Source organism: Saccopteryx bilineata, chromosome 3, assembly GCF_036850765.1.
Source record: "Saccopteryx bilineata isolate mSacBil1 chromosome 3, mSacBil1_pri_phased_curated, whole genome shotgun sequence".
Lineage (NCBI taxonomy): Eukaryota > Metazoa > Chordata > Mammalia > Chiroptera > Emballonuridae > Saccopteryx > Saccopteryx bilineata.
In genome coordinates this window covers 139,682,830-139,827,008 of record NC_089492.1, presented here as the reverse complement: position 1 = coordinate 139,827,008, position 144,179 = coordinate 139,682,830, and the positions used below count along the sequence as shown (strand labels likewise).

At 38.6% G+C, this 144,179-nt stretch overlaps 1 pseudogene; it reads left to right on the top strand.

The window, feature by feature from the left end:
- The first annotated feature begins 30,233 nt into the window (after positions 1 to 30,233).
- On the top strand, positions 30,234 to 105,276 carry LOC136329896 (prothymosin alpha-like; annotated as a pseudogene).
- The last annotated feature ends 38,903 nt before the right edge of the window (positions 105,277 to 144,179 follow it).

The window sequence follows — 144,179 nt, the reverse complement described above, 5'->3', positions numbered from 1 at the left end:
TCTCCTAAAAATTGATATTTGCAATATGTTTTACTTAGGTATGTTGGACATAATATGAATGGGTTTATATAAAAAATATCTCTTGTTATGCTACTGAATGTGTGTTGTTGTTATGTATATAATAAAATATGAATTGTTACTTGTTATTATATGCAATGGATGAAAAATTAGATGTGATTTTTGAGAATATTGTGTAAGGTTAAGTTTATTGCAGTTAGTACATTAGGAAATTTAAAAGTAGTCACAATAGCAGTAGCAGTAACAGCATTGTTATTATTGTTGGTATACACCCTAATATTACATCGACAACCAGGATGAACCACCTCATGATCATATTGGATGATTTCATTCTGGTTTGGCCAGTTTCTGGGTTGACTCCTATGCACTCTATATAGGTGTTCTATTATTTCACTTTCCTCTGGCTCTGAAGTGGATTCCTTTGTATTATATGGAGCAATGCTTTCCCTAGGCTGTTGTTTGTAATCGTGATGATCTTCAGAATTTAAAAATGCTAGGGTATCTGGATGAATTCCCTGGGGTGGATTTTCTAAATCTCTGTAAACTGGCTGTTCTATGCGGGTTATAAATAGCTGTTTTAGCCAAATCCAGGTAGTACTGTATATATAACAATCCTTGTTCTAGTGGTCCTCCACTTGGTAGGTGTTCTACCATTGATTAGATGCCGTCAAGGGTACAATGTATTTGTTCCCTGCAGACCCCAGTCAGAATTTGTGGCCAAGCCTTTTCTACATTCAAATTTTGATTATTTTCATGCAGAAGGTACAAGGGGGTATGGATTGGTTCAGGATAATACATATAGGTCCTCCACCAATGTGGAGCAATCAAAGCTGGACTTACTTGTTTTTCCTTATATTGTGCCCCTATGGGCATTTTTGGTGGTGAGGGTAAATCCTCTAGATCTGAATCTTCACTTTTTGGAGTTTCCTCCATTACTGATGACAAGTCTGATTCAAAATGTAAATTGGTATTAAATGTTTCCCTAGATTATGGCCACCCTTTTTTTCATTAATTTAAATTCATATTTTTCAAATGTTGTTGGTGACAATGGCTCATCAGTCCCAGTATTCCACAAAGTCCAATTTAAAATCTGGGGATTTGGGTTCTCTATTCAAAAAAAAAATTAATCTTGTCTTTGTTTTGGTTGTTCTGGGTTCATTCGTATATGAATATCTTCCCAGTGGCAATTCAAGTCTCCCATTAGATAAGAGTCCTATAAATATTTCCTAATTTTGTCCTTTAGTTCTGGTGGTCCTGTTGCCAAGATATCTACTGTTTGTTCTCCTACTGTTTTCTCCAGAAAGTTCCATGTTCTAAAATGCAAAGAGTATTATTATTAATTTGAGGGCAGTGGTATCTCTGTGTTCTGTTGCTCAGGCAATTTCTGTTGGCACAACAGGTTATATTTAGAATTATAATCATATAAGGTTCAATCATAAGGAGTACTAGGATCCAGACTAACAGTTTTACTAAATTACACATCCTCAGTCATTTGGTGTAAGCTTATCTACTTTGATCTGTTATATTTGTCCCTGTTTATTTACTGTCCATACGGTGTTGTATCCTGCATTGCAGATTATTTCCTGTTGGGAGAGAGATGCATCCTTAGGGGATTATACTAATATTTTATAGGGTGAATTTTTCTTAATTTTAGATACACTTCCCATTTTAATTTCTTCTTGTTCTGAATGGGGTTTAATTAGTTCTTCCAGGGAAGAACTTCTGTTTACTCTTGTTCTACCATTTAGGGCAAAGCATGCTTCATTAACAAGTGCTTGTAAATTGTTAAATTTTCTATTAATAATGTAAGACATTTGGCTTTTAATAGTCCATTATGTCTCTCTATTATTCCTGATGCTATTGGGTTATATGGCATATGAAAATTCCAATCTATATTATTTATAGCAGCGAAAGATTGTTGCATATAAAATGGGTTCCTTGATCTGAATCTATGATTTTAGGAGTTCCAAAGAATATCTTTCACATATTTAATGTCTTAATTGTAGTGGCTGCTGATGGGTATTTTGCTGCCAAGGTGAACATTATTCCTGTATGTATGTCAACCATCATACATGCATACTTTTGTTGGAAAGGCCATGACAAGGGTCCAATAAAATCAATTTGGGCTTGGAAATTTGATATTTGGGGTCTATCTAACCCTAGTGGCTGTGTTGTCTGGAATGTATATACATTTTTTACAGGCTATACATCTATTAATGCCTCTCTTTATGTCCTCTGTTTTTGCCTTTAAATTTCTGATTCTAAACCATTCTATCATTGCTTTTTGTCCTGGATGTCCTAATTGAATATGAATTTCCTTTATAAACTCTGGCGAGAAATCTAAGTATTCCTCTTGTATTTTATATTTATCCCCATCCCTTTTTAACTTGATTGTAGGTATTGGGGGTATTTTATATTCTCCTGTGTCTTCATCTTTCTCTAACCTTAACTTTACCCCATATGTTTCTGTTGTATCCCTAATATTAATTCCTTTACCTACCTTAATTCTTCTTGCTAGCTTATCTGCTATTTGATTCCCTAGTGTAGATGTACAATTATCTATGGCATGAGCTGATATATGGGTTACACAGAGCTATATGTGTGATGTTAATTCATCTAGTTTTTCCCAGTGTTCTCTAGACCAGAGGCCCCTTCCATTAATTTGCCAATTATAAATATTTTGTTTCCATTTTCCTGACCATTCTGTTATTCCTTTATATACTGCCATTGAATTAGTAAAAACATATACTTTGGGTAGCCCCCTCTCCCTAGCATATTCCACTGCCAGAAGGACTCCTATTAGCTCTGCACATTGAGCCGAGTCAGTCTTACCTTCCCTCGGGAGCACTGTATTTGTCGCTGGATTGAAAGCTGCTGCTCTCCATTTGATTGAGTCACGGGCTATGGAGGCTGATCCATCTGTAAACCAGGCATTTTTCAGTGAGGGTCTATAATTAGGCTCTACCGCCCCTAGATTCTTGGACACCCTTCGGTTCTCAACAGTCTGTCTTGGGGGATCTATCTCCAGTTTAGAGACCTCCTCTGTGAGAAGGGCTGGTTCGCCAGTGCTTGTTATTTCTCTAGTTTATGTACCATTTCCATGCCAGTACTTTCTCCTCAATTTGAGTACCTGCCAATTCCTCAGCCGACATTTTAAGCCATGCTTTGAGGGGGAGTAGGGATCTGACTATTATTGGTTTTTGTCCTGTTAGTGGCTGTGTATGGAGAAGCACTGCATATAGTACCCATATATGTTTTCCATAGGGTGAACATTTATTGTGGCAGTATGGGAATTTTGGGGACCAGAAACCTACTGGTGTTCTTTGTTTATCACTTGGTCCTTTTTTATATAGGCCCTAACATCTGTGAGTTTTAGTGAATATTATATCTAGTGTGATTGTGTCTCCTGGTTTTGGTGCCACTAATTTTTGTTGGGGCTCTAAATATTCTTTTAATTATTCTAAGGCTTCTTGTTGCTCTTTTCCCCATGTAAAATCTATTGCCTTCCTAGTTACTTTATATATTGGTTCTTCTAATACTGATAAGTATGGGATGTGATTTCTCCAGTATGCAAATAATTCCATTAACTGTTGGGCTTCCTTTTTATTGATGGGGGCCTTGATGCTACGTATTTTGTTTACTACCTTTTCCATTATTTTCCTACCATCTGAGCTCCATTGAATTCCTAAATTTTTTTTCCTCTGTCCCTGGGGGTTGTATTTTTTCTGGATTTATTGTTCATCTTACTCCTTTCAATTGTTCTACCAGTTAATTTAAATTTTTCTGGAGGTTTTCTTTGTTTTCATTATATATTATTATATCATCAATATATGTAATAATTTTGGATTGATAATCCTTTGGATTTATGCTAGATGCTAATAAATTATGTGGCAATTGCTGGTGAATTTTTGTATCCTGTGGAAGCCTTATAAATTGATACTGCTTTCCTTGCCACAGGAGAGCTGCAATGGGTCTTGTAAGGTATTTTTCCCCACCGAGAAGGAAGGAAGGGGCCCAGAGCCGTAAAGTGTGGAATAACAAAAGGCTTTATTGAGTACAAAGCGTGCATCTTGCCCGGTGAGGTTCCCTGGCCCCGAGGAAAGATGGAGGCCAGGGAAGTTGCAAGGAGTGAACCGTGTGGGAGATATTTAAAGGGTCCCTCTAGGGAAGTCAAGCTAATATGACGTGGTGAAATCTCACTGGCTGGCAGATGGTCGCTTTTTTCCAAAGGGTTCCTGGGAAGCTTCTTTGGCGTGCTTGGTTGTGGGCAGTCCTAGCCAAAGTTCGGGGGTCTGAGTTCCTCACATGACCATCCCCCATTATTCACTGACCTTTCAGGTCTGGAATCCTCATGAATGGGTATGGCAAAAAACATGTCCGAGAGATCAATTTCTGCCATAAATTTTGGATTGTCTTTTTGTAAAATGTTAATTACTTCATGTGCATCAGGTAAGGTTCCATCTATACTAGGAGAATTTTTGTTGATTTTTCTATAGTCTATGGTAATTCTATAGGTTCCATTTGGCTTTTTGACTGGCCACACTGGACTATTATATATATGTGATCTTCCCACCTCAATTATGTCTTCATCTATTAATTTATTTATGGCCTCTGTCACCTCTTGATGTCCACCTTTTAATGGGTATTGTGGGATAAAAAGGGCTTTTAAAGATTCTGGTAAAAATATGGGTTTTATTTGCAACTGTGTGAAATTTTTTTAAATTTATGTAATCTTGGTGTATATATTTTTAATTCTAATAAATATGGTAATATATCCATTCCTGTAATATTTTGAAAATTTGGGTTTACATAAAAGGTTACTTCCTTTGTTAATCCTCTAAAATATATAATTCCATTTTTGCTGCTGCTATTAATGAATCTCCTGTTATTCTTTCAACTCCAATTAATCTTTTTGAATTATATATTCCCCTTAATAATGAGACTTGAGAACCTGTATCTATGAGGACTTGTGTTTGAAATATTTTACCAGTATCTGGAAATTTTACTTCAAGGGTAACATAAGGTCTGTTATTTCCTGCTATTTGTATAATTGTACTGCTCAATGTTTTTGCCATTGCTTGTGTTTGCCCCCTTGTTGTTCCTCGGGGGGCCATTCCAGTTTTTTTTACTGTTTTTGCTGGAATGGGTTATTTATATTTTCATTTTGATCAGAGAAAGGATTATTCTTATTGTTTTTCCAATTTTGGTTTTGATTCCCCTGTTGTTCCCTAAATTTGAAAGAGTTATTTTGATTTTGTTGATTAAGCAATTCTTTCTTTTTCAATAAAGGCCTTGGTTTTTTAAATAGTTGTGGTTTCTCTGTTTAATAGGACCCCTGTATGATGATTTAAGTTATTAGTTTTATTATTTATTCTCTTATATTGGAACCTATTTGTGGTTCTTCTCCCTAGGTTTGGCACGGTTGTATAATATGTAAATTGATATTTCACATTTAAGTTCTCATGTAATTGTATCCTTTCTCTAATGCCCTCTGCTGTGGATGCCCCTCGTGACAAGTTTTGTAAAGGTATTTTATAATTCTCAGGGCTCCATGTATGAGTGCTCTGATAATCCCTGGTGTATTTTTATTTTCCCATGGGTTTTCTAAATCATCCTAATATATACTTAGTAAATGTATTAGCTTTCTTAACTGTATCTTTAAATCTCTTATTTCTGTTCTTCTAGTTGTTATTGTTCCTGATGTTAGGTCTATTGTAGGGTATGATGTTTTCCATGCTTCCCTAATCCAGTTCCATAACGATGCTATTCTGTCCTTATTTTTGTCTATTAGCAATCCAAGTTGGTGGTCAATTTTGGGGTTTTCAATTGCATCTATAACTGCTTTTAATTCATCTGTAGGTAGGAGGGTTGTATGTCTTCCCTGTTCATAAATTTTTATTAGCCAGTCTACATCTGTATTATTTCCTTGATTTAATGTCTTTCTTAAATCTGCTAGCTCTGTTTGGGTGTATGGATTAAATTCAATAGTTTCCTCATTATTAGCACCTTCTTGTTTAATAGTTTTCTTTCTTATTACTGCTGGGTCTGCTTTGACTCTTGCTAATACTTTCCCTGCTAATTCCTTGCCTTTGTGTTTATCTGTATCTATTTGTTCAATGGTTTGGAAGAGAATTCCTGTAATTTCCTTTCCTTCTGCCCTTTCTATAAGAGGGTTTAAGTTTTTTTGGTTTTTCAGGTCGCATGAGATATCTTCTGAGACTGGAACCTTAAACCTTTTCCTTAGGGAGTCCTCCATCATCCTCCAAGGACTTTCTGAAGTGCTGTTATAGAGGTTCTTTTCTTTATTAAAGATTTTTCTAAAGAAAGTTATAATCTTTTTCATTTCCCTTTTTAATGCTAATTCCTACTCCATATCTTCCAAATGGGTAAAACCTTTTTGGATTAGTATGTGGATATCTGAAACTAGTTTTTACTCTATACTTCCTCCAGCACTTTCTAGGCCTTTAGTTAGTTTTAGCTGTAAGCAATATAATATTTTCATGAATTTGCTCCAGAGCTTATTTTGTAGATCCTTTTTTTAAATTTTTTTTTTTTATAATTTGTGGGCTTTAGAATGGTTTTCTCAGAGTTTTCTATCAAGAGTGACAACCATCTGCTGAGTCCACCTTGGGATATTTACTCTCCTTAGTATAGGTTGGTCGGTATACACCCCCCGACTAGGTCAGATGTGGAAATGGAAGAGGTTTCCCTCAGCTTCCAGCAGACGGCCTTAAAACTATATGAGGTCAAAAGATTTATTCAGCTTTCGGCAAACGGCCACTAAACCATATGGAATTTATGAATTTCCCTTCCCTTCACTTCTGCCCTCTGGTTTTAAGTCAGAAATTTCCAATTGATACTGCCTTTTTAGGGCTGAGTGCTGACTACGCCAGTTGTCCCAGTAGAGCCCAAGCTCTATGTGGAACAGGCATCCCTGATTTGACTTCCCCATGCAGTGGGACACTCCTGTTTATCAGCAGGGCTGGCAGCCTCTTTGAGACTACTCTTGAGGCAGCTATGAAGATGGTACTGATCAGTGCTGACACTAACTGCCACCGGAGGAAAAACACGACCTACACACAAGTTAGTTGCAAGAATCACACGACCATTTATTACTCACAAATCCTTTTGGCGTGCCTGGATACAGCTTAAGGGGGCCTCCTCAGTGTGCTCCTCTTGGCTGTCTTTGGTCAGAGCTGTGTGGAGACAGTCCACGTTCACATTGGAGTCTGGGCAACTACTGCAGCCTGGGCCCCTCAGCTTTAGTACCTTTTCTGGCCAACACCTTCTAACAGGTGTCAATCTACAGAATTATCACCTCAAACCACCTTTTTGGGAGTTCTTTGCAGGGAACCCCTTTTATATTAATCTACTGAAATGTGACATCAAACCACTTTTTAAGATGTTCTTATTTACGTTAACTTACAAAGTTATAACATAAAGCCATTTCTTATTTATGTATAACTTCACACACACACTAACTGAACCCTGCTTGGAAGTCAGAGCCTGTTTATTACATCTGCACCCACTATATTAATTCCTATCCAAACAGCATAACTTTAATTTAATTTTAATATTATATCTTAATTACTTTTATATATCTTCTGTATTTTTATTTTTTTATATTTAATTACTATAACATTATATTACTACAACAATGTCCATTGATAGGTGAATGAATTAACAAACTTTTATACATATATATACACTCACAAACATACACACAGTAGAATATTATTACACAGCAATAAGAAAGGATAAAATCTTGCTATTTGAAACTACATCTATGGATCTAGAGGGTATTAGGCTAAGTGAAATAAGTCAGGCCGAGAAAGACAAATGCCATGTGGTTTCACTTACCTGTGCAATCTAAAAACAAAACAAACAAACAAGTCAAAGATAGACTCATAGAAACAGAGACCAAAGGATGGTTACCAGAGGGGAGGGGGTTGTGGAAAGGGGAAGGGAATATAATTGATAACATTGTAATAAATTTACATGGTGACAGATAGTTACCAGAATTAGTGGGATAATCACATTGTAAGGTATGAAAAGGTCAAATCATTATACTGAACCTATATAACTAATATAACCATCATAAGATTGTATACTAACTATAAATCAATAAAATAAACTTTAGGGTTTATAAATAAGATGAGGGCAGGAATATAAAAAGCCTTACTCCAATTTTCCACTAACAGAGCACAATGGTGGTGGGGAAGAGGGGGGAGGGGGGCAGACACAGCAGTGAAATGGAAAAGGAAAACAATGCAATCCATATAACAAAGACTCTAGGGTGGTGAAGAAATATTCTTTAAAAGTATGGACTTTGCTGCTTGGCACTCCCAGACCCAAGTCTTCTTTTCTGTTGTTAAATCTAAATGACATAAAGCAACTTCTTCTAGAAGATGTACTTGTAATAGAAACAGTACATGCAAAAACATGAAAAGGAAAAACCAAAGACTAGTTTGCCATCCTACATCTTGAGAAAAGTAGCAACTTTAGGAAATAAATGGGTGATACTTACTGAATGCTTACTCTGTACGAAGGGCTAACAGTCATTGTTTTCTTTAATGCTCACAACTCTGAGAAGTTTTGTGAGCCTTTTAAACACCAGGAGCATGAAGGGTAGAGAGATGAGATAACTCAACCAAGGTCACAGTATCCCATACATGGCAAAGTGGATTTGGATGCAGATCTTCCCTATTTGAAACCAGAAGCCCCTAGCTACTACTTAACTTTCCTTCTTTGAGAAAATCATGAGAGACTTTGACAGAAAGACATGGCAGTATGATAGTGAGGAGACAAAGCATCCTGACTATGAGAGGGAGCCCTCCTGGGGCCTCCATTTTACTGGGAGAATGAGAAGCACTTAAAAGCAGTGGAACGCCTAGACTTACCTGACAACTGTACTAGGCAGAGAGCCAGCTGGAGGGTATGATCTTGTCACTGGAATAGCATGAAGAAGGAGCTTGGGCAAAGTATCTGTGGCAGTGACAGAGATGTGCTGGTCAGCTCTCCTGTGTGTAAGCATAATTGCCAGCTGCCTTCCTGAATTACACCTTGCATACACAACCATGAGCTGTTCTCAGCCAACGATTGAATGCTAAAGGGATAACACAGGTCCATTGTGTGAGATAGGGAGGCCTCTGCTGGCAGACAGCTTTACTAATTGGCCTGGCAAAACTTACTAAGAACTATGCTTCAGTTGGGGAATCTCCCTCACCAAGCCTCCTTCCACCAGTATCTCTTCCAATGGGGTCAGACCGGCACTGAGATTGTGGTTTAAAAGTTTCTTCCAGCCTGACCAGGTGGTGGTGCAGTGGATAGAGCATCGGACTAGGATGCCAAAGACCCAGGTTCGAGACCCCGAGGTCGCCAGATTGAGCATGGTCTCATCTGGTTTGAGCAAAAGTTCACTAGCTTGAGCCCAAGGTTGCTGGCTCAAGCAAGGGGTTACTCAGTCTGCTGAAGGTCCACGGTCAAGGCACATATGAGAAAGCAATCAATGGACAACTCAGGTGTTGCAACGCGCAATGAAAAACTAATGATTGATGCTTCTCATCTCTTCGTTCCTGTCTGTCTGTCCCTGTCTATCCCTCTCTCTGACTCTCTCTCTCTATCTCTGTAAAAAAATAAAAATAAATTAAAAGTTTCTTCCAACCTCTCCATCATAATTCCATTTCTCCTTTGCAGACAATTCCCCTATTACATGTGTTACATCTCTAATTCCATCCTGGGGTTTATATCCCAGAGGACACAAAGTAGCAATCACAAATTACACTGGGGAACAATGTTTTTCATTTTCTGTTGTATGAGGTTTTATAACTGTTTCTATATATTTCTGCATCACTGATTCCAAATCTGAAATCTATTTTTTGGTGCATGCTCTAGTTCTTATGCAATTTTAATTTCCTTTTTTTTAAAGTTAATGGCATGCATTGGTTTTTAAATTGGCATTAAAGGGCAATGACTCTTGGATTGAACATAACCACAAGGCAATTAATGTTTCACAAAAATCACTTTTACATAATTGTAGTTGTTTATAAATGTAAAAAATTATTATCTGATAAAAAACACCTTCTTATCTTGTTTTAAGATTGAATCATGGCTTCTTCGGAGTAGGTGTAAATGTAAAAATAGTCCTGACACCTTCTGTTATATATGTGGTTGTTACACACTTCAACATCAAGGCACAATATTTCATCATCTGCGAAACGTGCATATATTGCCTATTTTCAAGGTTTTTTTTGGCAATCAAGACAAGAATTGGGCTCCTCATATTGTGTGTCATAACTGTAAGGAAATGCTTCGTGACTGGACAAAAGGAAAATGCAAAGGAATGCCTTTTGGTATTCCCATGGTTTGGCGTGAACATAAGGACCACAGCAGTGACTGTTATTTCTGTCTGATCCATACAAAGGGCATTGGCAAGAAAAAATGGCATATGATCGCATATCCTAATATTTCTTCAGCAATATGACCTATTACATAATCTGAGACACTCCCGGTTCTAGTTTTCAATGGTTTTATTTCTTGTAAGGACGAAGAAAGTGAGCATGGTGATCAAGTGTATTTTGATAAGCTGCATGAGGAAACGGTTGTAAAATCTGAAGGGTCTTCTTCTGATGCCAAGCAGTCATTAACCCCTCAGTAGTTTAGCCAACCCAAATTGAATGACTTAGTAAGAATAACATAAAAATTTTCCTCTACATTCTGAAGTATGAGGAGCATAACTGGATCATTTGTGTGGATCTTAAAATGGTAAATTTCCTGCAAGAACAATAGAGAGGTTTCACCAAGTATCCTTGCTTTCTGTGTTTGTGGGACAGCTGAGCTTGGAAGAAACACTGGACACAGAAGGAGTGGCAAAACATGAAGCTCTAGAAGTAGGGATGCAAAATATTGTGAATGAACCTGTAGTTAATCGAGACAGAATCATTTTCCCCCATTTCACATCAAACTTGGCTTAATAAAGCAGTTTGTTCAGGCTTTGAATAGAGATAGTGAGTGCTTTCAACATATTATTTCTGCTTTTTCTGCCTTGTCTTTTTAGAAGATAAAAGCAGGTTTATTCGATGCACCTCAAATTCGAAGCCTCATATGTGACAAAGAATTTGCCAGGAAGATGAAGAAGGAGGAGAAAGCAGCATAGCCGTCTTTTGTGGCAGTTACTAAGAACTTCCTTGGCAACAAAAAAGCAGAAAACTATGAACTTCTGGTTCAAAGGATGCTGTTGGCTTTCCGCAACATTGGACGTAACATGAGCATTAAAATTCACTTCCTGAACAGTTGCCTTGATAAGTTTCCTGAAAATCTTGGAGCTGTTAGTGATGAGCAGACTACTGCTGGAGCATCAAATGAGATTGTCGTCAACAAGTACACAAATGCAAGAGCTACAAACGCAAAGTTTTGCTTGAATAAAATTTAAATAAGTTTTGCGCAAATTTTATGATTAAATTAAGTGTTTTGATATGTTCTATTTTAAAATTGTAGACAAATTCTGATGCAATCATATCTTTTAGTGTATTAGTATATTTACTGTATTATACAAATTATTATATTTTCACAATGATGTCCAAGAAGACATTCTATTTCATTATGTTAAACTAAATGTTGAAAATTTTACAATATGATGAAAACCTAAAATCTTGAATTGCAAAATCAGTGTAGCTTACAGGTAAAAACTAATGTCAGATTTGAGATCAGCACACTTGAATCAGGTAAGAACAAGTGTTTTTGTGCATGCAACAAAATTTTTTTTCCCCAGTGTTATCCATAAACTCTTGTTAGAAGTCTTTTCCAAAGTGATGTCAGAGAAATGGCACCATGAGGAGTACTTCTGATACCTCTCCCTGAAACTTCAACAAATTCAACAACTAGAGACAGAAAATCAATCTCAGGAGCATCTGAAATACACATACATCAAACAAAGGTACAATTGGGCAAAAGGTGGCTGAATATATAATCCACTCTGAAGGAAATAAGAGGGAGAACGGAGTATTCTTCTTTCCACACTGACCTGAGCAAGGGCTGCTTTCACTTGGAACTGAGAAAAAATGAGGGCTGGGGCTCAGAAAAAGCTGGGCTAGGGCAGAGACCAAGCTGAGGAGAGACTGTGCCTGTGGCTTAGCCCACGTGGAGCTAACGCCAGTGGCAGACCTCAGCAGAGGTGGGTGAGCAGTTGCCTTGTTTACTCCCAGTATCCCAGTTGGCAAGCACGGGCAGTGTTTGAGTAGATCCACCTGGTGCTTTGGGCATGGGTGCCTGCATTCCTGGATGGAGGATCTGGGTCAGAGACTGTCAGTAGTGGCCCTCTGCATGGGCTGTGACCAGAGTTTCTGAATAATCCCAGCTTCCCAAACAACAGTGTGTGGCAAGTACATGAAAGCCAGCATCCCTACACCCGGAGGCTCATAGAAAGACACTTGAAAGGCAACCAACTCCCAGCCCTGCCTGATTATGCTGGTGGCTCTGGCTGGCAAAGCCTTACCCAGAACCCTGCATTGAGTGGGATAGAGGGGGGATTTGGCAGTTCTTAGTGCCTCTTGTTCTCCAGGCAGTGGCTGGGGCAACTTAAAAGCTGGGTCCCAGGCTGCTGGGTCAGGAAGGAGAGTTTGGGGAGAGGCTCTGGGAAAATGAACTCTCCCATTGTCAGAGCCGGCAAACACTAACAAGCCCTGCTTACCAACGAGACTGAAGCCTAGTTTATGTCATCACCATAGTGACACAACAGCAAATCTATGCCTAAGAGTGCCACAGTGGTAGAACCTGCGGCCCAGCACCACTGGCCAAAAGAGAGAGAAGAAAAGAAAGGAAGAAGATAACTTCTCAAAATCAGGAAAAATCCACAGTCTTTCTAACTTTTTCAATTTTTTTTCTTGTATGTTTTACCCTTCTTTTTTTATTCCTTCCACTTTGGACATTTTATCCTCTTTCTGTTTTATTCTTTTCTTTTCACTTTGAACGTTATTAACCATAAGTGTTACATTTTCCTTTTTTTTTTTTTTTTTTTGTTCTATGAGTGTTACACTCCAAAAAACTTAACTCAATTTTTTTTCACTCCTCTTTTTGTTTCTTCTTTTATTTCACTTTTTCTCTCTTTCAAATTTCACCCAAAAACAAATTATTATATTCTGGATTCAAATTTTTTCTTTGTGGCATTTGTGTGCTTTCTACTTTGCTCTTTATCTCTTTAGCATTTCCCCCACCCTAGCTCTCCAATTTATAGTGTTTGTGCCATGTAATACAATAGAATTTTCATTTTTCACTGTATTTTCTCTTTTCTCTCTTTTTTTCTTTTCTCAGTGGCCAAGACATGGAAACAACCAAAAGCTCCTGAATAGAAGACTGGATAAAGAAGATGTGGCACATATACACTATGGAATACTACTCAGCCGTAAGAAATGATGACATTGGATCATTTACAACAACATGGATGGAACTTGATAACATTATACGGAGTGAAATAAGTAAATCAGAAAAAACTAAGAACAATATGATTCCATATATAGGTGGGACATAAAAATGAGACTCAGGGACATGGACAAGAATTTGGTGGTTATGGGGGGTAGAGAGGGGAAGGGAGGGGGTGGGGGGGAAGAGGAGGGGCACACAGAAAACCAGATAGAAGGTGACGGAAGACTATGTGACTTTGGGTGATGGGTATGCAACATAATCAAATGTCAAAATAACCTGGAGATGTTTTCTCTGAACCTATGTACCTTGATTGATTAATGTCACCTCATTAATTTTTTTTTTAAGTCTTTTTCAATCTCTAAGCAGAAACAGTAAAGACATGACTTTCTTTACTTGGATTATGAATGGCTTTGCCTTCCTCAAAACTCACTTTTCTTGGGCATCTGGAATGCTAATATAATAAGACAACTATGAAAATTAGTAAAATAGAGATCAATAAGATAAGGATTATAGGTAAGTCAAAAGACAACCAAAGAATTAAAATGAATGTTTTGATCAGTGAAGGGTATAATGAATGTCAGGAAAGAGGTTTTATAATATGCAGGAGCTATTGAAGAGTTTTCCCCAAAGAACAGAGATGAAAACCATGAAAGAGAAAATCAAAATCATAAGAAGATAAATCAAAGAGCCAACATATTAAGTGACATGTGATCCTGAAGAAAAGACCAGAACTAATAAATAAAAAGACAAAATACAACAAAAATTCCTGAGCTGAGGAAATAACTAGTTGTAAAGATGAAAGGGCTTCCCAAGCTTCAAATTAAATTTATACAAAGAGCACCTCAACTGTTCTAAGCTTTTAGTCTAGTCATTATTTTTCAAGTAACAGACTCTCTACACATTTCTGGAGGCCTCTCTTTGTTCAATAACCCTTATATTTTTAGAGTGGGGGTTCAGACAGGTTTTGTCCACATTATGTGAGTTATAGGTAAAGCAGCCTCATGACTCTGTATGTTCATTTTTTGTCCTTGTCAGGAGAGGCAAACTGATGTTAACTATCGAACAGTCTCTCCTTCCCATCAATATCCCGAATACCCTTTTCAATCAGCTAATATAGTGTATTTAAGCAAGAAGACCAATTGGCAATGGAAGGTAAATGTGATAGCCAGAATCAATATATAGGCACTAGTTTTTACTAAAGTTCTTCACGGGATTTCTATATGCTTGCTCCGACTCAAGTCCTGAACTCTTCTCATAGTTAGGACTGAAATATTCCTAAACTAAACTATAATAAAATCCTCCGTAGAGTTGCTCACTACTAAATTGTAGTCTTGCATGGGTATTATCTGATTGACAAAACCAGGGGCTAGCTCTCAAGTTTGTCTCTAAGAGAGTCAATTCCAAGAGCCAAAATGATTAGGTTTTCTGAATTTTATTGTAAGGATGTGAACACAAAAGATTATACATTTCCTAAATATAGCAAGCATGCTCAAAATATATAGTAGCCAGAAAGTATGATTTTAAAAAAATCCATTAAGATTTATATCTTGGATGCCCAAGAACAACATACACCTTTTATCCATGCTTTAAAAAATTAGTAATAGCCTGACCTGTGCAGCGCAGTGGATAAAGCGTCGACCTGGAAATGCTGAGGTCGCCGGTTCGAAACCCTGGGCTTGCCTGGTCAAGGCACATATGGGAGTTGATGCTTCCAGCTCCTCCCCCCCTTCTCTCTCTCTGTCTCTCTCTCCTCTCTCTCTCCTCTCTAAAAAATGAATAAATAAAATAAAAATTAAAAGCATTTATAAAAAATTAGTAATAGCAAGTAGTACAAAACACAAATTAATCATTTTAGTATAATTCAGCTATACCATAAATAATGGAAAGGATATAATTTACTTTGTGAATGAAGAAGGTGTTTCAATCTCATCAGTTATTGTATGCAAATCTAAGTCTATATCTCTGGATGAGAACTATTTCTCCATCTGCTACCTCCTCTCATATTAACTTTCTGTCCTATTTGCAAACTTTAAAGTTAATGGCAAGAATACATGCTATATGAAAGAATTGGGGAAATGACAGAAAATCAGGATTATTAACTAAAACGTATAACTATGTATATAATACACAAAGGAAAAAAATATGGATATTCTTTTCTGTATTACTAATCTCTTCTACTACTTTTTCACATTATTTCTGCCCTAAGCTTATCAGGGTTCTTTGCCTAAAGAGTTGTATCAGTAATGGTAAGGTTATACTTATATAACAAAAAGATCCAACAATAAGTCATGGGCTCAAAGACATTAAAACTCTTTTTTCTGAACAATACAGAGAGCTCATTAGGTGCACATCTGGCAACATGTGATTTCCAAGAAGCTCCAGCAACTTCCATTTTTGGCTGACAGGGAAGAAAGGCTGGGGAGTTCAGGGTAAAGGATTTTTCTTAAGTAATATAGAAATGAATATATCACTTTACTCATGATTATTTTTATTTGTGACAGAGACAGAGAGATAGAAAGAGAGACAGATAGAAAGGAGAGAGATGAGAAGCATCAGTTTTTTGTTGTGGCAACTTAGTTGTTCATTGATTGCTTTTTCATATGTGCCTTGACTGGGGGCTACAGCAGAGCAAGTGACCCTTTCGCTCAAGCCAGCAACCTTGGGCTCAAGCCAGCAACATTGGGCTTCAAGTCAGTGACATTTGGGGCAAGCCAGCAACCATGGGGCCATGTCTATGATCCCATACTCAAACCAGCGACCTCACTCTCAAGCTGATGAGCCCACACTGAAGCTGGATGAGTCAGCACTCAAGCCAGTGACCTCAGGGTTTTGAACCTGGGTCCTCTGCAACTCAGTCTGACACTCTATCCACTGTGCCACCACTTGGTCTAGCTACTCATATTTATTGATATGAACTAAGCTGGGAAATAATGACTCTAGCTGCACAATCATTCATCCAGGACAAAAGAGAAAATGGCTTTAGGAAGATAACTTACTGCTTCTACCACATAAAATGACTCAAATCTTTATCCCTAAGAGGTCTACGCCCTTTGTGATTAGCAGCAAATTTCTATTCCCATTGATCACTGGACAAAACTGAACTCGAGAGTTTCCCTGGGACAGCTCCCTGGCTCACAGTATACTATTTGCTGACTTTACTCAATGATATCATTGCTTTTGCCCATTGATAATTAGGCTCATTCAAATATGCCATTTATCATTCTCAACTCCTTTCCACTTGTTCATCAGATAGAATGTGAAACTTTCAGAATGCAGGAGGCAAGCTTCCACTGTTGAATTAAATTGAATCATTGCTGTGTCCCATAACAAAATTTTTCCTCTCTTAGGTACCCAAGCAACTAAACCAAGAGAACCCAAAGAAGCAAGAATTAGAAATAAGAATTTTGTGCGTTTGCGCTTAATATAATAATAAAAGGAAAACTCTACTCTCACGTTATGTTATAATTGACTGCCTCTTCCATACTCTTGATTTATACAGGAAACGATATGTGTGTGTGTGTGTGTGTGTGTGTGTGTGTGTGTGTGTGTGTGTATTTAATATCAAATAATGCCTGGCTTCACCAATAAATTCTTTCACAAAGTGTAGTGAAGGGATTTGTGATCCAATCTTTTTCTCCTACTTCTCCCTGAGCTTGAGAGGCAGCAACTCTGGTAGTTAATTTTCTACCAAGATTCAAGCTTTCCTCTAAGAGGCTGTTCTACAGGCTGTTCTACTTCCTGGACCAGTCAATGTACAGGCAGTTAAGATACCTATGTGTTTAACCACACTCTATCTACTATAATGATGATAATTGCTGCTTCATCTGCAAATAGCATCTCAATTCTTTTACTTATTCAGTGGGCTCTACTTTAGAATACACTAATCTGGTTGAAGCCACCATCTCATCTTGTCTAGATTATCAGAACACGTCTTGCCACCCTCTTCATTCACTACTTGCTCCCTTGAATCCATTGTCACACATAACCAGAGGGATCCTTTTAGTTAGATAGTGCATTGCTGTATTCAAATTATCTAGTGGCTATTACCCCTGCTTTCTGAAGTCTTTCCTTGAGTATGACCTAATAGAGAGTCTTACCCTGACCAAATGGTATAAACTAATACCTTCCTTCCCATCTCATTTTTTTAACATTGAAATATATTTTGAAAAAGTTGCCATTTTGAAATTGAAATTATATAAGTTTCCCAAAAAAAGGTCAAGCAGAAAACAAGGAAGATAATTTTCATATAGTTATTTTGTAAAGATTTGTTTTCCTCTATTTGATTTAAAAAAAAAGTTTGGCTACTATAAAAATAAAGATATTAGGTATATACATACACACACACACAGCATGAATTCTTCAGACTCATCTTATTTCAGTAGCTACTTTCAAATAAATAGGGTTTATGTTTGTGTTCGTATCTCAGTATGCAAATACTTCCTCCTAGGAGGACAATTTTAATTTTATAAAGAATGTATCTTAGCAGAGGGTTAGATGATACCTCCTTGCCAAAGTTAGTGGTATAATTAAAAAGTGTGTGAGGCAGATAGATGGCAATTGACTCCCTGTGGTTCCCTCTAACACAGATTCTTTAAATCACAGGCCTTGGTTATTACTACAGCAGTCTGTTGCCTTCTCCCTAACTACCTTCTTCACAATTACATGCACCATGCAGGGGATGGATTTCCTCTTATTAGCTGCAGGAAAGCAAGATGCAGTATAAGACCTGACTGCCATTTTGTACATTTTCTATAATTTGAGAATATATTTATATAATAAGATGAAAATTTCAAAGTCAGGGAAGAGGACAGTTGTTCTCCATTTCCTATGAGATAAGCTTTAGATAAAATGACAGAGTCTTTCAAACAAACTAAAGGTACTCATTTAGCAAGGCAAATTGTTTTGGATATCACAGTTTAATGAAATGTTGCCCCAACAGAGATGAGTCAGTGAGAGCTGTCAATTCTTAGCAGAAGAAGACAGAATTGACTGCAGGTATTGAACATGAGAGCTATAAAGCCCAAATGATGAAAGCAGAACACCAAAGCTTAAGTCTTAGCGAGGAGAAAACCTTGGGGAAGTGACTAACAAAAAAGTGTGTCAGTATTCATGACAGTTATACAAACCTTTGACACAAGACTGAGAACATCCACTCTCAAACATATATAAACGATAGCAGCAACATTACTCCAAAATATTGAAAACAACTTAAATATACATCTACAGACAAGAGAAAAATAAGGGTGCATTCATGCAATTAGATTATATATAACGGCCTGACCAGGCAGTGGCACAGTGGATAGAGCATCGGACTGAAATGCGGAGGACGCAAGTTTGAGACCCTGAGGTCGCCAGCTTGAGCGTAGGCTCATCTGGTTTGAGCAAAGCTCACCAGCTTGGACCTACGGTCGCTGGCTTGAGCGAGGGGTTACTTGGCCTGCTGAAGGCCCACAGTCAAGGCACATATGAGAAAGCAATCAATGAACAACGAAAAACTGATGATTGATGCTTCTCATCTCTCTCCATTCCTCTCTGTCTGTCCTTATCTATCCCTCTCTCTGACGCTCTCTCTCTGTCTCTGTAAAAAAAAAAAGAAAGATTATATATAACAATGAAAAGTCATGAATTAGAGCTACATACAATAATATGAATGAATCTTCCAAAGAATGGTAAGAAAAATAAATCAGAAACAAAAGATTCCTACTGTATGTTTCCATTTGCAAAAAGTTGCAAAACAGGCAAACCTGTAGAATTGGAAGGTTAGACAGCAGCTGTCTTTATAGTGGATGTGGTATGGGTTGCTGCTAATGTTTATTTCTTGAATTGAATGACATTTACATGGGTGTTCAGTATAATTCAAAAAATTACTCTTTTTGGTTTTCCATTCTTTATGTGTGTTAAAATTTAACAATAAAAAGCGTTATAAATAAAATGCATAAATCTCTTTGAAAGGGCATGTTAGTAAAGTTCCAGCTAACAGAAATTTTCTGGTAGCCCGTTTTAACCTCAATTGTTGCTAAACACAAGCTACAGAAAAAATTAAAATTAATATTAAAAATAGTATTCCCTTAAAGCTGCATTAATATAAAATCACAGAGGGGAGAATTAGTCTGTGACTAGATTTAGTTTTGCTACTAGGAGAATGAAAATTCCTCTGTAGGAAAGGTATCTCACTTCAGTTGAGAAAAGATTGGCAGTATGAATGCAGAAAGAAAGTGTGAGCTGAAGTGCTCTGCCTAGAGAAATATCAGAAATAGACGGGGAGAGTTTAAAAGCCGACAGATGGGAGAAGGAGGTAAGGTGAGAGATGCACTCAGGGTCCGTCTTTTCAGTGAAGTTTTATGCACACAACTTGGGCTGTGTTTCCATCTAGTTTTATATGGATTAAAGAAAAGGAAACAGCAACAAAAGGCAAGGGATGGTCAATATGAAAACAATAAAAAAGCCTATGGGGATAGGGTAGAGTGTCAAAAGTAACTTTATTTTACACATAAGAATATTGAGACTCGAGCCAGCTAAAAAGTTTGCCCTTGCACATGCTGCTACTATGTGAAAGAACCAGATATCACAATAACTCTATATTCTTCTCACTGCCTTTCTCACCTCACGAAGATCAATAGTTTCCTAAAACTAATTTCATGTGATCTAAATTTACTTCTTTTGACTCTATGAATACTTTATCTTAGTCTTTAATTGGATCTAGGTGTGGTACAAATTCTGTTTCATTCTAGCTTTTTTGATATGTTAAGTTTTATGTACGGAAAACCCAGGAAATAATTCCAAAAAGAAAAATTTATTAATTAATTGTATCATTCAGAGACATTTTATAAAGATATGAAGATCTAGGTCTCATCTTCCATGGTATTATTGTTCAAGGGAACAAAAAGGAAACCCTAGTCTTTCACTGGGAACTATTGCTAATATCATGTTAGTGAGAATATTAATCCTTTAAATGTCAAATTTTGTAAACATTCAGACCCCCTTGGAAGTGGTAACAGATTCACCAAGCAGGCACTTTAGTAATGAAGGATTCAAGCATTCATTAGGAATATAGAGCAAAGTCCAGACTTTGAATCAAAACAGACTCGGGTTAAAAGCTGGTTAGAAAGCCAACTCTGCCACTTACTATGTAACTTTCAGCAAGTTAATATTTTAAAGGTTCAGTTCTTTAATTATAAAAAGAGGATAATAATACCTACTTAAAGAGATGTCACCAAGATTCAAGATAATAATCCATCAAAGTCCCCTAACATAATACTTGGTATGTGAGAAGTGCTCCATAAACATTACCTATAATAAAATCATGATGGCGCTATGCATCTCTATGAGGGTAAACTACAGCTTGCAGAAGAAATCTGGCTCACCTGCTTTCATAAGAACACAACCCATTCTATAATTTGGGTATTGTCTACAGCTACTTTCACACTATAACAGCAGAGTTGAGTGGTTGTTACAGAGACTATGTGGTCCACAAAGTTGAAAATATCATACGTACTATCTGGCCTCTTACCAAAAAAAAGGTTTATAAGGAATGAGGAAAGAACCTTGGCATTAGGGTCCTGAAAGTCTTACCTTTTGATGTTAGAATTTTGCTTAGAAAAGAAACATTACCATATAAAGAGTAAATTTATACTTCCCTATTTTGAAAAAGTTATTCAAGTTAGAAATGATAATAATTACTCTATCTGGTCAGAGTTCTTGTGAATTTTTGGCATTAGCATAATAACATCCAGCCATTAGTTTGAATAATCAAGCAAAGTCATTGTTATTACTGAAAAATCCCAAAGGTACTGAACATAAAAAAATATAATAATAGGGCTTTCCTTCTATAAAAATAATGAGCTTTGTGATTAGAGAATGCGATCATTATTAGCAAAAGAATGAAAATAAAGATTATCTACCATCTTTTGTTTTCTTAAAACATTAAAAATGTTATAAAATTTGCTAGCTAAATTGTATTTTATTGTTTAATAGCAACAATAATATTAACAATAAAATTCATTAAGTGCCAGGCTCAGAGTTATCTAGTACAGTAAGTCTTCACTTAACATTAAGGCTGAGCAGAGTTCACACCACAAAATATGACCTTTTGGGGATGGTGACATTTTAAGCTGATTATTTTTAAGAAACAAAGGCCTCAGGAACAACCTTTGAGGCTTCCTCTAATTGCTTTAAAAATGTATATAGAAGATCTGCTCCAGCAAGGGAAATATTATCAGTAACTATAATTTAATGTGAACTAGGTGTGATAGGGAGGAGCTTAGCAAGGAACCTTTGAACAGTCTTCCCTGTGTCCCATTGGGGAAGATGGTCCAGAGAACTTTTGTTTACCAAACATGCTTTTTCATCTCCATGTGAATTACCTTCCTCCACCTTGAAGTCCAAACCACAACCCCCTGTATCCTTAGCTCAGGAGAGCATACAGGGGGTTCTCGGGTTACAATACAGTTTCTTTCCTCTGATGGTGAGGTAACCCAAATTTTTTTGTATTTTTCTGAAGCTGGAAACGGGGAGAGACAGTCAGATAGACTCCCGCATGCGCCCCACCGGGATCCACCCGGCACGCCCACCAGGGGTGATGCTCTACCCACCAGGGGGCGATGCTCTGCCCCTCTGGGGCGTCGCTGGGTCGCGACCAGAGCCACTCTAGCGCCTGGGGCAGAGGCCAAGGAGCCATCCCCAGCGCCCAGGCCATCTTTGCTCCAATGGAGCCTTGGCTGTGGGAGGGGAAGAGAGAGACAGAGAGGAAGGAGGGGGGGTGGAGAAGCAAATGAGCGCTGGCGGGGAATCGAACCCGGGTCCCCCGCATGCCAGGCCGACGCTCCACCGCTGAGCCAACCGGCCAGGGCACCCAAATTTTTGTGTAAGTTGAAACACACCCTAGCCTAAGTCACTTATCCATCCTAACACAGTTGTAAAATAATAATCTAGAACATAAAAACACAACTAATCCAAAAATGGCCTAGGTAATCGTACTGGGGGATGCCAACTCCCTCACTAACATGCCACATTACTGCGTATTTTTCCACTATGCACAATCAAACTAGTTCACCCACATAGTATGTAAATCCGATACTAACAATGTAAGCTGAAACACTCAAGTTTCAATTTTACTTATAAGTTTTTATGAGAATGAACATCATAAACTCAGAGCATCATATATTGAGACTATCGTAACCCAAAGACCCCCTGTATATTAAGCCTTATCTCCCAGGTTTGTTATCAGCTCTCATATACTAATGGAACCTCACTATGTAAACATATAAATAAATTTGGCTATTTTTTTCTGTTAATCAGTTTTATGTCAATTTATACTTTGGCCAGCCAGAACTAAAAGAAAAAAGAAGGAATAATTCCTCTTCTCTACAGCCTCATCAATAGGTTCTGTGACATTAAGTAAAACGTTGGCTATGAAAACCAGAATTACCATAGGCTAATTGATATAAACAAGGCTTCAGTTATGACAAAAATATCAACATTATAGCAAAATAACATTGAACAAATGAAATTATATGAGGACCTTCTGTGATCTCTAATTCAATAGATTATTATTCTATCTGATAGATGGAATGCTATCTGATATTTATTTTATGTATTTTTATACTTCATGAAGATTTTACAGTAGTCTACTGTGTTTTATAATTAGAAGTAAAGCAAAAACACTTTTTACAAGTGAAAAGGAATATAAATCTGAATCCCTAAAATCATATATCTCTGTGGCCTTCAAGCTTCTTACACGTGGAGGCAAGTGAAAATAGAAGAACTACTTCAGGGACTGCTAAAGCAGAAATCACCCTGAGCATAAGCAAATTTGACTAATATCATCGGGTCTATAATCTTTACACATCATTGGGTCTATAATCTTCACGCAACATCAGGGTGGTAACTCTTCCATAGAACAGCATAAAATTTCTGGCAGACCAGTCCAGGGACCAGTGGTTGAAAAACACTAATTTATCTTATACCCTCAACCACCCTGGCCATTGAGATATTTGCGGGAGAAATGCTAAAGACAATCAGAGACAAAAGTAAAGGAGAAAGGCTTCCAACAATGGAGTTACCAGTGATAAAAGAGTAAGAGATAGGAATAAAAATAAACAGCCTAAGGAAGCAGAAAATAAGTTAAACAGTAATAGTAATGTTGCTGGTGGAAATGGTGTTCTCTTACAGAGTTGCAGAGAAGGCTTTCTATAGGACTCTCAAAAGGAGGGGATGAAGCTTTTGTTGTAAGACTTTTTGGGGTTTGAAATGGAAAGCTGCCCACAGGTTCCTAGTGTCTTACCTCCGGCTGTCCTGCCATGAAAAGGTCCAATCTTGTCTTTATTAAGTTCAAGAAAGCCTGACCAGGTGGTGGTGCAATGGATAGAGCATCGGACTGAAATGCGGAGGACCCAGGTTTGAGACCCCGAGGTCGCCAGCTTGAGCATGGGCTCATCTGGTTTGAGCAAAGCTCACCAATTTGGACCCAAGGTCCCTGGCTCGAGCAAGGGGTTACTCGGTCTGCTGAAGGCCCACAGTCAAGGCACATATGAGAAAGCAATCAATGAAGGTGTCACAATGAAAAACTAATGATTGATGCTTCTCATCTCTCTCCATTCCTGTCTGTCTGTCCCTATCTATCCCTCTCTCTGAGTCTCTCTCTGTCTCTGAAAAAAAAAAAATTCAATTCAAAAGAAAAACCTGTGTCCAGAAATCCTGTGCCATGATTAAATCTACATTAAAGATAAGTTCAGTTCAGGTGCTTCCTTGCTGTACCTGGGTCACATTCAGAACTTGGACTTGGGAGACTGTGTAGTGCTGGCCTGCAGTTGGTTGCCAACCCATGCAGCATGGCTGCTTTGAGAACCTATAAAGAAACAAAGTGTGCAAGCATTTTCAATTGAGAGAAGAGAAGAAAGAAAGGCTTCTTTGTTAGCTTGGATTATAGTCTCTACAATACCCAATTAACTTCTTAATCTTTCACAGGTTTCTCATGGTTTCTCCCACTAACCAAACTGATCCTTCTACTAGGATCCTTCTACTAGGCTAGATGGACAGGCCTCTCTAGCTATCATTTTGGCTTCTACTGTATCTGAGTCAAAGTGAAAGCACAGAAGCACCTCTCCGCATAGTCTGGGGATAGACGGGTTGTACCTTGGGAGACTGTTAATCTCTATAGTGGTGCAAGGCTGTGATCCCTGGGTGTGCAGAACTCTAAATGCTATAACATCCTAGTAAATGGAATGTTGTAACTTCCTACTGAAGCAAGCTTCCCAGTTTTATTAATCTTAATATTAAATTCCCTCTTCTCTCCTTTATTATAGTCAATGTCTGATTCCCTCTACTTCCTTTTCTTATAATATTTAGCTACCTACACTAACTAATAATAATAATAATAATAAAATTAAGCCTGACCAGGCGGTTTCTCAGTGGACAGAGCCCTGACCTGGGAAGCTAAGGACCCAGGAGAAAACCCAAGGTCACTAGCTTGAGTGTGGGGTTGCTGGCTTGAGCCTAAAGGTTACTGGTTTGAATCCCTAGGTCACTGGCTTGAGCCCAAGGTCTCTGGCATGAGTAAGGAGTCACTGGATTGGCTGGAGCCCCCCAGTCAATACACATATGAGAAGCAATCAATGAACAACTGTAGAGCTGCAACAGCAAATTGATGATTCTCATCTTTCTCCCTTCCTGTCTGTCTGTCTGTCTGTCTGGGTCTCTCTATCTCTAAAAAAATAATAATAAAAGTAAAAAGACTCCATGTGAGAAAAAGAAAGAATTGAGAATAACCAAGTAGAATAGGGAAGTAAATGAAAACAGAATTTATACAAATCACAGAAAGTCTAGAAAGAGAGCTATGAAATAGGTACAGCAAGAAAGCTAAATGAAGGTAGAAGAAAAGATTTTCTAAAACCATTTTAGCAAGAACATGATTAATATAACCAATTTGAACTCGGAAGGGAAATATATTATTTTCCAGGTTTGTATCCCAAAGAGAACTGTTATATGGCTGGAAGATGGAATACAAGATGTATAAAATATAATTGAAAATAACTCTTATATTCTACACATGTGAGAGAGGAATCAAAAGAAGATGGACAAGTTTCACACAGCATCATCAAATGCTTTTCTATTCTAAATAAAATGTCAAGTGGTTCTTAGATGTTGACAAAGAGGAGAAACAGGTGTTTTATAAGCCAATAGCTAAAAAAAATAATAATTATCAAATTTATATTGATGAACCAAAGAAACAGAAGTAAAAACTAATGTGGGGGAATGGCATAGCTTCAGCACTGAGAACCCCTGAAAACCCTTATTCTTGGGTAAATCTTCAGTAGTCTAGCCCTACTAGAAAACTGAGAAAGGACAGTAACTACTAATATCCATTCTGAGTCTCTTAGCAAAGCAATCCACTCAGCAAACCATCTTTTCCTTAACAAAGAGCACTGAAACCCACAGAGCCCCTGACCTAATGTCCAAACATGCAGATCAAAAACCCTTTCTACTGCACAAAGGTAAGGGAGCTAAAGGTTGCATGAGCATCTCTTTCCCACAGTAATCTGAATGAGAAAGATAAAGCAAATGACCGGAAAAATTAGTGATGAAACTGGAAAAGATGTTCAGCAAAGGCTTTCTAGGCACCATTGAAAACATCTTTGCTTCTTCCTTTTAGGCATGGAGAGGAACCCCACACATAATTTTTTGGGGGGTATTTTTTCCGAAGTGAGAAGTGGGGAGAGGCATGCCCACCTGGGGGCAATGCTTGGCCCCTCTGGGGTGTTGCTCTGCTGCAAAAATAGCGGCTGGGCCAGAGGCCATGGAGCTATTCTCAGCGCCGGGGCCAACTTTGCTCCAGTAGATCCTTGGCTGCAGGAGGGAAAGAAAGAGATAGAGAGAAAGGAGAGGGGGAAGGGTGGAGAGCAGATAGGCGCTTCTCCTGTGTGCTTTGACCGGGAATTGAACCCAGGACTTCCACAAGTTGGGCAAAGCTCTACTGCTGAGCCAACCGGCCAGGGCCCACACATACTTTTTTTAAAACTGAAGACAAATAGTAAAATGACTGGCCCAGGATCCACACACACACTCAAAGAAGTTAAATGCTTTTACCAGAGACATTTCCCAATAAGCTCAAATATTTTTAGAATATTTAGCATAAGGTACATTCTGTGGCTTCCCTTCACTTCACTTTTTAGCTTTTGTAAAATCATAACATGAACTTGTATCATATTTTCATCTTTCTTTACTTAGAAAGTAAAGTTCTGAACTCAATGCATTCCTACCTGTGATCAGGCAGAACCAGTGATAATGATCAGGGCAGTACCGTTGGTATTACTGTTCCAATTTCATTCAAACACACACTTTAACACATGTATATATAATATATGCATATATATTTAATATATTTATATTGGTAACAATTATTACATTTATTTGCACTTGACAGAGAGAGACTGAGACAGAGAGATTTGCTCTCTTTCACAGCTAATACAATCAGAATCAGAATATGAGTCAGGTCTTCCTGGCTCCAGAAGTACGTGTCCTTAATCACTCTGCTGTACTATCAAAATAAACAACAACAAAAAGATAATTTTGCTTTGGAAATAGAGTGTTTTGGACATTAGACTGAGTTTTAAGAGAAAAATGAGGAAATAATTTGTCTCTGAGGAGCCTTAGGCTTCTTTATAAAGTATTAGTATTAATGGTACTTAGTAATGTATTTTTTAAGGATAAAATGAGAAACTTTTAATGCTTTTATTTTGTGAGAGGTAGAACTCATTACTTGTCAGAGAAGGTGAAAGTCATATTGTTTTAAAAAAAATGGAGGCATTCAGGAAAGTAATGAGTTCTAATTTAATAGGATATGTCAGGCATACATATATTAATAGAGTTCATTCTATTTCTTCCATTCCAGAATGATTGACTATCTGACCAATGTTCTATAAAGATCTGTTAATGTTTATAATAAAGCATTTTTAACCAACAATCTTCAGTTCTATATTTACCACAGTAGGCAAATGAACACATGACATTTGCTTTTTCCTGAAAAAAATCTCCAAACCTAGTCAGAAATAAAACATTCTTGAGGAAAATTTGAAGAGCAATTTTAAATCAGCCACATATACAAAATAAGAACCAGAACAAATAATATAGTCAGCATACTATTTGGGGAAAAAAATCCCTTTAAAAATAATCATATCATAGCTACCAATATAATGTGAAATACTGCACCTGTGATATTTTAGTGGTCACCCTATCAATGATCTGCCACAGAATGAATGGAGAAGAAAAGTGACTAATTTATGTTTTGTTTCAAGCATAACAAATCCTAGAACTCAACACATAAAGTGTGAAAAATTAGTGATGTATCTCCTAAGGAAGAAATCAGCTTTATTTTGTCATGGTTTCGTGTGTGTGTGTGTGTGTGTGTGTGCATGTGTGTGTGTGTGTATGTGTGTGTATGACAGGAACAGAGAGAGACAGAGAGAGGGACAGCCAGATAGGAAGGGAGAGAGATGAGAAACATCAATTCTTCGTTGCAGCACCTTAGTTGTTCATTGATTGCTTTCTCATATGGGCCTTGACCCATGGGGGGAGAGGGGCTACAGCAGATTGAGTGACCCTTTGTTCAAGCCAGTGACCTTGGCCTCAAGCTGGTGAGCCTTGCTCAAACCAGATAAACCCCACTCAAGCCGGCAACCTCGGGGTTTTGAAACCTGGGTCCTTTGCATCCCTGTCCGACGCTCTATCTACTGCACCACTGCCTGGTCAGGTGACTTTATTTTGTCATTATAAAGCTTAATTGCTTACTTCACCATGTCCCTATAAAGCCCTCATTTTCTCTAACCTGCAACTCTTTTCATAATTACACTGTATTTGTGTATGATTCTCTTTAGTGTGTTTCTATAACTGGTTAAATTATTTCCCCGACAATGCTCGACTCCCTGAAGCTTATTAAAAGCTCAAGCTAACTTTTTCATTACTAGAACTTTGAGAGGTGTAATGAGGACTCTGAGTAAAATCAATTGTGTGCTGGATGTGCAATTATTGGGATCTTTAGCATATATGCAATAAGTAAATAAGCACTGAAGAGTGTTGCTGGAAAGGGATTAGAAATAAAATAAATGAGAGAATTACAATTGAGGAAGCAGATTAATCTCACCAGGTGTTGTGGAAATATGGAAGCACAGTGTAGTTTTTTTTTTCTTTTTTACTGCTTATTCTCTGAAACAATTTGAAAATGCCCCAGGAATGACATTAAGACAAATAATTTATACCGCACAAATCATTAAACTATAAGCAACTTCATTAAATAGCTTCCCATTGGTAGCCTGAACTAAAACAGCTGGCCTGACGGTTGGATATTGAAAAAAACAACAAAAAACTCCTTTTGCAATCAAAACCCCCTCCCTCCAATTTATAATGAGTTCCTTTATTTAAAGTGACCCGAGGAAAACAAAACAGCCTAATTACAGCTGACAACTGGAGTCTGAGAAAATTTCAATCAGAGATTTGCTTTAAAGAGGTCCTAGATGTTTTATGGTGATAATAATTATTAGTATAGCTAGTATTTACTGAGTACTTACTAAATGCTAAACATTATTTTCAATGTTTTATTTCTACTAACTCATTTAATCATCACAAATATTTATAAATATTATCAGGGCTGCCTATGTGACTTGAGGGGCTCAGTGCAAGATAGAAATGCAGAGTCCTTTGTTTAAGAAACATGCAAATCACATGAGTTTTTTTTCTTTCATCAGTCTCTCTCTTGACCTGTCATGAGTTTCTTATTTGCTATTTAATGTTGCGCTCCCTCACACATGGGGAGCCAACCCTGAATAGTATCCTCCATTTTTTTTTCTCTTAAAGAGAGAGAGAGAGAGAGAAAGAGACAGAGAGAGACAAACAGGAAGGGAGAGAGATGAGAAGCATCAACTCGTACTCTTGGCACGTTAGTTGTTTATTAATTCCTTCTCATATGTGCCTTGAGGTGGAGAGGTGGGCTCCAGATGAACCAGTGACCCCTTGTTCAAGCCAGTGAGCATGGGGTCATGTCAATGATCCCATGCTCAAGCTGAAGACCCCACATTCAAGCCGGTGAGCCCACGCTTAAGCCGGTGATCTCAAGGTTTCAAACCTGGGTCCTCAGCATCACAGGTCAATGCTGTATCCACTGTCTCACCACCTGATCTTGCAGTATCCTCCTATTAAAAACAAGGTAACTGAGTATAAGGAATACAAAACATTCATAGGGACATGATAGCTGGTTCAGAGAGAGCCACATGACACAAGCAGAGCCATGAATCGTTATGAGACTGTTGGAAATCGGGAAAGAAGACTCATTCTCACTGAACTTGAACATGGGGGGATGCGAGGCTGAGAGTTGCTGTGCTACCCCCCCTCTTCCATGTGAGGCTGGGTCTAGAAGCAGTTAAGTGGGAAACAAAACCAAAAGAAGGTGGCAGAAACTGGATCTGTGAGATATTTTAAATTCCTGCTCAGGATATACCTTTCTTTGTATTTCTCAAGTCACATTAGCCCATAAATCCCATCTGTGGTTCATTCATTCTAGCTTCAGCTAAAACTAAGGTTTGTTGTAGGCAGGAAAAAAGCTCTCCTTCCTACTAAAAAATGTTTAGGTCCTACACCCCAGAACATGTGGATATGTTCTTTTACAGGTCAAAAGATACTTTGCAGATGAGATTAAAATAAGTATCTCAAAATCAGAAAATTACCCTGAATTATCTGGTGGGCCCAAAATAATCATGAGGGTCCCTAGATAGGGAGGCAGGTGTGTCAGACTTAGAGTTGGAGACGTGATGAGTAAAACAGAGGTTGGAGTGTGTGGAGCTGTGAGCCAAAGAACTCCAGCAGCAGAAGCTGGAACAGGTAAGGCTATCAGTTTCACCTGTAGCTTCCAAAAGGAGCCCTGCTTATTTCAGACTTCTGACGTCCAAAGCTCTAAAATACAAAGTTTTCGTTGGTTTAAGCCACTTAGTTTGTAGTAATGCACTACAGCAACAATGGGGAATGAATACAGCATCCCTTGCAGAAAGAGTCCTCACACATATTTATACCAAGATCCAGGATAGGAGACTATGATTTATGTAAATACAGAACTTTTAAAATGGAGAAATTTCTATCAACAACATAATATGTGTGTTTTTTTACTTTTTTTAATATTCTCTATCAAAATAAACTTTCATGAAGGTAGTTATCCTTTATTGTCATTTCACTATTAGTATTTGATTATAATTTAGCTCAATACTCAAGCTTTTTTTCTATTCTGAAGAAATTATTTCCTGTACTCTCAGAACAAGTGGTGAAATCACTCAGAGAGACTGTCAAGTTTTAGGAGCTGACTCATTATACCAGGTATTCTCAACCTTTCCTCTGCTCCCTATGCCCCTGAGACACACTGCACACACCAGAAACAGTCAAGTTGATGGACATCAGCCTGCTTCCTTCCTGCCCTATTGTGAATCTCATCATTAGCAATAACTGTTTACTAGGGTCTTCTCATGAACAGAGCAGAGAGTTGTAAAGCCCTGTCTGTTAAATTGGCTACAGAAGAAAAATTCAGGATATGTACAAACTTGGGCTCTTATGTTGAGTGTTTACCAAATCCATGCTGGTAATATATGTAGAAAGGATTGTTGCTGGAACTTCTGCTGAAATATATTTACATGAAGATGCAGAAGACTCCCAATGAAAAATGTCATCCTCGAGGAAGAGCTCCCTGTGAGCTGCTCAAGGAGAGGGGCAGGCAGTTCTGATGATAGCACGGAATGTATCATGCAGATTTGAGCTCAAGTCCAGCCCCACGGGCTAGGATCCGGTTCTGTAGAAGCTACAACTCTAGAACAGAGTGAAATGATGGGGACCGTCTTCAGCAAAAATAGTCATGAAGAAGTATGAATACAAACTGGATCGTTGGCACTTGCACTAAAGATTCAGTCTACAGCAGAAAGCCCTGTAGACCTCAGCTCTGACACGCTGATGGCTGAGGGGCTCCAGCTCCAGCCAGATGGAACCCAGCTTCTGGGAGGAGAAGGGGGTCCAGTGCACAAAGATTCAACAGCAGGAGAAAAGACAGTGTTGGGCAGATAAAATGTATTATGCTCACTTTGTTAAAGATGACACTGCCCACAAGGAGGCCATCGCCCAGGTGATATTAATGTGTGTTGCGGGTGGGCTAAAGGCAGGCAGAATCCTTGTAGCCTGGGGCTTGGTTTTGGGATTAAGCCTTTCCTACCCTTTTTGATTTGGGGTGGTACAATCCAATCATGCCTCAGAGAAGTGACTTTGTATTAGAGACTTCCCTATTTTGTATATTGGATTAGAGGTTGTGAAGCTACAATATAAAGTGGGGGCAGAATGAGAGCTTGCACTCTTGGTTCCTGGGATGATTAGCATGAGAGAGCAGAGGGAGCAGAGAGCAGCGGAAAGAGGCCATGTGGCCAGGAGAAGCAGCCAAGATGGCGGAGTAATGAGTGAGATGCCAGTTTGTGCAGAGTTTGTATCTGGGATAAGGAAGGAGATGAGGAACTGAGGAGAATGAGGCTGGTGAGCTAGAAACCTTTGATTCTAGGAAACTCGGATAAGTCAGTAGCTTTGTGAGCACTGAATGTGAGTGGGTTTTGGAGCCCAATGTGTGCTTTTTACTTGCCTGCTGGGTGCAAGCTAGAATTAAAGAAAATGGCCTATCAGTTTTTGGCTCCATTGTTTCTTTACCGACTGTCCATATCCAATGCGAACCTGCATGGGCCGGTCTGCTGTAGTGGCGGCCCTGGCCATGGCTTCTGGCTTTACAGACAGTAAAAGTAAAAAAGCTAAGTTATCTTTAAAGAAGACTGGGTGGGGAGGAGACCAAAGGTTTCAGCAGTATGTGATGGGAAAAAAGAGCAAAAAAGGACATCAAAATAATGGCGCGGTAGGAAGCAATACCGAAAAATCTCCCCCAAAACTCAACAAGATCTTCAACCAGAAACAGAAAAACCTAACCTTGGAGCCTCCAGATGTTTCGCAATACACCCGAAGGTATATTCGAGTGAAAAATTGGCTAAATATATAATCAAACCCCAAAGGAAATAGGGAGTAAGAAATGCTCCGCCTTCCTCACTAACCTAAATAAGGCTGATTTCAATGGGAACTGAGAATATAGAAACTAAGGCGGACAAAGTGGGTGAATAGATCCAGGCCGCGGCACAAACGGCTGAACCAGGCTGTGGCACGGAGATCCAAGCCAAGGAAAAACTGTGCTGTGGCAACCCAGTCAATACAAGCTAACACTCGCACCAAACCCAGACAAGAAAGACAACTGGGGCAGCCATTTTCCTGGATATCCTGGTTGGCACACGCAGATAGTGGGCGAGAGATTCCTTTGAAAGCCCCGGGAGTGGGTGCCCATGTTATCCCACAGAGAGGCAGAGTCAGAGGCCTTTGTGTGGGCCAAAAGCAGAATCTTCAGGTTGCCCCAGCGCCCTTGAAAAGCCGCGCACGGGGAGGGAGCGAGAGCCAATTCCAATGCTGGAACTTTTCCGTGCGGACGGGGGTTTCACTCAGAGTATGAGACTGTCGGCCTGATATCCTGGTCTGTGCACAGATAGTGAGTGAGAGTTTCCTCCAAGCGCCGCGGGAGTGGGCGCCCGCCCATGTTACAGGACAGCATGGCAGAGCCAGAGGTCTTTGAGTGGGCAGAAGCCCCACCTGATTATGCTAGCAGCTCTGACTGACTGAGCCTTACCCAGAGCCCTGTGCTGAGTGGGAATAGAGTGAGGAGTTGCCAGCTCTTTGAGCCTCTTACTATCCAGGCAGAGGCAGCAGCAACCCCATAGCTGGGTTATCAGGCTACTAATTGAGGAAGGAAAGACTTGGAGAGCGGCTCCAGAACACGGACTCTCTCACTGTCGGAGCCTATCAATGCTAATGAGCCTTGACTGCCAACGAGACTGAAGCACAATACATGACATGGCCATAGAGACTTATCAACTGGAAACCTCTACCTGAGCGTGCCAAAGGGGCAGAACCCGGGGTACAGAGTCACCGACCAGGAAGAGGGAGAGAAAAGAAAAAGCAAGAAGGTAGACTCTCAAAATCAAGAATAATCTGCAGACTTTATAACCTATCCCATTTTATTATATTTGTTCGTTTGTTTCTCTTATCTTCATCCTTGATTTTTTTTTCCCTCCTCCAATTTGGTCATTTAACTCTCTGCCAGTCTTACTCTCTCCTCTCCTTGAACTACACTACCCATAAGTGTTACATCTCCCATAATCTTTTCTTTCCTCTTCCTTTCTCTCTATGAGGGTTGCACTCCAAAACCCTTAACTCTCTCTCTCTCTCTCTCCTCTTTTTTTATTTTCTTCTTTTAGTGGTTCCCTCTTTTTTTTCTCTCTTTTCTTTTCTCCCTCTATATTAGTTTCTTCCTTTCTCCTTTACGTCTCCTCTCATTCAAACCTCAATAACAAACAAATTATCTTATCTGGGACTCAAACTTATGTTTGTGGCATTTTGGGGGGTTTATACTTCACCTTTTTAACTCACCAGCAGGGCTCCCATCCCTGGCTCTCCATTTTATCTAGTTCTTGTTCCACTAAATACAATAGTAATTTTTTAATTTGTCCCCCCATTTTCCTGTTTTCCTCTTATTCCTCTCATCATAACTCTTAGTCAACGAACATATAAAAGCAAATCATTTTATTTTTGACCCAAATTTTTTCCTAATTTGCTTTTAGTGGGTCCATACCCCCTTTGTTTCCCCCTTTATTACTTCTCCCCAATTCAGGCCCTCCATTACAGGCATTGTTTGTTCTATTTAGTACAATATACTTCACAGTTCACCAAAAGATTTTCTCAAGAAAGAGGGAAGAGGAAAAAAGAGGGGGGGATAATTTCCTTTTTTTAATTTTTATTTTATTTTATTTTTCTTTATTTAATTATTAATTTTTTAAAAAAACAACTCTTGATTTTTTATTTTTTTAATGTTTTTAATTCTTTATTAAATCTCATTAATACTATCAACAAAACCACCCTCAGATGCCATTAAGGAAGAGAAAATCAAATATCATGGATACAAAAGAAAGAGAGGTAACACAGATAGATGAGGAAAAATCTATGGAGAAAAAAAATTTAATATATTGGAAACCTTGGAGTTAAACGACAGAGAATTTAAAATAGAAATCCTAAAAATACTCAGAGATATACAAGAAAACACAGAAAGGCAATTAAGAGAGCTCAGAAAACAACTCAATGAACAAACAATATATTTCCAAGGAAATTGAAACTATACAAACAAATCAAACAGCCCTGGCCGGTTGGCTCAGTGGTAGAGCGTTGGCCTGGCATGCAGAAGTCCCGGGTTCGATTCCCAACCAGGGCATGCAGGAGAAGCACCCATTTGCTTCTCCACCCCTCCCCCTCTCCTTCCTCTCTGTCTCTCTCTTCCCCTCCTGCAGCGAGGCTCCATTGGAGCAAAGATGGCCCGGGCGCTGGGGATGGCTCCTTGGCCTCTGCCCCAGGTGCTAGAGTGGCTCTGGTCGCAGCAGAGCGAAGCCCCAGAGGGGCAGAACATCGCCCCCTGGTGGGCAGAGTGTCGCCCCCTGGTGGGTGTGCCAGGTGGATCCCAGTCAGGCGCATGCGAGAGTCTGTCTGACTGTCTCTCCTCGTTTCCAGCTGCAGAAAAATACAAAAACAAATCAAACGGAGATGAAAAACTCAATTCACAAACTGAAAAATGAGGTCACAAGCTTAGCTAATAGAACAGGCCAGATAGAAGGTAGGATTAATGAAATAGAAGACAAGCAACTTGAGGCACAACAAAGAGAAGAAGAGAGAGACTCAAAAATTTAAAAAAATGAGATAGCCCTACAGGAATTATCTGACTCCATCAAAAAGAATAACATAAGAATAATAGGTATATCAGAGGGAGAAGAGAGAGAAAATGAAATGGAGAACATACTCAAACAAATAATAGATGAGAACTTCCCAAGCCTGTGGAAAGAACTAAAGCCTCAAATTCAAGAAGCAAACAGAACTTCGACTTTTCTTAACCCCAACAAACCTACTACAAGGAACATCATAATGAAATTGGCACAAACCAACAGCAAAAAAAAAAATTCTCAAGGCAGCCAGGGAAAAGAAGAATACAACATATAAAGGAAGGCCCATTAGATTATGATCCTATTTCTCAACAGAAACTCTACAAGCTAGAAGAGAGTGGACCCCAATATTTAAAGTTCCTGAAAGAGAGGAACTTTCAGCCACGAATACTATACCCATCAAAGCTATCCTTCAAATATGAAGGAGAAATAAAAACATTCACAGATACAGAAAAGATGAGGGAATTTATCATCAGAAAACCCCCACTCCAGGAATTGCTAAAAGGGGTTCTCCAATCAGATACAAAGAACAAAAAAAAACAGAGCCACAAGTAAAAGCTCCAAGAAGAACACAATAAAACCAAATTTAAACTGTGACAACAACAAAAAGAAGGGGGGGGAAGGATGGAGGTTAACAGTAGCAAAGGACGATGGAGTGCAAAAGTACTCACAAAATAGTGCACTACAACGAACAGGGTAGGAACCCTTTTCATTACTTAAAGGTAACCACCATTGAAAAAACCACCACAGAAGCACATGATTTAAAAAAGATATTAACAGAGGAAAGATGTTTGGAATATAACCAAATAAAATCAAAAGATAGAAAAATGAAAGAGAAGGATCAAACAAGACACAAAACTAACAGAAAGCAATCTATAAAATGGCAATAAGGAACTCACAAGTGTCAATAATTATACTAAATGTAAATGAATTAAACTCACCACTAAAAAGGCACAGAGTAGCAGAATGGATTAAAAAAGAAAATCCAACTGTATGCTGCCTACAAGAAACTCATCTAAGTAACAAGGAAAAAAAACAAATTCAAAGTGAAAGGCTGGAAAACAATACTCCAAGAAAATAACATCCAAAAAAAAGCAGGCAGCCCTGGCCGGTTGGCTCAGCGGTAGAGCATCGGCCTAGCGTGCGGAGGACCCGGGTTCGATTCCCGGCCAGGGCACACAGGAGAAGCGCCCATTTGCTTCTCCACCCCTCCGCCGCGCTTTCCTCTCTGTCTCTCTCGTCCCCTCCCGCAGCCAAGGCTCCATTGGAGCAAAGATGGCCCAGGCGCTGGGGATGGCTCTGTGGCCTCTGCCCCAGGCGCTAGAGTGGCTCTGGTCGCAACATGGCGACGCCCAGGATGGGCAGAGCATCGCCCCCTGGTGGGCAGAGCTTCGCCCCTGGTGGGCGTGCCGGGTGGATCCCGGTCGGGCGCATGCGGGAGTCTGTCTGACTGTCTCTCCCTGTTTCCAGCTTCAGAAAAATGAAAAAAAAAAAAAAAAAAAGCAGGCATAGCAATACTCATATCTGATAATGCTGAATAGAAGACAGCAAAAGTACTCAGAGACAAAAATGGCCATTTCATAATGGCTAAGGGGACACTGAATCAAGAAGACATAACAATTCTTAATATATATGCACCAAACCAAGGAGCACCAAAATATATAAGACAGCTACTTATTGACCTTAAAACAAAAACTGACAAAAATACAATCATACTTGGAGACCTCAATACACCGCTGACGGCTCTAGATCGGTCATCCAAACAGAGAATCAACAAAGATATAGTGGCCTTAAACAAAACACTAGAGCACCTGGATATGATAGACATCTACAGGACATTTCATCCCAAAGTGACAGAGTATACATTTTTCTCCAGTGTAAATGGGTCATTCTCAAGAATTGACCATATGTTGGGCCACAAAAACAACATCAGCAAATTCAGAAAAATCAAAGTTGTACCAAGCATATTTTCTGATCATAAAGCCTTGAAACTAGAATTCAACTGCAAAAAAGAGGAAAAAAGTCCCACAAAAATGTGGAAACTAAACAACATATTTTTAAAAAATGAATGGGTCAAAAAAGAAATAAGTGCAGAGATCAAAAGATATATACAGAAAAATGAAAATGAAAATACGACATATCAGAATCTATGGGATGCAGCAAAAGCAGTGATAAGAGGGAAGTTCATATCACTTCACGCATATATGAACAGACAAGAGAGAGCCCAAGTGAACCACTTAACTTCACACCTTAAGGAACTAGAAAAAGAAGAAAAAAGACAACCCAAAACCAGCCGAAGAAAGGAAATAATAAAAATCAGAGCAGAAATAAATGAAATCGAGAACAGAATAACTATAGAAAAAATTAATAGAACAAGGAGCTGGTTCTTTGAAAAGATCAACAAAATTGACAAACCCTTGGCAAGACTTACCAAGGAAAAAAGAGAAAGAACTCATATAAACAAAATCCAAAATGAAAGAGGAGAAATCACCACGGACATTGTAGATATACAAAGAATTATTGTAGAATACTATGAAAAACTTTATGCCACTAAATTCAACAACCTAGAAGTATGGATCAATTCCTAGAACAATACAACCTTCCTAGACTGAGTCAAGAAGAAGCAGAAAGCCTAAACAGACCTATTAGTAGAGAAGAAATAGGAAAAACCATTAAAAACCTCCCCAAAAATAAAAGTCCAGGCCCAGATGGCTATACCAGCGAATTTTTTTTTTTTGTATTGTTCTGAAGCTGGAAACGGGGAGAGACAGTCAGACAGACTCCTGCATGCGCCCAACCGGGATCCACCCAGCACGCCCACCAGGGTCGACGCTCTGCCCACCAGGGGGCGATGCTCTGCCCCTCCGGGGTGTCACTCTATTGTGACCAAAGCCACTCCAGCGCCTGGGGCAGAGGCCAAGTAGCCATCCCCAGCGCCTGGGCCATCTTTGCTCCAATGGAGTCTCGCTGCGGAAGAGGAAGAGAGAGACAGAGAAGAAGGAGAGGGGGGAGGGGTGGAGAAGTAGATGGGCGCTTCTCCTGTGTGCCCTGGCCAGGAATCAAACCCGGGACTTCTGCATGCCGGACCGATGCTCTACCACTGAGCCAACTGGCCAGGGCTATACCAGCGAATTTTATCAAACATTCAAAGAAGACTTGGTTCCTATTCTACTGAAAGTCTTCCACAAAATTGAAGAAGCAATATTTCCAAACACATTTTATGAGGCCAACATAACCCTCATTCCAAAACCAGGCAAGGATGGCACAAAAAAAGAAAACTACAGACCAATATCTCTAATGAATATAGATGCTAAAATACTAAACAGAATACTAGCAAATCGAATACAACAACATATTAAAAAATAATACATCATGATCAAGTGGGATTCATCCCAGAATCTCAAGGATGGTTCAACATACGTAAAACGGTTAACGTAATACACCATACCAACAAAACAAAGAACAAAAACCATATGATCTTATCAATAGATGCAGAAAAGGCTTTCGATAAAATACAACACAATTTTATGTTTAAGACTCTCAACAAAATGGTTATAGAAGGAAGATATCTCAACATGATTAAGGTCATATATGATAAACCATCAGCTAACATCATATTAAATGGCACTAAACTGAAGGCTTTCCCCTTAAATCGGGAACAAGACAGGGTTCTCCACTCTCTCCACTCTTATTTAATGTGGTACTAGAGGTTCTAGCCAGAGCAATCAGATGAGACAAAGAAATAAAAGGTATCCATATCGGAAAAGAAGAAGTAAAGGTATCACTTTTTGCAGATGATATGATCCTATACATCGAAAACCCCAAAGAATCCACAAAAAGACTACTAGAAACAATAAGCCAATACAGTAAGGTCACAGGATACAAAATTAACATACAGAAGTCAATAGCCTTTCTATATGCCAACAATGAAACATTTGAGAATGAACTCAAAAGAATAATCCCTTCACAATTGCAACAACAACAACAAAAAATACCTAGGAATAAACATAACAAAGAATGTAAAGGACTTATATAATGAAAAGTATAAACCATTGTTAAGGGAAATAGAAAAAGATATAATGAGATGGAAGAATATACCTTGTTCTTGGTTAGGAAGAATAAATATAATCAAGATGGCCATATTACCCAAAGCAATATACAAATTTAATGCAATTCCCATCAAAATTCCAATGACATTTTTTAAAGAAATGGAGCAAAAAAATCATCAGATTTATATGGAACTATAAAAAACCCTGAATAGCCAAAGCAATCCTAAAGAAAAAGAATGAAGCTGGGGGCATTACAATACCTGACTTCAAACTATATTTTAGGGCCACGACATCAAAACAGCATGGTATTTGCAGAAAAATAGACACTCAGACCAAATAGAAAACCCCGAAATAAAACCACATATATATAGTCAAATAATTTTTGATAAAGGGGCCAACAACACACAATGGAGAAAAGAAAGCCTCTTCAATAAATGGTGCTGGGAAAACTGGAAAGCCACATGCAAAAGAATGGAACTGGACTACAGTTTGTCCCCCTGTACTAAAATTAACTCAAAATGGATAAAAGATCTAAGCATAAGACCTGAAACAATTAAGTACATAGAAGAAGACATAGGTACTAAACTCATAGACCTGGGTTTTAAAGAGCATTTTATAAATTTGACTCCAAAGGCAAGAGAAGTGAAGGCAAAAATTAATGAATGGGACTACATCAGACTAAGAAGTTTTTGCTCAACAAGAGAAACTGATAACAAAATAAATAGACAGCTAACTAAATGGGAAATGATATTTTCAAACAACAGCTCAGATGAGGGCCTAATATCCAAAATATATTGATACAAAGAACTGATAAAACTCAACAACAAACAAACAAACAATCCAATAAAATAAATGGGAAGAGGACATGAACAGACACTTCTCCCAGGAAGAAATACAAATGGCCAACAGATATATGAAAAGATGCTCATCTTCTTTAGCTATTAGAGAAATGCAAATCAAAACTGCGATGAGATACCACCTCACACCTGTTAGATTAGCTATTATTAACAAGACAGGTAATAGCAAATGTTGGAGAGGCTGTGGAGAAAAAGGAACCCTCATTCACTGTTGGTGGGACTGTAAAGTAGTACAACCATTATGGAGGAAAGTATGGTGGTTCCTCAAAAAACTGAAAATAGAACTACCTTATGACCCAGCAATCCCTCTACTGGGTATATACCCCAAAACCTCAGAAACATTGATACGTAAAGACACATGCAGTGCAGCCCCATATTTATTGCAGCATTGTTCACAGTGGCCAGGACATGGAAACCACCAAAAAGCCTGTCAATAGATGACTGGATAAAGAAGATGTGGCACATATACACTATGGAATACTACTCAGCCATAAGAAATGATGACATCGGATCATTTACAGCAAAATGGTGGGATCTTGATAACATTATACGGAGTGAAATAAGTAAATCAGAAAAAAAACAGGAACTGCATTAATCCATATGTAGGTGGGACACAAAAGTGAGACTAAGAGACAGTGATAAGAGTGTGGTGGTTACGGGGGGAGAGGGGAGAGGGAGAGGGAAAGGGGGAGGAGGAGGGGCACAAAGAAAACTAGATAGAAGGTGACAGAGGACAATCTGACTTTGGGTGATGGCTTTGCAACATAATTGAACGACAAGATAACCCGGACATGTTATCTTTGAATATATGTATCCTGATTTATTGATGTTGCCCCATTAAAAAAAATAAAATTATACAAAAAAATAATAATAAAAGGAGCAAAAAATAAAATTAGCTTAAATGAGAACTGTGTACAAATAGCAGCGGCATAAAAGTGAATTGTGATTACCAAGGAAGAGAACTGCTCTGTCTACTCCAAGGGTGAGAATGGATAAAGACTATTGATACTGAGGCAAAAGAATTTGTCCAGACTCAGAGACAGAAGGAGAAAGTGGCAATGAATAGGTGTGTATTGCTAAAAGCTGGTTAGTGGTCATGAAAATAAAAAGGGCGGGGAAAATATTAGTTAAGACTTTTCTTAACTAATGTGTAGAACAAATTTATTATTTTTAGTAATAGTGAGTTAATACCCTTGCTCAGTCACAGATTCATAGAAGCACAACTTGGGGCCGCTAAGGTCATGTCTACTACAGAAGCAAAGTGGTATCTCACCAGGCAGTTAAGAAAAACAGAAATTCAAAAAGCAATGCTATCTGAGGACCCAACATGGTGTTTGTTGCTCTCTGGTTTGTTAGCAAAAATTTTTCTTTCAGCTTTGCAGGTCCTTAAAGGTAGTTTTGCAATTAAAAAGAGAAAGGAAGGAAGAAAAGGACAGGAAGGAAAGAAGGAAGGAAGGAAGGAAGGAAGGAAGGAAGGAAGGAAGGAAGGAAGGAAGGAAGGAAGGGAGGGAGGGAGGGAGGGAGGGAGGGAGGGAGGGAGGGAGGGAGGGAGGGAGGGAGGGAGGGAGGAAGGAAGGAAGGAAGGAAGGAAGGAAGGAAGGAAGGAAGGAAGGAAGGAAGGAAGGAAGGAAGGAAGGAAACAAACCAAGATGACTTAAAGTTCCCCTCAACTTAACTAAATTTTAGACAAGCTCTTCCTGATGATAGGCCCGTGACTTTTTTTTTCTAATAGTATTTACTTAGACAACTTGTAATTGTAAATACTTTATTTTGCACCTTTGAGATATAAATCTTCTCTAATCTAGGTAATGTCTTTCTCAAGGTCTTCGTCACCACCCCTTTGAAATACAATTATCAAGAAGGATAGGGTCCTATATTCCAGTTTCCAAGGAAGGGTAGGAGCTGAAATTTGATGAGGGACAATTAACCAACCTCCCCGAAAATATCCTCAATTACTTTTCCATTAGCTCATACCAGCATTAAAAATGCTCCTACCTTTTGTTTCAGCAGCATTGAGTTAAAACCTTTCTCCTTTACTGAAATAGTCTTGACCCCTATTAGTCTTGAATAAAATTTTCTTTGCTTTTAAAGTGGTCTGGTATAAAGGAAGGAAGTATTTTAATTTATAATTTGGAGGTATAGCGGTCACATTTTCCATAACTTTAACTATGTTCTTAGCTCCATGTATTTACTCTGTCCTTACCTAATTGAAATATTACCTGGGTTTAGTCCTATCTGTTTCTCTTAAATGCTACTAGAGCTGTATCTTTAGAATGATTATAAGAAATAGAAGTAGACTCAGGCAACATTTCAACTAGGCAGAGCCCTCAGGCCACTCTTGTTTAGCTTTTTCCCAGATTGACTGCCTGGCCAGCCCTTCATTTTTCAGCAAGTATTTATTGAGCACTCATATTATGCTGTGTGTTCTGAGAAATCTCAGGCATTGTCTACCAACCCCAAAATAAATTCCTATTCTGGTACATACTTTTCAGAATTAGGATATTTTATAACCTTTCACAGAGATATGTGTTTATAAAATAAAAAGTTCTTTTTTAAAACCGCTTTGTTGAAATATGATTGACTTTAAAAAGCAATGCATGTTTAATGAATACAACTCTATGAGTTTGAGAATATGTATACGTCCATGAAACTAGTACCTCCATTAAGGCCATGAACATCTCAAAAAGTTTCCTCCCATTCTCTCTATTATTCTCACTTATTTTTGTGTGTGTCATTAAAGCAATTAACATAAAGTATGGCTTCTTAACAAATGTTAAGTATAGAACACAGTATCATTAGCTATAGACACTATGATGTATAGGACATCTTAAGAATTTATCAAACATAACTGTATCTTTAAACCTATACCAGAAACTCTTCATTTTCCCCTCCTTAAGTCCCTGGTAACTACTATTATGCTCTCTGCTTTTGCATTTGACTATTTTAAATTTTACATATAAATGAGATAGTACAGTATTTGTCTTTCTGTGTTGGCTTATTATACTAAAATAATGTCCTCCAGATCCATCTATGTTGTCATAAAGGACAGGATATTATTCTTCTTTTTTTAAGCTGAATAATATTCTATTATTTGTATATACCACATTCTCTTCATTCATCATTCATCCCTTGATGAAGTGGGCACTTAGGTTGCTTCTATATCTTGGCTATTGTGAATAATGCTACCAGGAACATTGGAATGTAGAATATCTCTTCAAGATCCTATTTTATATTTTAAAGTAATGAGTTTTTTAATCTAAAGGAATATATATCCAACTAGGTAATTAAGTTAAGAGGCAGAGAATATTTGAGAGGCAGGTTGGATATCATACCTACCTAGAAAATATTATGTATACAGCTACATGCTTGATCCTCCCCTCCAGGTGGAGATACTATGTATTAAACATTATTAAAGATATGTACATTAATGAAAAAGGGTCTGGAACTATTTTTATATAAAGCCCCACTCTTCTGAATGAGAGTGGCTATTAGCTTGGCATTTTGTTAATTAAATCCAGTTTTCATAGCAATGAAAGTCAAAAATATTTTTCTCCAAAGAAAACTGTTAATAACCTATCATTCATGTTTAAGAAGAGACATAAAAAAGAAAAAAAACCTACATTTTGTAAGAGGAAGATAAAATTCCAGTATTTCAGCATAAAACCTTCTAAAATCCACTGTCATCTAATCATGTTGCTCTATAGGAGTAAACTGTTCCCTGCTTGAAAAGCAATTAACTCTTTCAGACCTCAGAGGAAAGGACAATGTTATTTATCACTCATCTTCTGGACTAGATTTGAGGTGTTTATGGCTATAATACATCCACTTATCCCTCTTTGGAGTTATTTGTATCTTTTGAAGGGCATTTTGATGTTTTATAACATGTTATCCAAGGAAAAGAAGAAAATAAATTGTAAATATTTCCGGGTTCCGCACTGATAATATCTCTCTGGTTTCAGCAAATGGCTTGGCAAGCTTCCCCACATAACGGCTGTACTCTAACACAAATACTAATCCCACAGCACCAAGGGCAGTGAAGCAAAAACTTTTTAGTTGTATAATGAACCCCATCTATTTCTATTCTTTTAGAGACTAAACAAAACAATCTTTTTTAGCTTTTTATCTTGTTATAAGCTATTGCAACATCAATAAATAATTAGGTGAGAAAGTAATTTTTTTAGTATTTTATTTTATTTAGACAATTAATTTTAATGGGGTAAAACTGGTCAACTAGAGTACACACATTTAGAGAAAACATCTCCATATCATTTTAATATTCAATTATGTTGTATACCCATTGACCTAAAGTCAAATTGTCCTCCATCATCTTTTATTTGTTTCTCTTTATGCCCCTCCCCTCCACTGACCCTTCTTTGTTTCCTCCTTTCTCCTCCCCCTGGTAACCACTGCACTCTTATCTATGTCCATGAGTTTCAATTTTGTGTCCCACTTATGTATGGAATCATACAGTTTTTAGTTTTTTCTGATTTAATTATTTCATTCAGTTTAATGATATCAAGGTCCATCCATGTTGTCATAGAGAAAGCAATTTGAGATGATAATTAAGAAGGCATAAGTATCAGAAAACACATCCCTGCTTTATCATTTAATCCTTGTGTGACCTTGGGTAGGTTCCACTCTAAGGCTGTTTTCTCAACCACAAAAAATATCTATTAAAACCTACTTCAACATATTCAGGGAATTGGGGCAATTAGCACAAGGTAGGTTTTACATAACTATGTAACTGGCAGTTCTTACTACTTTGTTCATCATATAAAATTTAGCTGAGGTTGTCATCCCATCAAAAGAGAAACACAGGATTGAAAATTAAGCAGGCCTTTATCTTATTAGTAAAAATACTCAACTTCACAGGAAATCTATTCTGAGCTCTGCTTCTGTTAAAAGAAGTAGAATAGACGCAAGAATTCAGGTTACTCCTGATGTCAACCTTGTCATTGAGGTACTTAGGGAATCAATTAGTCTAATCTAATAATAATTAAAACACATGACTGATCTTGAAAAAATATAGTCAATTCAAGGTAATGTGAAACCTATGATTTAGGAAACCTATGATTTTGTTGACAAAAACAGCCAGACTAAACATACAAGTTACAAGAGAATAATTAAATCAATAATATTCAATTTATATAATGTCATCTCTATGTTGGCTACAATGAGTGTAATGAGATGTTGGAGGACAGACTGAAAATACAATGGGGTTGCTCAACAGAATAGCATAGCTGGGTTCTGTGGGTAACAGCTGAAGTAACTGTACCAGTCAAGTCTGCTAGAGTCTCAGAAGAATGTTTTTACTGCCATACCTCCACCCAAAGGACAGGATCCCTTTAAGACCAAAGAGTCCTGAGCTATTCTTTTATTAAAACATGTGTTAGTGGAACTCATCTCAGAAGTTTGAATTAAGAGAGAGCATTGGATAGCAATTAAGAGCATGGGCCTTGATACCAAACTAGCTTACATCTAGTCCTCACTCAGCCACTTACTGGCTATATGACTTTGGACAAGTTTCTTACTCAAGTCTCTCATTTTCAAAAATGGGGAATATAAAAGCAGAAACACCAACTCAAGTGACTGTTTTGTGTATCAAAGGAGTTAATATAAGAGCGCTCATAGAACAGTACCTCACACAGAGTAATTGCTTTTTTCAATTTAGCTATTTTCACTCTTTTTTTTTCTTATCTTTGCTGCCTGTGTCAATATCTACATGGCTTCCCTGGCTACCAAGCATCTACAACTTTCTAGTCACACTACTTCTACTTTCTCATTACCCAAAACAGAGAACAACTCAGATCTTCCTCCAAAACCTCCAATAATTCTCAAACAAGAAGTTTTTGCACAATAAAGGAAAATGAAAAGACAACTCACTGAATGGGAAATATATTCATCAATGATACATCTGATTACGGAATTAGTATCTAAAATTTATAAAGAACTTATAACTCAACACCAAAATAACAAACAATCCAATTAAAAAATAGGTAAAGAAACTGAATAGGTATTTTTCTAAAGAAGACATATAGCTGGCTAATAGACATATAAAAAAGATGCTCAACATCACCAATCACCAGAAAAATGCAAATTAAAACCACAATGAGATATTACCTCACACTTGTCAAAATGGCTATCACCAATAAATCAATAAAAGTGTTGGTAAGAGTGTGGAGAAAAGAGAAGCCTCATGCATTATTGGTGGGAATGCAGACTGGTACAGCCACTATAGAAAGCAGTATGGAGTTATCTCAAAAATTTAAAAACATAACTTCCTTTTGACCCAGCAATTCCACTTCTGAGAATACATCCTAAGAAGCCTAAAACACAAATTCAAAAGAATATATGCATTCATATATTAATTGCAGTGTTATTTATAATAGCCAAGGTCTGGAAACATCCCAAGTGCTTATAAGTAGATAAGTGAGTGGATAAAAAAAGCTGTGCTACATTTACACGATGGAATACTATGCAGCCATAAAAAGAAGGAAATCTTATCTGTTGCAACAGCCTGGATGGACCTGTAAATCATTATGCTAAGTGAAATAAGCTAGTCAGAGAAAGACAGATATCGTATGATTTCATTTGTATGTGGAATCTAATGAAAAAAATGAACTAATAAAAAAAATGGAGACAAATTCATAGAGAGCAGGTTGACAACATGGAGGGGGAGGGTACTAAGTGAGGAAGTTGAAGGGACAGAGCAAAAAAGAGGGGAAAAATTCAGAGATACCGACAACAGTGTGGTGATTTCCAGAAGGGGGGGAGGTGAAGGAGGGTATGGGGGCATAAATGGTGATGGACAAAGACTTCATTTGGGGGTGAGCACATAATGCAGCATACAGAGATGTGTTGTAGAATTGGGCACCTGAAACCTGTATAATTATGTTAAATAGTGTCACTCTAATAAATTCAATTAAAAAAAAATTCAGCCTGACCAGGTGGTGGCGCAGTGAATAGAGCATCAGACTGGGAAGTGGAGGACCCAGGTTCAAAACCCTGAGGTTGCCAGCTTGAGTGTGGGCTCGTCTGGCTTGGGCAAGCAAGGGGTCACTTGGTCTGCTATAGCCCCCAGGTCAAGGCACATATGAGAAAACAATCAATGAACAACTAGGAAGCCGCAATGAGGAATTGATGCTTCTCATCTTTCTCCCGTCCTGTCTGTCTCTCTCTATCTGTCCCTCTCTCTGAGTCTCTCTGTCTCTATCACACACACAAAAAAAGTCCATAATCAGAAGATTTATTTTCAAATTATCAGGTTTGGATTAGCCAATCAACTAAACTAGTAATATATGAGCTCAAATCACATTTATCTCTCATCTTAAACCACCTAGTTTTCTCCATGAATCCATTTGATCAGACTGTAGTTAGTTAGCCTCAGCCCAATACAGCCTGAACATATTCAGTCATTTGATAAGCATTTCTTGAATCAAGAATCAGACTAGATGCTGGGAAATCAGAGTAGAATAAGTCTCCAGGTGCTAGATAAAAATTAGGCAGCTGACATTAGATTTGTATACAGATGGGCATTTGAATTGTACAGCTCAGCCTCAGAAAACTTCCAGAGTTATATGTCTATATACCATGAAACCACCTGGTTCATAACTCCTGCTTCTTAGGAGGTCTGGCTTTGCATAGCATGACTTTGGATCATTGGGCAGTTTGTGATTGCCCAGAGGTTAGATCTGGCCCAAGGGCAGCCAGTGGACTGCCTAATTTGAAAGGAAGAAGGAAAGAAAGAAAGAAGGATGAAAAGAAGAAAGGAAGGAAGGAAGGAAGGAAGGAAGGAAGGAAGGAAGGAAGGAAGGAAGGAAGGAAGGAAGGAAGGAAGGAAGGGAGGGAAAAAGAAAAAGAAAGGGAAAAATGATGATTTATGTAATATAACAAAAAAGAAATGATTTGGGCCAATGAGGCATCCCCTTGTAAATCTGAACCAAGAATATTTGGGTCCATTAGTGACAGGAGGTAAAGTGGAGGATGCTGTGAAAGAGAGTTTTGTGCTGTGGCAAGCTGTGTTAATTACACATGAATCACCTTAAGTGTTTGATTGCTGAAAGGCTTCACTGGACTCGAAGGGTTTATACTCATACAACAGCTTATTACAGGCAAATAGAACAGATCCTCAGCAGCAAGTGAAGAATATATATTGAGAGAGGCTGGCAGAACTCAAAAAAGAGCCTTCCCCTGTTTGAATTGGGCCACAAACAACTCACCCTATCTCTGGGTCTGGAATCATTCCTGGTGGGCACGCAAAATACCTCAGCATCAAGAAGCCCAAGGGGAGCTCTTAGAATAAGCTATCTGACAAGACTTAACCACTACAATGCTCCTGACCCAAATCATAAATTAAATTATTAGTATTAAACAATGCTGACTGACTGGCACATCCTTTTCACTGATAAATGATCACAGAAGATCATATACGTTTAGTTAAAATATTCCATAGTGTTGGCCAAGGAGATAAGCTGTGTAACCAATCATTCCATTTGAGTTTACCCTTTGTATGCACAAGTGTAAATTGAAATTGAGTACAAACTATGAGTAAACATTAGAAGCTGTTCAATAAAAAGAAGAGCATAAAGGAGATAGAAGCTAAAAGTAAGAAGACTGAGCAAGAAGTGGGGAGTAGGAGAGACAAGTTTTTAGGACTTTCCTCATCTTTAAGAACTTTGTAGATTTCACTTTATTTTCTCTTTATTTCAAATAAGTAGGTAGGTATCTGTTTATTATAAAGCAAAGGAAGACAAAAACAATTCTCTAGGTAGACCTTTCTAGAAATGGCAACTATAGCATCTCTGATCTGGGTTTCTCAAACAAATGTTAGGTATAATAAAGGCCAAATACACACCCCATTCCAGTATAAGTTCTTAAGTAATTGAGATATTAACAGGCAGCAGAGAAATATATATTAGTTCACTCCAAGGAAGCAGAGGAAGTAGTATCTGGTAGAATGAGCACGCTCTCAAGGCAACAGTCCCAAAAGGAAAAATCCAGAAGTGTTTTTGAGTTAAGCTTTTCAGTTCCCTTTGTCAATCTCACCAATCAAATAAATCAATCCCTTTTCCTTAGGAAACCATAAGTTAGAAATAAAGAAAAAGACTCAAAGTGTTGCTGTAACTGAAGTCTCCTCACAGAAGCATGAGAACAGGGGATGGAGGTTTCCATAGAGCGAATAGAATTGACATGACAGAAAGTAATGCTGATCTGTTAAGGTGGCACAGATAGTGCTTTTACCTTTAATTGAAGTTTCCTTTGTTTCTCTTTTCCCTGAAAACTGACATTCAGAGTTTCCTCAAATTTATTCTCATATAATAATCTACCCAATAGAAGGACAAAGAGCATGCCTATCCACCTTGAGTAATCTACCTAACATAGCAAAACACTGAAAGTGAAATTCTGGATAATGAGGGTGGCACCAGAGCCCTATGGCAGTTGAAGCCCATTGAGTTTAGATCAAGGAAAGCATTTGCTAATGAGAATCAGCTTGCCACTTTGTACTTTTGCAGCTAATAAAAAACTAGTCCCAAACTCAATTCACTGAACGTTCAAGAATAAATCAGCTTCCTTTCACATTAGTTTCCCATTTATCTCTGTGCTTCCAAGATTCTTTTTGACAAAACAGTTAGGGAAGCTGAAATACTGAAATAAAAGCATCTACTATAGTTATTTCTCTCCAGTTAGGAATTCAAATTATTAGGGGAAAGCGAGAAGACTGCCTGCAGAGAGATGTCTTCCAGTCCCTTGTTACAAAGTCTTTTCATAGACAATCCCAAGGGGTACTAATTGGCTCTCCTGGTGTGCCCAGCCCCATACTGCACCAGAATTGTTCTGGTTGATGTCCATGTTAAGAAGCAAAAAATAAAGTCGTCTTTTCAAAAGTGGATGCAAATTTTAAAAAATATTCACAAAAGAAAATGTATGCAATATAAAACCTAATCATTTAAGAACACTGATCCAATACTAAATTCCAGCTTAACAAATATCTAGTCCAGGCTGGAGAAATCAGTTGGTTAGAGCATCATCCCACTACATCAAGGTTGTGGGTTCAATTCTCTGGTAATGGCACACACTAGAATCAACCAATGAATGTATGAATAGTAAAACAACAAATTAATTTTTTTCTCTTACTCTCTCTCTCACTCCACCCTTCTCCTTTTTTCCCCTCTCTCTAAAAAAAATCAATAAATAATGTTTTTAAAATAAATAGGTTAAAGAAATAGAATAATGCTAAAGTCTTCATTGCAAATAGCATAATTCAAAATATTGCATTCCTACAATTAATGATAGAAAAGTAGTTTAAATTGTTTTATTTAAACATTACCATAATTTAAACTTAAAATAAAATATATAAATTTCTAAAATTGTGAAGACAAACAAAATATAATCTATGCAGCAAATTACAGCAAACAAAGGAAACAGCAAATCTGATATTATTGACTACCTCTTGGTGGTTGTGGCTGGCATTTTGGTGACCTGTGGGGATAGAATTCCCCCATTTCCACGTAAACACACTTTTCTTTCCCATGTAGAATTCAGCCTGCGACCTTCTGTGAGCCTGAATCCAGCTTGCTAAGCCTGTGAATAGTAAAGGCATAAAGTTTTGAAGCTTTGAAGTTTCCATATCCTACAGCTCTAAACTTTCAACTTGCCTTTCTCATCTATAGTAATCATTTTTTAAATTTCTGTCCTGGTTTAGAAATACTTAACTATACAAGGCACTTTGTAACTTTTTATAGCTTGAATCTTCTGGAATCCTGTAGCCAAGAATGGCCAGGGTTTTTATTAGTTTTTCTTTAACCCAGCTGTAACCTATCTTATTAGCCCAAAGCTCATGTGATTCCCATAATCACCTAGTTTATCCTGTATTAATCCACCCACTAACTTTACATTCAGTTACCTTTTCTCTAGGAAGTTTGAAAATTTTAACATATTACACTAAATGAACCCCCTTTGGTTTTTTTTCCTTTTTTTTAAGGTTTGGATGGTTTTTTGTTGTTTTTTTTTTAATTTTTTTTATTTATTCATTTTAGAGTAGAGGGAGAGGCAGAGAGAGAGAGAGGAGAGAGAGAGAGAGAAGGGGGGGAGGAGCTGGAAGCATCAACTCCCACATGTGCCTTGACCAGGCAAGCCCAGGGTTTTGAACCGGCGACCTCAGCATTTCCAGGTCGACGCTTTACCTGCTTTGTTTTATCGTGTCATTAAATCTACTAAATTATAATAAAATTGATGTTTATTTCCCTTCTCCACATTTCTGTTCCCATTTTCTTCAGATACAGCATGCTTATTGATTTATATATGATATAAATAATTGTTATAAATCTCTCAATATTTCCAGTCATTATTCAAGTCCTAGAAAATTTTGCCCTATCCATCTTGTAGGTGTTTTAGATATGTACAGTGGAACATATGCTCAATCAAAACTAGACACAAGCAGGATACAAAACTAGATGAAATACTGGGTATTAAGATAAGAATGGGTATAACATATTATACAAGTGTAGCAACCAGACTGAAAATAACATATTTAAACATTATCTTGTTGCATTTGGGTGGTGGGGTCACCAAATCTTATAAAATTCTTGTTATTTGCATTTTGATAATTTCATAACTTCCATAGGTATTATTATTTCTGTAATAGAAAATATAATATGTAGATAAATATAATATGTAAATATAGATACAATTTTAAGTTAATGTAAATAGATGTCTATTTCTAAATAAGTCCTGAAATAGGTTCTTATAAAAATATAAAATGTATTGTATTGTACCAAAAATAGAGTATGTTCTCTAGAATGATCCAGACATATATATAATGCTTTATAACTTACAGCAATATCATTCCTAGAATATTTCTTTGAACATTCCTTTTCTTCTGCCTATCAACATTCATGGAAGAATAAATATACTCAGATATGTTTTTTTCTCCGCCAAAATGTTAAGTGTATAAATTTTAACTTTTATGAACATCAGAAAGCATACCAAAATTAAGATACATTCAAATTAGCATCATGTTTCAGGCTTTTAAACCAAAAGAAAAAAAAAAAAAGGACTTCCTAAGAACAATCTCAACTGAAAAGCCTTTTAAATATGGGGATGTTTTAACTGATGTATCATAACAAAATACTGAGTTACTGGCTACCCTCAAGCCTAACGCAAGGCATCTCATATTGTGATTTATAATTTTAAGCAGACAGAGCAATCACCCCTCCCAGGAGAGTTGAAATCAAATCCATCACAAACAATTAAGGTAACTAATAAATGCTTCCAAGAAAAATACAATTCCCCAAAGTAGGTCAAAACAGCTTAAGGAAACACACCTAAATAAAATATGTTCATACCTTCTTCTCATTTTGTGGAGATACAAATTTAACTTATCATTGTCACAAAATATTTTATCACCTAAATCAGTGGTTCTCAACCTATGGGTCACAACCCCGGGGGTCCCGACCCACAGGTTGAGAACTGCTGACCTAAATGCAAAGAATAAGCAACTTGTAAAAAGTGATTCTTTTTCTCTACTAAGAAATCTACTGTTGCATTTTAATAAAGAACATTAAAAGTAAGATCTGGGGTGCACATATCAGCTTTTTTATGTCAAAGATAAATTACCATTCCAAAGGGACAATAGCTCTAACTTAGATCACTAATGAAGAAAGAAAAAAGAGTTATTAGAGGCATTTATTCATGTGGAAGTAATATTGAAGTTGAGATATCATGGCATTTCTTAAGGGGCTAAAAACAACTTGCATGAAGTTAAGAGAAATAGTCAAAAAGAAACACTTTCCCAGAATCAGGCTTCTTTCTGCCACCAGTCCAGTCTTCTTAGTGAACTCAAAGGTCAACTCTGCCTCCCAAACTTGGTCAACATTCCTTTTATTTACCCTGCTCCACCTACTTAAATCTTAGTCATCTTTTAAGAGAACATTTAAGACCCATCTCTTCCCTGAAGCCGTTCCCTACAACAGCTCACAGAGATCTCTGCCCTCTCTAACACTTTATGCACCTCTCATTGAAGCTGAGTGGTCTGTGCAAATGAAGATATCTATGGTTTGTATGTGTACATCTTGCTTGGTAAGCTAATGTAAGGCAAGCATTCTTTATATTCCTGTGAATCCCATGTTGCCTAATAGACAGTTTCTCACCATGTTATAGTTTCTAGCTATGGCTGTATCTCCCTTCCTATTCGTGTTCTCACTTGATCTTTCAATGATTATCAACTGGCCACCATGTTTCAGTCTCCAATGCACCAAGAAATGTCAAGAAACAGGGAACTGAGGTCACGGTTTAACATAGGGACCTGGGTCTCAAAGTCACACACAAGAGACTTTCCTCACAACAGTTGAAGTATGATTGGGAAACACAATTCTATAGCATCTAATTAACAGCAGGAAACAAAAAATGCTTTCTAGTGGAAATTTTAGATTTTTCCCAGCAAACAAAAAGATGAGAAGGGAAGAGTGGTCAAAAGAGATATCAAAAGATATAACACAGAGAAATAAGAGAAAACTCAGCAACTCTGTGCAGGAAACTGAAAAAAAGGTCATGACTGTTCATATATGAAGTACAGAAGGAAAATGGCGAGAGAGATTCTTGGACAGATCCCTAGTACCAGGGTCCTGTATGAAAGGTCTTATGTGCTCTTAAAGATTTTGAACTTTATCTTAAAAGAAGTGTAAAACCATCTTATGAAAAATGCAGTAAAGAGGAGTAAGATGCACTTCGAAGAAGGTTGAGAGAAATAACTCAAGAGTATGCAAATTGGCAACAGAAGGATTTCTTGGGGGAGCCATCCCCCAAGTTACTGTAACACCAGTAACTGAAGATTAGAGGAGGACAGTAAGAATCCAAAAAAGACTTAGAAAGAAGCAGTCAGAGAGGCAGGAGAAAAGAAAGAAAGCAGACTGTCACAGAAACTTAGAACTGTCTTTTATACAAAAAAGTGTTGAGAAACCTAGAGACCAAGCCTTGTTTTATTATTTTTTAAAATACATTGATGAGAGCATTTTAAAGGTATAGGAGGAAACTGAAAGATATCCCAGTGGCTAAGATGGGAAATTTTGAGTAAAAATATAAACAAAGTAGTTTTGGCTTAAAACCCAGAATATAAAACATATATTCATGAGTTTCTATTGATAAATAAATGATTTAATAATTATATAAATGACAGAAAATACAAAAATCCCTATACAGATTTCACATAATTTATACAGCTACTTCACCTTCAAGAAGGCAAAGCATGATATCTGACTCTACATGTCAGCTTTATATAGTGACTTCCTTCCAAAGAATATGGCATAAGAAGGGAGAAAATAAAGAGTAAATTTACAGTACAGAAACCTTCCAAACATCACCCCAGTTAGGTGATTAAGGTCAATGTGAACAGTGATCAGTCATACTAATAGTATGTACCCTAATTGATGTGATAGGGTGAAATAGTATTTCACTTCTGGGATCTTCTTTCCAAAAACCCATAACCCCACTCTAATTATGAGAAGTTCAAACTGATAGACATTCTACAAAATACCTGACCTAAAGTCTGCAAAAGTGTCCAAGTCCTCAAAAACAAGGAGAGTCTGAGAAACTGTCACAGCCAAGAAGAGTTTAAGAAGACACGATGACTAAACTGTGATGCCCTAGATGGGATCCTAGAACAGAAAAGGACATTAAGGAACAACTAAAAACAAAACAAAACAAAAATCTAAATTAAAGTATGGGCTTTAGTTAATAATAAGGCATCAATATTAGTTCAATAATTATATGATAAATATACAACAAAGTCTCAATTAACCCTGCAGGAAGCTCTGAAATTCAGATGAAGCATCAAAGATGTCCTACATTGCAGTAATAGAGTCAGGCCTTTATGCTTCCTCATAAGCTGGTCCCAAATGCCAGCTATCACAGTGAGGGACATGATATTAGATGAGGGAGCCATCTCTGGTCAAGTGCAGAGCACAGAGGACTGATGGCAAAAGGCAGTATCCCAGAAGTTGGGATAGCCAGGCCTTTCAGCCCTAAAGAGGGATCAGCTTCTACTATCCTTGGCATTCTTACTACCACTGTTTGATCTTTTCTGAATTTGCCTGCCCTCTTTAGATATTGACGTTCATGGTTGCAGATGTAATCTAGTTTGTTTAAATTTAAATTTTCACTTCTGCCTCTCATACTTCCTTGTGCTTTGAGGCGACTTCTGAGAGGGTTTTGTAGGGAGAGAGCTACTGTATTTGCACCAGAGTGGTACAAATGTGTGCATGTGCTGGCAACAACCTGAGTACCTCACGGAAGAGGTGCAGCCCTACATTGTCTTGAAAAGGGTCTATCCAAAAGAACTTGCATTCAGAAATCAGAAAAGAATTGGGGGTGTACTTTTAATTATCAAAACTGATAAATGGTGGGAGGGGCAGAAAAAATCTGTGGGGATTGGGTGGTTAGTAATTGATCAGCCAAAAGGACTTAATATTTATGCCAAAGAACAGTAGGCAGATGGTCCCAATCACGTAAAATTATTTAGCATTAATAATCACATAAACGCTGGAAGTTATTATTACCACCTCCTACACAAGCCAAATTCCTCCAGAAAGACTTCTTTCAGATAAACTATTAACTCTCTCTCCACAAAGACACAATGTACCGAGTGAAGGCAATTAAAGCAATGGATTAAGGTCTGCTCATGGGTACCTTGTGCTCCTTTTGTTGCAATGAAACAGTCATTTTCTAAAAGATACAACAGAGACTTTTAGAAGACTACCAACCTTCAAAAAATGAGTCTTCCCCATCCATTCACGTGCAGATCACACATAATGAAATATGTGTTGGCTTAAGTTGCAAGAATAACAGCAGATCTATACTTAAGAAATATCTTAAATGAGTATACAGATGCTTTTTAATAAAAAAGCAAGATTTTCTTCCCATCACCATTTGTCCCCGCTTTAGCTTTTTCTAACTACCCCCACCACCCTTTCCCTCTGATCACTATGCTGTTGTCTACGTCTATGAGTTTTGTTGGGGTTTTTTTGTTTGTTTGTTTTGTTTTGTGTATGTTTGCTTAATCCCCTCATCTTTTTCACCCAGCCCCTAAACCCCCTCCCTGCTGACAGCTGTCAGTCTGTTCTCTGTATTTATGAATCAGTTTCTATTTTGTTAGTTTGTTTTGTTCATTCAATTCCACATATAAGTGAAATCATGATACTTGTCTTTCACTGACTGGCTTATTTTACTTATCATAATGATGTCCAGGTTCATTCATGCTATCACAAAGGGTAAGATTTCCTTCTTTTTATGGCTGCATAGTACTCCATTGTATAAATGTACCACAGCTTGTTTATGCCCTAGTCTACTGATGGGCACTTGGCTGCTTCCAAATCTTGGCTAGTGTAAATAATGCTGCAATGAACATAAGCATGTATATATTCTTTCCAGTGAACACTGGGTCATAAAGCAATTCTGTTTTTAATTTTTTGAGGTAACTCCATACAGATGATGTTTTATAAAATTGTACACCTGCAACTTATATAATTTTATTAACCAACATCACCACAATAAATTTTTTAAAGGAGGTTGGGGGCAGGGAGTAAAAAGGGACAAGTATGTGATGACAGAGAGTGATTTGACTTGAGGTAATGGGTACACAGCCCAAACAACAGCTCAAAGACTATAGAGATGTTTACCTGAAACCTATGTACTCTTATTGGTCAATGTTACCTCATTAAATTTAACTATATATGGTGAAAGTTAAGCACAAAATAACATATCATGCAAAAAAAATTTTTTTTAATTTTAGCAAAATTAATGCAATAGTCAACATTGCTGCTCAAGCGAATAAAAGACTTGAAACTAAACTAGTAATATAAGCAATAAGCTCAGGTTAATGAAAGGCCATTACCACATGGCCCAGAAAGTGCATGAAGTTGAAGCTTCGAGGCTGCTCATGGTCATCTCTCCCAGATCCCTCCCAAGGCCCTGTAATTACTTTCAACATTTTGTATTCTCTTTCATAAAGAGGACCTTTAAAGTTGTATTAACATAATCAAAAACCTGAAAAGCACCCTTTATAGAGGCTCACAGCCATACAAAAATCTAATACTATTTGAAAAGGTAAGAGATATTTGGGACTCATGATCATTTTCATCTTCCCATTCTACAACAGTTACACTTCTGATATCCTGAAATAAAATGTCACAAAATACATGTCTGTGTTCTGATACACCTAACTGGACACTTAGAAATGTCATCAAGGCAGGCAAGTTTGACAGCGGCTTCAAAACTGGAATGTGTAAAGATAAAGAAAAGAAAAAGTAATTTTCAACTTCTCTGTAAGTGATATTTAATTGAGCGCACACTGTGGATCAGGCACAGTATTAAGCTTTCAGCAAATTAAATAATCAACAGAGCTGAAATGAAATGAAGCATTTTATGCTTGAAGTATCAGTATACAAAACTACTGCTTCTATAGTTTAGCCTGTAGTCTTAATGAATTTGAAGGGAATAAAGGTAAAATGATTTCTAAAGAATAATTTCTGTGATATTGGATTTGCTCATTGTGTAATCGTGGAAGTTTAGGGCTCCATACCAGCAGATCTTACATCTTCTGGCTCTTTGGCCTGACCTATCGACAGCACTCTTTGTGGAGAGTTTACTACTTTTCAGGTACTATTCCACATACAGAATGTGCCAAAGGCAATGGGAAGGAAGTGGAGTAATAATAAGAAAAATATTCATTCACTCAACAAATGTGTGTTGAACACTGCTTCTACATGTGCTAGGTGCTCATCTTAGTCCTTTCAGGCTAAGATCAGAGTGCCAGCAAGGCTGCTTCTGGGGAGGACTGACCCACAGACTGCTGCCTTCTTTCCATGCCCTCACATGATAGAAGAGGCCATGCATCTCTCTAAAGCCTCTTTCACAAGAATTTCACCCATGATGATTCCACATTTACAATTTAAGCATTTAAGCACCTCCTAGAAGTGTTACCTTAATACCATCATATTTGAGGGTTAGGATTTCGAAACGTAAATTTGCGGTGACATAAACATTCAGACCACAGCAGTGCTGCACATACACCAGGAAGACATAGCTCCTGCCCTTCTGGTCACATCTGAGCCAGAGAATGAGAAATGATTGCAATCCATTAACTAAGTGTTATGAAAGGGTATGTGCAGGATATTTTAAGAGCACGTGAGAGGAATATGGAGTCCAGGGTTAGTAACGTGTAAGTCGAGGGAAGACTCAGAAAAAAAAAATCTAATTTGGATTCTAAAAAGGTGAAAGAGGGCAAAAGAATTTCCATGAACTAGAAAACAATCAAAATATTCAGAACACAGAATGGGGTCTGAATGGGTAGAGAAATGGAATAAAAATACAAGCCAAGACATCATCAGTGCCTTGCCTGTCCATGTCTGAGGAGTATGAAATTGACCTAGGACAATGAGAAAGATTCCACAGCAAGTATTTGAAAGTGGCCCTGACTTCACATCCTATCTCCAATAAAAATTAGGTGCCATGAGCTGTGGCATATTATTTAACTTGTCAGAGACTTAGTTTTTTCATCTGTAATGGATGAATAATAACTTATTAAACAATGTTGTGTGAAGCAAATAAGATAATAGATGAGAAAGCACTGTGGGGAAAATGTATAGACATGCTATACAACAAGAAGGTGCCATTATTGCATAAATTATTGCAAAGTGCGCTTAGGAAATGACACGAAAACTCAAGACAGAGTGCAGTGATATCCAAAGGCTACTCAACCAAGAGGATCGATGCTTTCTTCAGCGCAGTTTGATATATGGTCGAGAATGAAGTCTGACAGCACAGCTCGCGCAGTCAGCACTTCCCACGGCCGCAGCACACTGCACGGCAATACAACCGGGCTCTTTCCAGTTCCCCAAAGGCCCAAGGATACGCAGAAGGACTCTGAGTGCTGAATCCACATATTTTGTTTTGCATACATACACATTGGGAAGGTTCTAGGTGGAACTGTGAAGGTTACTTTTCTGAATTAAAAGAATAACCGGCCCTGGCCGGTTGGCTCAGTGGTAGAGCATCAGCCTGGCGTGCAGGGGTCCCGGGTTCAATTCCCGGCCGGGGCACACAGGAGAAGCGCCCATCTGCTTCTCCACCCCTCCCCCTCTCCTTCCTCTCTGTCTCTCTCTTCCCCTCCCACAGTGAGGCTCCATTGGAGCAAGGATGGCCCGGGCGCTGCGCTGGGGATGGCTCTTTGGCCTCTGCCCCAGGCGCTAGAGTGGCTCTGGTCGTGGCAGAGCGATGCCCCGGAGGGGCAGAGCATCGCCCGTGCCGGGTGGATCCCGGTCGGGCGCATGCGGGAATCTGTCTGACTGTCTCTCCCCGTTTCCAGCTTCAGAAAAAAGTAAAATAAAATAAGCCTGATGGCCAAGTTAGGAAACAATAATAATAAGTGTAATAGTAGATTGAGGACTCCTCGCTCTACTTTTTATGTGTTAGAAATACACACACACACACACACATACACACACACACACACACACACACACACACACGGTGATCCCATAAGGTTGAAATGAATATTAGCTCCATTTGGGGAATCTGAGGCTTAGACAAGTAACTTGCCCAATGTCATACCACTAAAAACTGTTAGATTTGGTATTTGAACCCATTATTCATCTCATTCCTGTATTTTAAGACATTATCAAGATATCATATCATAAAAAATATGAAGACTTGTATTTGGGGGTCAAAATAGTGTCACCACTGCAGCAAGTCCCAAATTATCAATATAATGTCAATGAAGACAAATAAAAGACAAAAACTCTCAGTATCATTAAAAATTAAGATACACAAATTATCATAGTGCTAGAATCTAGGAAGAATATTAATTCAATAGAAGATTCTATAGATCCTGATGTGGAAAAATTGTCCCAAGCTATGCCTGATGGCATGTAATGACTTATATTCTGAAATTAAGTTTGAATCAATCCAAGTTCAGCCAGGCCTACTGCCATGAGCATCCTTTGAGGTCTAAAAACTGCACCCCAAAGTTGTATTTTACTTTTAAAGATAATAGTGTTGATAGAATAATTCTGTAAACATAGGGTCTTTGGAGTTTTGCCAGACATTAGACAGGTCTTTCATCTATAGCCTTGTGGATAAGTTGAAAAAACCTGAGCTAGTACCTTTAGTTTAAAGTGTAAATAATTTAACCATGCACTCAGTGGGAAATGTTTAATGGATTAACAGCCATGGGTACAGTCAGTCTGTACTGCAGTGGCTGGTCTGCATTAATCTTCTGAAAAAGAAAATGTTTGTCAAATTAAAGAATGGCATCTATGAAGAATAAGAAGTAACTGGTTTGATAGCAGAACCAGTGTCTTCCAATAATAGAAAATATGAATTGTTAATAGGGACAAGTGAAAGTTTCTGCTCTGAGACCTAAAAACTAAGCACAACAGCATAGACTTACTGACAGTCAATTATCCATATCAAGGGCTACACTTCAGAGCACACGGTTGACAAGAAGTCAATAGGTCCTTGCAGGCCACAGAGTGGAGCTATCAAAGTCGGCAATGACAATGCAGTTGTCTCAGTAGAATGACAGTATCTACAACCTGGAAGCAAGAGGCTCATTCTCACATGCAAGACTTTGCTCAGATCAGTGTTTCAGCTCAATGACACCATTAAAAAATTACTCATAAGAGAACAGGTTGATTAAAGACTGAAAACAAGCCTGACCTGTGGTGGCGCAGTGGATAAAGCGTCGACCTGGAAATGCTGAGGTCGCCGGTTCGAAACCCTGGGCTTGCCTGGTCAAGGCACATATGGGAGTTGATGCTTCCAGCTCCTCCCCCCTTCTCTCTCTGTCTCTCTCTCCTCTGTCTCTCTCCTCTCTAAAAAATGAATAAAGTAAATAAAAAAAAATGTCTTTAAGAAAAAAAAAAAAAAAAAAAAAAAAAAAAAGACTGAAAACAAGTACACAATTAGAATGTCAACAAATTCTAGTGAAGTGGGAAGTAAGACCTTTAACACTCTAAACACCAGAAGACTCTGCTGCTCTGTTTGATAATAAATATATCTTCTATCTTCTTATAATTGATAAAATATTTTTTTTTCTTTTCCAGGTGAGAAGTGGACAGATACATAGACAGACTCATGCATACACCTCAAATGGGTTCTACCTGGCAACTCCCATCTGGGACTGATGCTCTGCCCATCTGGGGCCATGCTGGCAACCAAGTTATTTTCAGCACCTGAGGTGGAGGTTCCACAGAGCCATGCTCAGTGCCCAGGGCTGATGCACTCAAACCAATTGGACCATGGCTGTGGGAGGAAAAAAAGAGAGAGAGAGAAGGAGGGGGTGGGGTGGAGAAGCAGACAGTCACTTCTCCTGTGTGTCCTGACCAGGAATTGAACCTGGGACATCTACATGCTGGGCCGCTGCTCTACCACTGAGCCAACTGGCCAGGGCCAATATTTTTGGCAATGTATGAGTGTGAGTAGATATTTGGAGGACTTGAAGAAGGCATTGTAATAATGAGTGAGCATCTCTGTAAAATCTCTGAAATTCCTCCTCTAGTTAAGGTTTGAGACATCCCATACATTGCTTTCATAAGGTTCATTGTCTCCAAAGTCTTAGTAAGAGCTTCTATGTTACACAAATGTCTCTGCCTTTTCTATATTATCTTTAAACCCTAAAAGATGTTACACATAAGAGCAAAGGTCTCTATTGGGAACAAAAGGCACTCAGTAAATATCTAACAAATACATGAATAAAAGTTCTTAATTCTGCAAGGGAGGGGAGCAGACACATTCTAAAAAGGCTGTTTTAAAACTGAACAGAGATGTTAGGATTCTAAATAAACACGTGTTGAGCATAATAAAAATGAAATAAATGTATCAGAATAAAGGTTAATCTAGAATTACTTTCTCTCCTGAGACTCCTGAGAACATTACAAATATTTCTAATGACTCTAAGAGAAGTTCTGAGTAACAACACACATACACACCAACTGACCCAATAATGATTATAGAGGGTTTTAGAACAGGTCTCTGCTTGCCATCATATATCCTCTGTACACAAAATCTCAGCCCAGGTCGGTAGACTCACCTTCATGATTTTCTCATTTTTTTTCCTATTTCCAATATTGAAACTGGTTGTTTTACATATTAAGATACCCTTCAGTACAAGGGATTTTCCTCTAAAAATGGGTTAAAAGTTTGGGTGCCTTAAGGCAGTGATTTTCAACCTTTGTTTCTCATGCACTTATAAACTAATTACTAAAGAAAAAGGGGCCCTGACCTCTTCTTCCTTAGTAACTAAATTATTTGTGCCATGAGATGAAAATGGTTTTATTTAGTCAGGAGCACTGACCTTAGTAATTAGTGTGTGTTTGTGCCATGAAAAAAAGGCTTAAGGGATGTCTTCAAGTTCTCCAGAGAAACAAAAATAATAAGGTATATGTGTGTAGAGTGGAGAGATTAATTATAAGAAATTGGTTCATGTGATTATGGAGGCTGACAAGTGACAAGTCCCAAGATCAGAAGTCAGTTGTAGGTGAGCTGGAGACCTGTAGAACTGATGGTGTAGTCCAAATGTGAAGGCCTCAGAACCAGGAGAGCTACTGAGGTAAGTTCCAGTCCTAAAGCCATCAGTTCTGAGACCTAGAAAAGCCAATACTTCATCTGAGTTCAAAGGCAGTTCTAAAGCAGTGAGGCAGTTTGCTCTTATTTGAGGGAGGGCTAGCCAGCCTTTTGCTCTATTCAGGCCTTCAGCTGATTAGATAAGGTCCACCCAGTTTAGAGAGGGCAGTTTGCTAGGGGTGTTGTCTTCCATGATTCTGTCTGTCTTTTTTACAGAGTCCACTATTCTCCCACTGAAAATACAGCTGCAGGAAAGAAAATGCATTACTTGTTTTTAATTTATATAAAAGTTAAATTTAATGGGGTAACATTGATCAATAAGAGTACATAGGTTTCAGGTAAACATTTCTGTAGCATTTGAACTGTTGATTGCATTGTGTGCCCATCATCCAAAGTCAAATCATTTTCTGTCACCAGGTATGTGTCCTTCTTTACTCCCCTTCTTCCCACCCCCCTCCCTCTGGTAACCACTTCGCTTTTGTCTATGTCCATGAGTCCAGGGGCAAGATAATGCATTACTATTGACAATGCATTCTAGTCTGCCCTCGGGTTGTCTCAGTCTTAGGTAGGCAAATGCTAATGCCCAACTTTCCTTGTGAAAAGGATGTGCAGGCAGGGATTGTATTGTCTGCAACAGTTTCATGCATTAGCTGATTAGAGTAGAATCTGCTTTGTGAAGGAAAGTTTCTTTTTCTTCATCTTCTCAGCCAGGTTTAATCCCTACATTACCTGCTAGAGCCTGTCTGTGGATAATTTAGTTGCTTCAGATTGCATACTACATCAAAAAATCCCATTCATCTCATATTCTATGGCTGTACTGTTTTCTTATTTTCCTTTGTGTTATAAACCTCTCAACTTATACTTGGCAGCAGAACTGAAACCCAAACTGATATTTGATACCAAACACATTGGCTAACCCTGTTCCCCAGGTTACCAGATCAGAGGAACAGTCAACCTCAAAAAAATTCAAAGCCGCTTCTGTAAAAGCTTTCCAACCTTAAGGTCTTTCTTTCAACCCTTTCCAGAGGGAGTTCCACTTGCAAGTCTTATCTCTCTGAATAAAAATAACTGCAAAATAATCAGTATCTAAACAGGGTATACAGAATCGAAAAGAAAAACAGCAATTATGAAAACTAAGAAATGAGACTTTCAGGGAAAAGGCTAAACTCATATGTTATTCAAAGAAAAAAAAAAGCTGTTGGTTTGCCTCAGAATAAAAACTTCAGGAATATAAAAGAAATGCCTACAGCAGTATGTCACATCAAGAAGAGTAAAATACGGTGCATAGGTGTCCCTGATGCTTATTAAAGTAAATATTATCTCTTTATTCAACTTTAAGAGAAGAATTTGTTTAATTTTAAAAAAGAGTTTTTAAAAAAATTCAATGTCATAACGCACAGCATTTAAATTTACATAATATAAAATGCTGTTATGATAGCATATTTGGCTTATTATCAATAATGTTCCCAAACATCATTTATTACTTAAAGATAGATTTCCTAAGCAATTAGGCAATGGAGCATTCTAATTAAAAATTAAATCAGTGTTCAAATAAGCATAACCAAATAATAACTGTAATCCTCTGAAACACATTAACAACCAGAAGAGTATCTGGTTTTATCATATTTTTAAAAATCTCATCATCTCTAATGAAACTACTCTGAATATACATTCAGAAACCAATCACCTATTGGAAGACTCTCTGAGTAGTTACTTTGAATCAGTAGTTAAGGGTGTGCCTTTGTTTTCTTCGTAATGGAAGGTAGAAATTACCATGGCGGTAACTTCATCCTGGGAATGAAGCCGCCCAAGAAGTGCAAGTGTGGTAGAAGTCAGGCTGGAGAAGAGGGTTTCTAAAGCCCCTTGAAGTCCTGTAACTGATCTTAAGAGCTCTAAAAGAGTTCTTAACCTATCTCATCACAATGACCAAGGCAAAAGTGTGTTAGGCGGACCAATCATTGAGGGCACAGAAGACTCTGGAGCCAGACTACCTGAGTTCAAGACCTGGTTCTAGCACTTACCCATATGACTTTAGAGAAGTTATTTTTTTCTCTGTAATCAGTTACTTTGTGGGTAAAATGGGGATAACATTATCAATATTTAACAGGTTATTACAGGGATTAAAGGAGCATATATATATGCTATATATATCACCAGAATAGTACCTATCCACGGTAAATTCTAGGCCTGATGCTCAATCCTGTGTGACTTTGGGCATGTTATTTAACTTCTTTTATCCTCTACCTTCTACTCTTCAATAAGGGTAACTGAAGTTTTTACAGCAAAGTATCTACTGCACCATCTACAGTATGCTCTTAAAGCAAAGCTTAAGAGCATCAAATGAGATCATGAAGGTCAAGTTCACACCTAAGGAGTCGGGTTAAAAGTGAGCTCACCCAGGAAGGGACAGTTGCTTCCCCAGGTGGGGAACCAGGCCCTGCTGCTCCCTGTTCTGCATTTAACAAAGACCTGTAACTGTACACTGTCTGTTTGCCTTTGTGTTTATTGAAAATAGTCCAGAAAATTTTATTTACCTTTCTTTTTTTTTCTTTCACATGCAGTAAAAAGCAAAAGGCCGTGCTTCCAAAGACCTCCCAGTGATGCACACCGTTTGTCAAGTACTGAAGCTTCCAGCCAATTACATTCAGGCACCAAAGGTGAAGGGCCATGCATGTTCATCTCATTTTCTCGGCTGGGTAGATTTAGAGTTGATAAAAACATAATCAGATGCAAGTGCATTAATTGTCTGTGCCTCGTGGAAAAGAAATGCAAAGGATTTTGCCATCTTCGCTTACCCCTCACACTACACTCCTTAAAATGATGACATCACTTGGAACCCACCTCATCTCTTACCAGACATGGAACATGACACCTACTGAATGATATTTCATCATCGCTCGGAAGATCACTATGCCTTAAACCAGACTGGCCCGGGAAACGCTAGGAAGAGTTCTGACCGGGGCATGTGGTGAGGCTTTGGTTTGTCTGAATTGACCGCTAATGGGTATAATTCTGAGTCCTCTCTGTCATTTGGACACTTTCTCTGCAGAGGAAACACTGCCAGCCCTCTGCTCACAGGGCAAACCTGGATCAGGGTGGAAGGATTTCAATTCTCACTGATCCAGGCAAGATTCAAACAGGAAACCCACCACAGAATTTGGAAGAAACTCCCAGTTTTTGCAGTCTACCTCAATCTGGGTTCCTTTGATGTTTCTAGGAGCCTGCAGCAGGTGAAGGGAGGGAGAGCTTTATCCGGAGAATGTAGGTACAGCAGAGAGCAGGGTTTGGCAAACTCTGCTTCCTTCATCTGCAATGTGTCAGCAGTGTCTCCTGCCCCTGCCCCTGCCCTAATCACTGACCCCTCATCTGGCTAAAATCCTTTAAGGCAACACCTAGCCATGCCTGCCCTCCAATATAACTTAGACTTTATGTTTATATATTACTCTCTGTGGCTGGCAGAATGCTAAGATGTCCCTCAGGATTCTCAACCTTACATGTAAACGTCATGTATAACTCCAGGAATCTTTGAATATAATCTTCTGTGATGAAGTTCTGTTTCTATGGCACACTTTATGTTAAGAAAGGGAGATTTTTTTGAGTGGAGCTGACTTAATTAAGAGAACCCTTAAAAGGAACTGGGCTCTTCCCAAAGAAAATGTCTAAGCATCTGACACATTCAACATGAGAAACTGTCCACTGCTGGCTTTAAAAATGAAGAATGAAGGAGCCAAGGGGCCTGGAATGTGGATGGTGGCCCCAGTGTACAGCAAGCAAAAAAAGAAAGAAATGGACCTCACTCCTCCAGCTGTAAGGCATTGAATCAACCTCTTAAGGTTGACAGAGAATCCTGACTCCAGATGAGAAGGCAGCCCAGTGATGCCTTGATTTAACCTTGTGGACCCTAAGCAGAAAACCTGGCTATGCTGTGTCTGGGTTTCTGACCTACAAAACTGTGATCAAGGAAATGGTTATTATTTTAAGCTGCTAAATTTGTGGTGATTGAGCAGCAATACAGAACTAAGACACTCCCATTGGACTCTATCTTTCTGTCCCCAGCACCCACCTGAATGTCCAGAATAAATGCTCAACCAATGTCTGTTTGAAAAAGTACATATATCAGTCTAGCCTTTTAAATCACAATATTTTCAATGCAATAAATTCAAAGTTTTTCTGTCATGAAGTTAGAGAGAAATGCTGTCATTTACATTAAAGTATTTTTTCCATTTCCACTCCTTTTTCTTCATCTGTCATGTTTCATTGATTTTTTTGATTAATTTAAACATGACAGACTGCTCATGTATAGAGGGGAGGCATGGCCTTCATCTGTGGGGTAGACTTTGCCCACTCTTTGTTTTGGCTCCAGCCTCTGAGCTCTGAACTCAAGTTTTGGGCAGCAAAGTAAATGCACCGTGTTAAAATGGGTACTTCAGGCCACTAGCACCAAAATGATACATGTTTCCCGTAGTGAAACCTTCTTTTTCCTCGACGTTCTTCCCCTTGCCTCCTGGCATCCATAACTCAACCCCTTCAAGGTGTATCTTGCTCGACCTTGCCTTTGCCCAAGCTTAACCTACATTGTCTTTGCTCCTGAGATTGTCCTCTGTAGTGACCTCGGACATCTTCACTGAATGCAAAATGTCACCTCATTCATCAAGACCCATATTAAATGCCAACTCTACTTTAAAACTCTCCCAAGTCTTTTTTCATCATTATTTTTTAGAAAGCACTTCTTTTTACGTGATGTCCATCCTCTTTGAATCCTGTCTGGACCAGGAGTCCTTTGAGGTCAGGAACACACCCTCATACCTAGCAGAGTGTCAGTTCCAATTAAGTGTTTATATTTTCATCTATCATTTTATCTTTGCTTGTTGCAATGATTTAAGGCTAGACCTTCAAAGAGCATTGATGTGTGAAATAGGAAACCTTGAAAGCAGTGCGCCTTGCACTCTGGTTTATGGGGAATTCACCGGGAGACACTGAAACCCTCGCTAACCCACCGCTGGAGGCAGAGGGACACGACACAGTCCTGTCTCACTTCATTCATGGGACTTGGGTCCCTCACAACTTCGAACAAAAGTTTATTAGCCCCAGGAATATATTTTAAAAGTAAAAAAAAATCCTTTTTATGACAGGACAGCTTCATTGCAGTATTTTAATATTATCTACCTGGTGGGAACAGGCAGCGAAATAGACCGGGAAGGTAAACATAACCTGACAGAGACTGATGTTAGTATATTAGGTGTGCAATGTGAAACAAAGGTCTAATTTTATGTTCTGCTAAATGGACCAAAGCAATCTGATAGAATAACAAAAATATCTAACCTTTATTAAGATGTACTCTGTGGTAAATGCTTCACAGCTTTTGCTTAATTTAATTCCCATAGCCCCGCTGAAGTAGGTAAATAATATTATTTCTTATTTCCATTCTATAGGTTAGGCCGGTGAAGCTTGGAAAGTTACACATAGTCCAAGGTCACATAGCTAGCAACTGTCAGAGGCGGCACTGAGATTCAGGGCTGACTATGCTATGTGCTCACGGAGGGAAAAACAGAATGATTATACACCAATACAGGGGGCTGTCTGGGGTGCATCAAACACCAGGAAAAAGACAAAGCTTAACAGAATTCAGATTTGAGTGCTGCCTTATGGAATCAGATACTTGACAAACTATACCTCTTACCTTCTGAAGACAATGGGATTAGCCCCTCTGGGCTATGAAGGTTCAGAGAATAAATACCCCATCTTCCTTCCATTGTCCTGGGCCAGGGTTTCTCAACTATACATTATTTACATTTTCTTGTGGGAAACTGTCCTGTGCACAGTACTAAACTGATATTTAGCAACTGTTGTCTCTCCCCACTGGAAACTAGTAGCACCTACCAACCAGTTGTGACAACCAAATTGTCTCCAGATGTTGCAGAATATTCCTGGCAGGGGTAGGATGAGGTTGCAAAATTACCTGAGTTTGAGAACCATTGTCTTAGTAGATCAATATTGAGATAAGAATCAAAAGGTCTGGGTTCAAATTCTGTAAATCACATAATCTTTCCAAACCTTGGTCTCCTCATCTGAAAAAAAATGTCAGTATATATTCTAACTAGATTCTAGAACTCTTGTAAGAGCAAAAATGCAAACTTAAATGAGATTATGTCTATTAAAATAGCAGCAGCAGGAAAGGCAGTATTAGCTCCCTCTATAAATCATGCAGAATTCAGATAGAATTGTAATAGGAAATCTTTCCCAGTGAAAAGTACTGGAATAAATATTAGAAAATCTGAGTCCTATTCCAGGCTGTGCCTCTGGCTACCTATGTTTCCTTTAAATAGGTCACTTCAGGTCACCCTCCTGACACTGTCCTGAAAATCTGTATTACAATTATCACTATTGTTGTTACTATTAATTGTCCTTGAAATGTTCCTGCTTTATGCAGTAGTGCTCTATTTCTTTTGGAAAATTATCTTTGCCTCACTAGCTAAGCAGTCCCAATGGAAGGTAAACCCAAGTGCTTCCTCCTCCCATAGATGTCCACAGGTAGATTTCTCCTCTCAGCACCTCTGCACAACCGTGGGGCCAGTACATGACCCAAGCCCAGACTATGTGCCACTCTTTTTTTTTTTTTTTTTTTTTTTTATAATTTTATTTTTTTAATGGGGTGACATCAATAAATCAGGATATATATATTCAAAGATAACAAGTCCAGGTTATCTTGTCGTTCAATTATGTTGCATACCCACCACCCAAAGTCAGATTGTCCTCTGTCACCTTCTATCTTGTTTTCTTTGTGCCCCTCCCCACCCCCTATCCCTCTCCCATTCCCCCCTCCCCCCCCGTAACCACCACACTCTTATCAATGTCTCTTAGTTTCACTATTATGTCCCACCTACGTATGGAATAATACAGTTCCTGTTTTTTTCTGATATACTTATTTCACTTCGTATCATGTTATCAAGATCCCACCATTTTGCTGTAAATGTTCCGATGTCATCATTTCTTATGGCTGAGTAGTATTCCATAGTGTATATGTGCCACATCTTCTTTATCCAGTCATCTATTGATGGGCTTTTTGGTTGTTTCCATGTCCTGGCCACTGTGAACAATGCTGCAATAAACATGGGGCTGCATGTGTCTTTACGTATCAATGTTTCTGAGTTTTGGGGATATATACCCAGTAGAGGGATTGCTGGGTCATAAGGTAGTTCTATTTTCAGTTTTTTGAGGAACCACCATACTTTCTTCCATAATGGTTGTACTACTTTACATTCCCACCAACAGTGTATGAGGGTTCCTTTTTCTCCACAGCCTCTCCAACATTTGCTATTACCTGACTTGCTAATAACAGCTAATCGAACAGGTGTGAGGTGGTATTTCATTGCCGTTTTGATTTGCATTTCTCTAATAGCTAAAGAAGATGAGCATCTTTTCATATATCTGTTGGCCATTTGTATTTCTTCCTGGGAGAAGTGTCTATTCATATCCTCTTCCCATTTTTTTATTGGATTGTTTGTTTGTTTGTTGTTGAGTTTTATGAGTTCTTTGTATATTTTGGATATTAGGCCCTTATCTGAGCTGTTGTTTGAAAATATCATTTCCCATTTAGTTGGCTTTCTGTTTATTTTGTTATCAGTTTCCCTTGCTGAGCAAAAACTTCTTAGTCTGATGTAGTCCCATTCATTAATTTTTGCCTTCACTTCTCTTGCCATTGGAGTCAAATTCATAAAATGCTCTTTAAAACCCAGGTCCATGAGTTGAGTACATATGTCTTCTTCTATGTACTTAATTGTTTCAGGTCTTATGTTTAGATCTTTGATCCATTTTGAGTTAATTTTTGTACAGGGGGAGAGACTGTAGTCCAGTTTCATTCTTTTGCATGTGGCTTTCCAGTTTTCCCAGCACCATTTATTGAAGAGGCTTTCTTTTCTCCATTGTGTGTTGTTGGCCCCTTTATCAAAAATTATTTGACTATATATATGTGGTTTTATTTCTGGACTTTCTATTCTGTTCCATTGGTCTGAGTGTCTATTTTTCTGCCAATACCATGCTGTTTTGATTGTCGTGGCCCTATAATAGAGTTTGAAGTCAGGTATTGTTATGCCCCCAGCTTCATTCTTTTTCTTTAGGATTGCTTTGGCTATTCGGGGCTTTTTATAGTTCCATATAAATCTGATGATTTTTTGCTCTATTTCTTTAAAAAATGTCATTGGAAGTTTGATGGGAATTGCATTGAATTTGTATATTGCTTTGGGTAATATAGCCATCTTGATTATATTTATTCTTCCTAGCCAAGAACAAGGTATATTCTTCCATCTCATTATATCTTTTTCAATTTCCCTTAACAATGGTTTATAGTTTTCATTATATAAGTCCTTTACATTCTTTGTTATGTTTATTCCTAAGTATTTTATTTTTTTTGTTGCAATCGTGAAGGGGATTATTCTTTTGAGTTCCTTCTCAGTTGTTTCATTGTTGGCATATAGAAAGGCTATTGACTTCTGTATGTTAATTTTGTATCCTGCGACCTTACTGTATTGGCTTATTGTTTCTAGTAGTCTTTTTGTGGATTCTTTGGGGTTTTCGATGTATAGGATCATATCATCTGCAAAAAGTGATACCTTTACTTCTTCTTTTCCGATATGGATGCCTTTTATTTCTTTGTCTTGTCTGATTGCTCTGGCTAGAACTTCTAGTACCACATTAAATAAGAGTGGAGAGAGTGGACAACCCTGTCTTGTTCCTGATTTAAGGGGGAAAGCCTTCAGTTTAGTGCCATTTAATATGATGTTAGCTGATGGTTTATCATATATGGCCTTTATCATGTTGAGATATTTTCCTTCTATACCCATTTTGTTCAGAGTCTTAAACATAAAATTGTGTTGTATTTTATCGAAAGCCTTTTCTGCGTCTATTGATAAGATCATGTGGTTTTTGTTCTTTGTTTTGTTGATATGGTGTATTACATTAACCGTTTTACGTATGTTGAACCATCCTTGAGATTCTGGGATGAATCCCACTTGATCATGATGTATTATTTTTTTAATATGTTGTTGTATTCGATTTGCTAGTATTTTGTTTAGTATTTTAGCATCTGTATTCATTAGAGATATTGGTCTGTAGTTTTCTTTTTTTGTGCCATCCTTGCCTGGTTTTGGTATGAGGGTTATGTTGAACTCATAAAATGTGTTTGGAAGTATTGCTTCTTCTTCAATTTTTTGGAAGACTTTGAGTAGAATAGGAACCAAGTCTTCTTTGAATGTTTGATAAAATTCGCTGGTATAGCCGTCAGGGCCTGGACTTTTATTTTTGGGGAGGTTTTTAATGGTTTTTTCTATTTCTTCTCTACTGATAGGTCTGTTTAGGCTTTCTGCTTCTTCTTGACTCAGTCTAGGAAGGTTGTATTGTTCTAGGAATTTATCCATTTCTTCTAGGTTGTTGAATTTAGTGGCATAAAGTTTTTCATAGTATTCTACAATAATTCTTTGTATATCTACGGTGTCCGTGGTGATTTCTCCTCTTTCATTTTGGATTTTGTTTATATGAGTTCTTTCTCTTTTTTCCTTGGTAAGTCTTGCCAAGGGTTTGTCAATTTTGTTGATCTTTTCAAAGAACCAGCTCCTTGTTCTATTAATTTTTTCTATAGTTTTTCTGTTCTCTAATTCATTTATTTCTGCTCTGATTTTTATTATCTCCTTTCTTCGGCTGGTTTTGGGTTGTCTTTGTTCTTCTTTTTCTAGTTCCTTAAGATGGGAAGTTAAGTGGTTCACTTGGGCTCTCTCTTGTTTGTTCATATATGCCTGAAGCGATATGAACTTCCCTCTTATCACTGCTTTTGCTGCATCCCATAGATTCTGATATGTTGTATTGTCATTTTCATTAGTCTGTATATATCTTTTGATCTCTGCACTTATTTCTTCTTTGACCCATTCATTTTTTAAAAGTATGTTGTTTAGTTTCCACATTTTTGTGGGATTTTTTTTCCTTTTTTGCAGTTGAATTCTAGTTTCAAGGCTTTATGATCAGAAAATATGCTTGGTACAACTTCAATTTTTCTGAATTTGCTGATGTTGTTTTTGTGGCCCAACATATGGTCAATTCTTGAGAATGATCCATGTACACTGGAGAAAAATGTATACTCAGTCACTTTGGGATGAAATGTCCTGTAGATGTCTATCATATCCAGGTGCTCTAGTGTTTTGTTTAAGGCCACTATGTCTTTGTTGATTCTCTGTTTGGATGACCGATCTAGAGCCGTCAGCGGTGTATTGAGGTCTCCAAGTATGATTGTATTTTTGTCAGTTTTTGTTTTAAGGTCAATAAGTAGCTGTCTTATATATTTTGGTGCTCCTTGGTTTGGTGCATATATATTAAGAATTGTTATGTCTTCTTGATTCAGTGTCCCCTTAGCCATTATGAAATGGCCATTTTTGTCTCTGAGTACTTTTCCTGTCTTGTAGCCAGCATTATCCGATATGAGTATTGCTACACCTGCTTTTTTTTGGATGTTATTTGCTTGGAGTATTGTTTTCCAGCCTTTCACTTTGAATTTGTTTTTATCCTTGTTACTTAGATGAGTTTCCTGTAGGCAGCATACAGTTGGATTTTCTTTTTTAATCCATTCTGCTACTCTGTGCCTTTTTATTGGTGAGTTTAATCCGTTTACATTTAGTGTAATTATTGATACTTGTGAGTTCCCTATTGCCATTTTATATCTTGCTTTCTGTTAGTTTTGTGTCTTGTTTGATCCTTCTCTTTCATTTTTCTATCTTTTATTTTTATTTGGTTGTATTCCATACATCTTTCCTCTGTTGCTATTTTTTTTATCTCATGTGCTTCTGTGGTGGTTTTTTCAATGGTGGTTACCTTTGAGTAATGAAAAGGGTCCCTACCCTGTTCATTGTAGCGAACTATTTTGTGAGTACTTTTGCACTCCATCGTCCTTTGCTACTGTTAATCTCCATCTTCTCCCCCTCTTTCTTTTTGTTGTTGTCACAGTTTAAATTTGGTTTTATTGTGTTCTTCTTGGAGCTTTTACTTGTGGCTCTGTTTTTTTTTTTGTTCTTTGTATCTGATTGGAGAACCCCCTTTAGTAATTCCTGGAGTGGGGGTTTTCTGATGATAAACTCCCTCATCTTTTCTGTATCTGTGAATGCTTTTATTTCTTCTTCATATTTGAAGGATAGCTTTGATGGGTATAGTATTCGTGGCTGAAAGTTCCTCTCTTTCAGGACTTTAAATATTGGGGTCCACTCTCTTCTAGCTTGTAGAGTTTCTGCTGAGAAATCTGATGATAATCTAATGGGCCTTCCTTTATATGTTGTATTCTTCTTTTCCCTGGCTGCCTTGAGAATTTTTTCTTTGCCGTTGGTTTGTGTCAATTTCATTATGATATGCCTTGGAGTAGGTTTTTTGGGGTTAAGAAAACTCGGAGTTCTGTTTGCTTCTTGAACTTGAGGCTTTAGTTCTTTCCACAGGCTTGGGAAGTTCTCATCTATTATTTGTTTGAGTATGTTCTCCATTCCATTTTCTCTCTCTTCTCCCTCTGATATACCTATTATTCTTATGTTATTCTTTTTGATGGAGTCAGATAATTCTTGTAGGGCTATCTCATTTTTTTTTAATTTTTGAGTCTCTTTCTTCTTCTCTCTGTTGTGCCTCAAGTTGCTTGTCTTCTATTTCACTAATCCTCTCTTCTATCTGACCTGTTCTATTAGCTAAGCTTGTTACTTCGTTTTTCAGCTCGTGAATTGAGTTTTTCATCCCTGTTTGATTTGTTTTTATAGTTTCAATTTCCTTGGACATATATTCTTTGTGTTCATTGAGTTGTTTTCTGAGCTCCCTAAATTGCCTTTCTGTGTTTTCTTGTATATCTCGGAGTATTTTTAGGATTTCTATCTTGAATTCTCTGTCATTTAGCTCCAAGGTTTCCAATATATTAAATTTTTTCTCCATAGATTTTTCCTCATCTAGCTGTGTTACCTCTCTTTCTTTTGTATCCATGATATTCGATTTTCTCTTCCTAAATGGCATCTGAGGGTGGTTTTGTTGATAGTATTAATGAGATTTAATAAATAATAAAAAGTTAAAAAAAATAATAAAAAAAATAAAAAATCGAAAAGAGTTGTTTTTTTTAAAAAAAATTAATAATGAAATAAAGAAAAATAAAATAAAATAAAAATTTTTTAAAAAAGGAAATTATTCCCCCCTCCTTTTTTCCTCTCCTCTCCTCTCCCCTCTTTCTTGAGAAAATCTTGTGGTGGACTGTGAATTATAACAAACAATGCCTGTGATGGAGGGCCTGAATTGGGGAAATGTAATAAAGGGGCAAAAAAAAAAAAAGAAAAAAAAAAGGAAAAAAAAGAAAAAAGAAAAAAAAAGAGTGTATGGACCCACAAGAAGCAAATAAGGAAAAAATTTGGGTCAAGAATAAAATGATTTGCTTTTAGGTGTTGGTTGTCTAAGAGTTATGATGAGAGGAATAAGAGGAAAACGGAAAAATGGGGGGACAAATTAAAAAATTACTATTGTATTTAGTGGAACAAGAACTAGATAATATGGAGAGCCAGGGATGGGAGCACTGCTAGTGAGTTAAAAAGGTGAAGTAAATACCCCCCAAAATGCCACAAACATAGGTTTGAGTCCCAGATAAGATCATTTGTTTGTTATTGAGGTTTGAATGAGAGGAGATATAAAGGAGAAAGGAAGAAACTAATATAGAGGGAGAAAAGAAAGAGAGAGAGAGAAAAAAAGAGGGAACCACTAAAAGAAGAAAAAAGAAAGGAGAGAGAGAGAGAGAGTTAAGGGTTTTGGAGTGCAACCCTCATATAGAGAAAGGAAGAGAAGAGAAAAGATAATGGGAGATGTAACACTTATGGGTAGTGTAGTTCAAGGAGAGGAGAGAGTAAGTCCGGTAGAGAGTTAATCGGCCAAATTGGAGGAGGAAAAAAAAGTATCAAGAATGAAGATAAGAGAAACAAACGAACAAATATAATAAAATGGGATAGGTTATAAAGTCTGCAGATTATTCTTGATTTTGAGAGGTTATCTTCTTGCTTTTTCTTTTCTCTCCCTCTTCCTGGTCGGTGACTCTGTACCCCGGGTTCTGCCCCTTTGGCACACTCAGGTAGAGGTTTGCAGTTGATAAGTCTCTATGGCAATGTCATATATTGTGCTTTAGTCTCGTTAGCAGTCTAAGCTCATTAGCATTTATAGGCTCCGACAGTGAGAGAGTCCGTGTTCTGGAGCCTTTCTCCTAGTCTTTCCTTCCTCAATTAGTAGCCTGATAATCCAGCTATGGGGTTGCTGCTGCCTCTGCCTGGATAGTAAGAGGCTCAAAGAGCTGGCAACTCCCCACTCTATTTCCACTCAGCACAGGGCTCTGGGTAAGGCTCAGTCAGTCAGAGCTGCTAGCATAATCAGGCGGGCTTTCTGCCCACTCAAAGACCTCTGGCTCTGCCACTCTGTCCGGTAACACAAGCGGGCGCCCACTTCCGGGGCGCTTGGAGGAAACTCTCACTCACTGTCTGCGACCAGGATATATGGCCAGCAGTCTCACGCTCTGAGTGAAACCCCCAACCGCAGGGAAAAGTTGCAGCGTTGAAATTGAGTCTCGCTCCGTCCCTGTGCGCAGCTTTTGCAAGGCGCTGGGGCGGCCCGAGATTCCGCTTTGGCCCACACAAAGGCCCCTGACTCTGCCTCTCTGTGCAATAACACGGGCGCGCACTGCCGAGGCACTCGGAGGAATTGCTCACTCCTTATCTGCGCGCGCAAACCAGGATATGAGGCCGGCCGCGTTTCCCTCTGAGTGAAACACACTCCAGCACGGAAAATCTCCACCGTTGGAATTAGTTCTCACTCCCTCCCGTGCGTGGCTTTCCCAGGGCGCTGGGGCTGCCCAGAGATTCTGCCCTCGGCCCACAGAAAGGCCTCTGACCCTGCCTCTCCGTGGGGCAACACGGGCACCCACTCTTGGGGCCTACGAAGAAATTCTCGCCCACTAACTGCGCACCGACCAGGAGACCGGGTAAAATGGCCGCTCCGCTTGTCTTCCTTTGTTTGGGTTTGGCGCGAGTGTTAGCTTGTATTGCCCGGGTTGCCACAGGATCAGATTTTCCTCGGCTTGGATCTGTGTGCCACAGCCTGGTTCGGCCGTTTGTGTTGCGGCCTGGATCTATTCACCCCCTTTGCCCGCCTCAGTTTCTATATTCACAGTTACCAGAGAAAGCCGCCCTGTTTAGGTTAGTGAGGAAGGCGGAGCATTTCTTACTCCCTATTTCCTTCGGGGTTTGGTTATATATTTAGCCAATTTTTCACTCAATCATACCTTTGGGTGTATTGCGAAGCATCTGGAAGCTCCAAGTATAGGTTTTTCTGTTTCTGGTTGAAGATCTTGTTGAGTTTTGGGGGAGATTTATCAGTATCGCTTTCTACCCTGCCATTACTCTGACGTCATCTCCTGTGGCATTATTTTAAGAGTTATAGCAACCTATAATTTTATAGACTTCTCAACTTTTTGAAGGCAAACATTTATATTATTCAATACTTTCAACTACAATTGAAATATCTTCTCCATTTCCCCCTGTTGTAGGTTTATAATACAGAAACGGCATGGCCTTTACCTCCCTTTAAAGTTTTGGATATACCTAGCCAAATCAAGATTTTGGGGATAATATAACCAGGGGATAAGAGTGAGAAGTTGGTGCTGCCCTCTACTCTTTCACTATTCATTTAAAATATAATTATAACCATATTGTACATGGAATTAAAATATTTCAATGACTTTCCAACACTGTGGGGTAAACCCAGGCATGGCTTCCATGGCCTTGTGTCACGGAGCCTTGGCTACCCCCCCACACCCACTTGTACTCTTTCTCCATTGTGCCACAGTTTCTTGGGCCAGAGATTAATGTTCCCTTTGCCTGTAACACCCATGCCAGCTTTAGAGTACCTGCCAGCACCAACAATGGGTCCACCAATTTATTAGTTCTCATACATCCAGACTCAGCTTAGATAAAATTTTTTCAGGGCTGCCTTCCCTTTGCTTTCATGAGACCTAAGTGGGTCTCCCATTATCTGACTTATTAGCACAGTCTGCTCCTATTTGCACAATCCTGGTAGTTATCTGTGGAGAACCTGTTTCTTATTATTTCCCAAAACCCCTGGATTCAAGGAGTATGTCTTTTTCAACACTAAAAGCTTAGCCAGTGTCTGAACTCTAATGGTATTAAATAAACATGTATTGAGTCAATCAGATAATGAATCAATGAGGGCCCACCGACTTATTCCTAGAAATAAAATGATACAATATATATAAGAAAATGTATTATTACCTTGTAACAGTTAAAAAATGCATAGGCACTTTGATAAAGGTTTCAGAGTATAAAGAATATTTGAGCTTTGAGTTATATTTCCAACATCTTCAGTTGGATGTGCCTTGTATACATCTGTGACCCTCACCTTTTAGAATTTAAACATGCTACAATTTGTTTGATTTCATAATAGTCTCATCTTTAAAAATGATTTTTTTATAATACAAAGGATTAAGGCTTATTTCTTCTTTTGATAACATTTATCAGCATTCCCTGACATAACTGATAATGCCCAGGTGTCCAAAACTCTGAGCTGATATCATTCAGAAAAACTTTAAGATCTCTATAATCCAGCCAACCAAATCCAGTCCTGTGATGTGTGTGTGGAGGGGAAGACAGCGGGGTAATGTTTTGGTACTTCTGCCTCAGTCCTCCATGGGAGAACATCACAAGGAGATAAAGGTGGGAAGGCAGGAACAAGCAGTCCAGAACAGACCATAAAAGAAGTCTGAGTTGTTAATAAATTTTGAAACGGTCATCAATTTCAGTTCAAAATAATACTCTTTGTCAAAGTTCTGCCTCTAAAATGGGGTGTAAGAGGTTTCTAACCCTAAAACAGGAATTCAACCATGATGGATGAATGTTCTTAAAAAACCATAAATTGACAATGAGAACAGTAAAGTCGACTCTGAGGCTGATCTTTTGAGAGTCCCTTGTGACCCTTCAAATCTATTTTATAAGAGGAGCATTTTAAGTTGATTTAGTGAGATGACTAAAATTTAATTAGTTATCAAATAATTACCTAATAGACCCTTCTTGAGATACTAAGGTTGAGCCACAGCTGTAGCTGCGATGCAATTAAGTTAAAAATTTTATAAGCCATAAAAGGTAATAACAGCCCTACAATCAATGAAGGTAGGAAAATAATATTTAGATGCTGCTCTGATACCAAGAAATCAAAGCAGGTTAATTGGCTGGCAATTAGTACAGAGAGTGTCAATTAGCATACTAGTCTTATATTATGCAAATGGGAATTGGATTTGAATTAACAGTTAATAAATCACACAATTCAAACTACCGGTATATGGGCAAAATAATAGCAATTGGCATTTTGCACAGAAGCAGAAAAAAGTTCTCTCCTGAAGGAAAGATTTTGATCTTGCTCTCAATTCAGTAAGGTTGTGATTACGACCTCATTTCTGTGCATGAATTTAGAAGTGCAGCCCAATATTTTACAGCAGATGTCTGCCATACCAAATGTAATTTATATGCTAGCTTATATGTAAAAGAAGAGACTCTTGGTGCATTTACTTCTTTCTCTCCTTTAGTATAGGAAGAAACTAGGACTGTGAATGGGTAAACAACTTGTTTATAATACAAATGGTTAATTAGGGGAAAATATGGATTAAAATTTTAGAGTACTGATACCAGGACACTTTTTCCTCTATGATCACCAACAATAAAACATTACTTACCATCAAAGTAAATGTTTTAAGACTCTGCTATTTGTGATGTTTGGAGTCATATCCATCTGGGTCTTTCACTGAGTAGCTATGTTGACTTTGGCCAAGTTACTTAACTTCTCTAAGCTTATATATTGCTCATATGAAATGATAAAATGTCCCCTAATTTTTTTGAGCAGTATATTTATTAACCTGTAAAATGAGAATAAAAGTAGCCACATCATCTTTCTATTGAAGGTATTTATTGAAATAAGCTATTTAGAGTTTGGCTCAATAACTAGTACCTACTAAGTACTCTCAAATCCTTAGCTATTATTATAAGTACAAGTTTCAGAAGAAAATAAGTTGGTATAATTTACAGTAAGTGGCTCAAAAAAGAAAAACTCTTACCCTCTCAGGCAGTCATATTGCTTAAAATCCTTTATTACAGATCCTGTGTTTTTATTGTTTAAATGCAAATACCCCTGGAAATAATAACACTTTAACTTATTGTCCCCTAACACCTTAGAAGGAATTAAAGTTCTAAAGGTAACGGAAGACAGAGGGTCCAGTGACTTCAGGCATCTGAGATAGAATGCATGGTGACTCAAAAATAAAGAAAAAAATGGGGCACCGGGATATTGAAGAGAGAAATAGAAGGGCACAAAGAAAATGTTACTGTCATTATCATTTTGCCAAGGATGTCCTACTGGGAAAATCTAGTTTGAAAGCTGGCCTCTAGGGGTATAACCATTGACATAAGAATTGCAGAGTTTGGTGGTTTTGTTTTCAAGCTGTGTAAATACACACAAAGATAAATTGTGATTTTCATTATTTTGACCAGGATAAGTTGCCTGGCTAAAATCATTCACAGTTCAGGTAAAGATTATTGAGTTTGGTCATGCATCTGTTTTTGCCTGAATTATCAGTGTAAATACATTTCTGCTGCTGGCAAGGGTCTCATGCATTACAAAAAACTTTGCTCATAAATGAAAGTGACAGAGGAGAAAAGAGCAGCTGAGGCCTTGCAATGTTTTCTCTGCACATATAAGAAAACCAACCATTTAAGAATCTGTTAAAAACCATGACTTACATAATTATAACAACATATCAGGTTTAAGAAAAGAAAGAGAGAAGTTGGTACAGAGTTCCTTAAAAAGAGCAGCGCATTATGAAAAATGCATGTATAACTGCATTTTCACTTGACACTTGCTTAAGGTTAAATCAAACTGGAGGTTTTAAATAAATGTGGTATTAATAGGAATTGCCTGTGGTTGCTTTCTTCACATTTTTAGCTTTCTTCAAATCTTACCTTTCACCTCAGTTATTCTAAAGATTCTTTAAGTATGTCTCAGGCCAACTTCCTTTCTAGAAGTGCACTGTGTCGCATACTCTGAGCAACTTCCCTGATTTAAACAACTTCCTTTAAATAAGGCATGAAGGTAACAACACCCGTAATCCCTGCTTTCTGTTATGAATACCCTGGTGTCATTCCCTCACCTTCAGTGTGGACAGAATCTGTGATTTGCTTCTCACCAATAGAATATGGCAAAAATTACTTCTGTGATTATTGTACATGAAATTGTAAAGTAAATTTTGCTAGCACTCATTTCCTTGCTGTGTTTGATAAAATTAAGTGGCCATGTTGGGGCAATCTATGAGGCAATAAACTGAGGGCAGTCTCCAGGCAACAACCAGCTAGGATTTGAGGGCTGCCTCCAACAGACAACCAGAAAAACACTGAAGCTCTCAGTTGGCTATTACTCAAGAACCTGAACTGTGCTAAGGAGCACAGGAACTTAAAAGTAGATCCTGCCCCTAGTTGAGTCTTCAGATGAGAACTGACCCCGGATGTCAATATTGAGTACAGCCTTCCAAAAAACCCACCTGAGCTAATTTCCCATGACCCACAGAAACTGTGCATTAATAAAGTCTGTTGTTTCAATCCACTAAATTTGTGATAATATTGTTATATAACCATAGATAACTAATATAGTGATATTAAGTTAATTATTATAAAATTACATTTTATTTATTTATTTATTTATTTTTCATTTTTCCGAAGCTGGAAACGGGGAGGCAGTAAGACAGACTCCCACATATGCCCAACCGGGATCCACCCAGCACGCTCACCAGGGGGCGATGCTCTGCCCATCCAGGGCATCGCTCTGTTGCGACCAGAGCCATTCTAGCACCTGAGGCAGAGGCCACAGAGCCATCCTCAGTGCCCAGGCCAACTTTACTCCAATGGAGCCTTGGCTGAGGGAGGGGAAGAGAGAGACAGAGAGGAAGGAGAGGGGGAGGGGTGGAGAGGCAGATGGGTGCTTCTCCTGTGTGCCCTGGCCGGGAATCGAACCCGGGACTCCTGCACGCCAGGCCGACGCTCTACAACTGAGCCAACCAGCCAGGGCTAAAATTACATTTTAAGTGCATTGCTGACTTGCCACAAAACTAAGGAACCAACAGATCTAAAACCAAAATTGAAAATAGGTGGTCTTAGAAAACCAACTAACCTTAAAGACAAATTTCTTCATGAAGATTTTTTATTAATATATCTTTGAAATGGTGAGTATTGCTTAGATTGTTGCATGAGGCACTGTGAGAAAAAGAAAGTCTATGACTTTGCCGCATAGGGAAATATAATAGGATATCCTTGAAAAAAAAATTAAAAAGTACCTACATCTGTTATGTAAGGAATAATAAGAAATAAACAATAAAAAAAAGCAAAGTATAATAAGTGTAATTGCTTTTTTCAAATTCAGCACTGATGAAATAAAAAATTTCTCTCCTTAAAGTTCATAAATGCAAGCCAGTATCATGTAGTTGTTTGGTCCAAATTTATCTTATTATATAGCCTGTAAAACCTCATGTGGACAATTTAGTTTAAAGTAATCAAGACAGGTAGTGAGCCAGGTGACTATGAGATTAAATGTTAATCCTATTAAGTAAATGTAAATTTGAACCTAGGCATTAAGGACTTCTAACAGATAAAATTCCAAGGAAAAAAAGCAGTACACAATTTAAAAAATCACAAGAACACACAAAGAAATAAAGTACAATGAGGAAAAATAATAGAAACAATATCAATGCAAATAAAAACATAACTTCAGATATCAGCATTTTCAGTTATAGATATTAAATAATTATGTTAATATTTTAAAAATTATAAGCAGATAAAAAACAAAAGTAAACAAGTATATTTGAAAAACAAATAGGTTTTCTAGAAATAAATCACTTTAAACAAAAGAGAGGTAATTAGTGAACCAGAAAATTGGTCTGAAAAAATACTCAGATGCAACCCAGTAAAGAGGAGAATATGTGAGGGGTTAGCAACATGGAAATAGTCAGTAAAACATCATTACCATATTATACAATAAACATAGTAGTATGCAATTAAAGCAGTACTTTAGAAAAATATATGGCCTTAAGCTCTAAAATTATAGAAGAAAAATATTTCAAAATCTATGAACTGAGCATTTAGTATATGAAGTTATAAAAACTACTTCAAATAAATACAAAGAAAGTAGAAAGAAAGTTCAAAGTCAAAAATTAATGAAATAAAAATAAACAATAAAAAGAATCAAAATAAATTCAAGAGTAGATCCTTTTTAAGACATAATAAACTTGCCCTGGCTGGATGGCTCAGTTGGTAAGAGCATCAGCCCAAATCACAGAGGTTGCCGATTCAGTCCCCAGTCAGGACATATATGGGAACAGATCAATGTTCCTGTCTCTTTCTTTCTTCCTCCCCTCCTCTCTTGCTAAAATCAATTAAAAAAAATAAAAGATGTAATAAGCTTGATAAAAATCCATGTTGAAATTAATCAAGTAAAAATAACAGTAGTAAGAATAAGAAAGGACATATAACTATAGATGTTGCCAATGCTAAACATTTAAAGAATACATAAATTCCACATTTTTCCAGTGATAGAAATAGAGGAGAAGCACTTCTATTCACTGTATGAGGCCAGAAAAGTAGTGAAATGTGTGAAATTGTTGCATTTGTGGTTAACAGATCAAAAATTTATTGCATTTGTTCATACCAGCAGCAGTCAGTTGTGTTACATATATGCATGGTGTGTGTGATTAATGTTATATACAAGCGATACCTTGAGATACGAGTTTAATTCATTCTGTAACCGAGCTCGTAAGTCAGTCAACTCGTATATCAAACAAATTTCTCCCATTTAAAATAACTGAAACAGATTTAATCGGTTCCAGTCCTGTGAAACATCCCCAAACCATCTTAAATTATAAAAAAAGATGTTTTTAATTAAGAAACACACATGTATACTTTACCAATACATAACAAAATATATGAAATAAAAAAGAAAAGTGTTATTTAGTACTGTATTCTTACCAATGAGACAGACCCATGCGCCAACGCACCAACTAGCGGCAGCTTCCCGAATCATGACTCCTATCTCGAAATTTTGCTTTGATCTCAAACAAAAATACAGCTGAGTCGCAGCTCATATATTAAAAAAAAACTTGTATGTTGGTCTGCTCGTATCTCAAGGTATCACATAATAGATATAAATCAAACAAAAATACTCTAGTCTTTCATGTACAAATATCCAACTTAAGACATTAAAGAAAACCTAAGTAAATGCATATAATAGATTGATGCCCATGTTCAGCAAGTGTAAATAACATAATGATATCAATTCAACTTAATGAAAGCAATTCTACAGAAAGAGAAATACAGATCATTCATAAATATGTGAGAATTTCCAACTTCATTAAAAAAAAAGAATACCCTGGATGAATAGCTCAGTTGATTAGAGAGTCATCCTGATATGCCAAGATTGTGAGTTTGAGCCCTGGTCAAGGCACATATAAGAATCAACCAATGAATGCATGAATAAGTGGAACAATGAATCATATTTCATTCTTTCTCCTTTCCTCTTTCTCTCTATAAAATCATTAAGGAAATACATTTCAAAAATAGAAAGAATAGTCACTCATAGAAAATGCACCACAATTAACTTCACTTTAAACCCAATAGGCTGGCAAAAATTACAAAATCTATTATCCAAGTACTGGCAAAAATGTGGAGAAATGAGAAAACACACACTACTGATAAACGTACAAGCTACAATAACCATTCTAGGAAACATTTTGATATTACCCACTGATGTTGAAAAGCCATCAATTCTACCTAGACACAAAAATTCTTGCACTTGTATTAGGTGAAATGTACAAGAATATCCATAACAGCAGTGCCCATAAGAAGAAAAAACCCTGGAAATAATTAAAATGATCACCAATATTGAATAAATAAATAGTTTGAGTAGTTAGTCAATGGGGAAAAAATAGACTGCTTCTACATGTATCAACCTGACTTAATCTTTTTTTTTCTTAAGTGAGAATTGGGGAGGCAAAGAGACAGACTCTCACATGCATCCTGGCAGGGATCACCTGACAAGGCTCCTATGGGGCAATGCTCTGCCCATCTGGGGCTGTTGCTCGGCAACCAAGTTATTTTAGTACCTGAGGTAAGGCCATGGAGCCATCTTCAGTGCTCAAGCCCAACTTGCTCCAAACTAGCCATGGCTGTGGGAGGAGAATAGAGACAGAAAGAGAGAAGGAGGAGAGGCTGGAGAAGCAAATGGTCACTTCTCTTGTGTGCCCTGACCAGGAATCGAAACCAGGACATCCACATGCAAAGCTGACGCTCTACCACTGAGCCAACTAGTCAGGGAAATCTGCTTAATCTTAAAAAGATGTTTACACCTACATTTTAAACAATGTTGAAAAAAAGGAAGCACATCTTACAATCATGCAATAGTGAGAGAATTTTTTATTAAAAATTTTTTTTAAAAGATTTATCTATTAAGTTTAGAAAGAGGAGGAAAAAAAGGGAGAGAGGGTGGGGAGGTGCAGGAAGCATCAGTGTGTAGTCACTTCTCTTTCCTGCCTTGACCAAGCAAGCCTGGGGTTTCAAACCGTTGACCTCAGCATTCCAGGTCAACACTATCCTCTGCGCCATTACTGGTCAGGCAAGTTTTCTCTTGTTGTTTTTTTGATTTTTTTTTTTAAGGAATAATAGAGCTAAGCCAAATTATATATTGTTTAGGAATGCTTACCATGTCTTAAAACCTGTAAAACAGATTATGAAAATTCATGACTGTGATCAAGTATGGGAGATGGAGTGGAAAAGACAGATAGGAAACTTTAAGGCGGGGTCTCCAAACTTTTTACACAGGGGGCCAGTTCACTGTCCCTCAGACCATTGGAGGGCCGGACTATAAAAAAAACTATGAACAAATCCCTATGCACACTGCACATATCTTATTTTAAAGTAAAAAAAAAGAATAAAACGGGAACAAAAACAATATTTAAAATAAAGAACAAGTAAATTTAGATCAACAAACTGACCAGTATTTCAATGGGAACTATGCTCCTCTCACTGACCACCAATAAAAGAGGTGCCCCTTCCAGAATTGCGGCAGGGGCCGGATAAATGGCCTCAGGGGGCCGCATGTGGCCCGCGGGCCGTAGTTTGGGGACCCCTGCTTTAAGGGAACAAATAATGATCTGTCTGTGACTCTGAATAGTCACAACCAGATAGTCATTTGAATTAGTTTCCAAATAACAAAAACATATTTTAAACATTTGTTAAAGTTTTTCTAAAAGTATCTCTATTAGCACATAGAGCAGGGTACATCCTTTCATTCTTGATCCTGCCTCTTGGGTTGTTTGTTTCTAAGTGTTCCACTCCCTGAGCATATAGTTAGAGAGAAGCTTGACCGGATTTAAGATATCAGTGAAGTGCCTGTCTCTGGGCATTGCTGCCATTTCCCAGGCACCGCCAACGTGCTGAGATAGATGAGCAGCCAGATGCCCTGTGGACTCTGCAGTCCCCTCACCCCACAGCACTGATGCGCTCTGGATGAAACTCAGAACATGCCTCTCCCCATCCCCACTTAGCTGTACTCTACCCTTCTGAAAATCCAAGTGTCACTTTGCTCAAGGTCTCATTAGTGAAAATAACTACTTTATTTTATGCTAACTTTCCCTCCCCAAAGTTAAAGCCAAAATTTAAGGTGTATACCAGGTGAAACATTTAAACCCAAATAACTGAATTTATTTTGATTCCCCTTGACATGTAACTGAAACATTGTCCTTAACAGGACAAAGCCACTTTGTACCACTTCCTTTTTCCTTTGCATTCATATTATCTAGGAGATTTCCACTTCCTCTGACAAGCACTCTTTCCTTCCATCAAAAATGCCCAGGGCTTTCTAAATGTTGGAGAAGAATAGGTGTTTTGTTAAAAATAAAAACTTGACATAGATACAAAATACCTTGCTCCATTATTTTAATTAATAAAATATCAAAAATGTTCCAAACTGTAAAGAATAGAAAGTTAGTAAAATTAGTTATGGTTCATTCATCTAAAAGAATTTTTCTACTTTAATATTATGTAGAAGAATTTAAATAAATTAAAAGATGTCAATAATTTGAATTTAAATGTAAATGGAGTTAAATAGTATGCAATCCTGTCTGTAAGTCTGTATGTACCTGTGTGTGAGTTGCATGTTTGAAAGAATGTACACAAAGATATTTAATAGTGGTGGTTATTTCTGGGTAGTGAGATGACGAGTGATATTTACTTTCTATTAATGAATAATATACTGTTAGTTATTTGACTTCTCTTTATAACAGAAACATTTAAGATATTGAAAGTCCACTTCCAATTCCTACAATCTGATTTATATATTTGGCTTTAATAAACACATAAAAATGAATGTTGGCTTATTTAATTATAGTTCCTATATCTGACCATTTTTATTATGTGAATAAAAATAGTTGAAAGAAAATTTGACAACATAAAATTCTAAACGATCAGTCTTATTCACACAAAGGCTTGAAAAAACATCTAATTTTACTGTTGCTCAACATAAGAAAGATATTTTTACTATTTAATTAAAAGACAAAAGGTACTCCCAGTGAAAACACTGAGATTAGAATGACAGCATCAGTTTTACTTCTTCTTGCTTTAAAAAGAACAGTTATTCATAGCACAAGTTTTATTGATTTTGTTAACATTTATAATCTGGTACTCTTGTTATTATCAAATATACAAAAGAGAAAAAAAAGAGCAGCAAATTGGAATTAAGAAACCTCCTGGATATCAGCCTTGTCTAAATAAGATGATTTATATTAATACTGTTTTTTATGTTTTTATCTTTATTTTTTTATTTTTGTTTTATTCTAGCAAGATTTTTATCAAATCTAATACAGAAAACAAAAAATACTAAAGCAAAAGAGACAGTTGCAAACTCTCACCCAATTACATTGCTCTCAGGTCCAGTGGATCCGAGGAGAAACTGGAAAACTTGCAGCTGTCTGTGCACAGACTCATGCTTGTTATTGAGCAAAAATAGAAGGTGCCACAGAACAGCAGGAATGAATGGAAAAACAAAAGCACAACTCTGGATTCTAGAGCTCTGTTCATTGATGTGTATGCAAATAAATATCTGCATTTTGCAGTAGTATATTAGATATTTGAGCCAAGCAGGTGGCATGTGTCTCAGAAAGCAAGCAAGCCCTGCCAGGACTTCTTATGAAACTGTCAGTCACCATACACGAGCTGTCAAAGGACGAAGCTGCAAATTTCGTTTCCTAACTTGTTATTTCCCCAAATCACAGCATATAGTGTCCCATCATACATAAATATCTGGTAATCACACTAAAAAGTGACCCACTTTGTCAATATTGGTTAAACATTTCAGAGAAACATATATAATTGGGGAAGTAAAACATGCATGCTCCACTGATTATAAATATATAAGCATTAAAATATAAATTGACAAAATAAATACGGTTGTTCTCAGTATCTCCTGACAGATACAAATCACAAACTGAAATTAATTTAGATATAGAATATGCATTCCTTTTGCAGTTTTAATATCCTGTTCTTCAGAAAGGTGTTTTAAAAGAAGAGCAAGCTTTAGGATATTCAATTTGTTTCACAGTCAATATTTGTACAGAGAAGTCATTCCATATTTACTAAGCCACTCAGCATAATCTTCTGATTGTCAGGCATTGTGCTATGTACCAGTAATACAATGGTGAGAAAAAATGAGCAGGTTCTCGCCCTCAGCTGTAGGCACACAATTTCAAATGAACAGATTGAAGTCTGTATTAAGTGTATTACAGGATGGGATCTTTTTCTTTCTCCCATGACTCTTTCCTTTTTTTTACATTCCCGTCCCCACTGCTCCCCCACTCAGTCATTTTGTTGTTGTTGTTTGTGAGAGAGTATACTCAGTAAGATAAAAAAGAAACATAGAAACAAAGTTATGAAATAAAAAATGACCAACATTAGGCAGAGAAGCATGGTTTCTCTTGCAGATGATTCCCTCTGAGTAATTTGGAAGAACCAGCACTTCCTCCAACAATGAAACCAAGGAGCTGCTGCTGTCTTGCCTCCCTGGGGACAGAAGCACAGAGCAGGACAGGGGTGTATATAAGATGGTGTTTTAATGGAATGAAAACAAAGGAAGAACAACCTTTGAATAGGACTTAGAGATGCCCAGCTAAAGGTGTGGGTAACACAGTGAATAGTTAATTTGTACATCCTCTGGTGTTCATGCAATAATTTAACACAGTATTTTTTTCTGGCTTTGGTCCAAACATTGCAAGAATATCTAAAGGTATCAAATGTCTAATTAAAAGGTAAATATCTAAGACCTCAATGGAGATAACCAGGGAAGTCAGAATGGGTCCCATGCGAAAGGGGTGTTTTATCTAGGATCTAAATGATGAGAAGACTCTATTAGACACAGAGTGTTCTTTTGCAGAAGTCAGAAGTGAGATAGAGAAAGACACATTTAGGAGCTAAAAATGCTGGCAGTAAGGGAGATAAGCACAAGATAAGGTCACTAAGTCAGGCAGGGACAAGACCTTACAGTACCTTAAGGACTATATTTAGGACTTTATTCTTCACCCTAAGAGCAAGGGAAGGTTGTAAGGATTCTAAAAAGGTATGTGACAAAATCAATGAGACAATATATCAGTATGATCATTCCACTGAAAATAAAGAGCACTACAGAAGAGCTGTGAATAGAGGCAGACAGACAAAGCAGAAGTGTAGAGCATTGTGCAAGAGAGGTAACACGCTTCCACTACACGTGATAGAGGCAGAGGTGAGGAAAGACAGACTCAAAAGGTCTTTGGAAGTTAATTTGACCTAAATGCATAATGTCTTGGATATAAGGAGTATATGTAAGATAAAGGGCTGGCTTGGAGATGGTCCATCACTTCTTGCATGTGAATTTGGATGAATGCTGGTAGGTACCCTTGGATGGGATTGGGGAAAATGAGGGCAGAACAGGCATGTCAAGGATATTTTCTGGACAAACTTAGATACACTGAATTGAGATATCTTTGACATAAGATGCCCAAATAGAAATATTGACTCTGCAAGAGAATGTTCAGGTCAAAATTTTTCAGTACAAATCAAAAGCAGAAACAGTTAAACTGGAAAAAAAATTAAAATCTGGGACATGACCACTGTCCATAGAGCACCTACCTACCCAGATGCTTTGATAGCAAGTAAAAGGCCAATGGGAGAATAATCTAAGAGTTTCAACCCAGGTTCTGTTCCCTCCCCTTAACATTCCTGCTTCCCTACAATGTGCAGAAGTTCCTGCCCAATCATTAAGGACTATTTACAAAGAGCGTTGTTTAAGGCTTCCAAGGCACTATTTAAAAAAAATAACTCATCAGTTAATTCACCTAAAATTAGAGGGAGGACACATTTGCTAAGTACAATAAAAAAATGAACCAAATATGTGCAAGAAACTCAGTTAAAGTAGATAAAAAATATGTAATAATAAAAAATATTTGCTAAGTTCTTCATTTGTAAGATCTACTCTTTGTGAGTTTATGTTTTAACTTATTCTCAAAACAATCCTATGAAGTCAGTAAAATTATTCTTTTGATTTTACAGATGAGAAAATGGAGGAGTAGAATGACTCTATAACTTGCTCAACTATTATATTAAGTAGTATATTTGGGATGTGAAATCAGGTACACTGGCTTTGGAACCAATCATTGTAATCACTACATTATAATGTAAAGTAGAATTTAATAGATCTTATGATCTAGCTAAGAACATAATTTATAAAAAACATAAAAGGCACAATAAAATTTCAAAGCATCTAGTTATTTAGACCTTGGAAGCTTGGGAGATTCACCACATATAATGTAGTTTAAATTTTCAAATGACTACAAATATTTTCATCAGGATATGCTAACATAAGCTGCAGTGACAATCAACTCCAAAAAAATATTGTGGCACTTAAAGCAAATGTTTATTGATTCTTAAAACTATATCTCTAACAAGAGTATACAGGGGAGCTCTTCTCATCGCTATCACTCAGGTGGGCAGAAGCTACATCTTGACATGGGCTTCCATGATCTCTCAGAAGGGTAATGAAAAGTGGGAAATTATACACAGGCTTTTAAAACATCCACCTACAAGACAAATGCCACTATAAATTCTGACTGCATCTTATTGGCTAAAGCCAGTTTGTATGCCATTCCTAAATTTAAGGGCACGGAGAAGAAAGGTGAGATACTTGTCAATATCTCTATGGACTTCCAAACTAGATTCATTATTAACTCTCACAATAGTGTCTTCCATTGCTTGACCACTCACAGCTGAAGGAGATGGTGGTTCCCATGCAGAGTATTCCCTTCTCTGGAACTCATTTCCATCCACAACTTTTGAACAGAGGATCTCAAAAAACCATCATCTGGTTGGGTACCATCAAAGATCAGGAAAGATCAGGAACCTTCATTACAAAAGAGAAAAAGGACTCCAGCACAAGGTATAATACTGAATATCAATGCAAAGACAATATAAAAAGAGACAGGAATGGAAGCAATGATGGATATATTAAAATGCAAAAAACAATAATTAATGTATCTACAAAGCATTTGTCATTGACACTTACAAGACATATGTTACTGTTGCCATGGTCCTTAGAAAGTACTAAAGTAGATTTAAAAAGAGAAACTCAGCCTAGCTCATATAAAATTTCATGAGGAAAAGTTATATTCTGCCATAACACTTCTCTATACATTTAAAATCCGAGAAATTTGAACTTGTTATCTTGGGACACATGGTCCCTGAGTGTACGAGGGTTAGAGCTTTACTGAACATTATTGCCTGTGGGTCCTTCTACCACTTAGTACCAAGAGGTCAGCAAACAAACAAACATGAGATAACATAAATGTTCTTTGCAACTAGGAGAAAAATTGAATAAGACTAATCAAATGCAGGTTACACTTTTAAAATTTAAGTAAAGCATTTTTTACTTCTCAACCTCACATTAAGTAAAAGAAAAAAACAAACATCTCACATAAAACTTTCTATTAAAATCTAACTAAATACTTAATCATAAAAATAGTAATATAAATATACTTCTAATAATTTTAAAGAAAAAAATATAAAATTAAGAAATATAAAGTAAACAAGATTTCTGGTTCTGTATTTAAGGAGCTTGGTAAAAGCTATTTCACCCAAACAAATAGAAAGCAGAACAAAATGCTTGTGGCAGGGGGAGGGGAAAGGAATCATTTTGAGATGCAGTAATTCCTTGGAGATATTGCAGGTTTGATTCCAGAGCAGTGCAATAGAGTGAGTCATAATCTTCTTTGCTGGTGGAGAGTCTTTCCTTCCATTGTAAAATATGCAGCAACTATAAAGCACAGTGAAGCCAAGCCTAATAAAACAAGGTATGCCTGTGTATCTTCTTAAAAAGATCTGCCTTCTGGAGAAGCTAGTTAACCAGAGCCCAAGCTGTTGGTGTTTAATCAGAGCCTAATGCTCTGGATAAGGGCAATACCCAACTCTAACTCAATTTAGCCATTCTGTTGCACCCAAGGGAAGGAGAAAAACAACCAGTGAGAAGTTCACAGTTCAGAGGCATAGGCTTACTAGAAGATTTAGACTGCCTCACAGGATGATAGATTGCTACCCCTTCATCCTCAACTTACCACCACATTAAGGAAGGCCTGTTTATACAGTTCATTTTGCTTAGTACAAGTCTGGCTATCAATAAAGTGCTAAAATGTATATAAAAGGCAAAAAAGGGTTTGAAGAGATCGATTTATGAAAAAATAGTCAGCAAACAAGAAAAGAGAGGCAATATAAGCAGGGCAATAAAAATCTCAAGAAAAAAACTAGAAAGAAATGCTAAAAATAAAAAAAAAGACACTAACAGAAATAAAGAATGCCTTTGAAGGGTTTATTAGTCAACTGGACAAAGTTGAGGAAAGAACCTATGAGCTTGTGGATATCTAAATAGAAACTTCAAAACTGAAAACCAAAGAGAATAAATGTTGAAATGGGGGGAAAGTGGAATATACAAGGTCAAAAGGTTTAACACACATAAAATGAAGTAGCAGAAGGAAGAGAAAGAAAAAGTAACAAAAGAAGTATTTTATGTAACATAAAAAGCATAATATATTTATCATATATGATTGACAGCTATAGACCCCTCAGTGCAACAACAGCAGAATACTTATTCTTCTCATATTCATATAAAATATTCACCAAGTTAGGCCAAATAAAACAAAATACATAAAATACAACTTAATTTAGAAACTAAAAACAAAATGATAATAATAATAATAATAGCCTGACCAGGCGGTGGCGCAGTGGATACAGCATTGGACTGGGATGTGGAGGACTCAGGTTTGAGACTCCGAGGTTGCCAGCTTGAGCGTGAGCTCATCTGGTTTGAGCAAGGCTCACCAGCTAGAGCCCAAGGTCACTACCTCTAGCAAGGGGTCACTTGGTCTGCTGTAGCCCCCTCAGTCAAGGCACATATGAAAAAGCAATCAATGAACAAGTAAGAAACCACAATGAAGAATTGATGTTTCTCATCTCTCTCCCTTCCTGTCTGTCTATCCTTATCTGTCCCTCTCTCTGACTCTCCCTATCTCTGACACAAAAATAAATAAATAAATAAATAAATAAAGTTAATAATAATAATAGTAATAATAATGTCTATTCTCAGACCACAATGGTATAAAGTAGCAATTAATAGCAGAAAAATATTGAAAAATCCCAAAATACATGGAAATTAAAAAATACCTTTTTAAATAACACATGGATCAAAAAAATCTCGAGGAACTAAATAAAATGAAATAAACTAAAAGAAATACATTATCAAAATTTGTTGTATTCAGCAAAAGCAGCACTTAGAAGAAAATCTATAGCATTAAATGGATACATTATAAAAACACAATCTGAAATCAGTCATTTAGTTTTACACCCTAGGAAACCAAAAAAAAAAAAAATAGCAAATTAAATCCCAAGTAAATAAAATAATTGATAAAAATTAGAGCAGAAAACAATGAAACTGAAAACAGAAAATAGAAAAAAATTCAATGAAACCAAAAGGTTTTTCACTGAAAAGCTAAGTAAAACAAGCTAAGAAAAACAAAGAACACACACATTACTAATATCTGAAATAAAATAAGTTTATCACTACAAAGTTTATGGACATTAAAAGACTAATAAAGGAATGTTATGAATACTCTAAATTCACAAATTTGATAAAATGGACCAATTCCAAAAAGACACAATTTGGCAAAACTCATACAAGAAGAAATAGGCAATTTAGAGAAAGTGAATCAATAATAACATAGCCAAACAGATAGTAGCAGACCCAGATGGGTTTACTCATTACTAATTCCACCAAACATTTAAGGAGAATTTATACCAATTTTATCAAATTATTTTCAAAAGATAGAAGTACCAGAATACTTTAAAACTCATTTTTGAAGCCATTTTTATTCTAATAACAATATTAAATAAATATATTTCAAGAAAGATAACTACAGACCAATCTCTCTCATAAACACTGAAGTCATCAACAAATATCAAATCAAATCCAACAATGTAAAAAATGAATTATATAACATAACCAAGTGAGACTTATCCATGGTATTCAAGACTGGTTCAAAATTTGAAAATCAATTAATATGTCAATCAATCAACAGGCTTAAAAATCTGAGACTATCATACTTAATGATGAGCAATGAGAAGCTTTCCAAATAAGATCAGAACAAGGCAAAAATGCCTCCTCTCACCATTCCTTTCAGTAGCGGACTAGAATTTCCACTTATTTCAATTTAAAAAAATGAAAGAAAGAAAGAAAGAAAGAAAGAAAGAAAGAAAGAAAGAAAGAAAGAAAGAAAGAAAGAAAGAAAGAAAGAAAGAAAAGAAAAGGTATACAAATGAGGAAGAAAGAAATAAAACTGATGATGTGATATTCTACATAGAAAATCTAAAAGAATTAATGAAAAAAACTTCTGGACCTAATAAACAGTTATACTAAGGTTGTAAGATACAAGGTTAAATACAAAAATCAATCACTTTCCAAATAAAAGCAATGAACAAGTGAAATTTAAAAATAAAATACAATGTTATTTACATTAGCACCTCAAAATTTAAAAAAACTTAAGTATAAATTTAACAAAATATGTTTAAGATCTATTTGAGAAAAATAAAAATTATGATTAAAAAATCAAATAACTGCTTGACCTGTGATGGCACAGTAGATATAGAGCGTCAACTGGGAATGCTGAGGTTGCCAGTTCAAAGTCCTAGGCTTGTCTGGTCAAGCTACAAATGACAAGCAAGCAATAAACAACTAAAGTGAAACAACTATGAGTTGATACTTCTCACAACCCCAAACCCAACTTGTAAAATAAAAAAATAAAATCTTTAAAAAAATCAAATAACTAAATAAATAGAGAATTATTCCATGTTCATGCATTAAAAAAGTCTCAATATTGTTAAGATCTCAGTTCTAACCAACTTGATCTATAGATTTAATGCCATCCCAATCAAAATCCCAGCAACATATATTAACTAGGAAGAACCAAGCAGGAGGCTGACACTACTTACTGTTATGTACAGTAATCAGTACATTGTGGTATTGGTGAAATAATACAAAAATAGATTAATGGAATTTAGACAGCTCAAAAATAGACTCATTTAAATATAACCAACTGAACTTTTACAAAGGAGCAAAAGAAATACAATGGAACAAAGATAATTGTTTCAACAAATAGTGCTGGGATAACTGAACATCTCCATAAAAAGATCTAGATAGAGACTTTACATTTTTCACAAAAATTAATGCAAAATGGGTGATAGACCTAAATGTAAAACACAAAAAACTGAGGAGATAACATCGAAGAAAACTAAACGCCCTTTACTACAGTAATGGCTTTGTAGATACAATACCAAAGACATGGTCAATGAAAGAAATAATTGATAAGCTAGACTTATTAAAATTAAATATCTGCTTCTTGGAAAGCAATGCTAAGAGAATGAGAAGAGAAGCTACAGACTAGGAAAACTGTTTGTAAAAGATATATTATATGGCAAAGGACTGTTACCCAAAACATAAAAAATACTTAAAACTCAAACTTAAGAAAACAATCTGACCCTGGTCAGTTTGCTCAGCAGTAGAGCATCAGCCCAGCATGTGGAAGCCCTGGGTTTGATTCCCGATCAGGGCACACAGGAGAAGCAACCATCTCCTTCTCCATCCCTACCCCTATATCTCTCTCTCCCTCCCCACCCACAGCCATGGCTCAAATGGTTTGAGCAAAGGTTGGCCCAGGGTATTGAGGATGGCTCCATGACCTCAGCCTCAGGTGCTAAAAATAGCTTGGTTGATGAGCAATGGAGCTGTGGCATAGCCAGGCAGAATATCGACTGGTAGGGGCTTGCTGGGTGGATCCCAGTAAGGGCAAATGCAGAAGTTTATCTCTGCTTTCCTGCCTCTCACTTAATAAAATATATATATAAAACAATCTGATTTTAAAATGGGCCAAAGACCTTAACAGATAACTTACCAAAGAAGATATAATTAAGACAAATATGCAAATGATGAGATGCTCCACATTATATAACATTAGGGAAATTCAAATTAAAGCAATAATAAGACACCATTACACATTTATTAGACTAGCCAAAATCCAGAATTCTGACTACAACAAATGCTATCACTGATGTGTATCAACAAAACTCTCATTCATTGCTGATAGGAACACAAAATGGCACAACCATTATAGAAGACATTGTGGCAGTTTCTTACAAAACTAAATATATGTGTTCTATACTCTATCCAGCAATCAAGCATGCTTCTAGGAATTTACTGAAGAATTTGAAAAGTTTTGTCTACCTAAAACCTGCACACAGATGTTCACAGCATCTTTATTCATAATTGCAAAAAGTTGCAATCAACCAAAATTTCCTTTAGATGATGAATTGATAAATAAAGTGTGGTATATCTAGACAATTATTCAGCACTTAAAAAAAAAGAAAAAGATCTATGTATCAGTCTATAAAAAGACATGAAAGAACTTTAAATTTGCCTCTGTTTTCTCACACATAAACGGAGATAAAATATTTTCTGTCTCATATTTGTTGTGAGGATTAAAAAAGATCACGTATGTGATATTCTTAGTCTGGAAATTCATCAATAATTAGCTATTACTATTGGATATGCAGAATATAATAAAAAGGCATTTGATAAAATGTAAGATGCATTCCTGACTTTTAAAGTAATAAACTAGAAATAAAAGAATAAACTAGAAATATCAGAACATAATAAAGACTATGTATATTTGAAATCTTAATAATTATACTTAGAAATAAAGTGCCAAAAAAAGGAAACTCTAATACACTCAAAAATAAAACAAAGGTTCCTGACCAGGTGGTGGCACAGTGAATGGAGCGTCAGAATGGGATGTGGAGGACCCAGGTTCGAGATCCCGAGGTCGCCAGCTTGAGCGTGGACTCATCTGGTTTGAGCAAAGCTCACCGGCTTAGACCCAAGGTCACTGGCTTGAGCAAGGGGTTACTTGGTCTGCTGAAGGCCCACAGTCAAAGCACACATGAGAAAGCAATCAATGAACAAATAAGGTGTTGCAATGAAAAACTGATGATTGATGCTTCTCATCTCTCTTCGTTCCTGTCTGTCACTATCTATCCCTCTCTCTGACTCTCTCTCTGTCTCTGTAAAATAAGTAAATAAATAAAATCAATTAATAAAATTTAAAAAATAATAAAAATAAATAAAACAAAGGTGACCTTCATTATCCAGAGTTAGCTAAATTACAATGTTAAAGACATATTACTTCAGATTGCTAAATGTGCCCAAGACTTCTTCTACCAGCTACAAAGAGTTTGGGTCTAGCTCCATTGTTTACAGGAAGAGTCCACATATAATCACCCTCACTTCTGACACAAGCTGCATGTTCAGAAGGTTCCCAAACTATAATTTACTAGAAGGATTCACTAAACTCACTGAAAAGTATTATATCCATAATTTTGTTTAATTTCAGGGAAAGTAAACTAATTAAAATCCGACACACATACACAAAAATAGTCTCATAGGGTACAGTCTGGTGGGTTCTAAATAGAAAGCTTTATTATTTATTTTTTATTTTTTTGTATTTTTCTGAAGTTGGAAACGGGGAGGCAGTCAGACAGACTCCCGCATGCGCCTGACTGGGATCCACCCGGCACACCCACCAGGCGGCGATGCACTGTTGCAACCAGAGCCATTCTAGCACCTGAGACAGAGGCCATGGAGCCATCCTCAGCGCCCGGGCCAACTTTGCTCCAATGGAGCCTCGGCTGCAGGAGGGGAAGAGAGAGACATAGAGGAAGGAGAGGGGGAGGGGTAGAGAAGCAGATGGGCGCTTCTCCTGTGTGCCCTGGCCAGAAATCGAACCCGGGACTCCCGCACGCCAGGCCGACGCTCTACCACTGAGCCAACTGGCCAGGGCCAAAAGCTTTTTTAATCCTAATGATGTATTACCCTTTGCTCATATACGTGCGATGATACCCCTGGAGTATTCCCAGTTCTGGAAGCACGTCTACCTTTGCATCCAAAGTTTTTACTGGGGTTTCATTATCTAGGCATGATTAATTGATTAATTGACTATGTTGTTGAACTCAGTCTTTATCTCTCCCACCCAAAGATCAGACTGATGTCAAATGGACCATAAGGCTTACTATAAACAACAGTTTTATCACCAAGGAAATTCTAGGAATTTAAAAGTTGCCTCTCAGGCTCTGGCCAAGTAGCTCAGTGAATAGAGCAGGGGTCAGGAACCTATGGCTTGCGAGCCAGATGTGGCTCTTTTGATGGCTGCATCTGGCTCGCAGACAAATCTTTAATAAAAAAAATAATAACGTTAAAAATATAAAACATTCTCATGTATTACAATCTATTCATTTCCCACCACTCATGTTCATGGTTGCAGGTGGCTAGAGCCAATCACAGCTGTCCTCTGAGACAACACCAAATTTTTATTGGATAATGCATAACGTACACGGGTCATTGTATGGCTCTCATGGAATTACATTTTAAAATATTTGGCGTTCATGGCTCTCTCAGCCAAAATGGTTCCCGGCCCCTGGGATAGAGCATTATCCTGGTGTGCTGAGAGCAGCAGTTTGACCCTTGTCAGAGCACTATGAGAAGCAATCAATGAGTGCACAACTAAATGGAACAAGGAAGTAGAACTAGTTAATGCATCTCTCTATCTCTTCCTTCCCCCTTTCTCTGTCTCAACTCAGTAGAAAAAATTTTTTTTTAATTGGATGAAAGTCAGATCTCAGGTGGGTGGTTTATTGGATAAAGAATCCACCCCACAAACCGGCGGTCACAGGTTTGATCCCAGTCAGGGCACATAGGAGAAGCAATCAATGAGTGTACAACTAAATGGAACAACTAAGTGAAACAATGAGTTGATGCTTCTCTTTCCCACTATCTCTTTTTCTCCCTATCCCCCCCCACCCTCTACTGTCTCTCTTTATCTTTTTCTTCTTAAAGAAAAATCTTTCTAAAAGTCATATCTCTCTTTAGGCAAAGCCTCATTCTTTACCACACATATATTTGCTGTTAATTTTGTTCTGGACATTTTAATCAATGTAATTACTGAGGTATATTTTAAAATATCCATTTGGGGGAAAAATAAATAAATTTATTATTCATACATGGCATTATTTTTTTACCTTAAAGTCCTAATGGAGTCAGTAGTAAAATTCAATCTATTTTTTGGATTCAGTTACAAGATGTTATGATAAGTACCTGGCTCAAAGCACAACAAAAACAAAACAAACAAACATAAAACCTTGTTAAAGTTATTATACCATTTTTGATAAACATATATGTATATTAAGCTGGGGAAAGCTGACATCTTCATATCCATGCTCTATGCTACGTTACTTCATCAGTTATCATATACATGATAATATTATCAAGCCTAAGGACTATTTTTCTCTTAATTTACAATATATATTTTGGTGAGTATTCAAATGATTATTTTAATTTGTTGTAATTAAATTTGTAATAAGTTTTCTGAGTATAACTTATCATTAAATTCCTTGGAAAGAGAAAAACTTACATAGATATAATGTGCACTCTACTTTTTCCTTTGTCTGCTTTGAAGATTTTTCTCTTTATCCCTTGTTTTAAACGATTTGTTACTATGTGACCTGGGGTAGCTTTGTTCAGTTTCTTATACTTGAGGTTCATTAAGCTTCTTAGGTATGTACCTTTCAGTTGTTCTTTCCTCAAATTTGAAATATTTCCAACCATTCTTTATTCAAATACTTTTTCTATCCCCTCTTTTTTCCTTTTCAGGACCTTCAATTACTTGTATATTAAGTTGTCTGAAGTTGTCTATGGGCAAACTGATGCTTTGTTCATTTTTTTCACTAAGTTATAGGGTGGTGCTGGAGGAAGATTTAACAAAATTATCCTAAAATTTATTTTAAAAATAAATAAAATACAAAAAATATTGAGAAGAGAAAGGGAAATAAGAGAGTTTACTCCCCCCCAAAATAAAAATCAATGAAGTAGAACAGAAAGCTCAGAAACAATCCCATATACAGTAATACTTTAATATAGTACAAGGCTAATATGTCATCAGTAGGTAAAGAATAAATTATTCCATGAATGACAATAAAGTGAATAGTTAATAATAATAAAAGTATTATTGATACACCTCAAATCACTAAGCAAAATAAACTCCAGAATAAACTAGGTAGTTAAATTCAAAGTAAAATATAAAAATACTGGTAGAAAATTTAGATGATTGTCAGTATAGTAGAGAAGTGTAAAACATGTAAATAATAAGGAATATGTTAATATATTTGAAAACATTAAATAGTATTTATTCCACCTGGAAGAATATGTAAATAAAAAGGATAAACTGGAGAAATTATAATATACAAATTTAAAAAGAATAAATTCCTATAATAAAAGAAGACTCATAAATCAATAATAAAATTATTGAAAATTCAATGTTAAAAGGGAGCAGTGTACATTTTTGTTGTGGCACTTTAGTTGTTGATAAACTGCTTTCTCATATGTGCCTTGACCATGGGCCTTCAGCAGACTGAGTAACCCCTTGCTCAAGCCAGCGACCTTGGGTCCAAGCTGATGAGCTTTGCTCAAATCAGATGAGCCTGCACTCAAGCTGGCGACCTTGGGGTCTCAAACCTGGGTCCTCAGCATCCCAGTCTGATGCTCTATCCACTGTGCCACTGCCTGGTCAGGCAATTTTTAACAATGTATAAAACTAAAAATGTTTAATAAACGTATAAATATTTATTGTACTAGTAATACAAAATCAAAATTTTGAACCAAAAAATACATTATCATTATGACCTCAAAATTTGTAAAGCTTAAAAAATATTCCAAGGGTGGTGAAGGTAGTGGGAAAAGGCATTCCTACGATGCTGATAAAGCTAACATTTTTAAATTTTGTGATAGTTAGTTAGCAATGTATTTATGAAGAACTTTAATGTTGTATCATTAAGCAAATTAAAATCACTTTATGAAAGCCTATTTAAGAAACAAAACTCACTCACAGTTCAAACAAAAAGAGAATTACAAATTCATGTATTATCTAATACAACAATTTAATAAGTGGCTCTTTCCAGATTGTGAAAGTACGGCTTACTTTTTAATGAAACAATGTTACTTATATCATCATAAAATAATTCAAAAATAATTCAACACTTGTTACTCATTAATCTATTGTTTATTCTCATTACAGTGCCGGCCCTCCTCTGAGATGGTGATGGGGGCGCTCTCTACTAAAAGACACTGAAATAAAATAGACATAGTACCCCCCTCCACTGAATATTGGCTTCCACTCTGGAATGGAAAAGCTCTCTAAAGAATTCTGAGGCCAAAATAATTTCTCTCTCTTTCTCTCTCTCTCTCTAAGCCTGTCACTGTGAAGTTTAATCCTTCTGCTGATAGACAATTTCAGTACTAACTTTTTAAAGTTGGACAGAGGCTGAGGATAGAATTATTTTCTGTGGACATATGTTCCTCATTATGTCAGTCCCTTTATAGCTACTGCTTCAGGATGACCTTGGAAGGAGACACCCTGCAGAGCCCGCAGCTGGGGAGTGCTCACTTCAGCACTGGGTGCTGCCATGCACAGTGTGGAAGCAGTTATTCTATTTCTCAGGTGTGGTGCGGCACCATCTCTGCACCTATACAGCGAGTAGAGATGCATGTTTGTGCATAAACCCTTCAAGGTTATGTTTGTGCATAAACCACTGCAGAAAAGTGTATCAGGTTCGTTGTGGTTCTCAAAAGTACTCAGGTTAAATGCTCAAAAACGAACCACTGAATGCTCACTAAACAACTGCTAATGACTAAATGGAGAATGAACAAAGGACTACAATCTCTTTTGCCTGGTGTCTATTTCAGAGTTTTGTATTTTCATTTCCTTCAGCATCACCTGGGGTGATTTTTTTAAGGTAAAGTTTCCCAGATTCACCCACAAAACTATACCTGTAACTGGTCTGCAGGGTGGCCTGCCAGGGCCCCCAGAGACAGCTGTGTAAGCTGTTCACTGGACAGTGTGCTCAGGCATAGAGGCAAGTGCAGTTGGAAGTTCAGCCTGGGCTTTAGGGAACGCTTTATTCCTAATTCACACAAATGTGTGCCTAATGGCTTAGCCACCAAGGCCCAGGGAAGCGTCTTCTTATAGGTAATACCTTTTCTATTTATACAAAGAAGCAGTATAAACTCTGTATCCCTGGGTCTATGCCATCAGGATTTTGTTTAGCGTTCCCCAGGTAAAACCAACAAACAGTTACGGTTAAAAACACAGGGAGGGCAAATCAACAATTGTTAGAGCTGAGTTCAAATTCTTCCTGCAGAACCTGGTTTCTAACATCTTCCTGCTTGCTTTCATTAGTTCTGCGGAGTAATTCCTAAGTCTAACCTCCGCCTGCACTACACCCTCACTCTCACATATATCAATACTTCATCCCTGACCTCGGTCACTTTCTTTCTATAACCTACAGTTCTATAGTTTGTATAGTAGTCAAGTTGAGCGTTTTGCGTATCATATTACACAGTACCGCTGGCAGGAATCTGGACTGCCAAGTGTCATGTGAGTTGATATCAGGAGGACTCTGGCTTCCCTCCAGCCCCACACTTGTCACTTGGGAATGCTAGATAGACTGGGAGGGTAATGGATAAAGAATCTGCTGCCAAATGGCCTTGAAAAAGTATTTTGTATTTGCCCATTACACTTAGAAATGATTCAGTTCAGTCCAACTAAATGTAACGTATGCTTGATGGTCTTCTATGTGTTAAGAAATCAGAATAATAAAAATAGGGTAAGATATAGCTCTTACCACCAAAATCTGTACAATCTCGAGGAGCTACAGAGGAAATAAAAGACACGGGAGACCCTCTGGGTGCTGCACTCAGTTCCTCATTACTGTATCTGGGAAGGCTAACAAAAGATATAAATATTAAAAGCCTGGAGAAATATGCACCAGATGTTAGATAAACATGTAAAAGGAAATCATCACAGAAAACAATCCAGAAAGAGGGAGGAAAGATAGAGAAAACTGACCTTTGATGTCTCAACAGGTGAAGCTCTGCGGGAAAGTATAGAAACAGGATGCATTGTGGTGGTGTATGTACTGGTCACAGTGTGTTTTCAAAATTCATTTTAATAAAAGTGAAAGAAAGAGAGAAAAGTAACAAAATTATCCTTTCATCAGATATGAGCATGCCAAATGTGTTTCTTCCAACAGTGGGACTTGAACTTGAGTTAAAAGCTGTATGTATCAAGCTCAGGGAACAGATCACTAAGCAGGTTCCTACATGCATCCATGTATGCTTGAAGATGGCGTGTGTTTACCTGAAAAACTCAGCAATTGGACTTTGCCCAAGGATAAGGAGATGATCTAGAACTTGTTTGTAAACTTATGCTCACATTCCAGGATTTTGCTTGAAACCATGTGGGAAAAAGGAAAACAAAAATACATTCCTAAGTTAGAAGTTAACAAAAGTAAGAACTGAATATATCACGACTGAATTCAAGATGGAAATATCGTAGTTTAAAAATAAATCTAAACACAAGCAGAACCTACATAGGATTATTAAACAGGGTGAATCAGAGAAATGAAACATTATCCTATAGCCGAAAGGGAAAATAATACCCCTTAAGAAATTTTATATGGGAAACAGAAGATAAAGACTACAATGGGGTAGATTATATACTCACCAAAGTAGCAAAAATTAAAAAGATTGACAAAACCAAGTGTTAGTGAGAATGTGGCACAACCAGAACTTTCCTGCATTATTAAGGAGAATGTAAAATAGTATGGCCACTTTGACAACAGTCTAGCAGTTTCATATAATTTTAAACATATATTTGCCATATGACTCAGCAATTCTACTCCTACATTTTTTAAGCCAGAAAAATGAGACCATATTTGTGCAAAAAGGTTTTCAAAGATTGTTTATGGTAGTTTCTTCATAATAACCAAAAACTGAAATCAACCCAAATATCTATCAATAGGTTAATAGATGTGTGTGTGTTGTAATTATACATTGGGAAACTAACCAGCAATAAATAGGTGCAAACAGCTAAAAAAAATAGTGAATGAATTTGGCAAACAGTACAGTGAAGCCTTATAAAACCAGTTTATGCTGCATGGCTCAATTTGTATTAATTTCTCCATCAGCAACACTAATCTGTGATGACAGGAAATGAGAATAAAAATTGTATGTGAGGCAAGGCAGAAATTGACTAGGAAAAGCTAACAGGAAACCTTTTAGGTCGATGATAAGACTTTAATAAAAATTTAATGAATGGCTTTTTTAAGACCTGTGCATTTCATTTTATGCAGGAAACAGCCCCACTGGCTGCTCTGAAAGCCGTCTTTGCATTGTGCCCGAGTCCGGCTTTCCTGTGGCCACCTCCATTGCCATGGGCTCTGGCCACTTTTCACCAGAGTCCAACTGTCGCTTTAAAAAAAAAATCCGCTGCATCGGATCACCCACATGCCCCACCGTGTCAGACGTGGCCGTGGACGTCCGCTCCAAGATCACCACCAAGGACTTAAAGGAGACGAAGGAAGTTTTTGAGGAGGCAGAGAATGGAAGGATCGCACCTGCCAATGAGGGAAATGGGAGGCAGGAGGCTAACGGTGAGGTAGATGAAGAAGAGGGAGAAGGAGAGCAGAAGGAGAGGAGGAACAGGAAGGTAAGGTGAGGAAGGGGATGGAGATGAAGATGAGGAGGCTGCGGCAGCCACAGGCACACGGGCAGCCGAAGGTGTTTGAGGATGATGATATCGACTCCAAGGAGAACACCGATGAGTATGACTAGACAGCAAATAATAAAAACTTAAACTTAAAAGAAAAAGAAAAAGACCACTATGACCTATTCCACTTCCTGTCTCAGAATCTAAATGTGGTCACCTTCCAGGAGAGGGCCCGCCCGCCGCGCAGCGCCAGGGCCAGGTGACCGGCGCTTGCCACCACCCAACCGAAACCACAGCGTGAATTAGCGACAGGGGAGGAAGAAAGAACAAACCTCCCAAAGCCCTACTTTTTTCTTTAAAATACTTTATAAAGGAAATCTTGTTTGTATTTTAAATTTACATTTTATAGTCCTATACATAAAACTATATGGGTCAGCCCTTTCTAATGATCTCGGGATGACCAAACCAGCCTTGGCCTACTTTTGTCTTTCCTCGTGATGTGACGATGTTCATGATAATCTCAAAGGAGAAAAAAAAGGAAAAACCTTGTTTAAAAAAAAACCAAAAATCTTATTTGGACCATTCCAGTAACTTTTATTGTGTATGAACTTAGACCTCCTAGAAGTAGTTGCTTTGAATGGGGTGGTTAAAAAGGCCAAAGATAGAGGTTTCTTTTTCTTTTTAAAAAAAATTTTTTGTCTGAGTTGCTATGTATTTATTTATTAATTTATTTGGCCTGTTTGATGTATGTGTGAAACAATGTTGTCCAACAATAAACTGGAATTTTATTTTGTTGAGTTGGGCTAACAACTACCAAAATAAATAAATAAATAAATAAATAAATAAATAAATAAGACAAAAAGAAAGAAAAGAAGAAACATAGGGGAAAAAACCCAGGAAACAAATATTGAATTATACTTCACCTTCTAGTCAGTTTTATGCATACTGTTATGTTTAAAAAGAAGTGATATAATAGCTATCTATTCCTCTTTAACAAATAACTGCAAAATGTTGCACCTTAAAGTAACAAAGATTTACTATATTATAGTTTTTATGGGTGAAGAATTTGTGAGCATCTTGGTTATGTGGTTCTGGCTCAGGTTCTTTCAGGAAGTTGCAGTGGAAGTAACAGGAGAATCTGTAGCCGGTCACCTGAAGGCTGGCCTGACACTGGAGCATCCTCTTGCAAGCTCCCTCACATGGCTGTGGACAGGAGGCCTTGGTTCCTTATCAAACAAGAGTTATAGTGCTACTCATAACATGATAGCTGGCTTCTTCTAGAACAAATAACCTAAGAAGATTGCAAGGTAGAGGGCTTGGTGGTTTTTATAATCTATCCTTCAAGTCACACACCATTACTTCTGCTATATTATTTTCTATTGGTCACATTTTTAAAAATTTATTTATTGATTTTTAGAGAGAGAGAGAGGAAGGGAAAGAGAACATCAATTTGTTGTTGTAGTTATTTATTCATTCATTGGCTGGTTTCTATACATGACCTCAGTGAGGATCAATCCCACAACTTTGGGTATCAGGTCAATGCTCTAACCAACTGAGCTACCTGGCTAGGGATTCTATTGGTCATATTTGACCAGCCCTGATAAAATATAGGAGGGGACTCTACAAAGATGAGAACATCATCTCAGAGGCTGGTTACCACAAAGTCAGTGATGCCAACAATTGATTTTAAATTGTTAAATGCACCCAAAACAGATGAATTGATAGAGGGATAGAGAGTTGAATAAATATCCTAAAAGAACATATATAGCAAAATATTAACAATGGTGGAATCTATGTGGTAGGTATATATGTGTTCACTATATAGTTCTTTCAACTTTTCTATGTGTTTGAAAAATTTTCATAATAAAGTAAAATTTGGGGAAAATCACTTTACCCTAAAAAAATATGAATAGACATGGCATCCTTTAAACAGAAAAGGTAAACTGTAAGAAGTGTTCTATCTAATTTGAGGGTAGTAATGTTGAAGGATGATTAATATAAGACATAGATGCTTTTCAGGGGGCTGAATGGAAGAAATGTTTCCACTGAGTAATTGGCCTGACACATTCTCTGAGTGGACATCCCTCTGTCCCTAAATCTCATGAAGGACAGCAAAGTACTTCTTATGTGTGTGTGGGTGGACACAAATCATGGCAGAACAAAAGCTACTTTAGAGTTGGGATTTAAAAGAAAATAGCAATGTTCTGTGTCACTGAAAAGCAACACCTGAAGACCAGTGGAGGCCCTGGCTGGTTGGCTCAGTGATAAAGCATCGGCCTGGCGCACGGAGTCCTGGGTTTGATTCCCAGTCATGGTACACAGGAGAAATGACCTTCTGTTTCCCCACCCCTCCTTACCCCTTTTCTCTCTCTCTTCCCTTCCCTCAAATGGTTTGAGTGAGTTGGTCCCAAGTGCTAAGGATGGCTCCGTGGCCTTGCCTCAGGCACTAGCATAACTCAGTAGCTGAGCAACGAAGCAGCAGCCCCAATGGGCAGACCATTGCCCAGCAGGGGCATGCTGGGCGGATGCCAGCTGGGGCACCTGCAGGAGTCAGTGTCACTGCCTCCCTGCCCCTCATTTAATAAAAAATGATAAATAATAAATAAATAAAAATAAAAGAAGACCAATATAAACAAGGACATTTCATTAGAAGCTGGTGTAGAGTAACGGCAAACACCTAAACTGGATACGAACTCACACTCCCTCCTGGATGAAGGCACAATTCAAAGGAGAAAAGGGTTAGAAGTGATATCGGGGAAGCAGGTGAGAAAAACTGGCTAGAAACATAGAAACTCATAATTAATGGTGAGTATTTTCTCTGGACATTGGGATCTTAAATACTTTTATGTGTCTTTCCAAAGGAAGAGAAATTATTTTTGTATAATTGGCATTGACAATAACTTTATTTTTAAGGACATGATCAAAAAAATTGTACAGAGAAAGAAATATACACACTTGGAAATTGCTATCAGCATTATGACAAATATAGTTCTATTTTTTTAAGGTAATATGACTCTTCCTCAAAGGATACATTTCAGAGAACTTTCTTAGTAATAAAACTGTTCATACATAAACCACAACAATGAAGTGCAACTCCAAGGTCTGTATTTCACTATGAGTGCCTAATATAAAATAAAAAAAAGTAATGTGTATAATTCCATATGATTAAACCACGTATTAATAGAGACAGACTCAAATGCATGAGCACCCGCACACAGTCTCAGAGATTGAAATGGGATAAGAAGAGCAAGCGCAGAAACTGCTCAGAAATGAGAGGCAACAGACACAGCTAAAGATAGGCTTTAGTTCTGGTTGCCTGTGCCCTGCCCTCCCCTCCTCCTCTACACAGTCTGGAGGAGAGATCTTGGGGGCAGCTGGTGAAAAGAACCGCAGGCACACAGAACAGTTCAGAACGACAGGTACAGGACAATGTGGACGCTTGAACTGCCCTCCTCTTCAATTGTTAACCACTTATATAAAACCGCATGAGTCTGGGGAGAAAGGCTATCAGAGGGGTGGGGCTCAGGCTACTTCTCAGGGGCTCAAACCAGCTCCTGGAAGCTTATCTCTCACTCCTCAAGGGAGTCAGGGGGATTTGGTTACTCTGAGCCAATACATTTCAGGGAAAGTGTAAACATCAAATTAAAAACAGCCATTGAGCCTGACCAGTCAGTGGCACAATGTATAGAGCATGGGATTGGGACCCAGAGGACCCAAGTTCAAAGCCCCGAGGACACCGGCTTTAGCGTGGGCTCATCCAATTTGAGTGTGGGGTCTCCAACTTGAGCGTGGGATCATAGACATGACCCCATGGTCGCTGGCTTGAGCCCAAAGTCATTAGTTTGAGCAAGGGGTCACTTGCTCTGCTGTAGCCCCCCAGTCAAGGCACATATGAGAAAGCAATCAATGAACAACTAAGGAGCTGCAACGAAGAATTGATGCTTCTCATCTCTCTCTCTTCCTATCTGTCCCTCTCTCTGTCTCTCTCTCTGTCTCTGTCACAAAGAAAAAAAAAACACACCCATTGAGTCCCTGTTATGGCTAGTTTATTTTGTAAATTCTGTCTGTAAAATATTTTACTTCTTTTTCTACTTGCAATTTTCTCTCTCAAGAAACCTGCCTTATCTGAGCAGGTAATGGAAGCTCAGAGGTGATCCCTTTCCTACATTACCTTAGATAAACTGCAGAGAGCAAGGTGGGAGAAGAAGGTCACCAGTGTTGACCAGGGGACAGTGAGCCCAAGCCCCTGAGGAAAAACCCAGTCTCCGACTGGATGTATTGTTTTGCATGCTACCACAGCCCCTGAGGAGTCATTCCTCACGTGTGGCAAGGTCTCTTAAAGCCCAGTGTATGTGTCCCCGCCATAACAGAAGGAAAAATATATCCTTACCAAATAAATTATCCTATGAAAACAGAAAGGCATGCACTGTTTCAGAATCTCAATTTTTTTTAAGTAGATTCTTTTTGTAACAGTTAATTTATGCACTCTGGCTTTCGGATGCCAGAATTCCTTAATGCAGAGCCTGACTGTTTTGAAGGATGCCTGCGTCCCAGACAAATCCCATGTTTTCACAACCAGACAGAAACTAGATCTCCCAAAAAGCACCCCAGCTACAAACTGCAGCATCTGAGGACTCATTCAGGCAGCTGTCGGTTCAAGAAGATGAGCAATAAAATATTGAACACAGACACCCAGTTAAATTTTCCATTAAAATGATTTAACGCCTTCATTTTTTAGGTTTTCCCAAGGTTTGCTGATGACTAAAATTATGTAATGAAGCTTTCAAGGTTTTAAATCTGCTAATTAATCTCTGTACCTTTACCCAGAGCCATAAAAGGCACAATGAAAGGTGCAAATTAATGTAGAAGTAGTTAACCCTTAGGAGGCTGGTGGCTTGCAGCCTTGGCAACTGGTGGTTCAAAGAGAATTAGACTATTTTGTGTCCGTGCAGGAGGGGGCAGCATCATGATCAGTCTCTCCTGTGGCAGCTGTCACACTGGTCTGCTGTTACTGCAGTCCCTCCTATGATGCCTGCTGAGTGTCTAACCACTGCTGTAACCGGGAATAAATCTGCTCTATTACTGATTTACTGATATTAGTCTGACTAGCCACAAAATAGAGCTAAACAATCATGTACTAACAAAGTGAACTTAGAAAAGAATTTCTGTAAAATGTTAAATCCAGTTTATCGCTCTTAAAATGATGATTTGCTATCACTACTTTAGTGATCACAGTTATGTATTCCGTGACAAATTAGAAGCATAGAATCAATTCATGCTTTCACTTCTGGCCAAATTCTCATTGCAGTTCAAAGGCCTGTTTCCCTCTGGGTGATGCATATTCAAGGGCTAACATTCAACAAGAAGAAGAAGCATACGTGGGAGTTACATAACTCTACCTCGGCCTCCACTTCTCCTCACTCCCACCATGCTGAAGCTTGCAGTTCTCACTCAAGGCCGTGAGGACAACCTGACCGTAGTAATAGTGGAAACCTGTTACATAGAACAAAAACCCTACTTTATATGCTACTAGCTAGCTTCAGTTCTTATAACAACCAAAAAAGCAGACTCCAACCTTCAGAGATAACAGCTCCAGAGGTTTGCTGACCTTCAGTTATCTGCACACACTGGGCTATGCTGCATGTAGCCCCCTCAGCAAAGCACTCTCAATCCTCTCCTTCTAATTCCTTTGTTCTATTTTGTTTGTTTCTTTGTTCATTCTCCCCTCCTTCTCCTTGCTCAAAAACCCCTACCTGCACCCAAAAAGAAGGGTGGGTTTTTGAGGACAGGAGTCCCTCCTGCTTCTTAGGCTGCTGGCTCTTGAATAAACTTATTTTCTTTGCATCAGCACCGGTCCCACGATAATTGATTATTCTTTGAGATAAGCAGCAGAAATTGTATTCAGTAACACTGCGATTCAAAAATGCCAGGCAAATATGGTTGGGAGGGAAAACAACTACAATCGCACTGAGGAGTCCCAAGGGTGGAGCCCTCAGAAACAGAGTACAGTAAAGGGTTTAAATTATTCTGAAAAGTGTCTAAGGCTGTGACCCTGACCAGTTGGCTCCTCAGTAGAGTGTCTGCCTGGCGTTTGGAAGTCCCAGGTTCGATTCCCGGCCAGGGCACACAGGAGAAGCACCCATCTGCTTCTCCACCCTTCCCCCTCTCCTTCCTCTCTATCTCTCTCTTCCCCTCCCACAGCCAAGGCTCCATTGGAGCAAAGTTGGCCCAGGCCGTGAGGACAGCTCTATGGCCTCCGCCTCAGGAGCTAGAATGGCTCCGGCCACCACGGAGTGAAACCCCAGACAGGTAGACCATCGCCCCCTGGTGGGCATGTCAGGTGGATCCTGGTCAGGCACATGTAGGAGTCTGTCTGGTTGCCTCCCCACTTCTACCTTTGGAAACAAAAAAAAGTATCTAAGGTGGGAGGGAGGAAGATACAGGAAAGTGTTGAAATCATGCAGATGTTAAATGGAATGCTACTGTTAACTGGTCACACAAGTCTGAGGAATGGGAGACATATTTTAAGGCAAAAGAGCGTTCTGTCTTTGTGACACAAAGCTGAGTTGTACTCAAAGGAAATGTTTCTTCTCCCAGACCGGAGTTAGAAAGGGGCACAGATGTATTTGCTCAGCAGTTACTATTACTTACAACAGGTTGTCACTCAGAAGTTCAAGACTGCCTTCTATGTTGCTTTGGGATGCAGGGGCTAGAGCTTGCAATCTGTATTTCTCAGATTCTCTTGCTAGAAACTATTGGATTATGTTTCAGTTCTGCTAATGGAAGTCACTGAATAACAAAGGGGACTAGACTGAGGAAGCAGAGGAAGAGAAGTTCCTTTGCATTCTCTAGTTCTTACCAGCCTCATTCAAGCAGCAGAAGCAAGCTATTTGTGGATTATTCCTGATGAAGATAGAGCCAGAGTTGAGACTTAGTTTTGTTTGAACACAAATATAATATGCTTTCTCAGATACCCCACTGCCTCTCTGGTATGGAAACTGAGAAAAAGCAACATCAGAAAACCCTGAGAAGGAGAAAGAGAGTGGTTAGCAGTGCTTCATGACAGAGAAAGTGAGAACTGAGAAAGGGCTGCTGGACTTGGCAGTTAAGAGGTCACCAGTGGTTCCTACAATGATAGTTTAGGTAGGATGATGGGGACTGTGAGAGGAAGAAGTATTATTAAGGCCCTGGCCAGTGGTCAGTGGATAGAGCATCAGCCCAGCATATGTACGCCTGCATTTGATTCTGGTCAGAGCACATGGGAGAAGTGACCATCTGCTTCTCATGACCACCTCCCTGTTATCTCTCTCTTCCCCCTCTCCCAGACAGTGGTTCAATTGCTTCAAGCAAGGCCTTGGGTGCTGAGGATAGCTCCATTGGAACACATCGGCCTCAGGTGCTAAAAATAGCTCGGCACTGGAGCATTGGCTCCTGATGGGGTTGCCAAGTGGATCCTAGTCAAGGTGCGTGCAGGAGTCTATCAGTCTGTCTCACTATCTCCCCTCCTCTCACCTTAAATAAATAAATAAATAAATTGTACGATTTCCCCCAAGATCTTTGTCCCCTGGTATTACACCCTTGATTGCTGGTTAGAACCTGTAATTTGCTTCTGGACAGTAGAATACAGCTAACATGATAAGACTTTGTAGATGTAATTATAGCCTTAATCAATTAGATTTTAGTTAATTGAAAAGAATGTTATTCTGGGTGGGCCTGACCTAGTTAGTTGAGGCTTTGCAAAAAGAAATAAATAGCAGAGATAATCTCTTGTTAACCTGGAGGAAGTAATTTGTTATGCAGTGATATAAAACTAAAACAAGGACAAAAGCCACACTTTAAGCAAGGACACACCACCCACACACACCCACACACACAGAGTTCTTCCAGCCACTGGCTAAGCAGAATCCCTATATCAACAGATCCATCATTTGGAATCATACTGTCTTTGTCCACCTGCCTAACACAGCTTACGGCCAAAGTCTAGCCAGCAGACGACCCCTCTGTATAGGAATCTCATCCCAAATCGTACCTGGGTTCGCATGGTCTTTTAGAAGTTTGTTGAATTTCTGGCCATAACTTCTGTTCATTCCCATGATCTTATCATTATAATACATTAATAAAAAAATAGTAAATAAGACAGTATCATCTAAGTATTTCTGTTGCTGTTATTTGTTAATTTACTATAGGCAAAAAAAAAGACCAAGGTGCTCTTTAATTCAATAATGGCATAAAGATTCTCACTAAACAATAACAAAATAAAACCTGTTAAAAGAGAGTCAGCAATAGCAAATATGGGAACCAAAAGTCACCATTATAATTTTGAGATCTCAGAAATTGAAGTGCAAAGTAGCAGTGTTCATTAAGCCTTCCTACATGGCTGGCTGGTTTGTTTTCTCTACCAGAGAGAACTTCCCAATTCTAAACGTGATGGTAAAAGCGTCCATGACCAATTCACAAAGGGATACACAGTTACTTCTATAATAACCAAGCCAAGGCAGAAGCTAGTAGCATCATCATGTGTAGCTGAATTGAAACTCCTTAAGAAAGCAGTCTGAATAACCTTGTCATAACCATTTTCCACACCTTTCCTCTGGCAAGCGCTCTATGTCCCCGTAAAGCCTCATTTCCCCATTTATTGCCAAGGGCTACCATTTCGTATCACACATCAAAGCGTGAGAAATGTCAAGGTAATGGAAACTGACACCGTGGCAGAGAAGGTGCTCCACAGCCATTGTGGGGAAAGCAGGGTCGAGGTCCTCAGCACAGCAGTGCCTCATCCTGGCTTCTCTGCAACTGTGCTCCTCCAAGAGCTGGACTCCACAACACAAACATGCCTCTTAAATAGCAGCCGCAGGACACAACTTGGTATTCAAAATGAATTCAATGGCAAGATCGTCAAACGGCTTCTATATTCTAAACCCAAATCACTCTTGACCTTGAAAGGTTTATTATGCATTCGTAATATCCCTGGCTTAACTTAATAAACTGACTACTGAGCCTTTATCCGTGCACCTGGCCAAATGTATGTAAATCTTTCTCAAAGAAAATTGTAAGTTAAATTATGAGTTTGGCTTACTAGTCACCCCTTGCAGAAACAGAGCCATGTAATTAAAGACACTGGGAGTCTTAAGGCTCTGGTTCTTGCACAGATCAAACACTGGATCTTTGGCCAAGTCACAGAATTTCTTTCTTCAGTTTTCAATTTCAAAGAGTAAACTCTATTTCAGTCCTTGAACTTATTTCCAGCCCTACTGCCAGGGATTCCCCTTTGCAAAGAAAAATGTTGGCACAAGGTCCTAAAAGGACACCAGGACTAGTAATGTAGTGGAGACCGTCAGAAACAGACATTTGAAATGGACTGATTTCAGCAGAGAACTCACACACCAAAGCCTTTCAATGTTGTACTGGCACTCAAAGCCACTGATTAGCTACTTACGTATGTTTGCTCAGAGGCAAAATAACTCTGAACAAAGGACAATTTTAGAGCTACAAAGGTTAGTGTTCTTATCTAGAGTGAGGAATACCTCCTGATAGAACATTTAGAGGTTTCATCGGGATAAGATGGTATGCAGTAACAGAAGTGCTAACAGAAAACTAACCTACCAAGGAGTATGAACTTTTTAAAGTCAGGTCTCATACCATCTCTTTCCTGAGTCTTTTCTGGCAGTGTTTATTGGTAAGTCATCAGGATTGTAAATAGCACCAAACATTTTGTCCTAATGCAATCTCTTGTCCTGTCCTGGGTTAAATTGAAATCCACATCTCCTCATCCTTGGTAGTGGATGCAGAACAAGGCACGGGGAAGCTCCCCCTCCTGTCATCTAGACTCACCATGCCTCGGTCCTCTACACACACATGGTCTGTGACGTCAGAGTGCCAAGCAGACAAGTTCATCACGTCCCTTCCAACTCTGTCCCTCTCACCAACTACCAACTTCTTTGTTTTTAAATTAAGACTTTAGACTCTGGCCAGTAAGCTCAGTTGGTTAAGAGCACTATCTGTAAACAAGGTTGCAGGTTTGATCCCCAGTCAGGCCACACATGGGAAGCAACCAAAAAATGCACAACTGAGTGGAACAACAAATGTTTCCCTACCTCCGCCCCTCTACCTCCCTACCTCTCTGTCTTTCTAAATATCAATAAAAAATTAAGCCCTGCCCGGATAGCTTGGTTGTTTGGAGCATCGTCCAGGAGGGTGAAGGTCACTGATTTGATTCACTAGTCGGGGCACATACAGGAGCATCTCAATATTCCTGTCTCTTTCTCACCTTGCCTCTCTCTCAAAAAATAATTAATCAATTAATTAATTAATTAATTCTTTACTTTTTTAGAGCAGTTTTGGGTTCACAACAAAATTCAGGGAAGGAACAGAGATCTCCCATGTACTCTGACAACAGACTTGCATACCCTTACCCATTATCAACATGCCCCCTCAGAGTGGTACATCTGATAAAACTACTGATCCTACATTGACACACCATATTCACCCAATCTCTACAGTTCACAGTGCAATTCGCTCTTGGTGTTGTATATTTTATGGTTTTAAAGAAACATATCATGACATGTACCCATTATTAAGGTTTCATACAGAGTATTTTCACCATTTAAAAATTCTCTGTGCTCTGCCTATTCATTCTCCCCCAACAATCTCTGGTAACCACTGATCTTTTACTTTTTCTATAGATTTATCTTTCCCAGAATCTTGCATAGACTTTTACAGTATATAGTTTTTTTGTTTTTTTTTTTATTTTTTTTTGTTTTTTTTTATTTTTTATTTTTTTCTGAAGCTGGAAACGGGGAGAGACAGTCAGACAGACTCCCGCATGCGCCCAACCGGGATCCACCCGGCACGCCCACCAGGGGCGACGCTCTGCCCACCAGGGGGCGATGCTCTGCCCATCCTGGGCGTCGCCATATTGCGACCAGAGCCACTCTAGCGCCTGAGGCAGAGGCCACAGAGCCATCCCCAGCGCCCGGGCCATCTCCGCTCCAATGGAGCCTTGGCTGCGGGAGGGGAAGAGAGAGACAGAGAGGAAAGCGCAGCGGAGGGGTGGAGAAGCAGATGGGTGCTTCTCCTGTGTGCCCTGGCCGGGAATCGAACCCTGGTCCTCCGCACGCTAGGCCGACGCTCTACCGCTGAGCCAAACGGCCAGGGCTTATAGTTTTTTTATATTGTTTTTTTTAATTTAATAATATACATATAAGGTTCTTCCATGTCCTTTCATGTTTGTATTTTATTTCTTTCCAGCACTAAATAACATTCTATTGTCTGGATGTACCACATTTATTTGTTCATTCACCAACTAAAGGACATCTTAGTTGCTTCCAAGTTTTAACAATTATGAATAAAACTGCTATAACTATCCATGGGCAGGTTTTATAAACCTTTGAGTAAATACCAGAAAGGTCAGTTTCTGAATTTTATGGTAAGAGTATGTTTAGGTTTGTAAGAAACTGCCAAACTGTCTTCCAAAATGTCTGCACTGCAACAGTGTTGGCTGGCTTGCTTGTACTTTGCCTGATTGGTCATGAGCACTAGGCAGCATCACGTGTGTACAGTCTATATAAGGCTGCAGGTGAAGTGCTTGCCCTCAGAGCAGCAGATTGTAGATTGCAGATTGCCTGCCACCATTAGGAGGGACATTTTTGCTATTGTTTGCCGGAGAAGGGGTTCTCCCCCCACCCTATGCCTGTTTGCTCATCAGTCCAGAGACAGAATGGGTCAGATGAGGAAGTGTTTTTCCCTGACTGCTTGCTCATCGGCTGTTGTGAGACTTTGATAAACGGAATGGCCCACCATTTTCTGGCTCCACTGTTCCTTTACTGTCTGCCCAAATCCAATGTGAACCTTCATGGCCATGGCACAACCAGCAGGATTCAGAGCAGTAGGTGGAGCTTCCAACACCCTTAAAGGGTGGCACAGAGGAGTGATCGTTGCTCTCCAGTGTGGGGCACCCCGTGGCTCTCCTTTCGGGGGCCATGGGCTAGGTGTTTTTCACAACCCTGTGAGAGGAAACCAAGAGTTGCAGGTCTGAGAATTGCAGATCATGATACAGGCTGAGAACCAATGATGGCATGAACTGGAGTGAGCACTGGAGAAGGAGGCCAACTGCTCTTGAAAGCTGCTGTGTGAGATGCAGGCCAAACACCAACAGTACCTGGCACTGGAGCCATCTCCAGAGAAGAAGTTATAGGTTTGTGAGCTCCAGTTTGCACTGGAAGCAGAACGTTGACAGTGACAGTTGGTGGAGAAACAACGGTGAGTTCAAGAGCTGGAATCTCAGCCTCAGGCCAAGAGCCCGAAGCTACAGGAGCCAAAGCAGGCGCTTAAGATGGAGCTGTATTCAAACCAGTAGAGGGAATCTGAGCCAGTGAGAGCAGACATTTCTAACTCTTCAGAGAAAGAGGAAGATTGGGCTAAAGCTGCCATCTGTAGACTCAGAGTCAGGCCAGTACTTACCCAGAAGGTAAAAGCCCAGCAACCAAGAGTCCCTCAGCGGCAGGCACAAACTCCTCTACAGGTGGTAGAATACTCCATGGTTCATCCTTACACCCAGGCAGAGCTGCTGGAGTTGGGGATGCAATTTAGGCAGAACCCTACCAAGCCCCTGGTAGCCTGATTGCTGCGGTTGTGGGACATAGGGAGTGGGTGGCATCATGCTCTCTGGAACAGAAATGGAGAAATTGGCCTCCATTACCATGCATTCCTCCCTAAGGCAGCATCTTCAGAATTTCCATGACAACCCAGGAAATCATACCCAATTAGAATGGGTGATGGCTGCCATTCGTACAGTCTAACAGAATGCCAGAGACTTACCAGAAGCAGTAAGTAGGTGGAATTGCTATAGTGAGCTAGTAAAGGTCCTTCAGGAACTAGGTATGAAGATTACTGCTTTCAACCCAAGGTCCCATGGGCCAGATGAGGAAGTGTTTACAGCAGGGATGAGGTACCTTATTCTCTACAGTGCCCCATCAGCCTTTTTTGTGTCAATAGTGACTATCTTGGGCCCCTATGTGAAGCAGCCCATAAATAAGGTTATGAAATTGGTAATAGATTTGGCAGAGCTGGAGGCAGCATAGGATCATAAATCAGTGAAGGCTGCTGCCCATGCTTCCCCCCTAAAACTAACAAGGGAAATGGGTCTGTAAAGGTTACTTGAACACAGATGTGGGTAGATTTAATGGTGGCTGAGGTAGATAGGGAGAAATTGAATGGAAGTTCTAATAAAGTCCTTTTAGAGCTTTGAAGGCAGAAGTTCCAGCCACTGAAAAAGCAGGTGGCCCCAGCAGCTGCCAAAAAAATGGCTGGTGTTCAGGTTGCATGATTGCAGCATTACTTATTGCAGACAGCTGTGGGAGAATATAACCCCCATGACCTACTGTTCCAGTTTAAATAGGGACAAGGCCAAGAGACCCGCCTAACAGGGATGGGTGGGAAGGCCGGAGGTCCCATGTGAAATTGAAAATCCATTGATCACCTTCTAATGAGCAACAGGTGTTGGCACTAGAAGATAATATGTGCTTTTGTTGTAGTGACAGCAGCAACAGATAAATGTCAAGGTGGCACATGCCTTGAATGTTTGACCCAATAGACCCTGTAAGCTTGCACAGGGGTTTCGATAGGGCTTGTGGAAGTGGGCAGAGCACTTATGGAAAGGGCTGAAGTTCATTAATAAAGAGCTATATGCCTAGTTGCCTGTAATGGACCTTTACATTGGTGATTTGCACAGACAGCTGGGCTATCATGGATTGATCATTGAGTTGAGTGGTGTAATGGACTCTCGGACTGCAACTGGAAGAGGGGCACCAGCTCCCTTGTTGGATGGACATACCACTTTTAAACAATATGAAAGACCCTAATGGGGGTGGCCAGCTCCAGTGGAGGCCCTCCTGCACCAGGAAGCTCTTCTCATCCAGTTGCAGAGACACACCAAGGACACTTGACGGTTCCCATAGACACAGCCCTGGACTATACAGGCCCTCCCACCTGTCATGGGGTAGAAGGCCCCCAGAAGATGGGCCTCCAGTTAGTGCCTTGGGCAGAGTGCTCAGACATTGTGAAGGGCACCTTTGTCATTATTGTAATTGTACAACTTGTACTGTTGCTGTAGTCTATTTGTTTATGTGATGTACCTCACTCCTCACACAGGGACCATCATGGAAGATACCTGTTGCATAAATTGTGAAGTAAACAACCATAAAGGGGTGGAATGTTGGGCAAACACATGTGTTAGGCTTGCTCACTTATACTTTGCCTGATTGGTACATAAGCACAAGGCAGCAATAATGAGCGTTTTGTTGCTCCACGTTTCTATCAGCATAAAGAGAGACCTCTACAATCTCACTAAAATGGATTAATTTTTAAAACATTATTAAGTATTTTCAAAGATGTGATACAACTGCTTCTCTCGTATGTTGTACTATCTCATAAAATAGTGGACATGTGAATTAATACAACACTTGAAAAAATAGTTGAGCAATTTCTTATAAAGTTAAATATATACTTAACATATGATGCAGCAAAAAAGCATTCCACAGAACTCACATATGAAGAAGATAAGACTTTTGCAATAAAATTTATTTAGGGTTAAAATGGAAGGCTGCCCACAAGTTCACAGTGTCATATCTCCGTCCATTCCACCAAGGTAAAAGTCCAGCCCTGCCTCTATTAAGCCCAGGAGAAAGGCCAGAGTCCAGATATTTTGAACTGTGCCACAGTTCAATTCAGTTGGTCCCTGTCCTCATCTAGTCCCTACTTGGAGCACAGTCTGCCACCAAGCCCTAGGTGACCATTACAGCTACATGGCTGCTTAGACAACTCACAAGTGAATGAGTGCACTTTTCCATGGATGAAGAAGGAAGGAATATCCTAGTTATTTTTTAGGCCCGTGTTTGTAATTTGGGGCTGGGAAAGACTAGCTTTGCTTTAAGCCAACCAATTATTTCTTAATCTTTCCAGGCTAGCATTGATTCCTCCTACTAACCAATCAGATCCTTCTTCTAGGCTAGACTGACAGGCCTCTATAATTTATCATCTTGACTTCTGCTGTGCATGCCTCAAATTGAAGCACCTCCCTCCATTGTCTGGGAATGGACAGGTTGAACCCTGGGGAGATGGAAATACTGACTTTTCCTCTTTACATTGGAAGGGAGGCTGTTAATCCCTTAGCGCAGAAATCCCCTGCGGTGTCCAGAACTGTAGTTTCCCAATGAAGTAAGCAGGCTCCTTATCATTTGATTTCCTCTGCTTTCTTATCTTATTAATATTTAGCTACTTACCTACATTAACACCATTTTAAGGTATTTACCCAAAATAAATAAATATATAGATCAATACAAATACTTGAATACTTTATTCATAATAGTCAAATACAGTAAATAATGCAAAAGTTTTCAGCAGGTGAATAGACAAACAAATGGTGTATATTCCTCTATTAGAACATTATCCAGCAGTAAAAATAGAACAAACTACTATCTGCAAAGCATGTATGATAGCCAAAAAATATTAGGCCAAGTGAAAGAAGGCAGATACAACTGAATACGTGTGCTATGATTCTACTTATGGAAATTTCTGGAATACGCAGAATTAATCTTCAGAGGCTAAAAGAAGCATCAGTGGCTACCTAAGGCTCAGAGTAAATGTTCGATTGTCGGCAGAAGGACATGTGAGAACTATTTAGGGAAATAGAAATGTTCTCTTGTAATGGTTTTTATTTCTGTAAAATTGGTGGTAATGTTTTCTCTTTCATTTCTGACTTTTGCTAAGTCTTTTTTTTTTCTTACTCAATCCTAGCTACAAGTTTGTCCATTTGTGGATCTTTTCAAAGAACAAACTCTTGGTCTTGTTGGTGGTCTCAGCTGTTCTTCCTTTTTATATATAATTTGTCTTGGCTCTTATCTTAATTTTCCAAATAGGTTTATTTTATTGTATGAAATTATGTCTCAATAAAGTTTGTTTTAAAAGTAAAAGTATCAGTATATTGTCATTTAATAACAAACCAAGTATAGATTTAGTAAAATTATGTTGAGAGTTGGTGAGAGACTGAGTCAATGATTAAGCAAGGGAGCAAATGGCTTGTATTTAAAACCAAGGTTTTGCTTCTTTCTCTTCTCAATGGCAAAAGAATTTTTAAGCGGTCTTTGCCCCACTGGTTGATATAACTCTTATTGTTTTTATTCAGTAGCTGTTGAATAGCATATAGTGTCCTAGATGCTTTAAAAATATTACTTTATTCAATCCTCTTTGAAGCTAGTGTTATTCTCCGCACTTTCCTCACAGGCAGAAAACTGTGATCTAAAATGATACAGAAACTCAGACAGCTAATGTATGACAGAGTCTGTCTAACTTCAAAGCTATACTCTTTTCCATTTTATCATTTCTGATTTTGGTGTTTCAGGAAATAAAATACCAAGCTACTGAGCTACAAATTCATTCTCAAAATTTAAAGAGAGAGACAGAGACAGAGAGACAGAGATTTTAACCATTAGTGATACAGGTTTATGACAAGATACTCAGAAATGTGGTATAGCACACAAATGTGACATCAGCAACAAGGTCACCTAGATTCCACGATCAACACATGTTGGGAACTAAAAAAACCTTTCAGTGTCAGTCAGCACAAAAACTGAGCCCAAATGGCCCATCTGAGAAAATATATTTTTTTTTTACCTAGCACAAATACTTCCTCAAAAAAGATGCTTTAGTTGAGCACAATGATGGCTACTGTTCAACATGAAATTGCTTTTTGGGAGGAGTTAGCTGTACACCACCCATAGATAACTATGCTTTCATCCCAGTCATATGGCTGCTCCCACAATCTAAGTTTCTCTGACCATAATATCCCAGGATTGCCCTCTTCCATAAAACCCACTGAATACAGCCTAGCACTAGAGCCTGGGAACACTGATAATCACTGTGTTTCTCCAAAGGCTCCACATATTCCCAATAGTCAAAGCTAGCTTGAATGCTTGTAGAGCAGGGGTCCCCAAACTACTACCCACGGGCCACATGCGGCCCCCTGAGGCCATTTATCCGGCCCCCACCGCACTTCCGGAAGGGGCACCTCTTTCATTGGTGATCCTATTGACTATCTTATTAGCCAAAAGCAGGCCCATAGTTCCCATTAAAATACTGGTCAGTTGGTTGATTTAAATTTACTTGTTCTTTATTTTAAATATTGTATTTGTTCCGTTTTGTTTTTTACTTTAAAATAAGATATGTGCAGTGTGCATAGGGATTTGTTCATAGTGTTTTTTATAGTCCGGCCCTCCAACGGTCTGAGAGACAGTGAACTGGCCCCCTGTGTAAAATGTTTGGGGACCCTTGTCCTAAAGACTTGGTCTCAGTGATCCCCGTTCTGAAAGATTCTGAACTTAGAGAAAATATTAAAACTAAAAGTGTAGTATTCATGTTCCCTTGAGGCATATGTCCTATTTTGGTATGCTCCAACTAGCCACTTAAATATTTAACTCATTAGTCAGTCAAAATATTTAGTGAACACCTATTGTCAAACTGAAAGAAAATATTTTTACACACAAAGAGATAACTTTTTGTTAAGAGCAGTAGATGATAGGTGCCCCAACCATAAATAGTACATTTGTTCAGAGAATGAAGCACTTGGTGTTCAGAGGAAGTTTTGGAGAAAGATTCAAATATAAAACCAGGACTGGGGAAAGCATCCTAGGAAAGGTATTGTTATTTGCAAAGACAAAGGACGGAACAGTCCCTTTGACTATGGATCCTCTACTAATTCTCATGCCTTTCTCCCTGCTCAATACTTAATGACTTCTAAAAATCAACCCTCGCTTCTCTTTGTAAGTAAGAGACCACTACTTACTAGCTGCATGACCTTGGGCAAGTCATTTAACCTCTCTTAGCTTCAGATGGTGAATTTGCAAATTGAGGGTAACATCAGCCAGCCATTTGATTTGGCGATTAGAGAAAATGTATGGGTACAAAAGAAACAAGCCTAGAAGAGAGAAGCCAGTCAGAAAACATTACTTCCTTGCCTGACCAAGTGGTAGGACAGTGGACAGAATATCAGCCTGGGACACAGAGGACCCAGATTCAAAACCCCCAAGTCACCGGCTTAAGCGTGGGCTCACCAGCTTGAGTGTGGGTTCACTGGCTTGAACATGGGAGCATAGACATGATTCTATGGTTGTTGGCTTGAGCCCAAGGTTTCTGGCTCGAGCAAGGGGTCACTCGCTGTGCTGTAGCCCCCCACCTAATCAAGGCACATATGAGAAAGCAACCAATGAACAATTAAGGAGCCACAACAAAGAATTGATGCTTCTCATCTCTCTCTCTCTACCTGTCGTCTGTCCCTTGCTCTATGTCTCACAAAAAACAAATAAACATGACTTTCTTTTGCCTGTTGAGATTTTTTTCTTCACCTAATGCCAAAGCATTGTAAATGTATAAGGGAAAAGAGTAACTGAGTGGGAGAAAGACCTGAGCTCTATTCTGAACTTTACCAGCTAACCTGCTGTCTGGTCTGGGGTGGACAATTTTGGTTTGCTTCACTTGGTTTCTCTGCAAAATGAGAAGGATAGCCATGAACTCGAAGGTTCCTTCCAGTTCAGTAATTCAAGACTTTGTGTGGCTGAGGATCACCCAGGGAATATTTTCTCATAAAGAGCAGTGAAAAAAGATGAGCAGCACTGCCTTGTGTCCCCTTGTCATCTTTTTTGTTACCCGGAGAGTGTCTGGAAGATACGGTTTTTCTGGGGAGTACTTCAGGCTGACATGACTAGGACTCAGGCGACAGACCAGTAGTCTCCTGCAGGCTTTTCCAAACTGTCCCTGAGAAACAACAGCAAGGGCACCACAATTTACCAGAGGACAGGTGAGCTGGCAAGACCATCTCATTCCAAAAGATAAGAACTCCATTAGCACTCTGCAGCTGTGTGGAGAAAAGATCATGGCTGGTGGATTTCCACCTTCCACAGAGCAAAGAAACATTTTGCTGACACTTGTTTTCAACCTGAGGTGGGTGGGACTTTTGTCGAAGGAGCTCATTCTTCACAGGTGGGGAAACACTGCCACCTGCTGGCACTCTTCTTTTTACACCATAGAACGTTTTCCAAGGCCAAAAGCAAAGGACTCTCCCAGGCAGCCTATTTATATAGATCAGAAAATATCAATAGTTTTGAATCTATGCATTCTGAATGTATAGTCAAATCTTGAGAGCCTCATGGAGTAAAATGTTTAAAATATTTCCTCAGTGGATAGTCAAGGTTATACACCTAAAAAAAGATCTTGATAAAAATTAGTAGCCAAAGATACTTGAGGACTCTTTCAGTAATAATTTGATTAACTCATTTATGTGCACTAGGCATCTTTTTTTAACACAAAGGAGTATTTTAAGAACAGTATGTCATGTGATGTTGCTGAAAGAGCTTTATTTTGCTCAGAACTTATTAATTTACTATATATGTACACAGTAAGAGACCATCAAAGTGCATGCTTGTTAAATACTCCTAACATCTGGTACTACCAGTAATTCAGATGTGCCCTCACTAATTCACACTACTAGGCCCTGTGAGTAATCTTCTGTTGGAATGGTGCAGAGGTTAAAAGTTAATATGGATATAAATGGAACAAGCTCTGTACTTTTATCAGGAAAGTGGTTTGAGGTTAAGAGTTCAGGTGCAATCTATTTGAAATGGCTTCTGCGTTTCTCTGTCACCAACAGTCTGCAACCTCTAATTGTTTTCACATACCCCCTCATCGTTCAGTTGTGTATGTGTGACCGGTATGTGTGTCTACACTAATGCATACTGTTTGACAGTGGAGTGCTCCTCTTCCCTTTTCACCTTGAAATTTAGTCCACAACAGAAATAATTTTAAGATGTTGATACAGGCAAACCATTTAGTTCCACATTGTCATTGTCTTGACTTGCTCTATTTGAAACTAAATTTTGGCTTTACACTTTTCTAACAAAAAAGTATGCAAAATTTTTTTTATTTGGTCCTGTTATATGTTCCATGTCTACAGTAGCAAGAAGAAAAAAAAGGCTACTTGGCATTTCTAGCCAATAAGGCTCTTAAAAATTTTGGTGTCCAGTCTCAGATCATCCTATTTCACAAGCCCTAATGAGGCAAAAAACACACCTACCTCCACCTAGCCTCCTCTGGCATGCCCTTCCCCTCTTTTTCAAGAGACAATATTCTCCAAAATTCTTACATTTTTTTTAGCGCATATGAATATATGCTCCTGATATGATGAGGAGGAGCCTAGTGACCTGAGATTCCACTGCCTTCATAGCAGAGCCTCTGCTGGCTGTCCCAACAAGATGAGACCACTCTTAGTGGGTGGTCACGCTGCTCACTGCGCTCGTTCATACACACTGCCTTGAACTCACATGGATCTGCTAATGTGTGCCAGCCTCTTGTTTACCAGACTAGGGTGTGTGCTCTCTATTGTGGAAGGCAGTGCAATGGAAGGGACATACCCAAACTCTGGAGAGCTGCTCACCAGGTTTGCACTTCCATTATTTAAGGGCACAGAGATAGGATACACATCCAACTTATGGAACACTTGCATGTCAAGCACTTTGCAAAAGGCCTGGCATGAAATAGTTTAACTGGTGCTCTCAACAACCTCTTTGTTATCATCTTCACCTTAGACAGATAAGGAATGAGACAAAGGACGGGCTAAGTCATTTCCCCAAGTTCAGATTGGGTTGGGCCTAACATAAAACTCCAGATATTCAAAGTGGAGCTCATTTCATGACACGGGCTTCTGTCCAGGATACTGCCTAGCAAATAGCAAATAAGAAATAAATAAGAATTATGTTAACCAAGCACATAGATCAGATTTGAGATTTCCTACTTTCCCATTACTCTTGACCTCTGCACAGAGCAGACTTTAGGGTTATATGTGGCTTGCTTGCATGCTTACTTGCTTTAATAGATATTCCAATAATACATACATACATACATACTTATGTATTTAACCTGAGTTTCCTAGGGTTGCTCTCACAAAGTATCACAAACTGAGTGACTTAAAGCAATGAAAATGTATTATCACAGAGTTCTATAGGCTCAGAGTCTAAATTAGGTGTGGACTGAGCCATACTCTCTGAAATTTAGTGGTGTGAAATCTTGGTTATTCCTCAGCTTATAGATGCATCACTTCAGTCTTCCATTCTCACAGAGCATTCCCCTGTGTCTGTCTTCACATAATATTTTCTTGTAAAGGACACTATTCACATTGAATAAGGACCCACCCTACTCCAGTATGACCTCATCATAGCTAATTACATCTGGAAGGTCCCCATTTCCAAGTAAGTTCACATTCTGGGTTCCTGGGGGTAAGGGTGTTAAAATATGAAGGGGATATATTTAATCCATAGTAAAAACCATCTTCCCTTATCCACACCCGGATAATCTCAGCTGAGTTCCGAGAACCTAGAATCAGAGAGGTGTGGGTTAATCAGGCGTGTGTCCCAGGAAAAGTTCCTTAAATGCATGAGGTCTCGTTTTCTCACCAGGAAAGTAAGAACATTAACAGCACCTACCCCAGAGAGTTGCCGTGATCTCTCAAAATGGAATAAAATATATACAACACTGAGCGTGGTGCCTGGCACACTGGTCACCCTTCAGTCCCACTGGCAATGGTGGGCGCCTGTGCCTGGGTCTCCGCGGGGAAGCGCCACCCCTGACACACAGGGCTCCCATCCCCTGGCCGACAGAGACCCAGAGCCTTCCATTAGGTGATCCAATTCCCAGCCCTGCCTCCGGCCTCCTCTGCTCTCTTTTGAAAAACAGTGAATGACACCCGCCTCCCCATAACAGGGAGTCAGAATAATCACTGCGATTTAAAAGTTAGAAGTTTCACTGGCTTGGCAGTGTCCTTGGAGATTTAGCAGCTCAGATTAAGCTGAGTTTGCCTCTTGTCATTGTCAAATCTGGGTTCTGTGACACGGGAACTGGCTGCGGCATGAAGGCGTCCCTGATGCGACTGCAAGGCTGGGGAGGTTTCAATACCCCCGCGGCGAGCTGGCCGAGGAAAACGAACACACCTTTTTAACCACGATTGTGCATCCAGAATCTTCAACTGACAGAAACAATAATCATTCGGTTCATTGATCTTGGGATTAATCACCGGAGTTAATCTTGGCATGTATTGATTCCATTTCTGCTGGCTGTAACTAAAGTGCTCAAATTACTTATTCCTACTCTGACAGCAATAGGTTTCCAAAACAAAGGAAGTCAAAACTGAGCTATTAGACCTGACAGCTCCTCACAGCATCAAGTGACAGCCGTGACTCCCCATCCCTCGGCAGGAGCAGCCCCTGATAGGGCAGGATCAAGCGTCGGTTCTTGCTGTTATACACTGGCATTTTATAGAGTTGATCCATCAGTGTCTGGAAGAATTGAAGGAAGTTTCATCTCAAAGTATCTGAACTTAAAACTTGGCTGCAAAGGCAAGAAAATCATGTAGCAACACAGTACAACAGGTTCCTTTCACCAACCTGACGTCCATCAGGAAACACAGGTATCTATTACCTTGAAATGCTCCAGAGTTTCATGGGGCTGACCATTCGCCAAAATAAGTGTCAATACAAAAGTACGATGTCCAAAGTAACAATGCAGTGAGTGCACTCACCCCTTCCTTAACCTGTCCCAGGGACTTCTGGTCTGAGAAGCAATGGACTGTCTTTTATGAAGCATTGTTCTGAATGGCTTTTTGAAAGTGATACAAGGAGGCTCACATTATACTTGATAAAATTAAACATATATTTGGTAAAATTTCAAGGATAACTACTAAAATAGAAGTACACTATGGAAATTCCAAACAAACTGAGAGAAAACAAGTAAGATACAAGTTTTTTAAAAGCTCAAAATAAAGCAAAATACATAAAAATGGGATAGATATACAGCATAAAAATTGATGACAGGAAACAAGTTCAACTCTATTCATCATAACATAGAGTTCCATTTCCACAAAGGAGATGAGGAGCTCTTGTCTTGAGGGGGAAATTATAACTGGGGAAACATTAAATAAAAACATTTGAAGTCTCTGAAAAGTATTCTAACAGCCTGCAGAAAAAATATATATTTATTTAATAAAATTTAGTAGATCTTGATGAAAACAATGAGTCTATGACACTTGAGCCATATGTTCCTTCCCTACTCCTTGCTCCCCAAGTTAGAGTGATAGAGTCATAGGGAATCACAGACCATGTTAAATAACACCTTGCCCTGGCCGGGTGGCTCAGTGGATGAAGCATTGACCTAGAGCACCAGAGGTCAAAGGTTCCATCCCCAGATGGTCAAGGCAGATAGGAGAAGCAATCAATGAGTGCACAACTAAATGGAACAACTAAGTGAAACAATGAGTTGATGCTTCCTTTCTCTCTCTTTCTCTCTCTCCCTTCTTCTCGCTCTCTCAAATGATTGGAAAAACTAAAAACAAACAAACAAATAAATAACACCTTGGAGATGCAATCAGCCAAATCCAAAATGTTAGAAATTTATAGGAAATATACTCAATAATATAGGATGAGGCAAAAATAGGTTTATAATGAATAATTAATAAATAATAATATAAGAATAAATTCTGTGTTTTGCATACTCACTACTATAGACCTAATTTAGCCCCACCTTGTAGTATAACAACTATGTCTGGTACTGGTGGATACTTGAATTATCAGGAGGATCACTTTGTAAAGTATATGATTGTCTAACTTTATACAACTGAAACTAACATAAAATAAATCTTAAAAAAGAAAAAAAAAAGAAATTGCCCTTGCAGGTAGGTCACTTGGTTAGAGTATCAACACAAGCACCAAGGTTGCGGGTTCGGTCCTTGGTCAGGGTGCATGCAAGGATCAACCAATGAATCCATAAATAAGTGGAACAACAAATCAATGTTCTCTCTCTCTCTCTCTCTCTCTCTCTCTCTCTCTTTCTCTCTCTCCCCTTTGCTCTAAAATCATTCAATAATTAAATTAAAAAATAAATTATAGTGTTTAAAAAATGAAATTTATAAGACAAATGGAATTATTTCTCCAGTGTCTAAAGGGAAAGTAAAAAAACAGAAAAGCCACAACCTGATTTCTCTGCCTGACCCAGGGGGTTTCAAGGAGTTCCGTGCCATTCTCAACTGCCAGGAGAGAGTCCCCACCTTTGGCTCAGTCAGTCCCCCAGCCTTCCCTTTGGTTCCTTCCAAATGGAAACTCTGACCCAGTTAAATAGTAATTCCCCAGTGCCTCCCCCAGCTTCACAGGTGGACTTCACAGGTTATCATATGATTGAAGAAGTCTAAACAAATAGGACCTTCTGCTGGGTACATTCTATTGACCTGTTTCTTTCAGTATGCACATGTGAAATTTGGAATTGCTGCAAAATTCTGAACCCTAATGGAAAAAAATCTGAGAAACAAGCTAATAAGCACAGAGAAATGAAGGAACTGAGAGTATTCTAGAAAAAAGGAACTGGAACCTTGGATACACTCTCCTGGAACCCAGTAACATAACTTTGCAGTTGTGTTAGCTAGTCCGTTCACTTTATTCACAAGTCAGTTTGACTTGAGAGGTCACATACCTTGCAGAAATACTGCCACTGGGACTTAAACACAGGTCATTGCTGGAAGCAGACACTGTGCTCTTAACCACTCGGAAATACCACCTTTTCAAGGAATAGATCAAGAATAGAGAGTCAAGTATGCCATTTATCATGTGCCAGTGTTGCAAACTGATGAACTGACCATCTATTTTAAAGAGGAAGAGAAGAGCTGGCATTCAAAGTCATGAAAAGCATAGCTAAGGCACCAAACATTAGACTCACTGCTTTGTTTGTTTTTAATTAATACACATGATTGGTAATTTTTAAGTCTTTGGGACTCCTTATAATTATGTTAGGTATTGTATCCATTTTTCTGTTAGCTTTTCATTCCTGTTTTCAGATTATTCAAATGTTTGAGTTAGTAAATGTGTACTGCTATCCTACTGTGAAGAGGTAAGCAATGTTCAAAGAGCTGTTGGCTTAAAAACAAACACGACTGTGCTCTTCCCCAAAAGAAGCCATGGCCTAAAAGAGGCACAGACATTATGTCAAAAAAAAACCCCTCAAACTGTATCTTAACTTTCATGAAAGTGTTATACACGAGGGGAGGAGGTGTGGATCCTGACAAGTGTGCATCACTCAAGTCTCATAATTTATACCATTATCTTTCCACAAATTAGGCCATCAGCTGATCAAAAAAGTGTGCTAGAATAAAAATATGACACATATGACATGTCATTTTTTTTCATTTGGACAAGATCAGTTTGCACTCTTACACAAAATACCATCCAATAAGGTGAAATAAACCTTTATCTTAAGAGAACAAGAAAAAGGAGAGGCAACAACATAAAAATTTGCCTCATATCCCAAGTTTGTTCTGTTACCAATAACCTCTCTGACCATTTGGACCAAATTTTTATACTCTGCCTTAAATCCTACTTTATTTTCCATTTTTGAGCCTCGGATTTGGCTTCTGGCCCCGTGAGATCAGAGGACATGTAATTCTTAAACTTTCACTCAGTCTAGTGATAATAATAAAGTCTACCCCAACTTCTGAAAAAGAAAGGCTCAACTTACATTTTTATCCTAATTCCTCTATATGTATCTGTTCTTGAAACTTCTCAATCATCACATAATAATCTAGTTTGCAAAGGTTGATTGTTTGATTCATTGGTAAAGATTTTCTAATAATTTAATTTATTTGTACAATTGACCCTGGAACAACATGGGGGTTAGGAACACCAACTCCTGTGCAGGCAAAATCCACATACAACTTCTGACTCCCCAGTGTTGACTGAAAGCCTTACAGGTAACCCAGTCAATTCACATATATTTTGTATGTTATATATATTATGTAATATACTCTCACAATAAACTAACAGAAAAAAAAATGTTATTAAGAAAATTATGCCTGACCTGTGGTGGTGCAGTGGATAAAGTGTCAACCTGGAAATGCTGAGGTCGCCGGTTCGAAACCCTGGGCTTGCCTGGTCAAGGCACATATGGGAGTTGATGCTTCCTGCTCCTCCCCCCCTTCTCTCTCTCTGTCTCTCTCTCTTCTCTCTCTCTCTCTCCTTTCTAAAAATGAATAAATAAAATTTTAAAAAAAGAAAATTATAAGGAAGAGAAAATATTGAATATATTTACAGTATGTTTGTGGGGGGAAATCTGCCTACAATTGGACCCATACAGCCCAAATCCAGGTTAAAGATCAACTGTACCTTATAATTTCTTACTCTATCTACGTGCCCTCTTCCTAGTATATCCTAAGTCGTTATTTCTCAAACATATGAAAGCTACAAGATATTTCTACTACATCATAACCTCTATAAACATACACAGACAGAAAGCAAAAGCATCACAGAACATTTGCTTTTATTACTTCAATTTGCTGCCTTACTCAGTGATTTCAAATTCTGGTTGCAAACTACCAAACTGATTCCTCCACCCATAATGGTTTGACAACAGAGCTTTAAAGACTCTAACAAACTACACAACAGTAGATAGCTCACCCATGGTTTTAGTTTTCAATTTTAACTTGATTTTTACTTTTCTCTAATTCCTTTTATTATCAACAAGGTGGTAAATAGAGAATTTCACAGATAATATCTAACATGTTTATCAAATAAAGAAATAGTGTTGTAGTACTGAATGCTCCCCATAATAAAATATTTGACTACGCTCTATGTAGGTAACAACATTTAGTTTTTTCTGTTAATTTTGTACAGATGTTTCTGTTGATTCCCAGTTACCCATTACTCCTAGATGTGCACACTATTAAGTCACTGTCCCTTGTTTTTGAATCATTTTTAACATTGCTAGCTCGGTGCTGGCTTCTCCTGTGACTTGGGCATGGAATGCAGAGAGTGATCTTCATTTCCATAACCATTGCCTACAGTAGCAAAAGACTGCTGTCATAAATTTAACTTCAAATTTCTCAGAAATTCTCTAATCCACAGAGTGGCTGCCCTTTTCTTTTTAATTTCATCTAACTAGATGTGTATATAGCCCATAAATCTGACAAAGTACACAAAATGAAATCTTTATTAGAGACCCAAGTAGTGTGCCAAACTTTGGTTTTTAGCCATATGGTCCAAGAACTCTAACTAACATTCTAATCTCCATGTAAATTCTAATAGCTTATCCAAAGAAATATAGCAATATATTTCTAAAATAATTTTAAAAATAAAGAAAAAGCTGTCAACATCATTCTTGGTTAATAGGCCTGCAAAGTAAGCAATTGTCAAAGAGACTTGTATCTGATTGCCTAAGAAATATTTCAGAGGACTCTTATAAGACTAAGAGTTAAAAGACCCTGGGACCTAGAAGTGCCAGAGAGCATGGAGTATTCAAGAGCAGGTTCAGATGGGTCTCCACCTCCATCTGACAATTCTTCAGTCATCCCTGGAGGGTTTGTTCTTCTGTCCTCAATAGCATCCTCTCAACATTTTATCTTTCCTTTTAGTCCCAACTTACTTCTTTCAATAATTCTCAGTCTAAGGTTTAATCTAGTCTTACCTTTAACACCAGTGTTTCTAATAGCAGCTAACATGCATTGAAGGTTTACTATGGTTAGGCTCAATTTTAATTAGTGTACATGCATTAATTTACTTAACCCTCCTAACAACCCTAAGAGGTAGAAATTGTTAGTCTTTCCTTTTTAAAGATAAACTGAGGCACCTTAAGGTTAAGCTAATGATTCAAGATTATAAAGCTACTCTGTGGAGAACAGAGATGTAAGTCAGGGAATGTGACTCCAAAAGCAACAATTTTGACAATGACATTAAAAGAAGTGCCCTCAATCAAAAGCTTTCTCAATCTTTCCTATCTTTACATCTTCATATATCTAAACTGTACCAATACTTATACCCTAACTATACCTGGCTGAGATCACCCTTCAACTTCTGTTCTAGATTATGCCCCCTCTTATAGCATCTTGTTCCTTTTTTCTAATGCTTCTCAACTCTTTCTTAATGTAAAAAGATTCAGCTATCATTTTGTTAATGTGGAATATCACATTGGCTGATTAGTGTTATGTTAAACCATATTTTTATCCCAGGGATAAATCCCATTTAGTCATGCTGCAAGATCCTTCTAATATGTTGTAGAATTCAGTTCACTAGTATTTCAAATAATATTTTAGCATCTGTACTCATCAAGGATATTAGTTTGTAGTTTCCTTTACTTGCAGTATCTTTGGCTTTGTTATCAGTGTGACCACATTAGAAAGAAAAATACAACATAATTACTTCAATAGACATAGAAATAATATTTGAATTTAACAAAATTTGAATTTAATTGTTGAATTTAACAAAATTCAACATCCAATCATGATTAAAATTCTCAAAAAAATATGTATAGAATGAACTAACATCAAAACAATAAAGGCCAGCCATATATGAAACCCACAGCTAATATAATACTCAATAAAGAAAAGCTAAAACAACTCCCTTTAAGATACAGCAAAAGGCAAGGGTGCCCAGTGTTACCACTTTTATTCAACACAGTACAGTAGTAGAAGTCCTCACCAGAACAATTATATAAGAAAAGGGGATAAAATAAATCCAAATCAAAAGGAAGAATTAAAATTATCTCTGTTAGAAGACATTATCATATAAGTAGAAAACTCTAAAGATTCAATAAAAAGTCTGTTAGAAGTAGTATACAAATTAATTCAGTAAAGTTTCAGGATACAAAATCAACATACACAAAATGATTGCATTTCAATGCACAAATCACAAACTATCTGAAAAGGAAACCAGAAAAACATTTCTATTTTCCAAAGCAACTAAAAGAAAAAAGAACACTTAGAACCAAAAATATGACAGCATTGTACACTGAAAACTATAGTTTATAAAACACTGATGAAAGAATAAAAAAAGACACAAAGAAATGGAAAGACATCCTGTGTTCTTAGATCAGAAGACTTAATATTGTGACATGTCAATGTTACCCAAAGTGATACATAGATCCAATGCAATCCCTACAAAAGTTCCAGTAGCATTCATTCTTTACAGAAATAGAAAAAAATCTACACAGAACCCTATAAACCTCCAAATAGTCAAAGCAGTCTTGAGGAAGGAAAACAAAGCTGGAAGCATCTCATTTGCTAATTTCAAAATATACCGATGAAACAGAATAGAGAGCTCAGAAATAAATTCATACATTTATGATTAACTGATCTCCAACCAGGTGCCAAGAACACACAATGGAGAAAGAATAATTTCTTCAATAAATGGTGTTGGAAAAACTGGATATCTACATGCAGAAATTGAAATTGGACCTCTATCTCACTCCACATACAAAAATCAACTCAAAATGGATTAAAAACATAAATTATAAAACTTGAAAGTACAAAACTACTAGAAGAAAACATAGCGAAAACTTTTTGACACTGGTGTGGGCAATGATTTCTTAGACATGATACTAAAAGCATGGGCAATAAAAGCAAAAATAGACAAGTAGGACTGCATTAAACTTAAAGTTTCTGCACAATAAAGGCAACAATAAACAAAAAAAAGGCAACCTATGAAATAGAAAAAAATATTTTCAAACCATGTATCCGATATGGGGTTAATATCTAATATATATGTAAGGAACTCAAACAACTCAACAGCAAAAAATAAATAACTTGATTAAAAATTGGGCTAAGAAACTGAATAAATATTTCTCAAAAGACATACAAATGACTAACAGGTATATGAAAAGATACTCAACATCACTAATCATCAAGAAAATTAAATAAAAAACAATGAGATACCACCTAACACTGTTAGAATAGCTATTCTCAAAAAGATAAAACAAAACAAACGTTGGTGAGAATATAAAGAAAAGGGAACCCTTACACAAAAGGGAATGTAAATTGATACAGTAATTATGAAAAACAGTACATACAAAGTTTCCTCAAAAATTTTTTTAAAAAGAAATACCATATAATTCAGCATTCCCTTTTTTAGGGGATAAAATAAAATACATATCATTTAAAGATAACTGCACCTTCATGTTTATTGCAGCATTATTCACAATAGCCATGACATGGAAACAAAGTAAGTGCTCATGGGTGATAAATGAACAAGTCATTTATATATATAGACTTCAGCCTTAAAAAAGAAGGAAATCCTGACATTTGCAACAACATGAATGAATCTTAAAGACATTATGTTAAGTGAAATAAGTCAGACACAGAAAGGCAAACATTGCATGATCTCATTTATGTGTAAAATCTAAAGAGTTAAAGTCATAAAAACACAGTAAAGTGGTGGTTGACCAGGGCTAGAGATGAGTAAATGGGGAGACATTGGTCAAAAGTTACAAAGGTTCAGTTGTGCAGGATGTTAAGTTCCGGTGACTGTAGTTAATACTGTATGGTATAGTACTGGAAATATGTTAAAGGTGTTGATCTTAAGTGTTCTTAGCACACAAATAAAAAATAGAGGTAGCCCTGGCCAGATAGTTGTTGGTAGAGCATCGTCCCGATAAACATTAAAAAAAAAGAGCTATAGGAGGTGACAGATATTTTCATGAACATGCTTATAGTAATCTTTTCACTATATATATAAAAACATCGTGTTGTACATCCTAAATCTATACAATTTCTATTTGTCAAGTATACCTCAATAAAATGAGGTTGGGGAGAAACTGGTAAGGCTAAAATCAACAAAATCTACCTTCAATCCTACTTAATCTTGAGCTTTGGGACTCATCTTTCTTCACTTTACAACTGAGCTATTTGGGAAAGTGGTCTGTCCCTCAATTTTTAATGCTTATATTTATTTAACTCAAATTTAGTGCTTAATTTACTCAAAGATCTCTTCCCTTTGAACCCAGAGTTCATTGCCCTGTCTTAACCTCTGTCAAGACTGTCAGCAGAGTCAGGCATAGTTGAGTGCTCCCTCCTAGAAGTAGTTCCTTTCATTCCCATGAGCCTCTCTGGTTATTCCATTCTTACTTCCCAAAGACCTCATTACTACCAGATCTACTTTCCCCTTTTATGCTACTCATTTCTTAACTGCATTGGTGGCCTCAATGTCTTATCTCCTCAGCCTCTTCTCTTCTTGGCATGACTACTGATCCATGTCTCAATTATCATTCCCAGGGTGCAAAGTTAAAAATATGCATTTCCAGCCCCAACTCCTACCTCTGAAACAAATTCATGTGGATATTTTGTAGGCAACTGAATCTTAAAGATAAAATGAAACTCTCTTCTCCTCATAGTCAATGGCTCTTTCTCTTGAATTCTCCATCTGGTTAATGAGACCACCACCAATCACCAACCATCTTCAGACAGTAACCTGAGAGTTCTCCTACTTCCTTCTTTCTCTTTCTCTTTCTCTTTCTCTTTCTCTCTCTCTCTCTTTCTCTCTCCCTCCCTCCCTCCCTCCCTCCCTTCCTCCTCCTCCCCACTCACCCTTTTCTAGACAGGCTTCATGTAACATGTTGAATCAGCCTCCTCATGGCCAAGAAACCAATCTGTGAAATAAGTGTTGGTGCCAGGAATACACATTGTGTCCAACTCCTACTCTTACTGTCCTTTTCACAACTCTGCACCCTGGCAGTGGGGGGGGGGGGGTCTTACCCTGAGCCTAGAACTGTGCTGACTATGTTATACACTTAACCTAGTTGAATCCTCCAAAAATAATTAGAAAACATAAAACCCAAGATTAATACAGGTATTGATCGACTTACAACCTATGCAACTTACGACCATTCAACTTTACGACCACAATCGCTAACCACGACTGCTCCACATCTGGCAGCGCAAGCATTGCCCAGCTGAGCATACGACAGTGCTGGCCAATAAAATGTTTCATACATGTTTATATACTTTGATATGTTTTTCAATTGGGAAAATGTTTCCTATGGTATTTTTTCTACTTGTATTTTGTAATTTTGTATGTTTTGCAAATATTAAACCAGTTGTACTGGTAATGCAGTGTTATACTTAAATCTGACAAATGTAAAAATAATAAACAAAATGATGTAGAGATTATACAAATGGCATAAAATGAACAAAGAAAATTATGATATATAACAATAATGAAAGAAAATTTTGATAAAATATGACTTAAAGATTTTTATAACATCATTTCACAATACTGTACATCTAGCCTACTCAACTTATGACCAAATTGTGTTATGACTGGTCTGTTGGAACCAATCATGGTCGTAAGTCCAGCACTAGCTATAAATTTCCCCAAGTCATACAGAACTATAATTCCAACCTGGGGCTTACTGGACACCAGAACCATTCTCTTAGCCACTGAATGAGACTGCCACTGCCTCTCACCACACTAGTTAAAGCTTTCAGTCACTGTATAACTTCTTAAAAAGCACCACCAGTGGTCTCCTAACTGCCAGCCCCTGCTCCACCTCATCCCTGAGTCCATTCCCCATAGTGCCCTCTGATTTCATAAAGGAAATGAGTAATATACCATAGCTAATTATCTCCTCCTACAAAAGCTAAAACCAGAACTCTTTGGCCTGGTGTACAAAGCCACATATGTCAACGCTCTCTCCCTACCTTTTGTTCCTGCCCTCTCCCCACTCTCAAAGTTCTAGCGCTAATGAAATCTGTCCCATTACTTGTACCAACTGCATAGTTTTATTCTTTTGTGCTGTTCCCTTTCCTGGGAAATACCCAGCATCGACCCTTTACTCTTACTCTATTTGTTTCAGTCACTCTTCAAAATCCAATTGAAAGTGACACTGCACCTCAGGGTCAAGTCACAACTCCAAGACAGATTAAGCTGGCCTGTCCAGGACACCTGGCTTTGTATATCCCTAAGTTGATTTATGTATCACACCTTACTTCAGTTAGTTTATACATCCATCTCCCTTGCTAGTTTTCTGACCTTAGCCCCTAATTCATGACAAACACAGAGTCTCAATGTTTTAAAAGCTAAAAGGTAAATAAATGAAGTGATCTCAGTTAAAGGAGTTAAAACAACAAGGGTCAGGATATTAAGCTGACATTAAAAGCATCCAAGAAGAATAAATGGCCACTTACAATTTACAGAAACAGAGAGAAAGAGAGAGAGAGAGAGAGAGAGAGAGAGAGAGAGAGAGAGAACTCAGGTGGCCCAGCACAAGACTGCCTCGCTTCTGTGAAGGAAGCCTCCATGCTCCCAGACACTGCAGGGGAGGCAGTAGAAAGAGTAATGAAGTAAAATTCAGGAGCATTTGGTGTCTGGTCCACAGAGCATCACTTACCTTTTTAACTAAGCCATTTAATCCGTAAAAATTCAGTTTTCATTTTTTGTGAAATCGGGTGTTTAAGCCTATACCATATCCCTGAAAGGCCCAGGGGAAACAGTAGGGATGGACAGTGATGCTATTTTCACATGGGCGTCAGATAGCTACAGGGAACAGTCTAGAGCTCCTCATATTGATACACAAAGTGAACAGAGAAAGGAAAACGACTGAATCAACACCAGAAAGGAAGAATCTGACTCACCTCGGTCCTACTCCCAGGACTGAGGACCCCAGGGAGAGCTAGACTCTCCCTCTCAGGGCTGCTCTCTCTCCTCAGACTGCGTTCTCTGCAAACCAAAGCCCAGGGAGAAACTTCCTTCTCAAATTGTGATAGAAGGGATGTAAGTAATGTCTAACCTGAGCCCTGACCTGAAAACTTTCTCTCATATATTACATGTTATTTGGCCAAAAGCTGTTTGAGTGAAAGAAAGCCAATTGGCTAACAAAACAGTTTAGTTAAAATGGCACTTTGGTCAGCAAGTCAAGTCCCCACTGACTTATTTTACAAGGTGGGGTATCCATTGGGGTTTTGGGAAATGCGGTGGTTTTTTACTTTTTCTAAGCATTCTGATATTCATCAGAATGAATGAAGTCTACTTAATTTTTTTTTCTTAAAATTTTAATTCATTTTCAGCCGGGTCTGTTTTGTGTAGTGTGCAGCAGTTACAAAGGGGAACGGTATCAGGACGTGTCTCCGCAGTCCTAGGGGAAGGCAGTAGGTGGCGCTGTGCCGGGCTGGCTGCTGGGCAGCCTCTGATTCGTCCGCTCTGTCGAAAAGGCAGGCTGGTGCCCTTGGATCCACTTCAGAACAGCTGTCCCTGAATGTTTTCTCTCTCCTCTATTTCCCAGCATTCTCTTTATCTCTTAATTTAGTGTTCATCTCTTTCACTCGATATCTGTCTTTATTTTTCTCTATTCCTCCTTCAGTCTGTTTCTCGTTTTATAAAAGGTTTTTTTCCCTTTTATGTGTGAATATTGGAAATGTTTCTGCGCTCTTCCAAACGGCCACCAGAGGGAGCCTTGTAATCCGGCGGTCCTGTCTCTGCGGCTCTGCGCGCCCTAAACGACCCGGGTTTGGAAGGCTGTAAACGCCCTACCAATTCTCAATTCCCTACGTTTTCATTTCTCTCCGCACCAAGGGCCTACGCTGCTGCTTCTCTAACCCTCAACCCGTATTCTGCTCCCCAGTTCCCCATCAAGGAACGTTTGTTTCTGGCTTCTTAGGTCACCCACCTTGCTGGACCCAGGTCCCTGTCTGCTGGTTTCCCACCCTTTCCGCCTCCGATCCTGTAGTCCCGTCTCTGCCACTATGTGCCCAACTCGCCAAGAAAATGTCCTTGACGACTTTCAAAAGCCGACGTTGGGGGGCTCCTCTCTGTGGCCCCGGGCCCTTCCCCTTTCGGCCCTTTGACCTAAATGCCCATCCCTACCCTCCCTGAGAAGATGGCCTAGGACGCACTGAGGACTCATCTTGAACAGCTTTACCTCCCTGCTTAGAACCCCCTCACGTCAGGTGCCACTCCAGACCCCGAGAACCAGCCCCCACGACCACTCCGCGCCCTATGCTGCCCCGCCCCAGTCCGGTGTGGATCCCGGCGGGTCTCCATAAACCTCCGCCCAGGACCTACGAGCCGTGGCTCCCGGCGTTTCACAAGCCCTGTCCGCGCCTCCGGCACCGAAAGACCCCATCTCTCTGGCTTTCGTCAGCCCGTCAGCCCCTCACCCCCACTCCAGCCACTCCCCCTCAGATTTCTGAGCCGGCCAAGCCGTCCTAGAGGACCGCAGGGTCTGCACCCCGGCCCTGGTCCCGCGCGGGTTCGACCGCAGCGGCAGCCTGGCCTGGGCGTCCAGCCTCTGCCGACCTCGGGCGCGACCTCGGGCCCCAGCGAGGGACGTCGGGCCGGTTAGAGCTGCCAAGCTCGGACACCCCTCCCTCGGATCACTGCCTGGATTCTCAGTGGTCAGCTCTCGGACGCCCTTTGATACTGCCTCCCGCTCCCCCTTCGTTTGCCACGCTCCAGGAAGCCCGCTTCCTCCAGCTTCTTGCTCTCCTAGGTCTTCCTATCCAAATTCTACCAGGGATGCTTTAATCGACCCTTCTTTGGGGGCAGAGGTTCTGTCGTCTGTGTCCCCAGTCTCTTCCCCTAGAGAGAGAGGGCTGGCTTTGCAGCCTTGGGCTGGACTAAGTAGCCCCTAGCATCAAGCTAAGGCTCCTGGAGACCCCCAGGACTCCCCTTCCCAGCGCATCTCAGGTGCCCTGCTTGGCACCCGGGGGCCTTGGCGCCCTGAGCTCGGCCGCACACAGTGCCCTCCCAGGACCCCACCTCCCTTCCCCGCCGCTCTGGTGCAGGCCTCGGACATCATGGTCGGTCCCTCAACTCCTCTCTTGCTGACCCGACTCTGGAGGCGCCATTCTTAACTGTTTTCACGACACCACCACCCCTAAGACATCAGTCTCCTGTGCTGAACCTTCACCCACGAACTCCATCCCAGGAGATCAGTTTTCTCATCTATAAAATGGTATGATAACAACTCTTGACTTACAAGGTATTTAGGAAGATTAAATGCGAGTAACTGTGTAGTTTACAACAGTGACTTAAACGTGGTGATTGTGATTTCCCTCCAGCTTGGGGATGGGGGGTGAGGGGGAGAGGTTAGGCCCACTTCTCCCACTTCTAGCTCTCTCCAAGGACACCATCTCTATCCATCAAAGCCTTTTCCACTTAGAAAATCCCACGTGCCCACGGCAAGAATTTTTAATCCTCATAGTCCATTCCAGGGAAGATTTTTGCACTTCAAGGAAAACAGAAGCACACTCTTGGGTCTTCATTCTGAATCTGATTCTACGAAGGGCTTGCCCCTTCATTGTCTTCGGAGCTATTTCACAGCAGTGACTGATAGTAAAGTATAGTTCTTGTCTACAGACATGCCAAAAATCTGTTGGGGCAAATCCCTCCCAAGAATAATTTGTAAATATGCGGGTTTTGTAACCATTTGAAAATTCATTTTAGTATTCCTAATCTGCAAACACCTCTCTTGACTTCTTTAAACTTCTTGTAATGTCTTCTTGGTCCCATCACTTAAAAAATGAGTTGAACACATAAGGCCCTGGCCAGTTTGCTCAGTGGATAAAGTGCGGCCTGGTGTGCAGACATCCCAGGTTCCATCCCCGCTCAGGGCACACAGGAGAAGCGACCTGCTGCTTGTCTTCCCCTCCCTCTGCCCCTTCTCTCTCTCTTCCTCTCTCACAGCCAGTGGCTCAATCGGTTCAAGTATGGACCTTGCTGGTTGGGGCGCATGCGAGAGTCTACCTCCCCTACTTTCATTAAAAAAAAAAAAAATGAATACAATACTTGACTCATTTCATTTTATGTCTGTAATCATAATTTTACGTGTCCTTTTTGGGGGAAGAGAAACCAAGATTGTGGTTCAATTTGAGAGGAGGTCCTACTTAGCCCCCCCTAAGGGAGACTCTCCCCATGCCCTTCTTCACAAATCCACGCCTTCCCTTTAGCACAGCTGCTGCTAAAGGCCCCCCACAACGAAGCACTGCGGGTTGCACCCCTAGCCACTGCAGGAAGACCAGTGCCTGCACAGCTGTTCTGTGTCCCACTCAACCCAACCCAACCCAACCCCACAGAGCTTTCTTCATAACCCATACCCCAACCTAACCTTCCCCAAGGCAGCCCTGCACCCTGCATATTCAGAACACTGCTCCTGTTCTGCTCTCCTTCAACCCTACCTTCAGCCCTCGAAAGACTGTGAGGACCAGGGCTTCCAGAAGAGGGCGCCCTAGACCACTGCTGAGACCAGCCACCAGCCTTCCAGGGGCTCCACCCTATAGAAAGTACCCTCTCCTGCTTCTCAGCCGCTGTGGAACCCACTCTATTTCGGCCTCCCTGTCTCCCCTGTTCCAGCCCAGCACAACATCACATCCTCCCCAACCTCACGCCTATCCTGGCTCCTTAAATCCCATCCCCATTCTCGCCTCACTCACTCCCAACTCCCAGTTTGAAACCAGGTTTTTTGGCTTCTGATCCCATGTTCTTTTCTTTTTTATTTTATTTTCTATGTTTATTGTATAGATTTAGAGAGAGAGGAAGGGAGAGAGGGAAAGAGAGACAGGAACATCAGTCTGCTCCTGCATGTGCCCCAAACTGCGATGAAACCAGCAAACTCTGCGCTTGGGGAAGATTCTCCAACCAACTGAGCTGTCTGGCCAGGGCCCACGTTCTTTTCTGTATATTTTATGAGATTTAAAAGCTGAAGACTGCTGGGGTTTGATCAGTGGAGCCTCTAAAACAGTCAATAATAATGATAATAATAGTAATAGAAGAACAAAGTTGAACCCTGTAATGGGGTGTAAATAGATATTATCAAAAAACCTGACTTTATGACTTTCCCCAGCCTCTAACAATTTTATGCTTGTCTCACATCAGTGAGCAAGGGAGGGCATTTCTCCCTCAATATTAAAATATTTTTAATATAAGGATTTTTTAATATAAAGGATTTATTCATAGAATTATTCATATTAGAATATATGTTCTTAGAAAACTGATTTCTCTCTTCTCTCCACATCTTATTCTCCATCTACAAATCATAGGGAGTTGGAATAGAGACAAATTCAACTTCCTTTAAATACTTTAATAAAGAACCCAAAAGGCCACTTCAATAAATAGTTAAAAGAAGCTAGCACATTTGATGGATTGGATTTGAGCAATTAACTAATTGACCTGCCTTTGCCCACCGTGGGATGGCCCATAGTGATCCCAGTTCTGAGCTAATCGAAGCGAGTCCTGTGTCTTCCAGGGCTGTTGAGTTTCAGAGGTTAGAGATTTGCTCTCACTGGGTCCTTACAGCAATAGGCTACATTGATTTAGGTGCTGAGGGGTGGACTGCATTATTTTTCTATGAAACAGAAGAATCACAACCCCTGAAATTTGGGAGAGTCTACAAAAGCAGTGATGTGAGTTCACTTGCACATCTGAGGTGGGTGCAGGAGCCCATCTCAGAATCTCTCCTAATGGTCACTCAAACTCTTAGGGTGCAGGGTCAGGGAGGTCACTCTGGACACCTGCCACAGCCTTGGCTAGGAAGAATATGAGTACTTTAAATGATCCCACTTTTTTCTGAGCCAAATGTGAACTATAAGTCTCATAGAACCATCCTGGTAAATCAATAAAACCAATAGTAAATGTAGAACAAAGATTTATCATTAGATTAAATATATATGAAAGGCCCAAGGAGACAAGTCAATAAAGTCGATAAAACCATCTCCTCCACTACTGGCCCATGTTATTGCCTGCAACTGTGTGTTCTAGGCATCGCCAGAATCCCATCTCAAGTGAACAGATGTCACTGTCAATCAGAATCGTGGGCCTCTGGCCTGCTGCTCTTTTCTCAGACAATGAAAGAAAAGCAGATACTGGGTAGAAGCTGAGACTGGCACTCTAGGAAGTCCAAGTGATGGGACTTCTTGAGGAGCAGTGTGCAACGTTCCCTTCTCTCCCCACTGCACCTTCCCCTCCAACTTTTGCCTCAAAAAAGGCAGTTCCTTCCACATGGTCTAGCTTAAGAGGAATTCCCCCTTATCCCCTAGGGTTGAGATGCATGAGGATACGGCCAGATAGGGCCACCTCTGTGGTAAGACAGCAACACTGGCTGTGCTGCTGGAAGGGAGTCTAAAAGGATGAGGCATCAAGGCACATGAGCGTGCACACACACCTCACTCACTTGATAAAGCCTCACAGGACTTCCGAGT